Genomic DNA, 144179 nt, shown 5'->3' with positions numbered 1-144179 from the left:
GTTTAATAAAATAGGCACATTTTTCTCACTGGCTGTATAAATTTCATCTACTCTCTTTCTCTCTATAGAGGGACTAAAGTTTGCATTGCTTATTTTCTGACCTTAAAAATATTTAGGTTATAATGCATCTATTCAATTAAAGTATTTCTAATTTCCTTAGGCATCAAATCATTAAATTAAATTAAGAACAAGTGTTAGCATGCTAGAAGATTCAGCTCTAATTCCTTTGAACGTTTAGCATGTCCTTACATTCCAATATACTTCAGAATAATGTAGACAGCATGAATCACAGAACATCCAATCCAATCTACAGTATTTAGATATAGTAAGATGTAATGGACAGTCTATTTAAACATTATATTGGAAAGAAGGGAGATTTAAAAATAAAATGCTATAGAAAAATGAATTCAGCCTCCCTAATTTACTGGTGATGAAAACACTTTGAACAGAGTTTGGGTAATTCAGCTTACTATCTACTTTTTATGGGTAATTTAAGAAGTGACATCACTACGTATTTGTTTTAAATGCCTTGCATCAGTTTTAACACCATAGCTACATGGTCAATTGCAAGCAGGTTTTTTAGCATTTTTTTTTGAAATAGACTAATTTAAAATCACCTTGCTAGCTTCATTGCTAGAATCCAGGTTTGGCTATCTTTAGTCTAGCATTAGACTAAATTGTCCCTTATAGTTATTAGTTAATTAGAGAAATGTTTTCACATCCTAAAACCATGTAATTTGAGATGCAGCTAAGGTAATCCTTAATAGTTATTTAGAGCTGAGTTTCAGAAGAATAACTTTCAACTCCTTTGTTTTTGTTGACTAAGTTTTGTTCAGCCTTTCTAGAAGTGTTAAATTTAAGGCTGGATAGGCATACTTTAAAATGGTAGAAATTTTATTTCGTAAGTGTGGAAGAGTAAAATAAGAGTTCACAACACAAAAATAATTACACAAGTTTGGGTAATTAACTTTACTGAAGTATCCCCCCCTTCTCTCCTTTAGTAAAGGTAATTACTGAAACTTGTGATATATATACAACTGTAGAATTTTCTACAGTCCTGCCAGTGTTTTCTTTCAAATTGTTCAATGGAGTGTTACCTCAAATACCTGTGAAATATATGTATTTTGTAGCAATTCTTCAGTGGAGTACAACATTTTCAAGGTTGTGTAATGACTGCTTTCTTATCTCTTTTCCTTCCCCAGTTAAGTACATGGATAGTAATGGGGTAGGAGGGGGGGAGAAAGTACCTTCACAGAACCCTTCTTTCTCTGGCAGTAAGATGATTCAAAGATATTTTAATGGATTAATCAGACCAATAATGATTGATTAATTTATCATTAATGATATTTCTGACTCATGAAGCATATTTTCTGATTTCAGATTATGTCCCTCCAGATGTTGCAGCATTAGAACTTCGAACATCGCTCATCATTTGATCTCAGATGAGACTTCCAGCATTTGTCATTCAGTAACATTTGCAGAGCTAGAAATACACAGAGCCATGGTGGTGGCGTAGTGGTTAGAATTCATGATTGCAGGCTAATTCTGTCGACTGCCAGAAATTTGATTTTGACTGGCTCAAGGTTCATTCAGCTTTCCATCCTTCTGAGGTCGGTAAAATGAGGACCCAGATTGTTGGGGGCAATATGCTGACTTTGTGAACTGCTTAGAGAGGGCTGTAAAGCACTATAAACAAATGTACAATTTTCCTTCCTCTTGTGCTACTGAGAAGAGAGAATGATCCTTTCAAGGTGGTGTTTGACATAATACATTTTTCCCCCAGAAACTATGATCATATCATATCATATGATATCATATTATATTAAAATGTGGAATCTCCAATTAATCAGGCTCTACTCAATCAGTTCATTACACATTGCAGCCCTACTTAATTCTGGGGGCTAATTTTGAAGAAAAGGCTGCTACATTTACATATTTCACTCACCTGATTCTCATGCAAATATATGATGGAAAATGAGAGACTGCACAATCCACAGCTTCAGCCTTACTTTCATTGTCATCGGTGGAGAGTGTTGATACTTGGTTCATTGGAAGCATTTGCCAGCTCTAATTGACCGAGTCACCCAATCTTTTCAGTCTGCTGTGAGAAGTTGAAGTTGTTTGTTTAACATTCCATTCTGATGAAGCTTTTCATTATCTAGCCACTAATACTCTGTAGGAAATGGAATCATTAGAGTACAGCATTCCTTCATATGTAAACATTTGAATAATTTACACTTTCAACTGGTGTTAAATAAAAGGGTTTAATCTCAAGGATCTGACAATACATATTCATTTCTAATTTCCAATAAGTAAACTTTACTTCTTCCTAAAAGCCTCTCTTTTTGCGCAGGATAATAGCAATTTTGACAATTGGACACATTTGGGATTAAAATTTCCCTCCAGTCAACAGAATTGTGAAGAGTTATTACTAACACGAAAACCAGAAATAATTACAAACCTTACAATTAATAGCAACGCATGGATCTTGACATCCTATAACCAATGAACTTGTAGCGTTCCTGGGGGATATCTGGAAGAACAGTAGGCAGCAAGATTCTCTCTAAATAGGAGCATTGTTAAATGGACAATTTTGCTAACCTTGATAACTGAAGCTTCTTTCTCAGTCACTGGGTGGCATTGTGGCCAACCACAATGCTATAAAACAACAAAAACAAAAACAAAAGCCCAAACCTTGAGGTGAGTGACTACAGCTAAATTCTCCCTAAAGTATTACAAGATTATATAATTATGCAGAAAGCTTTTTCTTAAGACATTATGCAATCACAAATTCAACTAAAATTCTCCATCCATCATCTGAATGTCTGTCTATCTATCTGTCTATCCATTCATCTATCTATCTATCTATCTATCTATCTATCTATCTATCTATCTATCATCTATGAGCATAGTAACTCTCATGGTTAGGATACCGAATTAGAAGTTATCAGTTTAACAGTAACAGAGTTGGAAGGGACCTTGGAGGTCATCTAGTCCAACCCCCTGCTCATGCAGGAGACCTGTACTAGGGATTCGAACCGCCGAACTGCTGGCCTTTCTGATCAACAAGCTCAGTGTCTTAGCCACTGAGCCACCTAACTTTATCAAGCCCACATTCAAGCAGCAGTGGGGTGGGGTGAGATACCATCCTTCGCTGCCACGAATATAAAAAGAGCCTTCTACTTGGTGTCCCCTGAGCAATGGTGCTCCTCAGTGCTTCTGACACTAGTGCGATGCGATCTTTCTCTCTGTCTCAGTCAATAGGATACTATTGTCAATTTTGGAAGCCATATTAGGCTGGAAGCTTCCATGCTGCCACTTTGTCATGTGTGGGAAAGTAGGAAGGGGGATTTAGTAGAGGGGTTGTCTTTAGACATAATAGCATTCTTCCTGTCGGTCAAGGTCAGGTCGATCCTGCATCTGGAGAAGGAGTGGTCGGAGTGGGATGGATGGTGATTGGAGCATGTGATCGACTGAGGAATGAGAGGATGGTTTGGGGTTTTTTGATTTACTGAGGGAAAACTCAGACTTCTCAGATTCAGATTTTCCCAGATGTGCCAGTTTACCTATTCTAGTAAATAGAACTTTGAAAAATGCTTGCTTCAGAGTTTTTACTTGGACTTGGGGTTTTTTCTGGAACACTGACACTTATCTCATCAGACTAGAACTGTATATTTATGTCACCTTTATTATCTCTCTCTCTCTCTCTCTCTCTCTGTCTGTCTATTTTATCTATCACCTATCTAATTATCTATTATCTATCATCTTTTCCCAATTCAAGAGAAAATATATGAGATCAGGACTAGGCTTCAGTGTATCCATACTGATAATGAATAATATTTACAAATGAATGTTACACATACTAGCCCAGAAAAACAGACAGCTGATTGAGATACAAAAGAAGAAGAGATTTAACATTCTTTTTCACTTGTAGCACAATTAAAGCTAATTTAATATGCAGTTATAATTCCATTTATGCATATAGTTAGATCGCGATCCAATTTTATGTTCCCAATATGTCTTTAGTTTGTTTTCTCTCTATGCAGCTTGTATGAGAAGTACTGGGAAAAGATTTCAGAAAATTCAGTGGAGAACAAGACCTTTAGTTTGTTTTCTCTCTATGCGGCTTGTATGAGAAGTACTGGGAAAAGATTTCAGAAAATTCAGTGGAGAACAAGACTTAAATAATATGCAGTCTTTAAAATTCTTTGATCAATAGTAATACAAAAAATATAGTTATATTACATAAAATGTTTATTTCCATAAAATGAAAGTGGAGCAGTTAGTAATAATATTAGAGACAGCCATGGTGCCTATTGATCCATATTCTGTCTTATTGAAAGACATATGAAGAATTTTGTAAAACAAAAACAAGCTAAATCAGATTACTGCTTTTGGCAAAAGCAAAGATATCATGGCAGAGTCCTGAGAATTGAAAACTGCTTGTTGAGTATGGTGTGGGACCTTAACTCTTTTCTAAAATACATTTGTTTTATTGGGGATAGAGGCTGAAGAATACTTTTTACAGAAGATTTAAAATCTGAACAGTTTTAAGTTTTTCAAAATGTTACATAGAGAGAATACAAAAGTACAAAAGTCATCATGGCATTTAAATATGAAATAAATGTATTAATAGCTATATAAATTAGAATCTGAAAAGGTGATAATCTGATACTGCAATTTCATGTGAAGAAGAAATAGGAGGACGAGAAGAGGAAGGAGAAGAAGAATTGATAAAGAGGCTAAAAAGTTGCCTGTAAAATAAGATAACAATTGCTTCATCAACTCATAGTAAAATATTTTCATTCTAGTCCATTTTTTTTTAAAAAAACCATGCCTTATGAAATAACCATTTTAAACAATCAAAATGAATGCACCAGAATACCCTAGACACACTCCAATTGGTGGGAGTTCCTAATCACACACACAAAATACAATTCTGATTTTGTTGGGCTAATTTTCACTGACATAAATAAGAGCAGAATTATCCCTAAAGACTGAATGCTTTTAGATATGAATCTTTATTTTTAAACGGTTATAATTCAGTAGTAAAAACTCACTCAGATTTTACGCCTGGTTTATACAAGGTTTTTAATCTAGCAAAGTATAGTTTGACAACATTTTTACATGGATCATCATGTGTGCATGTATGTACATTGAAAAGGGAAAGGAAAGAGATGAAGTCTCTAAAATATTTATATTTATTTCTAAACTTCAGAATTTGGAAAAAAAAACAAGGGATCCTGCAATATGTTTTATCCAGTCATTGAAATTTAGGGGAAAAATATACTTAAATCTATACAAGTTGTCTTCACTTACATCTATAGTTGGAATTTCCATCCCTAAGCGAGGTGGTTGTTAAGTGAGACATGCCCAATTTTACAACTGTTCTTGGCATGGTTGTTAAGTGAATCACTGCAATGAAGTGAATCATGAGGTCATTAAGAGAATCTGGCTTTTCTCATTGACTTTGCTTGTCAGAAGCTGGCTGGGAAGGTTGGCAATCACATAAGCATTGGGACACCAGAAGTAACTTGTAGTTATAAAAATATATGCGAGTTCTGTAATTTATTTATTTATTTAGAACTACTCTATTTCAAGGAATCAGAGCAGCTTGAACCTAAATAAATAAATGTTATGTACATATGCATATGTACAGCCAGCTATAGATTAGCTATTTGCTTACATTTTAGGTAGAATTATAGATTTGGGACAACTCGTCGCAGCCAACTCGCTGCAACCAACTTGTCATGGTCAACTTGCCATGGCCAATTCGCCACAGCCAGTTCCCCATGTCCAACTCTCCATGAGACAACTCTCCATGGTCAACTCGCCACAGGACAACTCACTGGGGGACAATTCAACAATTCAGTTTAATTGTTTAAAATAGTTAAAAATTATTTTAATTTTTATCATTCACATTTCATTTTGTTCCTCCTTTGGTATGGTATCCTTTCTTTAATTATTTTATTGCACTATTTTTTCAATATAGTGTAACTGTTGGCAAAATTGTGCTGTGGTGAATTGTCCCGTGGTAAGTTGACCATGGTGAATAAGCCATGATAAATTGGCTGCAGTGAGTTGGCCATGGCAAATTGGGCTTGGCAAGTTGGCTGTAGCGAGTTGTTGTATACCCTCCAAAAATTGCAGTATTGACACAACTTTACCATGTATTGCTCCTTGTGTATAGATTTGACATAGCAACTACTAGATGGCAGCAACCAGTTGGAATATATTGTAGTTCTTTACTACACTCTAATGGTCAACCAGATTTTTGGCAGGGGAGATATGATAGCCTGAATTGTGTTTAAGCAATTGTTTAAGATTATGGATTACCCCAATATGTAATTTACTAGAAATAAGCATGTCTTGATTTTATTCTTGGGAATCTGTTCACCCTAAATCTTCAAAATATTTGCTTAGAAGAGGCTTTTTGTGATGAAACTCAGCACATGTTTTTTGAGTTTCTGATATACTATAGAGAAGTTATTGAAGGTTTCCAACAGAAAGAGAACATCATCTAGGATACATCTAGGTTTTATGTCATTGCTTCTCAGTTTTTATGTCATTGACAGAGTATGTAGGTATTGTGTTTAAAAAGTACAGTATGGGTTCCTTGTTTTACAAGCTTGTATAAAACAGCTTGCTACACGAACTCTATGTTTCAAGGATAGAGGCTAAAGATTTCTGGATGTGTGCCTAAACCTCTTATCTATAATTTCTGTGTGATCATAGGGGCATCTTTCACCATTGGTACAACACAAGCTATTGAAAATGTGTGAAGAGACTCTTCCCAATCAAGTGAAAATAATAGATATCTCAATAGACTTTATGGGCAGATGGTCATTTAACAACTATACTATTTAGTGACCATTCAGAATTTTGATGATGCTGAAAAAGTAACTTTACAACCAGTCTTCGCATTTATGACTGCTGCAGCATCCTGTGGTCACATAATTAAAATTTATGTGTTTCACAACCAGCTTCTGACAAGCAGAGTTGATACAAAAGCTATCAGTCAAATCACAAGTGCTGGTCACTGATGTCTTGCTTAACAACTCATAGTGACTCACATGGTTAACTAAGCAATGATGAAAAAATATTTATGAAGACTTTATCCAAATGGTTGAAAAATATTGTGTAAGATTTTGCAAGTGACTTGTGACCAGTTCTTGCACTTACAATCATTGCAGCATCCTCATGGTCATGTGATCAGAATTCAGGTGCTTGGTAACGTACATGTATTTATGATAGTTGCAGCTTCCTGGGGTCATGTGATCACCTTTTACAATCTTTCTAATGCAGTGTTTTTCAACCTTGATAGCTTGAAGATGGGTGGACTTCAACTCCCCCAGCTTCAACTGGGGGAGTTCAACGCCCCCAGCGCTGGCTGGGGGATTCTGGGAGTTGAAGTCCACCCATCTTCAAGCTACCAAGATTGAGAAACACTGTTCTAGTGAGTTTCTGACTAGTAAAGTCAATGATTTAACAACTGTCTAGCTTAGCCAATTTTGGGCCTACATTGAGGTTGTAAGTAAAGCACTACCTCTATCAGAAAATCAGAATTCCTCTCTCCCTTAGCATTATAAATGCTGTACTTTTTACCTGTCTTTGCATATGAAATGTACATTGCTACCAATGACATTTACATTATGTATTATTACCTCAAACATTGTGTGCTGAATATTATGAAAAGTACATTCTGGTCACAAGTTTCCTCTTCAGCCAGATGTAAAAATTTTACTTGTGAGTTTTTTGATTTATGAATTAATTGGTTAATCCTTAAACTAGTCAATTATTTATGTCTTTATTGCATTTATTTACCTTTTATCTATCACTACGTAACCCATCCCTCTCGGGAGCAGATATTTTATCTTATCTTATTTTGCTTTCCTAGGAAGATGTGTCAAATTTGAGTGGGATAATGACACATCTACCATTCTCCAGTGTGTGACTCACATTTGGTAAAAGTTATGTTTCAAAATCACCGGTGTATTTTAATACATTTCAGTGATTATTTCAGTGATTTCAGTGATTATTTCTAATATTAAACATCTAATATTAAACAAACTAACTCATTGATTATTTTATGTTCTAGAATTTGATGTTGGGAATTTATTTGTTAACTTTAATCATTGCCATTTTCCAATGGGTTCTGAATAAGAAAGTATGAGAAAAACTTGCCCAAACATACAAGCCAGTAACTAAACTACAACAGTATTCCCATTGTTACAAAACTAATACTGTGTAATGTTTGTTACATTACTCTGGGATTTATTTGAAAAGCTGTTTTTTTTTAAATCTTCTCAATATATCATAAAGTACATCTTAACAATAAAATAAAACTTTCATTAATTGATGGTTATTATTTCATCTACAATTCTTTGCAAATTAAGTGGAAAACCATATGCATCCTTAAAATAATTTGCTTTTACCTGCAGAATGCTTTCTTAGTTGACCAGGCCTCTCTTGTTCATTGATCTTTTGAAAGTACTACAAATACACTTTATCATGAATTGATTAATCCGCAAAGTACACCTATTTCTGAGATGGACAAGAATAGACAACTTCTCTAGTTCCTGTCTTCTTTAGATTTTGGCTTTCTCTTTGTTTCTACTGCATAACATTGCATCACATTGGTCTTTGTGAATGGGTAAAGCTAAGGTCTCATCTATTCATGACAAGGAAAGTCACAAAGGACAGAAGGATCAGACATTTCAATTTCAGACACAATAAGGTTATCTTAAACCATGTATGCACAATGTTACATTTTATATATTATAATGGTGCGATCTGATGGAGATTAGAATAAATTTTTGGAGGGAACAATTCAATTTTTCCTTTGATGGGTAGCTATTTTAGAATAGAGTAGAATAGAATAGAGTAGAGTAGAATAGAGTAGAGTAGAATAGAATAGAATAGAATAGAATAGAATAGAATAGAATAGAATAGAATAGAATAGAATAGAATAGAATAGAATAGAATAGAATTTTATTGGCCAAGTGTGATTGGACACAGAAGAAATTTATCTTAGTGTTAGATTCTTTTTTTCTTTCATGAATTCAAGGCACTGTGTAGAACATTGACTCTATCCAAATCTTCGCACATCACAATTTTGTCAGATAGTTTGGGAAAAGGCCTGTGCAAAATTACTGTCAACATTTAAGAACCTGAGTCTTCCTGGACCTAATCCAGCCCTTAACCATTTTACACTGGTTCTCTGGTGTATAAGAGTGGAAATCATATATTTAATTGTACTTGTTAATTGGTGCATTTGTCTTGAACAAAGTAATTTTTCCACTATATGGTAATACCATGAACCTTCTCCTTGTGTATAAATCTTTGGAGTCAACATTCTGAAAAGGAATGCCATATTTGTTCCATAAACAAGCAAACAAATTCTTTCAATTTAGCTTGTTGCATTAAAAGGCTTGTTATGTTTTCTCTATCATCATAATTTTAGACCTATGCCTCTAAAGAGTCATTCCCTTAAAGGATATACTTATAGACATGATGTTAATTAGGCAGCATGGATATTTATGCTGAAGTTTCTCCAACCTGATCCTGGTCAGTTACAATGCAGAGTGAAGGGACCTTCAGGTCCAACATTTCTATTTCCTGAAGTAGTTGTGAGACTAAAACTATTATTCCACATCACAAATGCACACTGGGTTTGTTGGGTGACCAATATGTTGCCATAGCTTCAGTATGACTGGAAGACTGGAGATTATTTGAAATCTCTTCCAACTGAATCTTTCTTATGATATCAAGGCAGATAACTCTATCCAACTGAATCATCCCAAGATGTTTACAAAAACTGCCAATTATCACCTTCCATTTAAGGAATGGATGAATTATTTAGTGTTTTTTGGAAGACCTACAGTAAAATAAAAAGGCCGCCTTGTCTATCAGTGATGAAATCCATCCTCTGTTATACCTGTTTGTGAATGAATTCAAGACTAGAGAGGAAATGATGTGTGTAGCAACAAGATTTCAATATGCAAAAGAATCCTGGGTAAAAATGAATAATATGTGCAAAGGAATTGTTGGGTGAGATATAGAGGAAATATAGAATGCCAAATATGCAAGCCATATATTTTGTGCTTCCCCACATATTAATGTTGGTTTCCTGGACATCATCCTCATGAACAGCTTTGCTATTTGAAAGGTCAATTGCAGTGAACTAAAATTTGACTCGTCTTTTCCATCCAAGAACATACAGCTGATTACCTGATCTTTTCTAGCCAAGAAGACATACCTGATTACCTGATCTTCTCTAGCCAAGAAGACATAGCTGATTACCTGATCCAAGTAACACACTTAGCTGCAGAATCTTGTCATTTACAATGGGTCTTAATCATGCACTGAAAAGTAAGCCCTATAGGGAAGGTCTAATGAATTAGAGCCTAACGCCTCCTATTCCCCAACCAGAATAGTAAAGTTTCTGAAATAGATCTCTAGAGAGGTATACAGATGCCTGTGGATTTTGGCTGCAATAAAACTGATGACTACCAATTGCTGTATCTACCCTTTCTCTCTCTCTCTCTCTCTCTCTCTCTCTCTCTCTCTCTCTCTCTCTCTCTCTCTCTCTCTCTCTCTCTCTCTCTCTCTCTCTCTCTCTCTCTCTCTCTCTCTCTCTGTCCTGGGGAGTAACATGCTTATTCTAGATTAATTTGGATACCAATAGATGGTTTATTGAGGGGTAGGGGAGGAATAAATGAATATTTCTCTGGAGATGTGCCTAATTTGTGGGCTTCCCCAGGTAAAATAGGAAGGCTACTATTTATAGATTGCATAATTATATCTCCAGCACCTTTATGCTGCCTCTGCCATGCTAAGTGGGTCACCTCTTTGTTTTTCAATTGAGGATGGAGCTTTTTTGACATACCAATAAACCTTGCAACAGTAAAAAGAAACAATATTCATTATGCTGCTACTTGGGGACTTCCTTTTAAGAGTTGGGCCACTAAATGCTTTTTAATCCCAAGATGCACTGATTGTGATAATGTAAGGCAAGCAAACTGAGCGTCGGTAATAAAATCATTGCAAATATGAACAGAATAAGAAATCGGCCAAAAGAATCGTGTAACAACTTGTGTTTATTCCATGAGGGACTAAAGGCAAGCAAAATAGGCAATGATTTTGTTTGGGATTTGTTTACGAAAGGTTTCTTGTGTGTAGGCAAGCATAGAGAGAAAAGGAACAGAATGGGATTTACAGGTTGTGGTTTTGAAGAATTTTGTCACTGTTTGACTTCTCCATTCTTAACCTGCAAAAATAGAAAAAGAAGCAGCTTTCACTCTGCTTAACATTCCCCCCCCCCTTTTTTTAAAAATATAAAAGCTGTAAAGTATAATATGGCACAATCGTAAAATATAATTTTGTTTTTTAGTCTGCAAAAGGGCAGTAGAACTGAAATTATAATAAATCTGCCGATGTCCAGCATTGATTGTTTCCAGCCTCTGGCTTTAATGTGTAATAGCGCAGTGTATTATGATGCTATGATTAAAGATTTGTTCAAAAGAGGGAATCTGGACATAGGTTGGCCCTTTGCACTGCTTGACTTTACCACAATTATTGGTTTTCTGAAATATGTCCCTATGCATTATTCTGATCAGATTACTTGCATTGTACAATTCTCTGGTGTATAAGGAGACAGTCACACAAAATAAATCTTGACCTGAAATTTAATCTCCATAACTGTAGGCCAGAAATAAGTCCCTTTATGTGCCTCTGATGACAAGTTTGTGTATTTTCCATAATAGGAGCATATTTTTCATTACATAATTGTCTCTAATGGAAATCTACACAACAGAAAAGTAAATGAAGTCAAAAGGTATAATAAAAGAGTGAGAGGAAACCTGAAATATTTTTCCTATGCTTAATTCATAAAATGCCATCTTTTTATGGCACTTCCCTTGAAGGTTGGAGGTAGGATCTAACTTTGAAGCAATGTGTCCAGTGGTGGGATTCAAGTAATTTAACAACCGGTTCTCTGCCCTAATGATTTCTTCCAACAACCAGTTTGCCAAACTGCTCAGAAAATTAACAACCAGTTCTCCCAAAGGGGTGCAAACTGGCTGAATCCCACCACTGAATGTGTCCCATAATGCATTTTGCCTCTTGTGCCTCTTTCAGACTAATCATAATAAATTCCAAAATCAGGAAACTCTCAAAAGGGAGAATAGTGACCTATGGGAAAAGACAGCACTGTACCTGAACGTCCTGAAGGTTTCTGAATCTGTTGATCAGGATTCTGATAATTCTGATGATTGGTCCAAAGAGTCTTATGTTGAAATGGCAGAAATAAAATTCAGGACTCAGCAGGCCTTCGGAGTTGTGGAAGCTGGATAAAGGAAATCACAAGCTTGCAGATGAACATGTGATCACAAGATGCGTGCACAAGTATTTTTGTAACTTCTGAACGTTATCAATTGTAAGCAGTGTTCCTGTTACATAATGAAGAAAGTTATATATAATTAGTTGAAATTGCATTTCTTCCAGCCTCATGGGAGGACCCATCCTTTATCCAATGCTGAATAAACGTGTAACTTAGAGAGAACCTGGACTCTGTTTCCTTATTTGTGCCAAGCCACATCAGGGTTCCTGCTTAACAAATCCTCTTATATTTTTGAGATGTTTCCAATTGGATATTTAGACAAGCTTTACTTGCAATGCTGCTTCTCATATTTCTGTGTAGGCATAGGATTTGTGGGAGCAGTCTGCACAATTGCACTTTTAGTGAAATTCAAAGGCTAGAGAATTCCATCTATAAGAAAACATCGACAGATTTGAGAGCATTTAGTAAAGGGCAAAAAGAAAAAAAAGAATCTGAATTACTTAAAAAAAAAAAACCAGTTTCACAATGTTCCAGTAAAGATGAATAGAGGGAGCTCCACAACAACAACCACAACAACATGGATTTTGTTCTTCAGGCTGCAGTAATGGCTACTGAGCTAGATGGATTTCAAATCGAATTAGATAAATTCATGGACAACAAGGCTATCAATAAGGTCCTGGGTATGATTGATAGATATATTACCTCCAGATCAGAGAGAGAGAGAATGCCTGTGAATACCAGTCTTTGGGGAAGAGCAGCAGGGAAGGACTTTGTCAGCATTCCAGAAAAACCCCAACTCCAAGTAAAGACGCGGAAGCAAACATTTTCCAAAGTTCTCTTTACTAGAATAGGCAAACTGGCACATCTGGGAAAACCAGAATCTGAAAAGCCAGGGTTTTCCTTCAGTAAATCAAAACTTCCAAAACCATCCCCTTTCCCCCCAGTCGGTCACATGCTCCAATCAACGTCCACTCCAGCCCCCTGACCACTCCTTCTCCAGATGCTGGATCGCCCTGACCTTGACTGACAGGAAGAATGCTATTATGTCTACTAACAACCCCTCTCCTTAATCCCCCCTCCTAGTTTCCCACATGCGAGAAGGTGGCAGCATTGGAGCTTCCGGCCTAATATGGCTTCCAAGGCTGATAGACTTATTACCGTAATGTTGTGCTTCTGGGTTTCCTGTAGGCATATATTTAGCCTCTGTGGAAAAGTGAATGCTGGATTTCATGGCAACAGTCTTCTTCTCCTCTTATTAGCCTCTTTTTGGCTACTCACTCTTAAAGCAACATGTTTGACAATCTTCTCAATCGATGAATAGCAGCACAGCTTAAATTTTAAATAGGTTCCAAGTGGGATTAGACTAATTGATGGAGGATAGATCTATCAACAGCTATTAGCTGTGCTAACTAAATCATACTCCCTGTTCAGAGACAGTATACTTTTGAATCAGGGATGGGTTCTAATTAATTCCAGTTTGCAACAGGAGTGTGTACACGCAGTTCTGTACATGTGCAGAAGCTTCAGCGCATGCATCAATTATGACATCCGGGCGGGTGGGCGGAGCCTCCCGCTGGTTTTACTACTGGTTCTATAGAACCGGACAGAACCGGGAGCAACCCACTACTGTTTTGAATGCAAAATGCTATGACTTTCCACAATCTTTATAACTTGCTTATGGACTATTTATTAATTTGATTTATATAGCTTTCCATGTCACCGAAGTAACTCGGGATTGCATTCAAGGATTAAAACACATAGATAATGCACAATAATCCATAATATACAACTCTGAGCACCCAAGGATAAATGGTGTTATTTCAGAACACCATTTCAGAAAAAAGGCACATCCACAACAAGACTTATCGGTAGATAACTGATGAAACTATGAATGGCCATTGCTGAGAATGTTGTAAACTCGATGGAGTTCTGATTTTACCTAGCATGAACCTTGCTATATTCTTAAGTTACTGATTGTTAAATTTTTCTTGATAATACAATAATCTATATTATTCAATATACAGAAGTTTATTACTCACAATATTCCATAATATTCATATATGCAACTCATTGAAAATATCAGCATAATATAGCCCTAACAGTTTATTTCCAATTCATTCTGAAGGGATACGTATACAAATAACAATTCTTTAAAAATTCTGATAAAACAGAATGAAATAATAAGACTTTTGTGAAATTAGATACACAGTTTTCGGGTTCATATGTGTTAGCAATTAAAATAATGCTGTGGCAAAGAAGTAATTTTGGAATCAAGCTATTACTGAGATAGAGAAAAAGAGGAAGATGCTCTACTAAATATTGGTGCTTCTATACTTTTGGAGGAAGAATTTCACAGACTGATGTAGTGACCAAAGGTGATACAGTAGACAGTCTTCAAGATGACGGGCAGATGATCAGAGCCTTAACTTGCAAGGCAGTCAAGCAAGGCATACTACACCTTCAACTTAACATTTACAAATTCAAACATTTGTGGCAGTGCAGAATACTATAATATAAATTAGTATCCATCTTTGCACCCAGAAATTAAATTCAAGGCACTATTTCAAGCTTTAAATATTGCCCACCTGAGATGTCATCACAGGCAAAATAGGATGCCTATATTTTGTTCACCATAAGTTGCAGGAGAAAGCTTGCAAGGGCCTCTGTGCCTACATTAATATGCTGGAAGCTGAAGCCAGTGAAATTTATGTAAGGTTGTGAATATGTCATCAGTGCTAGTTGTGCTTGCTTGAACATAAAGCATCATTTCCAGTCAAATTGGCTTCCTATCCCACCTTGGCTGTGAATCTCTCCCTTCACTTTGATTGCCAAAGGCTTATATGACAAACACAATATCATTATCAAAAGATGGCAGAGGTGAAGTAGCATATTATGTTACCTTGATGGTTTGTGTTACCTCCAGAGGCCAAAGTTCAAGTAATGGCTGTATTCTCAAGCGAAAATTCATTTGGTAATTCTATGCTGGGTAGCATTAATCTGAATCTTGAGTAATACTCTTTACCTTGGCCAGGGTACCAGTTTCTAATCACAGGCCAAGACTGGAGTAGCAGGAAGAATGCCAGCTGGAATTGAAAAGGATTGGCACAACTGTCCAAGGAAGTTTATGTAGCACCTGATTGTAGTCTATTGGCTCAAAATTATCTCTTAGCTTTAGAGTTTGCCATTCAGTTAAACTTGATGGGAAGAATGGCACTTTATATGTAATCTCTGTCTGAATACAGATGTCCAACTGGATAAATTTAGGAAAAGCTATTATTAATAGGCTCATGTTAAGGCTGACGGGCATCCTAATATAATGTACTCAGCTAAATCTGTGTGAAAAGGGTGTCTAGCTATTTTTTCCTCCTCTGATGCTCTTCTTTAAATTTCTAATTAACACAAATTCAGTTTCAATTGTAATGTGAATTCTTTCTTCCCATTTGTTTAAAATATTAATAAAATATATTTATATTTAAAGAACATTTGAATAGAAAAGTAGTCTATTTATCCAGAATTCAGTTGACAATCTCTGTTCAGAAAAGTTGCTGCTTAACTTTAATCCTTTCTACCTTGTATCTCTAATGACGAAAAATAGTATCTGTGATAAGGGTTTGATGTGACTACTATATTATGAGATTGCAGCCCTGACCAAAATATCAACACACTGCAGACTTGCAAATACAGATGTAGAGTTGTTAGCATATGTATCTTTTCAGATATAAATATCAGGTTTTCAGATGAAAATGCTAATTACTCAGGACTCTGAGATTTGCTGGCAGACAACATTAGATATTTTAAATAAAAACAAAAAACCAAGATTCTTAATTACATCTTTAAAATATCAGAATTTCAGGAACCTAACCAATCCACATAAACTATAAGAAACAGAAAAAAACTGAACCTGAAGATTACTTGAAATCTTCTTTTGCTTTCAAGTAATCTGAAATTACTTGAAAACATATGAAATATGACATCAATACAAGGCAAGGTTAATCTTTTCTTGTGTTACAAAGAAACATAGGCAAGAGTTTAGGTCTGGATTGTGACAATTGACTTTCAGTCTATACAACAGTAAAGGTACCCTGTTTCTTTTCAGGCTACATCTACCATAATTTGAAGGAATCTTGTGTCCAATCATCTAGCAAAATTTTCCTCTAAATTGCAGGCGAAACTTGAGAAGAACACCTGATTCATTTCTAAATATCAACAGTTGTTATTAAAAATTAGGACAGAAATTATTTTTCTCAATCCGTATTTTAAACTGAAACATCAACACTGGACTCTTAATCAGAAACAGTTGCTCAACTAAGCTTATTTTGTATTGCAGCAGAAATATACAGAACGAAAAAGGAAGGGAAAAAAAGAACAATACATAATAGATCTGAGTTCCAAGTCCACCCAGACAGTTTAACCCTTAGGTCATTGTGTTTGTATTTCACTTATTGGATTGTTAATAGATTTTCTTCATTTGTGTGAGACATTGTGAATGATGTGCTGAGGCCTTTCTATTACTACATCACCAGTGCCCATGGTCCACCTGTAAGAAGATAGTGTTAAAAGCTGCTGGAGTTTCTACCTCTTGACAACATCCCAGCTGTAGACTAGCAATAGCAATCCTCCCGTGGCAGTTTTAATTATCGGCACCGGCGATACCATCAGTAAGTGTGTAATTACGTGTCAGTTTCCTGGCTGTTGGGTATGAAAAGTGGAACCAGTGAGATGATGATTGTTGAAGCTGTAGACTCATATTTAAACAATTCAAAATGTGTAACTGGCAGTGTCATTAAACAGAGAGAATTTGACCCCAGCTGTCAGTTACTTTCCCTTATGCAGATTTTTTTTCCTGTGCTGTCTGTCAAAAAAGCTCCATGAGCTGAAATGGGACAGAAGAGGAAGTGAAATATCCCAAGTGCTGGACTGCTACTACCTTTCACTCCCGCTGAGGTGTTCTTTTACCCTAAGTAAATATGGCAGCCCAGCTGTAAATAAACCCTGGGCATTACAGGAAATTATATAGGCAGGACTGACAAAGAAACAATGGTAGAATATCAAATAACCATTCCAGCCCTTCAAATAAAGAGATTTATTTTTCTTCTTCTTTTCTTTTAAAGATACGTTCAGTACTAAATGCCTAAAGAACACTAAAGAACAAGGTTTATTGTGATCGGTTCATTATTATACGATTGAAATGGAATAATGTTTTGAGTTTGAGTTAGATTGAAAAAGTCTGTTTGAGTTAGATTGAAAAAGTATTTTCATAAAGATGAAAAATGCATTACCCCAAAAGCTTCTCTCTCTGCCTATTATACAACTTTGTGCATGAATTAAGAAATTAACTTCTGATGTGGATTACTGCCTAAAAATATTTTACCATCAGACTTAAACTTAGCTAGGGTGGAAAAACTACATTCTGAGGTATGTGTTTAATTAATAAAATAAATTAAATAGTTAAGTTGGATGAAGGCAGAAAAAAGAGTTCCTAAAGAAATGTCCACCCTTTAAATAAGTTGAATTTTAGTTTGTTAAGAGACTGAAGTCAAGTTCTTACCGCCAAGTCCCAAAGGAGCTGTTTCAAAAAGCAACTGGACCTTTGTTTTTCCTTGAAGACGTTTTGCTTCTCATCCAAGAAGCTTCTTGGATGAGACGCAAAACATCTTTAAGGAAAAACAAAGAAAGTCTAGTTGCCTTTTAAAAAAGCTCCTTTGGGACAACCATGACCTGAATGATGGAGAATCTCCAAAGACTTTTACCTCTAAGGTTTTCTCAAGCTTGGATTTGAGGGGGAAAATATGTTAAAACTACATGCAGATAAATAAGGCAAAATGTTAATGTTAGGTAGGAATCTATGATTGGAGAAACCCATTTATTTTCTGAGAAGATCATGGATCAAAAATGTATTTAAATTCTTAACATGTCTTATTGTAAAGTTTTAAAAGGACGGAGAAGAAGACAGTATTAAGCAAGTAGCAGTTGAATTTTTATTATTGTTACATTTGCCTAAACATAATTGCAGGAAGGTACACAATTAATCTGTGTGCTTCTAAAGATTAAATGGGATTGAAATGTTGCTTATCATGAAATGTTACAATTTAAAATGTCTTCTCTCTCTCTCTCTCCCTCTCTCTCTTTTTAATGATTAATAGATGTGAGTGTTTTCAGAATATTTTCTGAAATATTCTATACAGTAACAGAGCAAATTTGTAATGCAGGTTATAATTGTAGTAACACATCGGGCAAATTTTGTGACTAAGTCAGAGTAAAATAACTTTAAAAAGAGATTGGATTTTTTTTGCCTGTAACCTTACCTTTTTATAAATAAATCTAAATTCAATGACTTCATATGATTTTTGAATAAAGGAATGCAGTGTGCTAGCAATGGAATACAGAAACTTACCTGATATTAAATAAAACCATTGCTTTGTTTAGCCTAGTAATGGATCATTTAGCAATTCTCCATTTTTTCAGTCGAATTTTGATCCAAGGATCAAAATAACTTGCAAAGAAACTCTACCACAAATTTCAGACCTTTGTTTTGGAAATCTTAAAGAATTTTTTTCTGAGGGTACAAAAGAGGTAGTCCTTGATTTACAACATTTCCTTTATTGACTGTTCAAAGTTATAACAGCACTGAAAAAAGTGACTTACAGTATCACTGTTTTTCACAATTACAACCATTGCAACATCCCTATGGTCACAAAAATTCAGAAATTCAGAGGCTTGGAAACTGACTCATATTTATGACAGTGTCAGCCCTGGAGGCCATCTTTTTCTTTGGATCTTCAGAGCTGCCACATTCAGTGCTGTGGGAAACTGGGAGGGGGAATTGCATGGAGTGGTAGAGATATCTAGTCATAATAACATTCCTTTCTCTGAGAGTCAAGGACATTCGGCCTGCATCTGGAGTGGCATGATTGGGAGGCATCTCCAGTTGGGACGGTGCATTGATTGGACCATGTGACAGTGCATTGATTGGACCATGTGATGGACATGTGGGTGCAGGGGAAGGGACTTGGACTTTCTTTTCGGTGGGGAAAACCTGGAAGCTTTCAGATTCGGGTTGTTCCAGATGTGCCAATCTGACATCTCTAATAAAATGGAACTTTGAAAAACTTCTAGCCTCGAGTCTTCTTTCGTTGGGGGTATTACTTGGAACCCTGACAGACGGTTATTCACTTAAGAAGTGGCAAGAAAGGTCACAAAATTCAACAACATTCACTTAACAACTGCCTCACTTAGCAACAGAAATTTTGGGCTCACTTGGGGTCCTAGGTCCAAGGGCTACCTGTATGGAGTATGTCTATTAGAACTAAGGAAATATACATATATCAGGTCAGATTAGACACTGCTTTCTAGTTGTTGAAGAGCCCCTTTTTTCTTCTCATGTTTTCAAATACTTTTTTAATTATGATGAATTACTTTAGTTATATTGCTATTCATCTGGAACATCATTTTGTACCTAAAGGCAATTTAATAAATACAGTAAATCATCCTTATGATTTCTTCACCTGTGTAGTAGCTCTTGGGCTACTACAAGTTAGCAACTAATCCCCAAACTCTGCTGTTAGTCCAAGAGACTTCTCTGCTTTCATTCTTCTAGTACACTAGATAAGGACACTTTAATCTTTAATAATGTCATATTGCAATGGCACTGCAGTTTGTATTTAAAAAAATAACTAAGTCAGCACTGCAATTATAAGCAAGTTTCTTTATAATTTATGCCATACGTGAGCCTGGTTTGTCTTCAAATATGTTATTCGATAGACTTTTTTTTTTTGTAATGTTCATTGGCATCCTTCAGTCTCAAGAGATGATGGTATCATGCTCTGGAAAGAGGTCCTAAAACAGCATCTAGTGTGACTAAAAAGGCCAATTCGAGAGTGGCAATCCCTTCCACACTGAGGACAGATACATTCTGTCCCCTGCCCAGCTCCCAGATTTCGCTGGTTCTGGGACTGTCTCTTTGCCTCAGCCTGCCAAACAAGTGTCTCTTCGAATTGGAGAAGGCCATGCTGTGTCTTTAGCTGACCTCCAAGCTGAACGATCAGAGGTCAAGGTTTCCCAATTGTTAATGTCCATTCCCAGGGCCTTTCGGTCCATCTTGCAGATAGCCTTATATCGCAGCTGTGGTCTCCCTCTGAGGTGCTTTCCCTGCACTAATTCTCCATACAGGAGATCTTTCGGAATCCGACCATCAGCCATTCTCATGACATGCCCCAGCCAGCGTAGACGTCGCTGTTTCAATAATGCATACATGCTAGAAATTCCAGCACATTCCAAGACTACGCTATTTGGAACTTTGTCCTGCCAGGTGATGCCAAGAATTCGTCGGAGGCAGCACATATGAAAGGTGTTCAACTTTCTCTCCTGCTGTGCGTAGAGTGTCCAAGACTCATTGCAGTACAAGAGTGTGCTCAGGACTCAGGCTCTATAGACCTGGATCTTTGTATGTTCCGTCAGCTTTACCAATACATTTATTCAGCTCAGTATCTAAAGAGAGAGTGTCAGAGATAGTTGAGCCGAGGTACACAAAGTCATGGACGACTCCAGTTCTTGTGCAGAGATTGTAATACAGGGAGGTGAATCCACGTCCTGACCCATGACTTGTGTTTTTTTCAGGCTGATTGTTAGTCCAAAGTCTCCATTCCCACTTCAACCTTGGAGTTCTCAGGTTGCCTTGATGCTGACCCTGGCTCCCACGCCTCCTCCTCCTCTGATTTGGCTGCTGGAGGGGCTGGCAGCTGACAGGCCACAACAGACCTGCACATTTTGCTGCTGGATTATACCAAAACTTTCAGCATCTCTGGTTATTTTTCTTAGATTTGATTCATGTTACAATTTATTTAATTTGTAGTGTTTATACTTTTCGTTGGGATTTGGTTCATGAGATTCCTGCAGCCACAAAGCATGCATGTGTATATGCATACGCAGGAAATCCTTGACTTACTACAGTTCATGTAGTAATCATTCAAAGTTACAATGGCACTGAAAAATGTGACTTATGACCATTTTTCACAGTTACAACCTACGCAGCATCCCCATGGTCATGTGATCAAAATTCAGATGCTTGGCAACTGGTTCATATTTATGACTGTTTCTGTGTCCCAAGATCATATGATCACCTTTTGCGTCCTTCTCACAAGCAATGTCAATGGGGAAGCCAGGTTCACTTAACAACTGGGTTACTAACTTAGCAATTGTAGCGATTCACTTAACAACTGTGGCAAGAAAAGTCATAAAATGGGGCAAAACTCACTTAACAAATGTCTCGCTTAACAACAGAAATTTTGGGCTCAATTGTGGTTGTAAGTTGAGGACTACCTGTATTCATGCTACAATAAAAATTATTTTATAATAAAAATTAAAAAAAATAATCTTGGTGGTCTGGGATGAAAGGTTTGATCATTTTCTTGTGCTCCCCAGATATAACCAGCCAACACAAGTTTTGTGCAAAGAAGATAAATCTTTGTGAATATCAATGCATTTGGTGAACATATTATTGAGGTGAATCAGTTTCTCAAATAGCATCTCTAGACATGGAAAGCAAAAATGCAAGTACTATTTTTTTGTTTTTGTTTCCAAAGAGAGAATCCGAGTGCAACGTACACTGCAGAACAAGCTTTATTAATTGCAGCACTACTTCCCTACTTGAAAGTAATAAATAGGCATATATTAAATCCTCCAAGGATTAATTTGTATTTTATCAGCTGTGAAAAGGGCATTTTTTTACATAGCCAGACTTAAGAGCTTTATTAGATCTTTATTAGATCTTCATTGAAAAAGAAATTCTGCATACATTTTGTGTCAAGAGTCTTTTTTTTAAGTTTTATTTTTTATTTTTGTATAATTTTCCTTTAAATTACTTAGGCAATGCAGCTGGGAATTGGCACTGCAGTTTATGTTAAGTTATAAGTGGAGGTGCTATTTTATAAAAAACAGTCTCAATATGCAAAAATTAATGAATTTTCATGAAATGGAGAGAAGAGGAAGAGGAAGGCTGGAGATGGACATTTGGAGTAGGGTTTGAAATGTAAGTGATTTGATTTGCAGTTAACAATTCTCAGTTGTTGGGTTTTTTTGCAACTTCTATGCTAACAGAAATGTTGCAGTCTCACCATATTTTCAACCCTCAGAAACACATCCTGAGCAGTTTGCTCTGACAAAGCAGTTTTTTGCATCGTAAATATGTATTTATTTTCTATATTTTTCAGCTTCTGTGGGTGAATGTTTTCAAGTTGTGATTTTGTCTTGTTTGTATGTTAGCTGCAGGGTATCTCCACACCAGACTGCAGGCATGGACTCATTTTTCCCCCTTCTATTTAACTGAATAGCTTTGTAAGAAAAAAAAATGGCTAAAGTATTGCTGTGATCATTTATTTATAAGCCTTTCTTCTATAAAACCAGTTTTTAAAACTAGTTTTAAGGTGGTAAAATAATTGAGGCCCAGTCTGCTTATTACAAGGCCCAGTTTTGCCTTGTCTGAAGGCAAATTTGCTGATTTGCAATAACATTTTAATGCAGCTCAATTCTCTAGCTGAGAACTATCATTTTCAAGATCCCACAAGGTTGATGTTTACCAGTGGCTCCTGGCATAATCCAGTTTACTGCCTTTGCTCCCATTGTATTAAAGGACATTTGTATTTAATGCTCTCTTTACCATTCCTTGATATCTTCAAATTTTCTGAAGTTGTCTCTGATCCAATGCAGGACTGTCTTAATGCATGGGCCTGATGGATGTATTAAAGGATCCACGAACATAGGGGCCCCATACTAATCTGTGTATGTTAATCCTTCAATGCACCTTGTATCATATAAATAAAGCAACATATTTATTACATTTTACTGCATTTTTAAAATTAATACTAACATGCAAATATATGTTTAATTTTATTGACCATTTACATTTTTATTCCTGTGAGTAGTTGTCGTAGGGGCTCCAGTACACTGCTTTGCTTTTAAGACGGCCCTGATCCAATGGAAGTAAATTGGCACGATGTGATGGTTAAGATAGTCTTCTCCAAACTGGTGCCTTCCAAATATATGCGAATCTGATTACAATCGTGCCACAGTTCTCCAGCTGGCATCCTTCAGATTGGCTTTGTATATTTCAAGATGTTGTCAATTGAAGTAACAAAGCAATGGAAAAGACAACAGATAACAGCAAGTTTATTCACCACCAACCCTCAGTCAACCATTCTAAGAGGCATGGTGGCTCAGTGGCTTAATGACACTGAAGGTGATCTCAGCCCTGATGGTTCAAGCCCAAGCACTGCGTAGCAGGATGAGCTCCCTTTATTCTCCTCAGCTTCTGTCAACTTAACAGTTCAAAAACATGTTCTATACAAGTACAGGTAGACCTTGACTTACAATAGTTCATTTAGTGACTGTACAAAATTACAATGGCACTGAAAAAAAATGAATTATGACAATTTTTCACCCTTAAGACCGTTGCAGCATCCATCTAGTCATATTATGATGGGTGCAGTGTCTCTGGGTTATGTGATCACCTTTCAAGACCTTCTGACATGCAGAGTCAATGGGGAAGCCAGATTCACTTAACAATTGTATCACTAACTTAACAATTTCAGTGATTCACTTAACAACTGTGGCAAGAAAGGTTGTAAAATGAGGTAAAATTTACTTAATAAATGTCTCACTTAGCAACAGAAATTTTAGGCTCAATTTGGTCATAAATCGAAGACTACTTGTAGATCGATAGGTGCTATTTTAATGGGGAGACGAGCTGGTGTTCTATGCAGGTAGTCAGATTCCTGGCAGCTCTGAACCTTCCCGGTGCAGTGTTTGCTTGTGAGGCAGCTCTGGAAAGGGAAGGGGCCTTGGGTGATGCTCAAGAAGAACCGCTTGTCTTTCTCTCTGATTTGAAGCCACCTTGCCCTCCTATGGCGTACCTTGGGAAGCATGCAAGCATATCCTATATCAGAGATGGTATCTTGGCAAGCCAAATTACCACTCTGCAATAGCATTGTGGACTCCCGAGTACTGTAACCATGCCATACGCTAGTAATAATAATAGCAAATCATTGCTTATCTCTTTTGGCCGGTAACAGATCAAAGGAAAATCATAGAGGTGGTGCACTGGTTAGAGTGCAGTACTTCAGGCTAGTTCAGCTGACTGCTAGCTGCAGTTCGGCAGTTCAAATCTCACCGGCTCAAGGTTGACTCAGCCTTCCATCCTTCCGAAGTGGGTAAAATGAGGACCCAGACTGTTGGGGGAAATATGCTGACTCTGTAAGCTGCTTAGAGAGGGCTGTAAAAGCACTATGAAGCGGTATATAAGTCTAAGTGCGATTGCTATTGCTACTTCTGCTTTGCAAGTGGAAATTTCTATCAGCAAAAACTGCATTGCTAGCATAAGAGGAAGCTATGATATGAGGGAAGATTTCCAAGAATAATGACATTGATAGAGCAATGGTTGGGGAATTGATTCCAAAAGCAGTCAAGCTTAAGGAAATATTTAAGGGAAGTTTTAATGTGCACCAAATATTGTACCTATTTTTAGACAGATTTTGTGATAAGTGGTTTCTCCTGTTTCTAATAGTAAAGAATAAATAGCACATACTTGATTTCTTTTTTATAAAATCATTCTGAAATGTTGATCCAAGTGTTGTATTTAACAGATAATATGACTATTAGATTAAAATGCCCTTGGTGTCTGCTAAAAATGTGCTTTTAACAGTTTTAATCCTTTATCAATAATTAATATGAGAGGGCTTTACTGTATTTGCACGATTTGCAGTGTGATAGACACACTGAGATGCGTTCCTGCCTTTTTTTAAAATAGCTTCCTTGAAGTGTATAAAAATAAGATATTTAACACATCCAAATACATTTCATTTAGGGAATAAAGTGGTATTATTTCTGTGGGGTTTGTGTATCATACTTCTTTATTATGCTAGATTTTGCTCATCTTACCTTAGAGGACAGAGACAAATAACTATATTCCCAAGGACCAGGTGTGAGTAGAATGCATGTTAAATGTTGTGTATTTGTTATGATTGCAACCAGTATTTTCCATTTTGCACTCCAATTTGAAAGAAAAACTGATCTTTGAGAATAAGAGTTTCGGAAGCTACAGTGCAGAAAACAAAGAACAAAACCTGGAAGCTAAAGGATTGAACTGAATACTTATTTCAAAGCTGACTAATTTCATGTCCTACTGTATAAATTCAGCTGCAGTCTCTGAGAATTCTATAGGGATATAAAAAATCAAATTTGTAAGATGATCGCAGTTGATTGTATCACTGATATATTATTTAGGCTTTAAATATCAAATGAGATTTTTTTTCTCCTTTATATTATTTTATAAAATATTTTATTTAAGTAGATGAGAAAATCATATTCTAAGATTCAATGGTCCTTCTTTATCAATGTGTTTATTAAAATTATTATTAATTTTAATTAATAGTTACAGCATCTTCTCTCATTATCAAGCATACATATAGTTTGCGTAAGATTTTCCCCAGGGCCAAAGTCCTAATATATGCCATTGTCCTTTGCTGAACCCTATAGATGACTAGTTATAAAAGAAATGTCTAATTGGAAGAAGTGAATTATTTTGACCTGCTTCAGTAAGGTTTCAGGTCCAGATTTAGTAGAGAGACAGTTTTCATTATGTCTAGATGACCTGCGACAGAGCTAGGATTAAAGTGGTGCATCACCATTGCATTCCTGATTCTTTCAGAGGCTTTATGTACTGTTAACCATGATGTCCTTTGAGGAAGGCTCTGGGTTTAGGGTTAGGGAGCTCCTTTCTATTGTGGTTGAAAGAGATCATACCCCCCGAAGTATCCTTCCATTGTGGGATATCTCAGGGCTCAACTCCTCTTTTAATCAAAATCTATATGAAATTACAGGGTTAATCTGCCAGTTTGAAGTTCATTATCATTAGTATATTGATGATGCTCAATTGTATCTTTTGACCTCGAGAGGCCAAGTGAGGCTCTCAAGGCCTTATTCCAGTGCTTGGTGGCTGTACATGTTTGGATAAGGAGGAACTGTCTCTGACTGTGTCAACCAAGTGGTTTTGGCTGTTGGGGCCCCTTAGACATGGGGATATTCCATCTCTGATCTTGAATGGGATTGCTTTTCCCATTCAAGAGTGGTGTACTATCTGGGTGTACTTCTAGATTCATAGCTCTGGGAGTCCTAGGGTAAGCATCCTGGAAGTTTAGGGGTTGATGCTGGGAAGCAATTCCACCTGATTGCTTTGTTTCTGGGAAACAATTCTACATCTTTTGATTAGGGATGCTTTGTATATTATTACACTATCATGGCTGCTATTCTGTGGACAATCAAGCTATCTTCCCCTTTCCTTCCAACAAATGAAAGCATCCACAATGTATCCCAAAATTTCACACATGCTATTAGTCCAAAACAATTTCCTATCCTTGTATCTAATGGACTAATAACCTGATTCGGGTCAACCTCCTAATCTGCTAAGCAAACATTTGCTGGATTTTAAGTATTGACTCCCTCATGAAGCATCTTTAATCCATTGACTTTTTTTAAAAAAAATTAAATTGGTCCTTATTTTGGCACTAGTACTTTTCTGTTAGAAATGAAACTTCTCCCCTTTTCCTTTGTTATATTTAGGATGCTTCAAGTATAAATGTAATTCTGGTTTTCCCTTTCCCCACTCTCTCTTTCACATGAAAATGCCTTCTTAGGCTTAGCTGGGAATAATGCTGCTGACATAATTTTCTGATTTTTCCTAAGAGTGCTGCTAATGTGAACTAATTTCTTTCAGCTCATGCACTTACTGCCTCTATGAGAAATCAGGAGTGTTGAGTTACTGACTTTCGAGAGCCTGGTTCCTTAATAGAAGCACTCAGTCCTGCACATTAGGGCTCCGTCTTTCATATACTCATCTGTCTTTATAATTCTCATTCCTCATATTTTACATCATATGGTTTGCCCTCCATTGTAAGTTTTCAATTCCGGCAATGTTTGTCTTATAAAGTAGTGACCAGAACTGCACATGATATTTTAAATTCAGGTCTTATATAAAGTAGTAGCAGAATATCGTCAACTGATTTATAAGACTTTCCAGTCTATCTATCTGTATTTGTTTAGTTGTAGTTTCTTCTTAGAGCTGCCAAGCCTCGTACAGATACCTGGTGAACTGAAAGTCTATTAAAGACAATGAATGAATCACATTTCTTACACAGAACAAAGAAAACACTTTTTTTTTTATCATTGTGTAGTCAGAAGGTCAATACAAGATAAATCATGGCAACAAGAAGGAAGGAAGAATTTAGGAGAAAGTCAAATGTTCTATTACAAATTATACAAACTTTATAAGAACTCCACGACCAAAGTAAAGGTTGATTTTGGGAAGTTCAAGACTATGGTTAAAACTGTCAGTGTTACATTTATGAGCCAAGAAGAAAATCCTACACAGGGCATATCAAGAACCTGTCCACATGGCTTCAGATTCAAATAGAAAATGAGTTCAGTCCCTAACTAATAACCAGGTGGGTCACTGTGAACTTTATTTTTATCATTTTGATCCCCAGTTCTTTCATTCATATGATTTCTATTTGTACAATCATCAATGAGATGAGCTATTTTAATTGTTTGTGTTGAAAAGTGAGTATCTTCAGAATATCACTAATGCTGTTATTCAGCCAATTCTACATTTGACATTCAAAAGACTAAAAAGCTACTTAACTTGGGTGTTTAGTATTTTTCTAACACTAATGTATCAATGTCGTAATAACTAAAATTTCAAAATGCAAATATATACATTGAATATATATATATTAGTCTGAGTAGCAGGAGAATTTGAGCTGGTGAGCTGTGTTGCTGTTGTTTGGCTTCGTGTTCGTGGCCGTGCCATCTCTTCATGTTGGATGTCAGTCTGCTTCATGTATGGATTGGAGGGGGTTTAAAGTGGCTAATGATGCAGCTGTGGTCTGGCTTCTGGTCCGTGGTCGTGCCTGATCATCAGTGTGGGTTTGAGTCTGCTTTCTGCGTGGATGTGTGGTGGTTACATCCTGTGTGGCTCTCGTGAGTGTGGGTCTGGTGTCATTCTTTATGTTAGGGACTCGTTTTTCAATAAGGGCGGGTTTCCAAATGGCTGGCAGGCAGGAGGTATCATCTCGTTTATTCATGCTGTGTGGACGTTTTTCTGTCTCGATGGCTTCTCTGATTATTCTGTTGTTAAAGTGTTCAGTTTTGGTGATAGTTCTGGTCTTTTTAAAGTCAATATCATGTCCTGTGGCTTTGAGGTGTTGGACCAGGGAAGAACTTTTCTAACTGAGTTCTTGTGTTCTTCAATGCGTGTATTTATTCTTCTGTTGGTTTGTCCGATGTATGTGGTGGGGCAGGCGGTGCAAGGGATTTCATATATTCCTTGATTTTCTAACTCAATTTTGTCTTTGGGGTTTCTTAGGATGGTGGATATTTTTCGGTTTGTGCAGAATGCTGTCTTGATGTTGTGTTTGTGGAAGATCTTGCTGATTCTGTCTGTGGTGCCTTTTATGTATGGGAGGAGGGCTTTGCCGTTTTCTTGTTCTCTGTCTTGGATTTTAGTGGGGGTTTCTTTTTAGATTAGGTTCGTGATCTTATTTCTTTGGAATGTTAGTACGTTAGTGAGAGTGTGTAGTTTGGTTTTTAGGTGTTGTTCATCAGCTAAGCGTTTTGTTCTGGAGATGAGTGTCTTGGCTATGGAGTTGATTTGTGCTGGGTGGTGGTGTGAGAGTGCATGCAGATAGCAGTTTGTGTGTGTTTTCTTCTGGTAGATGGTATGTCCTAGGGAGTCATTGGATTTTTTGTAGACTAAGACATCCAGGAAGGGAAGTTGGTTGTTCGCTTCTGTTTCCATGGTGAACTGTATTTTGGGGTGTAGGCTGTTGAGGTGTGTGAGGAAGTTGTCCAGTTTTTCTTTCCCATGTGGCCAGATTATGAAGGTGTCGTCTACGTATCTGAGCCAGAGTTTTGGTTTGTGATCAGATTTTTCTAGAGCTTGGGTTTCAAAGTGTTCCATGTAGAGGTTAGCAATGACAGATGAGAGGGGTGATCCCATGGGTGCTCCTTCTATTTTTTTGTATTTTTGTACATTATAGATGAAGTATGTGTTGGATAGGCAGTGGTTGGTCAGATCTAGGATGTGCTTGGGGGGGGTTATATTTGTTTTGGATAGCTGACAATTATTTGTCAAAAAACAAATATAACCCCCCCAAGCACATATGTGAAAACCTCAGAAAACAAATATATATATATATTTGTTTTCTGAGGTTTTCGCGGGTGTTTGTATGTAGGTCTTTGGTTATTCGGGTTTTCTCCCGCATAAAATTGGAAGTGTCTTGGCGATGTTTTGACGAAATCTCATTCGTCATCTTCAGACTGGTGTTTTCAGCTTCGTGCTTCTAGGAGCAACCTAATTTGAAAAACATGGAACTAAAATTACAATCACTTTTGGTTTTTAAACACACTCATTTAATACATGCAATATGGCTGTAACTCTGGGCAATTGATATTTTTTTGTACGCTCATAACCTAGTCATTTCCAACAAATGTGATTCAAGGAAACTTGCATACTGGCGTATAACCAAGCTACCAAATAATTTAAAGATGAAAATTATTTTCCACTCAAAACTGACTTTCATTTCTTGGATTGACAAAGCTTAGTTTCCTAAAATGCTTCTGATCAAACTGCAGTTTTCTCTAGTATAGCAATTGATCAGAGAGAAGGCCTCATTGGCTATGTAGAAATGCACATAGTCACATACATCACAGAGATTTCCCTATCAACACTTAAAAGTTAGAATGTGAACAGGACAGATTCATAGCTGGTGTTTCCATCATGTCATTTTTCTAATTTCTGAAGAAGGCTTTAGCTGTGAATTTAAAAACGAAACACTGTTATGATCCATACTGTAGGTACTGAGACATTATTTAATTAATCATTTTTTAAAAGGACAGCTGAAGCGCTCTCAGCAGTTTTCAATCAAGGACACTAATTCAAATAAAACGTAAGTTAAAAAAATCAAATCAAGCAAACAATAACAACTCCATACAAATTAGGCAACAAAACATCTTAAGCCTGGGAAAATAGAAAGGTCTTCACTTGGTGCAAAATTATGATAAAAGGAGTCCAATATGTTGATAGGGAGGAAATTCCATAAATGAGATGCCACCACAGAAAAAGCTCTCTCCCTTGTATAGGCACACTGGCTCTTTTTTGGTGTAAGGATTCTAAGGTCTGGTTAAACATCTACCAGAGGCAGTTCTACTTCAGATAACCTGCCCCTAAGCTCTCAGGGCTTTAAAGGTCAAAAACATCCCTCTGAATTGTCCCAAAGGTGCTTTTTCCAGTTTCCAAGAAACTTCTTCAGTTCTGACTGGATGGTAGGGAATGGAAGGATTGGTTGTTTCCTAACCACTTTATAAACACATGGCACAACATAGGAGAACAAACCTATGAGGACTACACTTAGCAGTCCATCTTCATTTAAAAGGCAAAGACCACTCTTTTGAAGACAGCAAAGTCCACATTTTGGGCAGAGAATACCACTGGTTTGAAAGACAGTTCAAAGAGCCTTGATAGTACAGGGGTTTAGTGCACCCTGTTATTAACACAGCTGCCTGCAATTTCTGCTGGTTCGAATCTCTCCAAGGCTCAAGGTTGACTCAGCCTTCCATCCTTTCTAAGGTAGGTGAAATGAGGACCCAGTTTGTGGGGGCAATAAGCTGACTTTGTATAAAATATACAAAAGAATGAAGGCTATTGCTTAACGCATTGTAAGCCGCCCTGAGTCTCCGGAGAAGGGCGGCATATAAATCAAATTAAAAAAAAAAAAAAAGAGGCCTCTCTCAACAGTTCCAAGAAGGTTACATACCCATTTGCACTCAGGTGACCCTGATAATAGAGATAAATCTCCAGGTGGCCTCAAATCTCTATAAAAGAATGCAAATGACCAGTTGTCTGCAAGGAGTATAAATCCTTCCATTTTTCACCATCCAGTCAGAACTGAAGGAGCTTCTTAGATAAGAAGCAAAATGTCTTCAAAGAAAAACCCAAAAGTCCAGTTGCTTCTTGAAAAAGCAACTTTCAATCATGACCTGGATTGACTGAGAATCTCCATAGATATCCCTTTGAACTTGTCTGAAAAAAAATTAACAGTTATGCCCACCAATTTTTATTTCACCAGAAACTTCTGATTCCTTCTATGTGACTCCAGTATGCCTTCTAATCATCTGCTAGTTGAACATACTGTAGGTCTGGATAACTCTGTTTCTTTGGCTTCCCCCAGCCCCCCAAATTCTAACATTTCAAATTTCAAGCTCTATGCTCTCTGTTTATGCAGAAGTTTGCAAATTTGTTAAATTTGTATGAAAGAAGTTAAATGAACAAAATCCTCAACCATCTGTTCCAACCAAATTCATTAGATGCAGCTATTCCCAGTACAGAGGGGATCATGTTGCACTTGCCCGACACGTCACTGTTAAAGATGAGCAGCCTTTGACAAAAAAGATGTGACATCTCTAATTCAATACCACAAACATGGTTAAATAGACAGGAATTCAGACTTAAGCTTTGTCGAGCTCACCATTGCCTGGATCAATGAATCTGTCAGTTTCACTTTTTCCTACTTCATTTTTTTTCCAAGATGATGTGTTTGTGAATTTGGGTAACTTTTATAAAAATAGAAAAGAATAGAAGTTCTTATCCATGCATTCTCAGACATGTTTCTTTACTCAGAAATTGCTTCTTATTCTACTATCCAGGTCAAGAAATAGATCTGCATTTGGGAAAGATGGACATATCTGTCAGATTGCTTTTATTATGCCTTTATTTTTTTTTATGCAGAATTTTTTATTTCATTTAGAATTATATTTACAATTTTGGGTAGACCATAACCATAACCAAAATCAAACCAAACCAAAAATCTATAACTAAATTGTATGGTTATCTATGGAGTCAAGTAGAGAAGAAGTGGAATTGTATTTGCTTGCTACTAAAAATTACAAATTTTGTGGAGGGTTATTCTATCTGAGTATTATAAAAAAGATTACCAAAGAGTTGCATACAGTAAGATCTCAGTTTGGATAGATGAATTGATCTGTTTCTTAACCTCAAATTCTGTATGAACAATGTACAAAGTAGACACAGAGAAATCTTAATTTGCTTCTCAGGGTCTTTATGAATAAAATGGGGAATAGTCCCTTGTGCAGAATTCTGAGTTCACTGAAGAAAAGATATAATATAAGAGAAACTTGTAAATATGGTACACAAATCAAACCCATAAATAAAATACCATGTACATACCTAAGAACTGAATTTAGCATTTAAAAGTAACAAAATTAAGAGAAGTATACTCAAAATATATGGAGAAGGAAGGAAGGAAGGAAGGGATTATTTCAGCTAAACTGGAAGGAAGGGAGGTAGGTAGGTTATAGAATATGCATAGTATGTATTAAAATCAAAAGTCTTTCACACTTTCCTTCCAAACTGTTAACAGGAATACAATTCATACTAATGCTATTGTGAGAAGAATTTTACTGTGACACACAAATACTGTTTTGTAAGGGTACACACTAAGTCACTTTCTTATATGTTAGTAAAATTGATTATATTCTTTTCAATTTTCAGACAATTAGATTGCTCTCTTTGTCAACATGCTCTGTGTCAATGCAATTTACTCAGTACCTGGCCGAGTAAAACATTCTGCATCTGCATGTTAAGTATTTCTCATTTTAGCCTTTGATAAATGGCTTCACAGGAAATAATGAAATGTTCTTTTTGCATCTATACTATCTTCATTTCCTAAACTGTCTTTCCTAAGAAACATGGAATGTATAACAACAGTATTAACATCATATTTTGATATACTTATAAATTAGGCATTTGTTCTTATGTAAAACAATATCTTTTCAATGTTAATCTAATATAAATTTAATTTAACTAACTCTAAATTCATGTCACTTCTAAATTAAAAGATCTAAGAACAGGATATATAATAAAACTCCAGAGTTCTTAAAAAGTAATTGGAGAGCAAGATTTTTTATTTTTTTTTTTAAAATTGACTTCTTTTACATAACAACTATTTTAATACTTTTCAACCATCATCACCTAAATAACTGTCTTGATAGGGCCGTTTCACAGTTGACTATCAAGTACTTTTGTAAACATTATACTAATGCTTGAGAAAATATATCTCATAAACAATCTTTATTGTGTGTCAAAAAGGATAAAAATATAACTTTACATTTCTGTTTTAAAGTAATTTTAGTACCTATTAGCCATAAAGTAACAGTTATAGATAATTTAGAGTGTGTAGTCACTCGAAACATCTTGACATTTTCACACAAACATGGAACCTTAATAATAGCCTTGGGATTACACTGGATATACACACCGCTACAGGATATTAAAATAACTTATGGTGCACTGTAATTCTTGTTTTGTATTTGTCCAAGTAGTTTTGAAACATGCAATAAAGCAGAAAAATAAAAACTTAAGCTTCAAAGTCAGCTAAGCTAGATTCTTAAAGTTATAGCAGTCTTTTAATGTTAAGGATGATTAAACCGGTTGGCATTTGCAATTGTCATCATCGTCTTATTTCCCTTTCTTATTAATAGGCTGTGATTAAAATGTAAATTTGGGCCATGCTGCTGTTTGAAAACCACTGTAATTATTTAAAATAAAGAAGCTGATTGCATTTAGTCTGGGATTACATGAGAAATCATTAAAAATGGTCTGTTACTTGTTGATCTTCTAGCATACATGAAATAAGTTAAGTACAGTATAACTCTCTCCTGTTCTACATGAAATAAGTTAAGTATAATTGTCTCCTTTTGTGTTTCATCATTTTTCTATAATGGTCCTGAATGTTTATTCTTGCAAAACTATTTATAAAAGCAAAGATGATCATTTTGTATACAATAAGGAACTGACAATTGCGCTCATTATATCAGGCAGAGTATTTTCCACTTGAAATAAATAATAACTCAAATCTATTTTTTGTAGTGAAAAATCTCTTTATACTTTCTCTTCAATATGGCAATTAAAACCCACATACCCTTACACACACATGGGGGGGGGAGAGTGTGTGTGTGTGTGTGAGAGAGAGACAGAGCCCAAGTTTTGATATGTTCTTTTAGTTTTAATTGAATTGACATGTGGGTAGAGATTAGGTTAGCAGACAGATGTGCATAAAAATTAATATGAACTTGGAGAAATATCCTTTTTTCCATAAAACGATTGACCAAATGTTCACAGATGGAATTTGAGTAGACCCTTATTGAACAAACTAGTAAAGCCCATTAGGGTCATTTCTGCTGTGGATCTGGAGAATTCAGTTGGAAAAGACAGTGACCTATGATTTTTGTAACCATTATTTCCCTGCTTGATTCATTACCTGTTTCAATGAGATGTACGAGACTTAAAATCTCTGGCACAGTTCCAAATTTGGGCTAACATTCTTTAAGCTTGTTCATTGCCCTTTGTAAAAAAGTGAAATTAATTAATTATGAATATTAGGCATACATTTCCTGCAGTCCAATAGATCAATAGATGTGAGTAACTATATCAAGAGTTTCTTCTAAGAAAGATTACTTTACTTTCAAGGACTTGTCAAAGCCCATGAGCCATGAAGCATCTCAGACAGAAAAAAGAAAGCAAATGTCATAGAGGTAATGCTTCAAAGAGTGCTACTACATAGTCCACATGCCATATTTTTTTGTGCTATTTCTTTACTTGCAATAATTAAGTAACTTGACATAAAAGTTGCCATTTCAGTCCTGAAAAAATTGGGAGGTAGTACAGCCAAATCATAGAAAACTAACCAACTATGTTACTTTTAAAATGTGTTAAAAAATGCCACTTTCTTAAAACCAGGATATAAGTGAAGATTGTACGGCAAAGATATTTTGACTAGAGAGTCTGTAAAACTGTTACCTAACTTAGACTGAAAACAATGGTGTTATTAGGTGTCTCTAAGGGTAAGCAGCCAACTACATTTTCCATCGTACTCTTAATTTGAGCTGTCTCCGCAGTTGCTGGAAGATCCCATAATCAAAACTTTACTGATATAGAAGAGTCTTCAGAAGCCACTTATATTAAGGACTTCCTAAAATCATGAACCCGGCCTAAGGGTTTCTTGCTTTAGTTCAAGCCTGCTGAAATGATGCCTGTCAGTGTGTCAGCCTTCTGATGGCAGGCTTGAACTTCCGAAAAACTCAACATCATGTCCAGAACCGAAACTTTATTATAACTTCACAGCTGAAACCATTTCAAAGATTTGATAGCTACTGTCAGTGAGTGTGGATGCCCTCTTTTCATCCTCTTGAAATAAAATCTGCCACCTTCGTATGTCATAGAAAGTCACTATATGTCCCTACAGTACTTCTAAATGGTGGCTGCCTATTTAACTTCCCGGTCTGGGAAACTAGTTTGTGACATACTGAATTCCACCATGTTTTGTTTTAAATGAGAGCTATAGCTTCATTTTGTAACAGATCTGATGTGTCACTTCTTTTACAGGATTCAGCCGAGAGGCTGGGCTGAGAACTATCAAGCTCTTCCACAGAAAAGTTTTTTGAGAATATTTAAACATTTATTTATTTCTTTATTCAATTTCTATAGCCATCTATTCACTAAGTACTCAGCATTTACTCTAGGTGGTTAATAAGATACTTTACCTACATGGGGAATATATAAATACAAATAAATATAAATTGCACTTGACTGGCTTTTCACTGCCCCAGGGCACTTTTCCTGAACTTAGTATCTCTAGTTAGCATAACCATGGTGGGTATCATAATCCAATATATCTAGAAGCTGTCATGTTGGGAAAGACTGGCCTGAGGCATTATGGAAGTTTCTTAGGAGAATCTTAGCAGACTACCCTAACATACACTAAAGAGAGAGGCTGGTGACCCACCTTAAATTAATGATTACAGTGAACCATCCAGAACAGTAAACTAATTTTGATTTCAGTAGACAAAAGAAAATCTAATACTGAAATATAGCTCTGCAGCATCAGATTTTTACTGCACTGTAGTATCTTCCAATATAGCTCAAATAATTTGGCCACCAAATGAGAAGAGAGGACTCATTGGGAAAGACCCTGATGTTAGGAAAGAGAAAAGGCAAAAGGAAGAGAAGGCAGAAGATGACATGTTTAGATAGTGTCATTGCCACAGCGAGCATGAATTTTAGCAAGCTCAGGGAGACAGTGGAGGACTGGGGCAGGGGGCTGAGTTGCTAGAGTCCATGGGGTTGTGAAGAGTCGAACATGACTTAGCAACTGAACAACAACAACAAATCCCCCAATATATAATGTCTCTAATAAATTAGATTAACCTTTCCAGAATTATCAGCCAACATGGTCAAATTCCCATCTAATAGGAAATAGATGGATTTAAAATTCATCTCAAGTCATTTAGCAGTCACCAGATTCAGCAAGGCAAATTTGCATGATGTGACAAAGATAGTCTCTGGATCCTTTTTGAGATAAAAGATGACTCTTAATACCTGTTTAGTTTACCTCATGTTGGATCATCTGTGTACAAAGACTTGAAAAAGGCCAACGTTTTCTTGCTTCATGTTAGCCATAAGGCATACAAGGTAACATGAAACTACATTCCAAATGAATCCCTTTATTTTACCTGACTTTTCTCCTCATTCTTTAGTCATAATTCTAGTTTTGGCAAAGAATATAATTTATTACACATAACGGATCTTAAATGGAATAATTGGAAATATCCACCCTTTTGCTTTTCTGACTGTGGATTCTTACATCAGCAGGATCCAACATTAATTTGCAAAATTTCAGTTTATTTTTCAATGATTTAAAAATGATAGTGAGAATATTCCAAAATAGCTACCACATGTATTTATTTTTATTTTATTTTATTTATTAAATCTGTGTGCCACTTATCTCATCTAGAAGCAACTTATTGAATAACCATATTCATTGCTTATAACTATTAATCGCAATGATTAACCATTGTGAACAGAAACCACAATGAGAAGAGATATACATATGGTCTTGGATTCTAGAACTTGGACTCTAGGATTTCTTCACACTGAAATGCTTTGTTGTAGATGCTAGCTATGAATAGCTTATTGTGATCATGTACATCTTAAATCCACAATAATATTTAAGCAGAGACAAAAAGTTTAGTGCATATATGAGGGACCTAGAATGTGCCTGTAAGACCTGTCCCTCCTGTAAACATATTCTTTAAAGTGTTGTGCATTTAGCACAAGGTGTAGGAGAAGAATGGCAGAACCTGGAGGTGGAATGGAAAGAGGGATCAGCTTAGAATTCCTAGATAGCAACAAGAGAACTAAGTCCAACCCCCTCTGAGTGCCAATGATGTTTATCTAAGCAGGTGCTGTCCATTAGTTGAGAAGATTCCTGTGCATAGACTTTTAGCAATAAATCAGTTCAATTGGACTTCCACATGTGGCCCTTGTCTTTTACGCCTGAGCAAAGGTGCAATGTTTAAACACGCTATTTCATTTCATATATATATAAAATAAATCAGAACAGCTAACAGAATGACTACTGTAGATTCAGAGAGCTCTCAGCCTGATGACATTCAAGGAAGCCTTCAAGAGCTGATCTCATATGCCCTGGGGGTGGGTGGGCGATGGAACCTCCTTATTATAGTTGTTTTGAGTTAGTTGTTCTGTGTTTTGATGTGGGTTTTCCAGATTGCTATTTTATTAATTCCTGTTGGATATTTCCCTCAATGTATTTTATTTTTGTTGCGAACTGACTCAAATCATTTTGCAGTCAGGTGGTGGCATAAATAAATAAATAAATAAATAAATAAATAAATAAATAAATAAATAAATAAATAAATACTATCTAAAACAGAATAAAAAAATAAAAATTAAGAACAAAAATTTTCTTTCCCCTTCCCCCCCCCCCCCCGGTCCCAAATTTCATGCAGCAGCAGAAGGTCTTTAAGATATTTTGAAATATGCTAAATCTGAGATATAAAAAAATTGCAAGCATTGTAATAGAAATTGTCACTGTGTGTGCAACAAATTACCTTATTTTACTTCATATAGCTGGGAAGAAGCCCACTGGTAGAGAGGAACAAGACTTTCACAAACACACAAACAGTCAGAAATGAGTTTTACACTCAGACCAGATTCCTAAAATGTTGCTAAAGAACAAAATATGATGCAGTGCTGATGTTACCTCGCTGGTTAATGAAACATCTTCAAGCAAACAAGCGAGCTCAGAGAGCATCAAGAACTCCACACATCAACCCTGAGCTACATATATTTGCTTCTATGGGAACCAAGAGGCTCGAAAGCATTTCTCTCCTTTCTCTTGCTGGACACCTCTAGAAATCCAATACCAAATGAACGTGAGCGGTAGGATTTATTCATAATGTTTCTACAAACATCATGTAGTTAAATTATGACATTTGCTTGCTGGAGAAATGCTCTTGGCTATACATTTATACATGATATTTGACAAATGAGTGGAATATAAGACCATCAGTAGCATCAAGTCAATAATACCATATGCTGTCTTCTTCAAGCTACTGCTCCAAAAGTATTTTCTCCTCATGTTTTTCCTACCGAATATTAGTAGGGGAGTGGAGAATAGAGATAGAAAGCAAAAAAAATAAAAATAAAAAAAAACCTCTTTGTTCTCTCTCTGTTTCTGCTTTAGGCTCTCTACTTTCTCTACTGCTATTTTCTGTTGCAGTACTTTAATCCTTTTTCTTTTTCTTTCCATGAAAAGAAAATGTTTTAAAAATGCATATTTACTATTGTAGCCTGAAACTCCAACTATTTCTTCCTTCTCTCTCGCACAGTTTTTCCTCTGCTAAATATAGATGTCAGTAAATTAATGGGAACATTCAAACCAGGGTTACTTTAATTCCCTGCAACCTAAAAAAATCAATTGCTACAAAACAACACTTTAAAAAAACAACAACCCTATTTTGTGACACTTTGGGGCTTCTCAAAGGCATCTGGTTATCATCTAATGGAAGCAATATGTTAGATCAGGGCTGTCAAACTCACGGCCCACGGGCCAGATGCGTCATGTGCTGGCCATGCCCACACCTGGTTTAGCGAAAGGGGAAAAAGTCACGATACGTCATGTGACGCCACTGTGACGATGTGAGTTTGACACCCCTGTGTTAGATAGACTTTGATATGGACTATTGAGCATTGCTCAACTTAACCTTTTACTTTAGACAACATGGCAACTTCTTTCATGAATGAATTGTCCATCTTTCTTTGTTTAAATGTAGGAGTTTTTATGAGACAGACTTATTGTAATGAATATTAATGCATTTATTATAAGATCCTATAGCTGATTGATAAAATACACATTTTTCATGCAAAATATTTCAACCCATGGGTAGATTCCCAAGAAGCTGTTCCCAATCCATGTTGATTATACTAATTTATGTGGACCAAAAGTTTGATTTACATGTAGCCCTCAACTTACAACAGCTCATTTAGTGACCGTTCAAAGTTACAATGGTGTTGAAAAATGTGACTTATGACCATTTTTCACACTTATGACCTTTCCAGTATCCCCATGATCATGTGATCAAAATTCGGATGCTTGGCAACTGGTTCATATTTATGACCGTTGTTGTGTCCCAAGGTCATGTGATCACCTTTTGTGACGACCTGACAAGCAAAATCAATGGGGGAGCATTAATGACTGGATTATTAATTTATCAACTATAGTGATTCACTTAACAACTGTGGCAACAAAGGTAGTAAAATGGGGCCAAACTCAATTAATAAATGTCTCACTTATCAACACAAATTTGGGGCTCAATTGTGGTCATAAATTGAGAATAACCTGTACTGGTCAAGCTGCCTTAAGCTCTAGAAGAAAAGACAGGAATGCAAATTGATAAATCAATAAAATGAACAATTGCAGCTTTGTTTTGTGACTTTTTTAAGCGCACAAAAGTTCAGTAGTAACTTGGACGACTTAAGCCATTTTTTAAAATATGGAACAGGTGCACCAGGTTGTAAAGATGCTTAGAAAAGCAGAAGAAGATATAATAGCAAAGTTTTACTACACATAAATTGCTTAGTTCAATCTACATTGCTCAGTCCATGATAAAGCATTACAATATCGATCCTATATGTGGGTACAAGAAATAGAAAATTAAACTGCCTCATGGCAGCTAAAGTATGATAAGAAAACTCATATCACAAGAGATAAGATATTGTAGCTTCTAACAGTAGCAGGTAGATAAAGGAGAAGAGCATGGAAGTCAGAACCAATCCCAATGGAATTCCAGATGACATTGTAACAGATGAGTCCAGATGACAATATAAGAGGAGGAATGGAAAGAAATTATATTAACAAACTGTTGTCAATGGTTATAATAAGATTTGAACTGTTGAATGACAGAAGCTGAAAGACCATCATATTTTTCAAAATGATTTAGAAAGATCTTGTGATTGAATGTATCAAAAGCTACAATTATGTCAGGAAGTATTACGAAAGATGGATTCCTAACATCAGATATAATAAGTATGTTATTACAAATTCTGATGAGTGGACTTTCAAAAACTGATCTGAAAATATTTGAAATGAAATAGGACGTAACTCTCAACATTCTTCCTAGTTAGGTTTAAGCAAGTGATTAAAGATTCAAATCTACTTGTAGGTTTGTTTGTTTTTTTTGCAAATATTTGAGAGGTGAGTTTTGAATTTTTTTGAAAGTGTGCTCAGTAGAAATCTCATTGGTTGTACTATTACACTTCCAATAAATGATGTCATTGAATAAAAAGCATCTATGGTAAAAATGGAAAAGTCAATAAACTGCCTTTTTTCCTGTTTAGCTGCTTGTAGATCAGAAGTTGAAGCTGATTTAGATTTAGTTAAATCTAGCTTTCTTTCCTTTGTATTATTTTACAGATGAAGGAAAGGTTGAATGTCTGTAGACCATTATGAATGAAGGAAGCTATTATGATATTTAATTATTGTGTCATATGATGTGGTTGTAAATTTCAATAAGTCAAAATGCCTGTATTTCAGATTTGCAATCTTAATTATTTTATGTAAAAAAAAGCTGTTTTAGGCAACTTTTTTTTTACACATCATTATATATTTTGAAAGAAAATCTTTTCTTTTGACAAGATTTAGGCACAGAATGAAGAGAAAAAAAGGGAAGTTAGGAATGATGAGATTCAATATTTGGACAAATTTTCACTCAAGGCAAAGAAGGAGTGAAGCTTTGGAAGCTTCATTGAGTGAAGCTTTGGAAGAAGTAAAACCCAAGTCAGAAAGATGACAGGTCTAGGAAAGATGGATGTATCTGCTGAGCTGAAGTGTATATTCAGAAAGATGAAAACTTTGAATAAAATAAAATGTTGGACTAAATTGAATTCAATCTTGAAATAGTCCTCCTTTTTATCCTTTACAGAGGATACCTTTCTGTTACCATTGAGTGGAGAAGGCACTCATACCTTCCTTCAAATCTGTATTCTACATTCTCTAATTATCCCTTGTTTTGGCCTATCTTATGAAACGTCAATTTTTCCTAGAATTAATGACTCCAAGCTTTTAAAAATCATCTGTAACTGTCATCCTTACCAGCAACATTTAGCTAATTTTATTTTAGGGTTTCCTGATAGCTTTCCTCTGACCTACTTCCAGTATGTGAGATACTCTCTCATTTCCAAGGTGAATCTTTACACATCAAAGTCAGAGATGGAACATAGGTCCCATATTTCTATCAAAGGGATCTATCATTGGAAACCAAAGGGTCATCTCTTGACAACAGGGCTATAATCTGAAACCTCTTTCAGCTCTGTGTTCTAACCCATGTCTATATGGATCAGTTATAATCATATCAATAATAGAACTAGAAACAGCTTCAAGATGAAGTGTTCTGCACCAGGGCCCTGTGGTCTAGTTTAGCTCCTATTACAAATAAAGTTGAATATACATGTCCCAGGATAATGTTGTAGGATCCAATTTGGATCAGTCACCGGGACCAGAGGTTTTATCTTCTGAGCTTTTGGCCTCATGCTGGAGCCGATTTTCAGGGAACTTGTCTCTAGCAGAATGTGAGCGTTGGCCTGTTCTGTGTGTGGTATTTACACGGTGTCTGTTGTATGTGGCTTTTTAGATGTTGATCGAGGTGTTGACTGTTAAGTTATTGCTTGCTTGTGCTGCCAAATCCTTGCCTCCTAAGTTGGTGGTAAGTTGGTGGTAAATCACCACTCGTTGACTATCGAGGGGCTTGTTTCCCAGGCTTCAATCGCTTCCCTGGCTGTTTTTGTGCTTGCTCATCCAACAATCTTAGTAGCTGCAAAATTGAATGTATGTCCTTGTTCATTGCTGTGTGAATCCAAGTCTCCTCATCTGACTGCTTGCTTGTGTTGTTGCAATCTGGTGGTTAGCTTCCTCCCTCTCTGTCCTAAATAGTCACAGGGGCAATCCATGCAGGGGATGCTGTGGTTTACATTGGAAGTATCTCCCACTTCCAAGCAATCTTTACAATGCACAATTATGGTAGCCTCTGGGCGGTGTGCGGTGCCCACTCGCAGATCTTGGAAGCTGGTTCCTATTTTATAAGCCCTGCAAAAGCAAACAGATTTTACCAGGGCTAGTTTGAACTTAGTAATGCATTGCAGCATATTTTAGTGCAAAAGTGCACAGTTGCCCCTTTTGATCATTCATTTATACTTAAACGACCCCAGAGATCTTCACTGGAGTCACTACCACTTATATTTACAATGCCTGCTGGCCTGTCTGCTGAGGTGGTCACCTCTCACCGCCTTTGTGCAGGAGTGGGTTTTCAATGAGCCCTAACAAGTGCATGAGGATGCACAGCATGTGCAGTCTGTCACTTACCTGGTATGGAGGCAAAAGTGAAACAGTTAAAAAAAGGAGGATTTATTTCCTCTTGAAGCTTACCCTTGGGACTCCAGGAGAACTGTAGCCAACTCAGTCATGAGCAGCCAACCAAGAGGAACACAGTGCTGGGTCTACAGGGAGATACAATAAGGACTCTGGCTCACAGCTGCTTGGCTTCTCCATCCCCCATTTACAGGCATCCAGAGGGGGTGGAAAACAGCCTTTGCAAAACACTTCTGAGAAGATCCACATTATTTAAACAAGCCACTGCAGTAAACAAGAGCACCTGAAAGGGAAACATTGCTAAGTAGATGGATTTTATATTCAGGTTTTAAAAAAGGTTACTTAGAAAATCATCCAGACCTAATGGAAATTTGAAATCTGAAAATGAAACCACAACTGATTGTGGTACTATTACACACGGCTAAGTCTTGCATGGAACCTGGAGGGTGCAACTATGGGAGTCTTGTCAGGTAGTGGCTGCACGTAGCTAAATTTGTCTGGGCTTGGAAGCTCGGCAGCATCAGACCCAGTTAGAATTTGGATGGGAATCTACCAGTGAATGGCCAAAACTGTAGGTTAAATTAGAAAGTTCAAACCAATCCTAAAAGTAGATAGTGACAAACCCATTCTTAATAGGTGATCTTAAGAAAGCAAGGACATAATGTTATGGCACCATATTCTTTCAGACAGAATTTGGAAGAATAAAGCAACATTGCAGTGTATCTAACGTGGTATTGCAGAACAGGTAGAACGCTCTGTTATTTCATATTTGGAGATGAATTGAACATAAAATATTCCTTAAATAAGGAACTGGCCTGTTCTTGCAGCATAAAAGAACAGGAAAATAATATGTAGCATATTTTAAGTAGATATGCTTTACCTACCTTACTACCAGCCAACCAGTATTTTTTCTCGTCCAATTATCTACTAGCCCATGAATTTTTGTTTCATTCATTTTTTTCCAGCCATATTTTTGGGGAGATATTTGTTACTATTATAGCACTATACTGTATAACTCCACAGTAGAAATATCAATAGCTGCGGCCCCCAATCATTTATGGAGAAAGTAGCCAAGACACTAGAAAATCCCAGCTAGGATTCCTGGTATTCACACTGGGGCTTTAGAGAGACAATATAGTACCTGGACTGCCATTCTTTCTGTTGTCCTGTGACACTGGAGTAAAACATTGCTAGCACACAAATATTGTCTTGCTACTACTATGCACTCTTTTTAATTCTGAAATGTAGTTATAACAATGCAATCTTTTGGGCAGAAAATCCCTCTGGTAATATTGGAGCATTGTTTCTCAAAGAGGAAAAGGACAGGAACAGCAATTGTAATGGAATTCTGATGTTTGGATTGCCTATTTCCAATTTTATGCCCTAGTACCCTGGTTATTGCATTTGAAAGCTGTGCATTAGGAGACCATATACTACTTGTTCTGACAAGCTTTCCCCAATCCAGTTTCCTCCAAATATTTTAGGCTACCTTTCCCATAATTTCATTTTTTGATAACAGTTGTATTAAACATTACAAATAAAAAGATAAAACTAATACCAAGTAGGAAAAATTAAAGGATAAAAAGAAGAAAATAGAAAGCACAGGAAATAATAAAAAGGAATCAAAATAGAAAGAATATAATAAAGAAATGTATAAAGAAATGATTTGCCCCTTCATCACAAATATAAACAATTTTATAAATTAAAATACAACAAATTATTTCTATTTCTCTCTTTTCTAAACAAATCCTAAAACCATCATAATTCAATCCCAATTGCAAAAGTCCATTAAGGTTACCAGAGATAATAATATATCTATTTTAACATTGAACAAATAAACCAACTTTAAAATCCATTTTTTAATTTTAGTAACCTTGATCTCTAATCCCTTCAAATAATGTTCTAGAAGTTGATTTCATTTTCATTTTTCCTTCTCACAAAATTATTTGAAGCTTTAACGAGTCTCTTTTGTAAATCTAACATTGGAAGATTTACAAAATGGAAGGATTATCCACGTCATTCTTTAGGTTTGTTATTTGTATATCCCTTTTAATTATTAATGGTGAGTTAGTTTCATTTGTATATCCATTGTAACTTTTTTCCCATATCATTCTTGATGCCTGCTATTTTTAAATCCACTTTCAGTTTTGTCCAGTAAATTTTGTTCCCCTTCCCTAACATTTTTAAAGACAGTCAAATTATAATGGCAGACAAACTTAAAATTAACTTCTGTGTCCATTGTTCACAAATATTTTCAATACATCGAATGTTAGAGTATTTTGCTCCATTCTGCATTAGTAAGTCAAATGTAAATGTTATTCTCCTTTAATAGAAATTTTTAGTTCCCTCTGGTTCCTTGTGGTGTCTAGTCTTCAAAATCTTATCCCATCCCATTTTTGGGGAAAATAAAAATGAAAACAACAGCATTTTCCCATGGGAAGGATTCTTTAATTCCAAAATCTTATTTAAAATCTATCTGGACTTTTAGTCCATTTGTAACTTTCAAAAATCAATATTGTAAACCCCGTTTTGCCATTTATTAATGATTATTTTAAGTCCTTAAACTTCTATTTAAAACTTGTTTTGATAATGACTGAGGGACACCCACTTAGTGCCATGAAATCTGTTATTCCAAAGGTTCCTAATAACAAGAAAGCAATTAATAGCCAATTTTCAAAAATAATTAGTAAAGGAAATATGTAAACTCTCTGTCCATAAAGGTACAGATAATGATTTAAGTGTAGTTGGCATTCCCTCATCTCCCAGATCTCTAAACTCACCATAGACCACTGTGTTACAATCTCTTCCTGAGGAGGATCTGTCTGAATACTTGTGGGTGATCCCAAGCCCTTTTGCTTGTCTGGAGTAGAATCCCAAGTTGCTGGTCCACTCACTGATTATTCATTCATCCACACTTGTCAGCTCTACTCAGTGGAGCTATCTTCAGTTTGTCATTTCTTCCCTGGAAGTCCATTTCTCATAATTCCTGAACAACATGTGATCTAGAAAAAGTTTTTTTTAATTTTTAATGAAAATATTGTCACCTACATTTACATCTGCAGTCAAATTGATATTTACTATCACATTGGAAAAAGTTGGGCCTCTGCTTTCCCCATAGGTGGATGTTATATTATTCAGTTAGGACTTGAAACAGAAGGCTGTCTGGAAAAATTACTTTGAGGTGGAAAAAAATGTGATTATGATAGAAGGATATTTGCTAAGTATAAGTGATGTATAATAAGAGAGCAAAGGGGATATTGGAAAATCAAGGGGATGCTTACTCACTTCCTCTTGGAGTGATACCTGGCTTGGATCCAAAAATCCAATTGGATGAATGGTAGGTACTTCCACCACACCGGAGGATTGCTAAGTACTTCCACATGCCTTCTAAACTCCCATGGTGCCCTGAAAACTGGCACCAAAAAATTACAGATGTTCCAGATTAGCTTTGTCAACATGCTAATTGGGAATTTTGGGTGTTGTAGTCCCAACACATATGGAAGGAACCAGCTTGAGGAAGCCTGTTTAGGAAGAAAATTGCAAGCAAGGGAAAATCATACAAGCAGAAAGACTGGTCTTCCAGACCCAGATGTTTTGTCCTTCAGGCTCTCTCCTTGCTCTCCCCTTCCAGACAATTTCAACATTCCCAGCTGGATTTCTTTGTTGACCCACATGATGGAAAATTACACATACTTGAATTAATGAGCAAGAAACAAACTTTGTGTTCACTTTGCCTGCAGAGGTTTGTAAAAACATTAAAATTACGCTATAGATACCAATTTTCATGCTTTTTGCTATTTTGTTTTGTTTTGCTATTTTATTTTTGTTTTTACATTAGAAAGCTATCCTAAAATGTTATAAATGTAGACGGCAGAAAAGAATAATATTAAAATAATAATTAAAGTTACTGCTAATAAATAATTATTGCTTAATAATAAACTACATATTTAAAAATATGTATGCTTCACACATCTCCAATTAATCTTTACACTTGATCTAAATGACCTTGTTTTGCTCATCTATTGAATGATACTAAAAATAAGAAATTTGGAAATTTTTAACATAGTTCATGCAACTTGTATATGGTTACATTTGGATTTTATATTCTTTTTCTACACTTCACTATGATATAGATTTTGCATTTTTGAAAAAGGAGGTTCAGGTCTCATTTGTTTAATGTGACAATTTCTTAATTGTATGAGTTATACATTTTATTGTATTATGAAAGCTTGAAATCCATTCGATAAAGGATATAATACAAGTGTATTGTGATTGATTGATGGATCTTTGTCATTCTCAGGAATGATAGCAACAAGCAGGAGGGAGGATATGGAGTATCTCTGCTGAAACCCCAGATGATCAAACAGTCAGAAATTATGACACACATCATTCAAATCTATTTCTTCCCAATCACAGCTTTCTTTTATTCTACCACATTTTCATTAAAATTAGTAATGTGACTCTCTAAACTGGCTTTAAGCTTTTGAACAGGGATGTAGCTGTTTAAGCTTATTCGATCTTTGTTTATTAAAGAGCCAGAAATCTTAAACAGCTAAATCATTAGCTGTAGAAGCAACATAGATTTTCTTTTCATCTGTCCAATTTCTAATAATTATTTAGGGTTTTTTTTCTTCCTTAGCTACTAAGGCTTATGACACTTGATTGACACACACATTTATATCATTTAAATTCTCTGCTCCCCCACTAAAACATCGATGAATGTCAAGCGCTGCATGGTGGCCTAGTGATGAAGATGTTCGCCTCTAATTTGGAAGGTTGAGAGTTCAATCCTAGGCAGTGGCAAATGTTTCTCTCTCAGGGTGCAAAGAGAAAATATCTGCTTTGAACTCTGCTTAGGCATCAGGAAGGGCATCCGGCTAAGCGTCTTTCATTTTCTCTGATTCTACCCTGAATTAAGGGATTACAGGATTGTAAAAAGAAAAAAAATGAATGCCATATTAGTTGATTCAAAGAACATTCCAGTGAGATGAGTTGCACCAAATTCCAGTTCTGTTTGTCAACCAGAATCATAGGATAATGCAATTGTCAAAAGATACATCTACTTATGTGAGCCAAGTAATGTCAAATATATCTGATTATAGCTTTTGTGACATTGGTATGAAATATGAAAAGTCTATATATCTTTTGAATAACAATATGTAACAAATAACATTTATAATATTGAGAGTTGGAAATGATTGTACAACACAATAAAATTGAGGCTACGTGGGTGAATATTCAGTTCAATAAGATTGTCTATAAAATCAAACTGAAGGTCTACATCAGGGGTGTGAAACTCAAGGCCCCCGGGTCGATTCAGCCCACGGGGGCTTAAATCTGACCTGTGGGCTGGCCTGGAGATAGCAAAGGACTGGCCGGTGGTGCTTCTGGCAGCCAGAATGGGGTACACGCAGTCCCCCCACCCAGTGGTGGGATTCAAATAATTTAACAACCGGTTCTCTGCCTTAATGATTTCTTCCAATAATCAGTTCACCAAACTGCTCAGAAAGTTAACAACCGGTTCTCCCAAAGTGGTGCGAACTGGCTGAATCCCGCCACTGCCCCCGCCCTGTTTTCAGCCTGGACTGCCTCCTGCAGCACTCTGCCATCCAAAATGGGGCATGTGGCCTCCTGCATCCCGTTTTGGCCAACAGGGTGCTGCAGGAGGCATCCTTCCCATCCCTCCCCCCCCCCCCGGCCTGTGGAAGAGAACTACAATGCTGATCACACCCTCAAAGAAATCCAGTTTTACACCCCTGGTCTACATAGTACTATACTGCTACATAATACATACTTCTTGGAAACATGTAATCATTAATATCACATGGCAATAGTTATGCATTTTATATTCCTTGTAGTAGTCATATAGCAAATACAGATTGAACTGGAAAATACTCCTAGAGAAAATTAAATAAAACTTTATGATAAGTAGGCAAATATTGCATCTGAATCTTTCAAAATTCTTGAAATTTCCTATCTTTAACTGCATATCTAGAATTGACTTTACTTTCCTATATATTGAATAACAATATCTGATGTGTTTTTCTACTGATATTTAATAGACTACCGATTTCAGAGGACTACATCCGACTTCACAATGGCTAGCAAGTAAAACATGCCATATAAAATAGTATATTCCACTTTTCAACTTAAAAAGCATTCCAAAAAGTCTTTATTTTTGAAAAAAAAGCATTTAAAATAATACTCATGAGCCAACGAACCAGAATACGCAAACCAATACATTTTGAAAAACATCACTGCTTGTTTTTTAAACCAATTTTAATAACTTTTAATTATTTTTCTGCCTTCTAAATTTTTAATTCTAAATTTTTAATTTTTATATTTTGTTTTTATATTTTAATGTTTAATGTGTACCAACCAGAGCTCCACCCTCCAGGGAGCTGGACAGTTCAGAAATGTGAAAAATAAAAAAAGTGGAGAGATAAATATATTCAGTTGATTTATTCTGGACAATCAAGTTGGTGTCACCCCTTATCCCTCCAAGAAACTGAGATTGGCCTGGGTTAGAGAATATTCAATCCTATTTGTGCATTATAAACAAGGAATTTGATTGTTCTCAGTTTTGTAATTATCATAATTCCTTCAAGAAATACTTGATATTTGCAGGTATTAATTATGCACTAAATACATTACATGACTAACTTTCTCCTCCATTTATCACTTCAACTTCTAAGCATATATGTACTGTTAAGAGTATGGAGTGCTCTTAGCATTTTTAAAATATGGATTAGTCATAAGGATTTCCTCCGTCTTAGAACATATCAAGATAAAATATTTGATTCATCCAAAAGGAAATTGTGTACAATTCCTTTAAGTTCTTTATTTTGTATGCTAAAACATTACACTGGATTGCTTTTTAATTCATATTCCTATTAGCTTATCCTGTTTTAGTTTAAAAGAAAAGGAAATACTTTCATTAAAGTGCACTATGGAAAAAAAATTGTATTTTTGTTTTTCCATTCTGAGTTTGGTACATATTACTGTTGTTTTACTGTTCCAAAAAATTCAATTATTGGGAATTTTAAATTTTATCTTGATTTCATTCATTCATTCATTCATTCATTCATTCATTCATTCATTCATTCTATATAGCCGATCAGCTTGATAATGTCTCTTTCCTTTTTGCTTAATGGTATCAATAGACTAAAATAACTTACTGAAAAATCAGAATGCAAAAGGCTGTCAGTAAACTTGTGTATACTGAAATGAAAATCAGCATTTCATTACTTATTTAGTTATTCATTTATTTAAATATCTTTAACCAGGAAAATTCATTAAGATGCAATATCTCATGTACAATGATGGCCTAGGGACAGCAGATGGATTAAAAAATGTAAATACTATTGGGTCTAATATGTGTCCCATTAACACAAATACTAAATTAATATAAAACTTTGAAATAGAACAAACTTTAACTGTTTAAATATATGGATAAAATAGCTAACACAAAAATGGGTAGTAAATTCTTAGAAATGATAGATGCAGTAAACAAAATATGTCTCAAAAGAGACTAAATGTCAGCAAAATAATTGCCTAGCAGTACTTTATATCAATTAATTCATTTGTGTTTAATTAAAAGGAATCATAACAATTGGCTGCTTTATAAAAGCCCCTTAGCTGTACAGCAGGGTAGATTTCTTTGATTTCTCTTTCTTTTTTCTCCCAATTTTAGAACTTGTCTTCAGCTGGTAATTGTTCACCATTTTTGAATTATTCAATCAACTTCTATTTTCAAGATTAAAAAAAGCATAGTATTTATAATACTAATTTATTTAGTGCGAATATATAAAAATAACCAAACAGACATATTTAAAATAAAGCCAGATTTAATATGTTAACTCAGTAGAAATGTTCTGAATACAGATCTGCACTATTTTTGAGGTCAGTGAATGTCCATTCAAAATATTTTCATCATAAAGCTGTACCTATGCAAATGTATCTATATATTTGCATCTCCCTCTCTCTCCCTCCCTCCCCCCCTCTCTCCCTCCCCCCCTCTCTCCCTCCCCCCTCTCTCTCTCTCTGTCTCTCATACACACACACACACACACACACACACACTTCATTTATTTTTGTCTATTTAAAAATGTTTAACTTTGGTTTTTGGAGTGCATGGACACTATTTGGGTTATCATGGTGTCAGCCCTCAATTTATTATGTTACAATTCACATTTTAATTTCTAAGGTCAGATGGATCAAAAAATGCCAACTAAATGAAATCCATTAATCTCTACGGTGCCTTAGATTAATCTGACTCTTGATCTGTATAATCCAGATTTCCAGAATCTTACAATTGTTACTGAGATCTTTTAATCAAAAGAAGCAAAAAACTGAATTTTAGACTGCTTTGCCATTCAGTCTTCCCAAATTAAATTAACTGAGGTGAACTCAGTCTTTTATAATAAATGTTTAACTAACCACCATTCATATTTAAATAAAGAAGACAGGAAAAATTATAAACAAATGTTGCTGAGGGCCACTTCAGTTAGTGGGCCAGTTGAAAACTTACATTTCTGGCCAATCATGTAGAATTTTGTAAAATATACTATCTTTCTTTCTGTTCCTAGCAATCATGGACTTGACGAAATGGAGTAGAAGTTGTGGCACTTTCTAACTCATTTAGATACCAACAAAATGGCAGGCAAAATGGGGGACTTGTACTGGAAGGGAGGCCATATGTCCATATCAGTTTGAAATTGCCAAGAATTGCCAATTCTAATTCTACTCACTACCAGTCACTTCCAATGGCAAAATATAATATATTGTAGGTAACTTATGGCTGATGTTGGAGTTAAGGAAGGAAGTGCAGTACTTTAACCAATGCAGCCAGTAAACCTTGATGAGATACAAACAAAATCATTGCAGCAGGTCAGAAAAAATGTTGCTGTGATATGTTTGATTAGATGCTAATAGCATAGCCCTCAAACTAATTACTCGAGGATGAAATTTTAATGCCATTCATTCTTAATAATAGTCAGTATTAGAAATGTTAGTTATTTAAACCCAAATTATTTTTAATAGAAAATGAAATGAACACATATGATTCCCATCACTCCCTTTCATTCCGGATAGCTTTAGATATTGTATTTCATATTTGTTGCTCAATATTTCTGTAGATATCTGTGTATATAGATATTTATATGATAACAGAATAGTTGGAAGGGACTTTGGAGCTCTTCCAGCTCAACCCCCTACTTAGGCAGGAAACCCCATACCATTTCAGATAAATGATTGTACAATCTCATCTTAAAATCTTCCAGTGTTGAAGCATCCACAACTTCTGGAGGCAAGTTGTTCCACTGATTAGTTGTTTTCACTGTAAGGAAATTTCTCCTTATTTCTAAGGAGGTTGCTTCTCTCCTTGATTAGTTCCCATCCATGGCTTCTTGTCCTGCCTTCAGGTGGTTTGGAGAATAGGTTGACTCCCTCTTCTTTGTGGCAGCCCCTTAGATATTGGAACACTGATAAAATGGATTGTCCTGATTTAAGCAATAAAATTAGATTTACAATTAAAACTTCTGATAAATTTTGCCAGCAATTAATACAATGCTAATACCAGAATTTTTATCTTTATATAGCGAAAACAATGTTAGCCTTCAGATTAGAGGAGATATGAGCAGATTTGGGAAACTCTGACTTCTGCAGACTTTCTACAAAAGAACTGGCATGTGTGTTTGTGTGTAGGAGGGAAAGAAATAAATAAAAATGCCAAATAACCTCAAAGGGGATTAAATATCTTAGAAGTTTAGAAGATTGCATGAAAGTTAGAGAGGAAGAATGGAAAATCATTAATGGAAGGAGACTATAAAGGCTACCGGGCTGAAATCAGAAAGCCAGAGTATTTGCATATTGCAACATTTAATAGCAGGATACAATTATACTAATACAAATATAAGCACTATATACATACACATTTAATTATTCTTTTTGGGGGTAAGTAATATTACGTTACAACTTTAGATAAAATAAGAAATACGAAGCAAATGAAATTAAATGCAGAAAATAAGAGATTTTTTTTTAACTGAGTGTGAGTTAGACTAACATTATTCTCTCTCTCTCCTTGCAAAACATCCTTATTTCTACCACAAACATCCTATGTGAAATAAAATATACTGTATATATTGTAAGAAGAATTGATGACACAAATTCTAAAGATATATAGTATCTGCGATGTTTACTTCCCTTAGGTCATAATAGATCCACACAGTTACATAAAGAGTTGGGCTTTGTGATTTCTACTGATTATATTAAATATTGGGATTTACATACCCTTTGGAAAATTATTTCTAGATATAAGAAAATAAATATATTGAAACTTTTATAAAAGGTTGAATTGGATGTAAACAGATGGGTTAAAATTCCTTTAAGTTTGTGGGGTAAAAAATTAATGTTATTTAAATGAATATTGTCTCTCGCTTGATTTATGTTCATAGTGGTATTCCTATGTTAATATCAAATAAATATTCCCTTAAGATTGATTAGGAAATGCATTTGTGATAGTGTACAACTAAAGTTTTATTTAGCAAATAGCATTACCATTTGAGGAAGGTGGTTTTAATCTGTCTGATTTGCAAAAATATAATTTGGTTTGTATATTATCAGCCATCAATATGTGGAGTGAAATTATGGTGGACTTTATAGGCTATGTCTGAAAGCTATTATACATTTGCCTTGTAAGTTCTTAGAACAACATTTAAAAAAAAAACAACTACTTTCAGAAGTGCAGGCAAACTTTAGGCCATGTCGAGGTATAGATTGGGTTTCAATAATGAAATTTATGAACATTTAACTTTTTGGAAAAAATCTACTCTGTAAAGAAGTGGTAAAATGTTTTACCAGGGAATATTTGAATAGCAGTTATGATGTAATTACTATTTAAAGATTTCACTCAATTTTAACTTGAATTTGGTCTTCTCAAGTCACAACAATAGCAGCATCTTCAATCTAAGCATGTTTTGATCAATCAATATGGTCAAACACTTTGCCCCTTCAAAGACTCCTGAGATGTTCTGATGGATCATTCTGAGAGGTTCTGATGGAATTCATGATAAGAGTAAATCCTATAACATATTTCTATTGAAAACTCAGTAATATTTTAAAAGTAGACTTTTCTGAAATATTCAAAACATGGAATGTTCAATAATGCCCAATCAAAGGCTTAATGTCCTTAAAAATTTAAAACTATATGAATAGATTTGAAATTAAATTTGATTCTTTAAAATGTGAATTAATTGTGTGTTTGACTCCCAACAGAATGTACTTGAATGCATGAACAACAGATTTTCCTTTTTTAAGGTGTAAAATATTTGAGGGTTCATTGACCCATATAATACATTATGGTTATGTGATCATCTGGTATCTTTTTGGAATGGTATTTTAATATAAGTAGATTTATGGGAAAATCTTTAAATGTTAAAGATGTTAATGTGATGTTGAATTATATACCAAAGCTTTGGAATCTGACTCTTTACCAGGATTTATGGTTGCATCAAGCATGGGGGGTGGTTAGGTTTAAAAGAATTATATTTAGAAATTGCAAAAGTGATATTATTCCAGATGTTTGTAATTATCCCATTCATTTTGTTTGGCAGGGCCATTGAAAGAGGGCCCTCAGACGATGATCTCAGCTTCTAGATAGTTAATTATGTGAGAAATGAACCTTTATGTAAGAAAGCCTGAAGCTCTTTCTTTCTTTTCAGCTGTTCTTGCAGACCCAATGAGGGCAGTGAATATTACACTTTATTAGCGTAATGTTATTTTACTGGCCGAAGAAAATAAAGTTAATTCTGTGATTTTGATTTACTGGAATCTCTAGATTGCTTTTAAATGAAGGGTTATATAATGCATTATAATAGTGCAAACCGAAGACTATCAAATAACAAACCAATGCTGCAAGTCAAATAGAATCACAGTTGCTATAGTAAACTAAGTTGGCAAAGATATATATGCTAAGAAGAGCTATGTTTCTAGTGATGAATATAATTTGAATACAGTAAACCAACTTGTTTGGGAGTAATGTATACCTTCTATTTTCAGATTTTGAACAAATAGTCCACAAATAAGATTTCCATCTTCTTTACAAATAATTTGAGACAAATGGTCTTTCTCCAGTCTATTATGTGGTCCAAACACTGATTCAGAACATTGTGAACAATATCTTCATTTAATAATAATAATAATAATAATAATAATAATAATAATAATAATAATAATAATAAGTGAAACTGAAAGCTTTATTTTGGCAGCTCAAGAACAAGCCCTAGCCACAAACTGTATGAAGGCAAAAATTCAACATGTTACCACCAACAGCAAATGCCGCCTCTGCAATGAGAAAGATGAGACAGTCGACCACCTGATCAGTGGGTCCAGCAAAATTTCACAAACTGACTACCTACAATGCCATGACCGTGTTGCTAAAATCATTCACTGGAAATTGTGCCAAAAGTTTGGATTTGACTACAGCAAAAACCACTGGGAACATCAGGTTGAGAAAGTTTTAGAGAATGAGAAACTCAAGATCTTGTGGGACTTTAGGATTCAGACTGACAGGCACTTGGTCCACAACACACCTGACATAACAATAGTTGAAAAGAAAAAAGTATGGTTCATTGACATTGCAATACCCGGTAATGCACGAATTGAAGATAAGCAGCAAGAAAAAATCACAAAGTACCGGGACTTACAAATTGAAGTTGAGCGACTGTGGAAAAAGAAATCGTGTGTTGTCCCGATTGTAATTGGAGCCCTCGGAGCAATACCCAAAGGGCTACCCCGCTATTTAGAAATTCTAAATTTGCCGGACTTGAACATTTTGACTCTATAAAAAACCACCTTACTCGGAACAGCTTACATCCTCCGACGATACCTTAACAGTTCCTAGGTCCTTGGTTAGGACTCGAGCTGCTGAGCTATTAACCAGCCTCAAAGGCTGTGAATCTCACTAAAGATTAACCAATAAATAATAATAATAATTTTATTTCTATACCGCCCTTCTCCCGAAGGACTCAGGGCGGTGTACAGCCAATTTAAAAACACAAGACACAACAATGATTAAAAATTAAAATAATTAAATAGATTTGGCCGATTTAAAACCCCAAAAATTTAAAATACCCCAATTTAAAATGATTATGTTGATAGCCCTGCCTGGCGGAACAACAGGGTCTTCAGTGCGCAGCAAAACACCTGGAGGTCGGAGATCTTACGTATTTCCGGGGGCAGTTCATTCCACAGGGCTGGGGCTCCCACAGAGAAGGCCCTCCCCTGGGTGTCGCCAGCCGACGGAAAGGAGAGACAGAGATAAGGATTTTTGTTGTCTTGTAAATATCAAGATGTCCCATTTGCAGCGGTTGGATTACCAAATAATCTCACTTTAATATTGTTTCAAAACAAATGTATGACTGTTGTGACATATATCTTAGGAGCAATTTCCAGATTGTTATTATAGAAGAAAATAATTACAAGAGACCCTAGAACTATGGCACAATCAGCGTTAAACATATTGTTATTCTATTCTCTGCTTCAATTAGGTGATTATTGATTTAATCTATAACTACAAAATGATTATTTTCTCATTAATAGAACTATATGGAAAATGAGCCTGATCATTCCGTATTATATTTATACGGATCTCCTGATAAACTCCTCTGTATCAAGTACAGAATATCAAGATAATGTAAGGTTGGATAATAGGCTCATATTCAACGAAATGCTTTCAATAGCATGTGAAATGAATTGCCACGATGCAATGCATTGTATATATAATGTTCCGGGACAAATTCTACCTGCATATATATGTAAGTGAATTCACAAATGAATTACAATGTGAACACGTTCAGTTTGAAAATAATAATAGAAAATAAATGAAGGGGGTGAGATTCCCGCCTCCAACTGTTTTAACAAATCCATATAGATTGACATTAAAATATTAGCACACCCCCTTATACAGTTTATCATCTGTACAAGTGACCCCGACAATATCTTGATTAGATCATATGCAGAATGAAACTCGATGCAGATATATACAGAGGTTGTATTGGGTCATTCTTGTTTTCTATTTCCTTCTAGATTTATTTAACACAGAGCTCTGGAGCTCATTGCTTTGTGCTGTTACCACAAACATTTCCATAAAGACATTTCAAAGCAAATAGCTTTGGCCTTAACTGTACTTTCTTTTTTTTTTTCCTATTTACATTTTGATAGTTGGGACATATTTTGTAAACAATGATATTCTAGTTTTAACTGCTGCAGCTTCATCACAACCAAACAGAGGAGTTCCATGAGCAAAAAACCTGCTTCTCTCTCTTACACACACACACACACACACACACACACACACACACACACACACACTTTGTCTTCAATACCTTTGGTTCTGTCACACTAGTTTACATGAAATGCTGTTTCCTGAGCACTGACCTTTTCGACACTTATGTACACTCAGAATCTTAATTGCTGTTGGTGTGAATCATCTAAAGCTGGTGCATAATTTTTTCGGACATTTATAGGATGCCTACTCTTAGATATTTTTCTATAAGTCACAAAAATGTAAAAATCTATAAGCCACATGAAAATTACCGCTGTTTCATATTAGGCATATTTTTATATTTAAAACCACTTTGGATTTTTGGGGGGGAAGGGAGGAGGGCTTTTGTTTTGATTTGTAATTCTTGCACGATGAATGATCATGAGAAAAATGATACTACAGATTTTTGGATTGGAACCAGAATTGAATCCATATCTTTGCTGCTCATTCCCTGATTCACCAACATTACACTGAAACATACTTTGCGGAGGCAATGAACTCAATTCAAATCATATTTCCTGCACACAGATGTCCTGAGATCTGATTGTATGTGGGGCCTTCATCTTAAACCCTGTTCATATGTATCATTCGGTGCTGTTCCATAATCTTTGTAATATATTTCTAGCATGATCATCTGATGATTGCTCTACAGTGTTCTAAATTTCTTGCTTATGATGCAATGGCAAAAAGTCATTAAACATTAGCAGTAATAGTATTTTCCCTGTAATAAAGTGTTAATTACTTCCACATGTTAATAGAGTAGGGGGGGAGGGGACGGAGAGCAATTTTTGCTATTGCTACTGTGCCTAAAATAATTTCCATGTGATAATTTTCCAGGATATCAAAAACTGAATAATTATGCACTAATTAAGAAAGTAGAGCCTGCTCTGGAGTTAAGACAGCATTAATTTTAATGTTTTTACAGTCCTTTAATTGGGGAAAGGGCTGTAAATTGAGAACTGACGCACTCTCCTACCCTAAGCAGGCCTGCCGTTGCAAGCTGGCTCCTATATCCTGCAACCCAAGGTCAACACAAGTTTGCAAAATCCCTCTGCTCTTCATAGGAAATGTATTGGTGCTGAAGCGTACATCTATCACTCTGACAAGCATTTAACTCTCCAAGAGCACATGCTCTCACTTCTTAAATTATTAATTGCATTAAATACATTTTCATATCGCAGCCTGTTTGCTACAAACTGTTCCCTGGTAGGGAGATGCAGTCCCACCACAGTACGATACAGCTCACCTTCTGTTCTTTTCAGCGTTGGAGTGCTAGATACAGGGGGCTGGGGTCTTTCAAGGCTCTTCTCATACTGTATCTGTATAAAATAACAGTGCTAGAAAAGAAGTCACCTTAGAAATAAATATGAAACAAATTTGACATGGCGTTCTGGGGTGTGCCTGGGAGAGATTTTCTTATTCGTTTATTTATTTGTGCAGTTGTATAATAGACATCGACCTTGTGCTATTGGTTGGGGTTGCTTCCAATCTCCAGAAAAAAATGTCGCTGTTTCTTCCCTAATTTATGCCAGATAAACTCTGCACTTTGCACCAGTGAAAATGTATTGTGGTAATCTAGCAAGGCCAAGTACGAGCCCGGTGGATTATATAATATATTGTCTCCATTCCTTGATCCTGTACTTGAGGTTATTTCATGGAATTCTCTCTTTGAATGGAAAGACATGAATATCAACATCCCAATGAAAGCCCTGAAATGGAAATCATTCCCCCCCCCCCAAATATTCAACTGGATTCTGCCTTCCTATTATTTAAGATTGTTGTTCTTTGTCCTGGACTGACAAAATGCAGGCTTTGTCCTATGATGCACCTCCAAGTAATAAAATAGAGTTTTCATAGTCCCCTTTTCTGAAGGCTAGATATAACCAGCTTTTCTTAATCTCTTCTCTCAAAGTCACAAGCCTGCAACTCTTATTCTTTCTGGATTTTATAGGTTCTCAGCATGAATTTAGTCAGCCAGCCACTCTTCGCTTTTACTTTTCTATTATCAGTATCTGCCTACAACCTTCCACTCCCAACAGAGTTGCTTTATTATCCCATTGGTGACTAGGGCAGACTTCAGTTCCAAATAACTAAGGCTTTTTAAAATCCCCTTGAAATTTCAGTTTTCATGCATCACTGGATACCTGTATTCTAATGGCATTACAGTAATTCAGATTAACTTCTTCAATGAAGTCAAAGATTCACTCACAAGTATCTTTATAGTATAGGTCACCAACAGTTTCTTCAATAACCTCTCCACCGGAAAGGCGGTTATTAGATCATACGTTTAAAATAATTCCAGAAGCTTTCAGGGCCTGTTATACGCTGCTATTTGTAGTAGTGTAATATTTTGTATGCATAATGGCAATGGAAATATGGAAAATATTCAAACAACTTTTGAATCATATTTATTAAGCTACATAAAATTCTTTTTAAATCCATTTATGAGCTCTTCTGTAGCACACAACTTATAAATATTGAAATTTGTAGATTGTATCTAGATGGGCCTTTCAATCATATCTCCTAACGCTGTTTCGTCTTCCAAAAGCTTTGGCTTCTATTAATATATTTGGATTACCTTCTGATCACCCAGCATAACCCAATATAAAACTTAGAAGGATTAGAGTTCAAGAATTCCTTGAATTGAGGCGTTGTCAAGAAAGCAACTCCTAACTCTTTCTTTTATCCATTTTTTAAAAATTCCTGGCACGTCAGGAGGAATCCAAGGTACTATTACCACTGATTGCAGGCTTTTCCACATGCTCAGTAAACTAAACAGATTATTGTCACCACTTTTGTGAAAAAAAAAACCTAATACTCAAGAGGTATAAAGCAACAGTGATTTTATTATTTATTATGGTCACAGAGCAGCAATACAAATAAGAGATAAATATTCTGCTATTATTTCAAAAACATATTTTCTTGTATTTGCTTTTACTCTTTGTTTTGGAATATATAGCTTGATCGTCAATGAAGACATCATTAGATGATGTCCTCTAAGAATCTATTGAAGTATTATTGACTCTGGATTATTTCCGACCAGCTTCCAAAGAATCAAGTACAGTTGCTCTCCTGATGATACATTCCTAACATTTAAATTAATATGTTTTCTTTCTTTGTAACTTTTACAAATGAGCAGTGGTGGCGCAGTGGTTAGAATGTAGTATTGCAGGCTAATTCTAACTCTGCCAAATGCCAGCAGTGCAATTCTCAAGGTTGATTCAGTCATTTATCCTTCCAAAATCAGTAAAATGACCGAGATTGTTGGTGGCAATATGCTGACACATAGGGCTGTAAAGTACTATGAAGCAGTATATAAGTCTATATGCTAGTGCTATTACTATTTTAAACCACAATCAAATATTTCTGACTCTTCTCCTTAACTGTAAAATAGTTGCTTTCAACTGGAAATGGGGACTGAATTAATTCTGTTACTCATCAGATCAGTTGGTGTGCTCTACCATAATTTAAAGAAGATGTAAGGAAGCTCCAGAAAAGGCTATCTTTTCCAGCAGGTAGCTGAAAATTGGTGTGATTCGTCAGGTTTCTTCTTGTCCTATTTCAACATTCATTTATGAGAGAAACAATGATGTAGCTTATTGCTTTTGAAATAATTTTAATTGGGAAAAGACAGCCTTCTCTAGTGCTGTCTACTAAGTCAGATCTCGAATCCATATCTCAACCTAACCCACATATTGCATAGCAATGAACCAGGGGTGAAATCCAGCAGGTTCTGACAGGTTCTGGAGAACCAATAGCGGAAATTTTGAGCAGTTTGGAGAATCAGCAAATACCACCTCTGGCTGGCCCCAGAATGGGGTAGGAATGGGGATTTTGCAATATCCTTCCCCTGGAGTGGGATGGGAGTGAGATTTTGCAGTATCCTTCCCCTGCCACACACCCACCAAGCCATGCACACCAAGCCATGCCTACAGAACCGGTAGTAAAAAAAATTGGATTTCACCACTGCAATGAACGTTGATGGATTATAATATTTTCCTTTTGTTTAAACCAAAGAAAATCTTGCCTCATCTATGGAATAAACTTTGTAGTTGGTGTTAAAGCATGGGGGGAAAAGAGACAACATAAAGTCAAGACAAACTGCGTACAGGCTAGCATAGACATTTGTCATCTGACCTTTTAGTTCCTCTTCTCATGTTCCAGTTTCTCTATTGGCATTGCATTAATTAGAAATTTAGGTAAATGACACAAGTGCCCCAATTTTTTATTTCTGCCAAGAGAACAATTAGGCCATTAGAAATAACAAATGGCCTGAATTCGTGCTGCCTGTTGAAAATTTCAAGCTGCATAATTTCTGACAAGGAAAAAAAAAAAAACCACATACACACAAAACAAATAATAGTTGTTTTGGCCAATTTCTACCATAAGTGATGTCAGCTTTAGCAGATGCAGCATACTGCTGTTTTTTTTCCCTGTTGTCATGCCTCATTAAAGTATGCTGACTCTTGTGGATTCACATTTCCTTTAGGTAAATAGTTATTTACATGAACGGCAACATTTTTCTTTGGTGACAATTTCTAATTGTTCAGGCAACCAAGGGTGATGTATTAACCACTCTGAATAAAGCCTCACCTGCAAAACAAATTACTTTAAATTAACTATCCTTTTCACAAGCAAGGCAAAATTTCCAAATGGACAAATTAGGCCTTTCTTAACCACATATGGTAAGTGTTTTAAGCATTTCCCCACTGGTGCATACTCCAGAGAACAGCTCTTCATGATGGAGTGGAAGACTTCTGGCTCATTTGGGGGTCTTTTCAATGCCAGTCCTTGCCCGGATTGGATGGGAACGGGCTGAAAATCTGACGAGTTGCAGGGTTCATTATTCAGTAGTTCTGCTTTTCACAACAGCCTGTCCCTACAAGCGATCCCAAGTGATCAGCCCTCTCACCACATTGATCGTGGCATCCCAAGTTAGCTGCTTCTTACCCAGATTATAAAATACTAACTGTTGTTAAAATACAGTTCTGTGAATTATGAGAATGGCGTGACCATGTATGGGTGTTCTTTGGCAGAACTGCAGGAAATAGCAAGAAAGATGCAGAAAAGAAGATACAAGGAAGAAGCAAAAAGAAAGGAAGCTTCAAAACAGTCTGCATGCACATACACATACCTATACGCATGTACGCACCACAAACATATCTGTATTTGCATTTTGAATATTTATATACAAAATGGTATCTGGGCAAATTTTTTTTAAAAAGTAGAAGTAATTAATGGTTCCTATCATACTTGTAATCCTGTCTGATCACAGATGCATATGACGAATAGAAACCACTGATTCTCGAAGAATTTGATTATTGCAAACAATGGAAACTCTTTGCACATGCAAAGGAGAAGGATGCCTTCTACTGTCATTACTTTATGCCCCACAGATTTTGACAGCAACCCCAAAATTTGAGATAGTAAAATTTAAATTAGGATGAACCCAGAAGGCGATTGGAAGATGAGATTCAGTATTGATTCAGGAACATCTGTACACATTTGGGGAAATCCTATTTATATTGGAAGACCATTTCCTATTCAAGAGATATTGGAACCCGTGTTCTTGCTACCAAAAGCTTATAAAATGCTTTAGATCTTGGGAAGTAGCACTATTATTTTGTGGATGAGCCTGGGGGGGGAAATATAGCTTTCTGCATCACTCTTTTCTGTTGCTGATTCCCCTTGCCTTTTTTGGTCAATGGCTATCTTAACCATCAAATATTATCACCAATGTGTGAGTGCATTCAAACCAATTAGACAATGCAGCACAAATGGAATATTTCTTTGGAATGACTTCCACAGACTCAGATGTGGTGTAGCTACTCTAAAAGCATCAAATTAGATTAGACTTTTTTTTCTTCTTCTTTCTGTTTGTAAGGGAACAATTTAATTAGCACTTCTTTGGTGCTAATATTTACAGTACAAGTCTAATGCAAATAGGGTGATCAGTAAAATGGGTGTAGCTTTTAACACATGCTCTTACTTTATGTTTAATTATGTTGATTACTTTTAAACTCCCGGTTTGGCATCACCTTGCCTGCCTTAATGTGTTATGCTTGAAGCCATGTGGAGAACTGACCTCAATATAATAGTGGCAAATCTCATTTGGTTACCTTTAGCTAATTAAAACATACACAGTACCATTGTGCTATTATTCATCTCTTCCTTTCCCCTCCCCCAACATTATGCTCTAAACCAAACTTTATTGTTAAGGTTGAAGCCTGTCACTGCCTGGTGAGCCTCATGCAATTCCTGTAATTAGGACGGGTGTTTATTTCACTGCTCAGTTATAATAATGACTGCTCTGATCATCAGTGTAAAATATTGTGACTACTTAAGTCCTTATTTGGTGCTAAGCCTTTATTATAGCAGGCCAAAATAAGTACATGGTGTAAATGATGAAGGGGAGGGAGAGGAAAGCCAAGAAAAAAAAGAAAGGAAGGAAGGAAGGAAGGAAGGAAGGAAGGAAGGAAGGAAGGAAGGAAGGAAGGAAGGAAGGAGGGAGGGAGGGAGGGAGGGAGGGAGGGAGGGAGGGAGGGAGGAAGGAAGGAAGGAAGGAAGGAAGGAAGGAGGTAGGGAGGTAGGAAGGGAGGTAGGAAGGGAGGGAAGGAAAGACTGACAGGCACACATTTTCATTTATACAAGTTGCTTGGCACTATCAAAAATGAGAATGATGGGGACAAGAGGAATTTGGTTTACATAAGCTTATGAGGCTACTAGACTACAAAGCAAAGAAGACATAAAAATTAAGGTCTTTAAAATGTTCTTGTAGTATAAAAATATGGAAAGCATGTTGTTACCTTGCTTTTGATCATTCTGTGTCAACGGGGAAGATCTCATGTGAAATTATAGGAGGAAAAAATGTCATGGATGAAATTATTTATTGGGTACGGGGATGCCCAATGTATTTCAAAGGATTTCCTATTTCTTCATGGCTAACGGTTGCTGCTTCTCTGAGATAGAGCAAACTTGCATTGATTTTCTCCTTCTTCTTCTTCTTCTTCTTCTTCCTTTTAGAAAAGCTACAAAAATTGTCCCCGAAGAAGCAGGAAATCCTCTGAAATGCCTTGGGCATTTTGCAATAAATCAGGTTCCTATGGGAGTCTCTCTCTCTCTCTCTGTGTCTCTCCCCCACCCCCTCTCGTCACTTTTGGGCCTCTCTTTGCCATTTTCCCCTGGTTGGTTCCTGCAAAATTAATCAGGTTCAGTTGTATGCTGCAGCAGCATTCCAGGTGATCAGGATTCCTGACCTGGGAGAATGAGTTTGGTCAGGCATGGCAAGTGCAGGAAAGTCAAGGCTAACTTGAGTTGAAGGAGTAAATTTAATTGGCAATGACAGAGTACCTCCCAAAAACCTGAACTAGGTGATTTTGACTTGACGATTTAGATATCAGGACTATTTTGTAGCAGAAAGAAATAATACTCCTTAAAAACTATACAGTTAACACTTGTAAATGGAATGCATTTTTCAACAATAGTAATAACAATAATGTGATGACTTGATATGTGGGAAAGACCTTGGGAGTTGGAGCAAGGATATGCTGCCTAGAGAATAACTAGATAAGAAAAAGAATAGCTCGCAGCTGGATAGTGACTAGGTCAAGATGCTCAGAAGGGACACTCCCTTGTTTCTCGGGCTATAAAGGAAACAGCTGGGCAGTGTTACTTACAGCTTGCAGGATTCTGTTAATGAAGCTTTATAATAAAGTAGAATTAGTTTATCTGGTTATGTTTCCTTTCTCATCTACCTGGGAAGGCTGACTTCAATCTTGGAAGTCTCATACTCTCTTCCAAGGAGAGGAATTTAAGGAAATTCCTTAATGAAGGAACCCCACTAGCCACTGAACATCTGCTAACAGCATTGTTGCAACCCTAGCAGCAAGTGGATACACAGATGATCAATTTGCAAAATGCCATAATATACCCTGACCCAGGGGTGGGTTCTAAATTTTTTTACTACTGGTTCTGTGGGCGTGGCTTTTTTGTGGGTGTGGCTTGATGGTCATGTGACAATTCTTTAGGATTTAGCAGAGGTACTGGTCTACTAGGCTTTTAACTGCTTGCAGAGCGGTACAGGCACTGGTCTACTCATTTGTTTTTGGAGGCACTGGTCTACCCATTTATTTTTGCAGGCACTGGTCTACTCATTTGTTTTTGGAGGCACCGGTCTACCACCACACTGCCTTTTAACACTGATCAGCTGTAGGGCGGCCCTTTGAAGCCCCGTGGCAAGAGTTTAAACAGCTTTTTCCTTCTAGCTGATCAGCTGGGACTCAGGAGGCAGCAATAGATTGGGGGTGGGGCCAAATAAAAGGTAAGAATAACGCTGGGGGCGGGGACTGGGGGCAGGGGGGGCAGAACCGGTTCGGTGATGTCATATCGTCACTGCTACTGGCTTGGCGGAACCGGGCGGAACCCACCACTGCCCTGACCCTAACACAATATCTGGGACAGAATTTGCCTCAACCCACGGCAGCACAAACAATGGTGGCTCTTTCCCAGATACCATTACACTATGTCAGACCAAGAATTTCCAACAGGCCTTTTTAAAGTTCTCCTCATTGCCTATCCTCATGGGGTGGAGGTAGAGGGTGTGTGGATTCACTTAGTTGACTTTGCTGAAGTCTGAACTTGGGCGCCCCTATTTCAAACTCTAAGCTTCTATCCTGGTTTCACCATTGCAAGAATTCTTCATTGCATTTTTCATGACTTTTTTTTAAGGAGAGATATTTCATGTTTTTCTCTGTGGCTTGCTTTATTGTTTTCTATTTTGTACCGGCTGAACACAACCAGCTGGACTACCTGAAATGATTTTCCTTTTCTTTTTGCTTTCAGCAAACCATCATCTTAGGATCTGATCCTATTAATTAATATAAATTATGAGTAGTAGAAATGCAGCCCTTAATAGAATAAATGGAAGACGATCTGCTAGATGCTATTGTCTCTTGGACAGAACTGCATTAGGGACCTGCCAAGGGATAAAATATTCTTATGTTGACACTTGCTCTGTTGCAAGTGGCAGCAAAGAATACCTCCTCTCCATCTTCTCAGTGGCAGCCTTTTAAATATTTGAAGATTGTTATCAAGTCTTCCCTTAATCTTCTTTTCTCTAGGCTAAACAGACTCATGACTGCAATCTTTTTGGTACAACATTCTTTTGCTAAGCCTTTTATCATGTTTGCCCTTCTCTGACTCCTCTCTAATTTATCTACATGTTGAAGTATGATGGTTACAGGACCTAGTGTTCTCCTGGTGGCAACCTGACCAGCACAGAGCACAGATGTGCTCCGATTTCCTACCTCTTGGAAACTATTTATTGTGAATGCAATAAATTTACCTGTTTGGAAGCTGTCATTTTGCCTGAAGTTAGACCGTTTTCAGCAACAATATGTTTACAATTTACCAGAGATATCAGTTATTGTTTTTCCTTCTTATTCAACTTCTCATGGAAATTTGCTAAATTCAATTAATTCTTTTCAGTAAATTTCAGAGATCAGCTAAAGTCCTATAAAAAATACCTTCAAAATTAGGAGTATTGAAGGCTGGAGACTACTTTACAAAAATCCTGATGAAAATTCTTAGAATCAGTGCTAAGTTGCTGAATTTGCAATTCATCAGTCCCCATCTGGGTAATTGTCTGGAGTACAGAAACACTGACTTGCCTTCCGTATTTTTTTTTTGAAATTGCTACTTGGATTACAACTCCTTACTACTTTTGATTTGTGCTCTAAGGTCTGTCCATTCCTCTAATGGCCATTTATAGTTTAACTTTTTGCCTCGCTCCCATGCCACATATCTGGAGCTGAAGGGCTATATGAACTCTGTGCGATGTGTTTATTGAACACCATACACACAGCAAAAGTACAAATCCAGGGTAAGATTTCATGAAGCTAAAGAATAATACATGGGGTTTAACCTTCTGCTAGGCTTAAATTACCAATCTGCCACTTAAAATCTCCCCAATTGACCACACAGCAAGTCCCATCTCAGACTGGAATTTTAGGTACAATTGTAGTTCCAGTGGTTCTCATTTGTTGTTGCACTTCTGCTCTTGTCTGTTGTCTGTTGATCCTGATCTAATTCTCAACACTAACCCATTTTGGTGTACATCTGCAGAAATGTCATTCAAAATATTCATGCATGCCACTCCTTCCTCCAAAGATCTGAAAGAGGTTAAGTTCATTAATTAAACATGATCACAATCAGTGGTGGGTTGTCCCCGGTTCAGACCGGTTTGCAAGAACTGGTAGTAAAAGCGGTGGGAGGCTCCGCCCACTGACCTGGACATCATCATAGGTGATCTGTGCACGCGGGCGCGATGCGAACCAGTAGTAAAGGTAAGTAGAACTCACCCCTGATCACAATAGTTTTATTGAAGGCAGGGCCTCAATGCATGCCTTCCTCGCTTAGCTTTATCCATATACAGGGCTGCCTCATCATGTTAGTGGAATTAATGTGGTATCGGGCTTCTTAAAGTCTTTGATCTACTGTTCCTGCTGATTCATTGACTTTTAGTTAGCCTAGAACTCTTTATCCATAAGAACTCCTTTATACTTTTGGTGTTTTATGTCCTGAGGCATGGCTGAATGCTATATTATGAATCATGTACAACAACATTAAGAACAAGAGAAACATTCCTTTTGCTTTTTCTGAGTGGATGGAATCCATAGATTCAGAAAAGCAGAGATGTGTCAAGACATGTGCTAAACAAGGCATGAAAAAACATTTTCATAAACGAAAAAGGTTGACCACAGCCATTATCCAGTTTAGACATCTGTTTTTAACTTATTGTCACTTCTGTCAGTTGTTTTCCAAGGATCTATAGGATGCCTCCATCTTTAGATCTCTGACTTTGTATAAAAATCCACCAGATGGCAGTTCGTTTTTATATGGGCATCTGTCCACTAAGAATTGGAACCAGACCAAAAATAATTTAATTCAAGATTCCAAATACTACTGGTTATTGTAATTACAACTTTTGGTGACTACCATTTTGGGCAGTGTTCCAAGATAAGGTGAGAGGCTTCGTTCTGCGTTATTACTTCCTCTTGAAATCCCTATAATTAAAACACTTTAATTTTGATGGCAATCTGAGAATTTAATATAACTGAAAGAGATCTATAGATACCTTTTAAAAATAAATGTATTTTATGAGCTATAGATTTTTTAAAAACCGTTTAAAATTATCATGAAACAAATCACATCATTATTACTCCTGTTTATTTGGCCAATCTTTATCCACTCAATGATTTCTTTTTTATTCTTCTTCTTCTGGTGTTAGAGCTAGCGTATAGTGGCTTTATCTCCTCTTTGTACTCGCAATAACATATTATTTCACCATGAATCACTCTAATGGATTGAAACATAAGCATGTGAATTGAAAAATAGATACATTAGTCAAATCAATAAATAAATATGAAAATATATTTCCACTATGAAAAACCATCTTGGCTACTATGTCCTCTAACTTGGACAGAGAAAGCTGAAATATATAGCTGTAAAATATGGCTTGCCATGTCAACTAGCCACTGCCTGAAGCCTAAAAGGAATTTTGAGCACCGGGTAAGTAGTATTTCATCAACAAAATCATAAAATAAAGACATTAAAATGAAGGAATGATTGAGTGCTGCAGGACGTTTGTAAAATCACCCTTCAGTTGGGGGCTAGAGTAGTTTAGTATTAGGGATTGCATACTTTTCATATAAATTTGCTTACAAATAGCTTGCCTTAACAAGCAATATCGCCAGACTGCCTTCTTTGCAAATATTTTTTTTCCCACTGTGGTTGCTACACAAACCCTATTTGTATATTCTGTGTTGCTATTACCGCAGATAAAAGCAATATATCTCAAATATTGGATATGAATGCAGTATATATACCTTTGTATGCACTTATACTCTGTTAATTGTTAAGAATTCCATATTCTTTTCTTTGTTATTATTTTTTAAAAACTATTTAAGAGACTATGACCCTTTTCAATAAAACGCAAAGGGACAGATTTTCAAGATTATTATGTAAAAATATCTGTATGGAATAGGTAAAGGTAAAATCATTTACCTTTACCTGTCCAATCATTTCTGACTCTAGAGTTCAGCAGTTGTCATCTCTGTTACTTAATCAAGAGAGCCAGAATAGTCCAAAGAAATTTCCATGGTCATGTGGCCAGCATGAAAATATGTCAAGGTGCACTGAAGTGGAACCTAATTTTTTAAATTCACATTTGCATGCTTTTGAACTGCTAGTTGCGCAGGAGCTAGGGCAGAAATGGGAGCTTACCCTGTTGTGTGGCCCTTAATTTTTGAACCCTGGAACCACAGAAATGGTTCTAACAGGATTACAAAAATGGTTCTTGATCTAGATTAAAATTCCAGTTTATGGAAAACCATTGTTATAAATTGAAACTGAATTCTCTTAATGAAATTGTTTCTGTGTAAATGAAAATCAAAGGTCCTTCAGATGAAGTAGATACCCCAATTTTCCAGCTCAATTCTCTATTTAAAGAGTAATTAATGCTTTCTACTATTTATTCATTTTTTTTTTTGGTTTTATACTCCTCCTTTCTATTTGCGCTGAAAACTCTTGTCATGTCTAAGTAGAATTAAAGTATGAGATACAATATAAAATGAAAGATTATAGCCAATATTCTATAGTCATGGTATATGGATAAGTATAATGAAACATGGGATTCATTTATATAAAACATACAGTAGGTTAAAAAACAACAACCATAATAATTATGTAAGTACAACACACACACACACACACTTGTATTGTATTTGCACTGGATAATTATACATATCACTCCAACTGTTTATGTTGTACCAATATATTATACTTTTTAAAAAAATGTGCATATTTTTTCATGTATTTTTAAGCACTTATTATCTATTTTTTTATGACACCACATACATTTTTGTGTTTTGTTCCTTTTCATTTTATTTTCCTATTATTTTTAAAACTGTCATGACTTAATAAATAAATAAATAAAAAAGATTACAATCAATATTAATTAATATTAATATATTAGTATTAGATTGGTGGAATACATTTTGTCTGTTCTTTCAGAGCCATTGAGAGAGGAGACCAAGAATTCCATAGCTTTTATGATGCAGAAAAAGACTCCTTTCCATATGCTCATTTCTGAAGAAATTATATAATATACTTCTGAAATTGGAAGGTCCTGCAGAACTGAACATTGGACCAAGTTTGAAATGGGGGAGAGTGGTGATCCTTTACTGCGAAACATTATGGAAGGGAAGACAAGACTTTGAGCATGGGGCTAATTGTTATACTCATCTTCACATTATCAGGAACCCTGACAAGGAGCCTTATCCCCAAATTTAGATAAGCTTTGTTGCTGAACATTTTCAGTTCACGTTTAGTCCAATGATTATAGCAACATTTTCAGCACCTTGGACCAATGTAATGAGTCATCTGTGAAAGGTGCACCAGTTAAGGTTTTATTTACATAGATACATATATTTCCATAAGCTGTTGAGGTAGGAGATGTCAGGGAAAATGCAGAAAAAAGTCAGATGTTAATTTGCAGAATGTATGTCCTGTCTTTCCCTGAAGAAATCGAGGGGATGTAGACTCTTGTTCTCCCTTTTGATCCACAAGAAATCTATGGGGTACGGAAGGCTGGATTTAGAGAGCATGGCTAGCTTAAAGTCACCCAATGAGCTTCCATCCTGATAGACTTCAACCTCAACTTTTCCATTCATAGTCCAGCACTTTAACCATTATACCAAATTAGCTCTCAGCAAAATTAATTTATAACTCAAATAGGGAAGTGCCTATTACCAAATATAAAAAGGACTCAGTTCAGACTACTGATCCTCTAAGAAGTAAGCCAACTAAAGTAAAAGCAGGAGCTAAGAGAATAGAAAATGAAATTTAGCCTACACTTTGTTTCCACTTGCTTCAGCCATGTCCTTATGCTAATGAATATACAGGTAGGCCTTGATTTACAACATTTCATTTAGTGACCATTAAAACAGCACTGAAAAAGGTTATCATTTTTCACACTTATGACCATTGCAGCATCCCCATGGTCACATGATCAAAATTCAGATGCTTAGAAACTGAGTCATAGTTCTGATGCTTGCAGTGTCCTGGGGTCATGTGATCCCCTTTTGTGATCTTCTGAGAAGCAAAATCAAAGGGGAAGTCAGATTCACTTAACATCTGTATTACTAACTTAACCACTGCAGTGATTGATTTAACAACTGTGGCAAAAACAGTTGTAAAATGGGGCAAAACTCACAACCACTTAGCAATATATATTTGGGGATCAATTGTGGTCTTAAGTTGAGGACTCCCTATATTGCCCTTTGCCTTTCTGACTCTTTCTCTTTTTGACAATCTCTTCAATTCCATCCAACTATAACTTCCTTGGTTTTCCACTTCCTCTCAGGCCATTCATTCTTCTTTCATGCATTTGTCTAAATTTCATACTCTCTCCTTGACCTAACTATTCAGTTGACTTCTTTCATTCATTTGTAATGTAATTCTTTCAGTTTTGTAGTGAACCCAGGCTCGTTCATCACTTATTCACTTTTGACTCTACCTCTTCTCTTTGACAGCACATACTTTTTAAGTAATCCATTTCTTCTTCATGCAAAATACTTTAGTTTCATCTGACATATAACTCTTGGTCTCACGTAAGACAGTTAGCTAAAACATGAATTTACAGTGGAATGAATGAATGAAAACCAGTGACTATATTTAGATTGGTTAGGTCTGCTCCCTTGTTCTGAATATGAAAATATAAACACAACAATTTAAATTGCTTTCTACAAACATTTATTATTTTTTTTATTTATTTAATATTTATTATTATTATTTTTGTTATACATTGCATACAACCAAGTTCCTTCCAGCATTTTCATTTCCTTATATTTCTCCATCCGGTTTTCAATTTTGTTGTCAAAGTAGACAATTTTATCCACTTCACTTAATTTTTTATCATTTAAGTATAAACTTCATTTTTCATGTGATCTTTAAAATATCAGTGTGGAAACATATTCTTTGTAACACACATTCTATTTAACATTTCCTGCATGCTCCCAGCCAACACACAAATTTCACATCAAAGATTCCTTTTACAAATATCCATAAATTAATTACACAACAAAGAGGACAACTCACAGTATTATTGTTCGATTTCACTACAGGTAAAACGTTACAACTCTATATTCTTACTCCAAAAGAAAGATGTCCAACTACTTCTCTACTATGGCCAAGAAAAATATATGAATGTGTTGTAATCAACAGAAGTTCATCTCAGTTTGAAACAGTCTCTGTCATATATCTGTAATTTCCAGACAAATCAACGATTGTCAATTTTCACAATTTTAAAAAATGTCTATAAATGTAAAGCTGTGGGAATTATTTCAGCGATTAAAAAGTGTAGGTAACAGTGATTATATCAGGCTTCTTTACGGCATTAAATTGTTTATGTTACTGATGTCGGGGTCATGCTTTCCCTGAGACATAGTGATAATTTATTATACAATGTGTCCTGGCATTTAAAAAAAAAAAAAAAAGAAAGAGAGAGAGAGAGAAAGAGAGCCAGAGGCTTTGCTGGGCTGCTTGTGTCTGCTTCCTCATTCTGAGTGTGAAAACTTTATTGCTCATTATCTACTGGGCTGTGATGAAGTGACAGATGATTTATTGGGAGCCAAACCCTGTGTTTCAATGGTGAACATTTTTATCCTTTTGTGTTGTAGCTTGCCCAATCCCTTGTAACTGCTGAGGCAACAAATGAAGGCAACTGCCTGCTGAAGAACCCACGGACTATCATTCATATATGTCCACATTTCGGATCCCAGGCTATTCCTGTTTGATTCAATTCCTTTTTGTTGCTTAAAAAAATCAATTTGTTTAATTGAGCTGTTGGGCAGTAAAGTCTGAATTCTATGCATTTTAACCATTCATATTAAATTTCCCTCTGCATAGTCCTTGTTATTAATAGGCTTTAAAGAGAGGTCAGTTTAATTTAAATGTGATGACCTTACAAGCTTATAAAATGAACTATATGTTTCCCTCCGCAACTTGAAATTAAATTGAATAAATAGGAGATGATGTAACAGTGGAGATTTCCTCCCAAGGCTTTAAAATCTTTCCAGCATGTATGTTTCTAGTATAAAATAGATGTGAGATAGAGCTTGCTTGCTTTCTCCTCCTTTTACCTTTTAATGGTAAAAAATTGTGATAGTGCATCTAATGTTCTTCTATGATGCTATATAAACAATAAACATAGTGTCTTTTGGGCATTTAGCAACATATCTAGCATTACAACGTGCGGTTTTCAATAACGAGATGCATATAATGGCATTTTCGGAGGGAGGGATATTTTAATAGGGGTTATGTGTTATTGACATTTAAATAGCAGAACATCTTTTCCTTCAGGATTAATAAATACCGTACAAACCAGGGTAGGGTTTTTAAGGTTTACTAAACTTTAATCTGTAAAATTTAATAGCAATCTCCACATCATTATGTGTATGTAGAATCCTGGTTGGCTTTACAAACACTTTAAGCCATGAATTATGTTACAAGAATGGGTTTGCTGTGTATCATTATGTCCAGGTAAATGCCAGGATGATGACATAATTGGTAGTTGGGAGTAAAATACTACTCCAGTAAAATGTTACTAAGGTAAATGTAGCCGGATTGTAATTCATTATACATAAACATGATGACTTGTGTTATTTATCATTTTGTGAAATGGAGAATAAACTGTGCTTTCTGAGCTTTCTTCATTGCTTCAAGCCAAACGGTAACAATGCTTTAGTTATAAGCTTCTTTAATTTATATATTTTTAAAAAAGACCTATCATATCTATACTGTTCTTCTTTCGTATATAATTCTAGAACTCTAAACTAGTATGAACTAAATTGCCTAAATTACACAATTGGCACATGTGTGAAAGTGTAGTGGGGGGGAAAGGGGGAGGAATACCCCTATTAAGAATGATGTCCTGTCATTTACCGACACTGACAAATTTATGACTTTGGATTAAAGGTCAAAGGCCATTAAAATAACTCCATTTCATAATATCTGCAACCTTAAAACAATTTCCTTTCCTTTCCCCTTTCCTCTTTCCTCTTTTCCTTCCCTTCCTTTTTTTTTCAACACAAGATTCCTGTTAATGTTAGCTTCTGCAAGAGTCATACAGTAATAGTTTGGAAGTAACAAAAGCCTATTTTGTACCTGTTCAGCTTGCAAGTGTGCTTCCCTCAGGCTACTGTTTAACTTTTAACCCTCTTGTTCATGTAGCATATATGCATAAAAACTGCAGTGTGCTATAAGAATGCAAGCCTGAGTGTTTTGGGCTCTTTGTTATGGCAGAAGTTGGAGCATGCTTTAAAATTAACAGAGGAAACATTTGGGATGTTGGTGGGGGGAAAATCACGTGAAATGAACGTATCTGCATTTCTTTTGTAGAACCATGATACTGAAAAATGTGAAATGCATCTTTCTGAAATAATGTGGAAAAAGAAATCCTTATTTTAAAGTATTTTTTCAGTCTTTCACTGAATGTATCAGCTGCTCCTCTGTCAGATTTAGGATGAACTATGTGAGATATTTCTCTCCCTATTCCAACCGTAAGACTCTTAAGAAATGCAGCTGATGATGAATTATTTGTATGGCCATAAGAAAATTCCCCTGTCCTGCACTTATATCCAGCAAATTACACCCCAAATGTGGCAAAGGAAACAGCTGATGTGACAGCTGCACAGCACATGGAGATCCATTGGTCCATTGGTTAATCAGCAGTTTTTATTGGTCCTAGAGAATACATAGCAGAACTGCCCTGAATTAGAAATGGGCTTCTGTTTTCTCTTAATAGGACATATCCTTTAGCTGTAGATGAGAGATTCCTACTGTTTAATGAGTGAAAAGTCTTTTTTGTCTTCTCAAAGGATTATGGAAAAAAAACCCCTCAACATACGGATGTTTCAGCCTTGAGGCCTAGTGTAGTTGATAGGCAAAAATAGGGAGCAGGAAAAATAAATAGTTTTAACCCTACTGCCTTTATAACTTAATATCGGAAATTAAATCTTTAAAATGGTGGGCTCAATTCATCAAGAAACTAGTATGGAGTGTGCCAAGACAAATGATTGGGATGAGTTATAGAATAAAATTTTTAGCAATATACATAACCCCTTTGTTGCTCCTTTTAGTTGTTGGTTGTTTGTGCAACGCTAGTTGTCACTTACGCATTCCTAGTTCCAAAGTTGAGTGCATGTAGAAGTAACACACATGGAGCCAAATCAAACTGCACAAGTGTACCTTCACCCACATATACATACACTCAACTTTGGAACTAGGAATGCGCAAATGACAACTAGTGTTGCACAAACAACAAGCAACTAAAAGGAACAACAAAGGCAGTTATGTTTATTGCTAAAAAAATTATTATAGAACTCGTTCCAATCATTTGTCTCGGCACACATGGTTTACAGAACTCAGCCTTCTCAGACCAAAATCAGTTTGTTCTAGTTCAGCTTTTTTCTATTCCTTTACACCTTCTTGTTTTTCTTCTGTTTCTGTGTCAGTTACACAGATTATATTTTGTCTCATATGTTTTAATGTATATGTGAAACCTCTTAACAAAAATGGTGTTTTGGAGTGAAGTGTCAGCAACAGATAATTGAGCTGCGTTGGTCTACTTTTGTATGCAACTGTCAGCCTTCCCTGGTAGGCAAGACAGGAAACATAACCAGATAAGTCAATTCTACTTTATTGTTTGGCTACATTAACAGAATCTTGCAAGTCTGAAAGTACAAATCTCACACCATCTCCTTTACAATCTGAGAAACTAGGAAGAATCTCTTTTTCCACCCATTATGCAGCTGCAGATTATGTCTTCTCTTTTCTGACCCATTTCTTCACTCCATCTTTCATAGTCATTCTCATATATCATTGCAGGAAGCAAGGTGCTATGCTAACCTATTTAGATCAGTTGTTTCACTTTAATAGAAGTGACTTCCTTACATGTGCTCCATGTAAGTTATTTTTTAAGAAGTGATGTGCCCCGCAGCTTTGCTTCACCAATTAGAAGCAGGTTACTGGGATGCTTCACTCAAACCTCTCTCAAGGTGAAGTGTTATTAAGACGAAGATAACTTTTCAGCTTTATTTTCCTATACAGAAATGAAAACTTGAATAAGAAGCAACAATCTGAGCTCAGTTTTAACAAAAAAAGCAAAAACATTTTGCTTGATTGAAGAGATAATGTATTTTTCTGGAAAGATCAGCTATGCAGTTTCAAGGTCCTTATAGATCCTTCTCAATCAGCTAAAGGAGAAGTGATAGTTGAGGCAGGAAGAAGTTGTAATGTATTAGCCATGATCTTTTTTTGTATAAGGACTATCTGATCATAATAATTTGGTAATCTTCAGAATACATTTTTGGAGCATAATATACATATAGGGCTATTCTAGATTGCAGTTAGTAACAAGAACTTACATTGGAAATCTATTTGCACTGGTTTTGAAACCACTACACTCATTAGCTTATCTGGTTTAAAGTACTGACTCTCACTTTAAAGCCCTAATGTTTGGATTCTAGATGATAAAATACTTTGGGCCAACTCTAAAAAATGAGAAAAGACATTACAATATGCTTTCTCTCTTTGAAAACATTATAACAATACTTATCCTTTTGTTTAGGGGGGATGACTAGGTAGATGTGGAAGGACATACACTGAGAATGAGAAAAATGCCTCAGCATTTTTATATTTGGTTTTAAAAGATCTTGGGAAGCTTCATAATAAGCTTCACTGCTTTTGATATGTAAGAATGTTAATGTTAAGAGAGCATTACAACTCCTTATGATTGTGCTTAGAAATATATGATTTCTTTTTTTCCTGACCGCATCATGTCAAATGTATGAACAGATTCTCCCCTCTGCCTTATTTCTTTTGGATCATTAGTGAAATTTCGTTCAAGCTGCCTGGCCCCTGGCAGCTTGAACATAAGAGCCTAAATACCACAGCATGGCTAGTCAATATATTTTACAATTGTTTTTGACTTGAATTCTTAACATTTTGAAATGATAGGTACCACACTATATTCATTTTCCATATTAGTGCAGCATTTCAAAAACATGTATATTTCCTATACATACATTGAATGAAATATAGTACAGTCCAATGTAAATTTAGTATTTGTCATTTAAGGGACGGGCATAGCCCTAGCTGGGAAAAGATGCATGCCCTGTTTGAAGGTAAGTGAAGTATTGTGATCCTACGAGGCACAGTTTTTGCAGCCTTGAGCTTTTCATTCATCTTCTGCTGTCGGCAGGATCTGGAAATAAAAAGCAGAGGGGAAGAATTCAGATCTCAGCTTTAGATGGTAAGGAATGATAGCTACCATTCTTCTTCCTTGAATTAGGCACTGTTCTTTTCTCGCCTAGGTCTGGAATACTGATGGAGCTCTAAGCTTCTGTCTGAAACCCTTCCAAGTTTACTGTCTCTTACTTGATGGTAGCTATCAGGCTATGGTGATTTTCCTAAGCCAAGTTGGACAAGGGAAGAGAAAACGCTGCTTGCTTAAAAAGGAAAGCTCTACCTTTCATTTTAGTGTTTCTGGCTTTTCCACTTGTCTCCACCAATATCTGAGATCTCAGCAGTCAAATTCAGATGCAAGATTTTTTTCTTTCTGCATCAGACTGGATAGTAAGTACACAGAGGGCTGCACATAAGGCTTTCGTGGATCAGATTGAAAAGCTGATGCTCCATTTTTGGTAATGCTAATTACAGGTGTGCAGGGGAATATTTATTTTAAAAACAAAACTCCGTATGGGGAGAGGAGTGCCATGAAAGTCTAAATAGCCCCATCATTTTTTTCCCCCCTCAGTGACTTAGCCATACCAGAAAGGTAATTTAGAGTGATCATGCTGAGGAATAAAAACATATGCTTCCCTTGCCTATACACAATATTGGTTGTAAACAGTGTCCCACATCTTCAGGGCTGCAATTAATTTTATCAAATCAGATGCTGTGCATTTTTGGAGCTTCTGTTTAGGTGCTCAGTGTGACATCACAAGTGTGTGGGTGCGCATGCTCTGGACCACAGGGCAGGTTTGGGACCACATTGTAACCCACTTAAGCTCTTGTGTACGTGAAATAAAATGGCATACTCATTTCAGCCTGATGAGTGTGGCTCAAGGCAGATTTTGCCTTGGATAAAATCAAAACACCAACCTGGATATTCACAGCATTGAAAACTGTAACATAATTTAAACAGATTTTATGTAAATCTGAATGGCTTTTAGCTCTCTTTGTACTCGTAAAAGCCCTACAGGGTCAGAATTTTAGCTGAAATTGGCTTTCAGATATATTATAAAACTGTCAATTGAAGCAGTGTGGAAAAGGGTAATTTTTAATGTCTGTATAACTGAAAAAAATAGTTGAACTAATTTTGGTTTCACTCTTTTACAAAGAATTACCTTTGGGATGAGATCACGTACTGACAATTTTAGCACAGAGGATTTTTTAATTATGAGCAAATGAAAAAAGGGAAAGAACAATGGAAGCTGAAATTCAACTTTAATTATAGCACTTGACAACTTTTCTAAAACAAAGATCAGCATTAAAAGTGGACTTAGAAAAAAGGGAGTCATAATATTTCAAATATATGGAGGTTGTTTGAATGCACATTTCTGCAATTCTTAATCCTTCCTTTCAAAGCAGGAGTTGCATGTTGAGAGTACCTACGACATGCCAAAATGTTGTTCTTTCTCCTTCAATATCTATGGTATAGAATATGTATAATTTCTGTCCTATTATAAAACAAAATTTCCATCATTGTTTTGAATGATTGTTTGAGATTTGACATTATAAACAAACAGATAACAATCTACAATGGTCTAAACTGGTGAACCGTCAAGCTTAAAAGCATTTTCTAGCATTTGACTACTCATACAATGTGACTTTTCCCTGAATTCATGGCAGTAACTTACCTTTTCAACTTCAGACAGTATAATACAAAGAAACACTGTTGGCAGACATGTTCCAGGTCGCAGAGCAAGATTACATGATCAATAATCTTGAAAGGAAACTTCAAGACTTGAAATACAATTCCAGACATTGACATGACAGAAGGATGCCACTCAATATTCAATTGCGGCAAGAGCTGTATGCTGAGATGACATTAAAAAGCAGGCTGGAAGTCACTGAACAACTTCTGTGCCTCTGTATGGCTAATTTAATATTATTCTTGCTTCAGGGTCATTAGCTTGTGGTTCCAAAGTGTTATGCGAGCCCTTGATTTGATGCCTATTGTTTAAGCTGCTCTGTTTTAGTAATGCCTGCTGCACTATTGTCGCTGATACACATTGGATGAAATATTACACTTTGGAGTGACATCCCTGAAATAATTTCAATAATTTTCATCTCCTGCACTTGAATAGCCTTTCACAACTATCAGTTGTGTCGGATATCGCATGACATGCTGTGAAAAACTCGTTAGCCACATTTCAACATTCCTATATGTGTTTTAGCTAACTTGTGAGAAGAATATAATAAGAAGAAACTACTGAAGAGAAGCAGGGTTTTTTTTCCCATCGAAAGCCTTGCATTCAAACTGTCGTTTTAATGGGGTAGGAGAAATAGGTGATTTGAGAAGAATCCTATTAATTATATTTAATTTAAATTACATATAAATTGGATGCGAGTTACTCTTCATGTCTGTGCTCAATCCATTTTGGAGGGAAAAAAAGCGGACAGTAAGTTATGGTTAATTTAACACTAATTTTTGTTTTGCTTGTTTTCCTCCCATTAAAAAAAAAAATCTAGAGTAGGAAACAGAGTATTAGGCTTTTAAAGAGGGAAACTCTTTCCATTCTCACCCCTTTCACATGTTCTTTCCATCCTCAACTCATACTATGATAGTGGGCAGTTCTCCAGCTGAATTTTGCAGGTGCAGTAGCTGGGGTTTCATTCTATGTGATCCTTAGTTTGCGAACAGTCTAGTAGAAGAATGAAAACCTGCAATGCTTTCAGTTCTGTTGGCTACAACATAGGATTATTCTTATTTTAACAATTATATTTCCAAGATTTTGATATCTTAATGTGCTATTATTCTGTTTCTTTTTTTTTTTTTAAATGAGTTATAGGTTAGCTTAGGGAATATAAAGATCCTCTCCAGAACTTTTTATTTTTTGACATACATCCATGGACTCCAAAAGTCCTAATCTGAATAGAGGGAAGAACAAGTAGACTATGTTTTCAGTGCAGGTATATTTTTACAATTGTCACAGACTAAACAGAATGATAAACCAAACAGAAGAAATGGACCGTAAAAATGATGCCACTATTCCTGTACATTAAACCTCTCACCTCACCAGCTCTATAACTTAATAAATGAAATAAAAAATAACATTTATTTATTTGTTTGTTTATATTGCTATTAAAATCATAACAGAAAAAAGAACAAAGCCTAAAAGCATATACATTAGTAAAAAAAATACATAACAAGTGCTTAAAATAAGTGAAAAAATACAACAAAAAATAAAAAATAGAGCACACTCTTGTTGCAGCATATCTATCTATCTATCTATCTATCTATCTATCTATCTATCTATCTATCTATCTATCATCTATCCTTGAACAAAGTTTGCATTAGATAATTCTATCTAGAATTGTAATTGTTTACTTTCCTAACAAAATGAGAGTTTTACTTGAATGAAAGTTCAAATCACTAACTTTCCCAGGTTTTTTCTTTCACTAGCACCTTTCATTGACATTGTTAAGTGAGTGGAAATGGGAAGAAACAGGTGATATTCTGGAGTAGAAATTTGAGAATGAAGCTTCACCCATCAGTTTCTTTAATATAGTTCAGATATTTGGGGGTATATTTCAAGAGGAAGTGTTGGATGCCCAGTTCTAAATGCATTCTATTTGATAGTCCTATTTCCTTTTTTTAAAAAAATTGCCTTGATAGTTTTTACTATTTGGTGTAGTCTAGGTTACATTTGACATATAAATCCCATAAAACCAGCTTCTCTTTTCACATGAAATAGAACAAATAGGCTTTTGGAATGAAGTAGTGTGTGAAAGATGGGATATTTTACTTAGCCCTGAATTACCAGGCTTTTATAAATTTAACTCAGATTCTCAGAGGTATTTTAACATAGTATTTTCGGTCTGTTTGGTAACAACAGCCATCTGAAATTGTAGTGGCACATAGCCAGAGGGAAGAGAGGTGTTAATGAGACTCTCTAGAAATGGAACGAGCTTGGGAATGACAGCTTTTCGTAGTACATTTGGCATCGGATCGAAGAGCCAGGTGGTGGCACAGAGCTGACCGATCACCTTAGATAATGATAAAAAAGCAGTGACAGGGTGAAAGATTCAAGGTCCATTGAAGAATCACACAGGGAGAGGGAGGAAGGAAGCGATGATCATTGATACTTGAGATGCACTCTTGATTCCTCATCACTTCAGTTTTGCTGGTGAAATATGAGAAGTACTGATCAGGGGAAAGTGGCGCATTTTCAATATCAGATGTTGAAATGAGTGGACTTATTAACCTATCTACCATTTGGAGCGCGTATTTATGGGTTCTCTGACTAGAATCAATCAGATTGGAATTTCATTTGTGATCTTCAGTGGAGATGTACACTTAACCTTTACATTTCAGGGCCAGGAGATGGAAATTGACCTAGAAAAGTATCCCAAAGGTGCCAAGTCCAATGAGAAAGCTGTTTTAGTCATTGTTAACTCATTGTTATCCTGCACAAGATAAGCACTGAGGATCCCAATTTGGCTGTACCACAGCCAAGAAAGACTACAGGGACAGATCATTGCAATCCAGGGACAAATTCGTCCCCTTTAGAAATAAATTGACTATACCTGATCTGATTTGCTACATAGCAAATTTTTAGAGCGGACACATGATGGATACCCAGATGAAAAACTAAAAGGTGATAGGGACAGATCCTGCAGCTTTCCTTTCAGTATAGATTCCACTGTGTTTATTGCAGTTGGAGATATTACAAAGATGCTTTGGGCATCTTGATTTCATGTAAATATTCAAAGATACTGCACAAAAGGTCACTTTGACTCTTATTTATCTATGGTTAACCCACCTTGTTCCCTTTTACTTTATATTATGCCTCACAGCTGTCAAAGAAGCCCTTTTCTACTTAGCTCTGTGTCCCACAGGGACAGTTCACAGCATGCATCCTTGTGGCCTTTCTTCCTCAACCTCAAATCTGCTATTTCCTGCTGATGTCTCATCACTTTTTCTGCTTTGCGTCTTTTGGCTGGTAAGTTCCTGTTAGTATTTCCACTCCTCCCCTATTCAATTATTCATGTCCCAATTTGGTTCCATAATGGATGGGGAAGGAAACACTCCAGTCATGTGACGTAGTTAGGTCTAGCTATTGGAAAAATGAGTATCTCATGGTTTTGGACTATGCAAGAAAAAGAAGGCTGTGAGAGTTAGGAAAAGCATAAAGTTCCAATTAGAATGATCAGAACCTACTAAATAAGTTAGTACTGTGTGTAAGGTTTGCAGTAATAACTGTAGATGAAATCACTGAATTTTTTTCTGATTTAATTTTCAGTGAGGTATTAGGTAATATTTAATAGTAGTTGCTAGCAGTTTAATTTTTAAAAAATGTGATACCATTTAGACACTTGTTATTTCTAGATATAATTTGGGAGGTAGCATTTCTTCTGCTCACAAATGTGATCACCCCATCACAAACAGGATTGCAAACTGGACCTAGCAAGGACAGGTTTAGTACTCTGTACATTGGAGATTTCTCAAATAAATCTACATAAAAATGGTTTTAGGAGAAAGAAATAGAAAGATATTCTCCAGTGACTACCTGAACAAAACCCGCCTTATACATAAAACCCTTTGTAAGCACAAGACGTTCCACTTACCAAAGGAAGAGAACAACCAAAGGGCAAAACAGGGAACTGTGTTAGTCAGTTATTTCTATATCATAGCTCAATTAAACAGATAGCATCTGGTCTGCTACTCACTTGGGCACTACCTGTGTAAGGAAAAATAGAAAAGATGGACATTTCATTTGATTCTATAAAATGGCCTTGTGGTTCTATCTAGAGATTTGATTAGAACTGACTTTTCTGTTAGGAACAGTGTACAGTCAGCTAAGATGGCAGCATGGATATAGCTAAGTTACAATGCTATACTTTTTTCAGAAGAAAACATTATGTAGCTTTGACAAACTATGTTAGTCTTGATGTGCTGCTCTGAAGACTTTTCATAGTAAGGCCCCAAGTTGTAGGAAAGCAATAATGCTTTTCAAACACTACTAGGCCCAAAGGCAATGCTTTGAGAAAAAGTCCTATAAGCATGTTAGCTGGAAAAAAAAGGCAGAAGGAGTGTGACAACAGTGTGGCTAATAGCTGAATTTGGAGCTGGAGAGTCATTTCAAGTGACCGATCCATTTGGGTTGCCCAGTATTTGTCTCTTGAGTAATTACTAGTAGTCTTATCCGAGACACTTTGCAACATCACTGAACTGCCTTAGAAAAAGTGGCTTAACTTTGCCTTCCTTATTTGATTATTCAGCCAGTTTTCTGATTGTAGAACTGGAGATGAGATATTTTAAAAGGGCCAATCCTAATAATAATTAATTCCTACTGGATTAAATGAAAACATTATCTTCCCTCATGCATCATTCTACAGATAGTTCAAGTTCCCTCATGCATCAATCTACAGATAGATCAAGTATTTATATCTAAATAATCATTTCTCTAAATAATTATCCAACCAACCAATATGGATGGTTCCATGTTGTAGATATTATCATGGTGCTCATTTATGATTTTAAGATACAAATTTCATGTTTAACTGAAATGATATTCTACTGGGATCCCCCCTTTTAGGGGAGCAAATAGGCCATCTTTTTCTCAACTCACAGATTCTTTTGCCATTGTTTACTTGCTACCTTTGTTATTTCCACTTCTCACCTATTTTCATGTTTCTGAATATAATGCCAAATTTCATTCTTTCACCGAGTGTGATCTTTTTGCCTTACTTCCCTTCCCTTTAATCAAGATAGTTCCTACTCTGCTCAAAGATTATTTCTTTTTTTAGATTATCTTCAAAGTGTGTCTCCTGTTCCTACTCATGTTTGCTTTTCACTTCCCTTAATAAAGCAATTGATCTTGAACATTTTATTGCCATGATATACTTCATCAATTAGAATACATATAAATATTCAATGATATCATAATAATTTGGCCAATGGTTGGAACAAGGAAATCACAGATGGAAAGGCAGGTGAGCAACAAGTTTTAGCCAGCATTGTGTGTGTGTCTGTGTGTGTGTGTGTAGCTTGCAGAGTGGCTCAGTGGTTATGATGCTGGGCTTGACAGCTGGAAAGCTGGCAGCCCAGGTTCAAGACCTGAACTCCATTCAATTGGGTGAGCTCCTTTTACTTTGCCCTAATTGCCAAACTAGCAGTCTGAAAGCATGCAAATGCAAGTAGATAAATAGGTACCACCTTGGTGGGAAGGTATAGTGCTCTGTGACTTCATGCTGGCCATCTGACCATGGAAATGTCTTCAGACAGTGCTGGTTCAATGTCCCTGAAAGATGAGCACCACCTCCTAGAGTCAACAACAACTAGTGAAGTAAAATCTGCGGGGACATATACACATGCACATATATAAAATGTTGAATGAAAGGGAAGAATACTTTTTTTCTTATGCCTTTCCTTTCTCATTTTTCCTCCAATTTTCCTTCCTCAGGGTTTCCAGACTTTTGAACCAGCAGGGGACATCTGTAACACAATATATTTGTAGCCCAATGCATTCTTATCTCTAGAAACACGTTGAGGTGTTCCACATATAATCTTGCTACTAAATATACCCTATCGAGTAAACTACAGGAAAGAGCAGCTCCAGGAAAATCAGGTGTATTTCTCCTGCTGAGCTTCAAGTCTAGCTATGCATTCCTATGCATTCCTTTAGTGGTTGTAGAGATTTAAAAATAAAAAAAGCCAAAAAAATAAAATCAGTGAGCTTGCCAGCTTGGCCTGGATAAGTGTGCCAACATCTCAAGCTAGGCTGCCATTCTGCAATAGCAGCCTCAACATTTCTTGGCGGAAGAAAAACACTTGCTAATCTGATAGCAAGATTGAAGGAAAGTTTTAGAAGCTTGCCGGCCTTTCTCCTACATAATTATAGGAGTTATATAGTTTAACATGCCTAACTAGGGTTTAACTGCCTCTTGCCACAATGCCACTCATTTGATTCACAGCTGGTGAAACCAGGATCCTGGAAGAGGAAAGAGCATAACACAGTGTTTTTCAAACTTGGCAACTTTTAAGATGTGTGGACTTCAACTTCCAGAATTCCCTAGCCAGAAAACTGGTCCTTAAAGTCCAGACATCTTCAAGTTGCCAAGTTTGAAAAGCATGGCATATAAAGTGGCTTATGCCTTACAGATTAAATAGGTTGCAGGGTGGGAAGATTTGTTTCTGGAAACTTGGGGGATAAGTTACTTTATTTTTGTTGAAAGCCAACTCCACCTCAGTGACTCTTTAGCAGTCTCTTATCTACAATTCCCACACACGGGAAAATCAAAAGGAGTCTAGTAGAGATTCTCAGTCATCCAGGTCATAATTGTCTCAAAGATGCTTTTTCAAAAGGCAACTGCACTACATTTTTTCTCTTGAGGAGGAAGAAGATGTTTTGCTTCTCATCCAAGAAGTTTCATCAGCTCTGGCTGCAGTGGTGGGTTTCAAATTTTTTTACTACCAGTTCTGTGGGCGTGGCTTGCTGGGCGTGGCATGGCATGGCGTGGTGGGTGTGGCAGGGGAAGGATACTGTAAAATCTCCATTCCCTCCCCAATCTAGGGGAAGGATACTGCAAAATCCCCATTTCCTCCCTTAGCATTTGGGACTTGAGAGGCAGAGAATAGATGGGGGTGGGGCCAGTCATAATTTTTACAGTTCTCCAAACTACTCAAAATTTCCGCTACCAGTTCTCCAGAACTGGTCAGAACCTGCTGCAAACCACCTCTGTCTGGCTGGCTGGTGGTGGTGATGGGGGAGATGGAAGGATCCCCCTTAACCAACATCCAATCTTCATTAGAACTGGTGAAGCTTCTTGGATGAAAAGTATTCCTTCTTTCTCAAAGGAAAAAAAAAACATGGTCCACCTTTGAGAGTCTAGTAGTACTTTTTCTAACTAACCAAATATATTGAAAGGCATAAGCTTTTCTTTTTCTGTAGCTTTCTTCATGGCGAAAAGGTGCTACTAGATTCTTGATTTCTGTTGCTCCCATAGAATAATTTGGTTCTTCTCCTAACAATGGCTACTTATCGCAAAAGAGCTCTAGGGTAAATACAGAGTTACTTACTCACACAGGCTCTGTATCTCTTCTTTGTTTATCACTGTGCCTGCTCTTTAAGTAAGAGATTGCTACTCTGAGTTTACTTCTGCCCTTTTTCTCTAGCCACATACACAGTGGATACATGTTCTTGGATTTCTGATAGGATATAACTAGCTAGGTGTTAGATTTGCTTATTTTAACAATGTATGTCGTATAAAACAAGAATAAAAACAAAAACACCTCCTTTCTATTCTAATTATAACCTGAATCTTAATTCTTCTTTGGGAATCCTCTCTCTCTCTCTCTCTCTCTCTCTCTCTCTCTGTCTCTCTCTCTCTCTCTCTCTCTCTCTCTCTCTCTCCTCCCTCCCTTCCTCCCTCCCTCCCTCTCTCCCTCTGTCCTACTTATCTCACTATCCTACTACTTATCTCTCTTATCCTACTCATCTCACTATCTAGTGACTCTTAGGAATACTTCCCTACGTAACCAAAATACTTTAACCTCCCCAGTAATAGAGAACCTTAGCTAAAATAAATGAGTTCTAGTTTTAGTTTCATACATTCATAGAAACATGACATTGGCAAAACTGAAATTAATAACAATATTGAGTCAACCTCACCCCCCCATGTCAAAAGGACATTGCAAATTTTAGAATTTGTGTCACTAAAAAGCATACCCCATTTTCCGTATTCGTATCTATTTTATTCTATGTTAACTTATAGGGAAATTCTGAATAAAGGATCTGTCCTTGCTTTGTCCCATGGAAATATTCTGTGGGTTCAAAGTGAACTTGTCAGAGAAGGTACTTTACTTAATGTTAATGCTCTATTATATGGAAGTTGCTGAGATTTTTAATAGCCTCTAGACTATTTTAAATGAAATGTATGAGACAGTTTGAGATTAAAAAGAAGAAAAGGCTGAAAGAATTAGAGTTACAGGACCATGCATGGATTCTATAGAAGATATTGAATGTGAAGTGATCTGTTATGAAATACTTGTTCACTGACTTACTGAATTTTAGGTCATGAATGTAACACAAAAATGCAAATATGAAAATGTAAGACATGAAAATATAGGCCTATCACTACCTAGTTTGAGCATTTGAACTATATACAAATGAAATTTATAATCTTATTAAAATGCTATTAAAATATACCATAATGCTTAACTTTGGCTAGATTAGATCTTTTTAAAAAATTGCTGTTTAGAAAATAGCAAACCCCCTTATACAATGATATGTACTCTTTGATCCAGGGTAAAAATCTCCGTAAGCAAGGAAAATTGTTGAAAATGAATACTTATAAATGATTTTAGACAAATAGGAACTCTGCAAGAAGCACACAGATGTTTGTAACTGTATTTTAGCAAGAAATAATTAAGAAATAATGTTTTACATATTGAGGATAAATCTAGTAAAACAAACAAATGACCCTCCTCGGTGTTTTCCCATAGTTGTTACTATTGTCTCTCCAGCTGTACCATTTCATTACTGTAACAATTATTTTTTTACCAACTATTTGGCAGGCATCAGGAATGGGAAAAAGCAGAAGGAAGTACTGAAGGTTTTGACGATCAGCATCTTTGAAAAGAATTGTTGAACCTAGTGGGAGAAATGAGGACTTGGGGGTAATCCATGTGTTGAAATATTTTTGCTTCTTTTTCTAGAAAATGTGCAATTTGGTCAGGCAGAAAAAATTGAACAGAGCCTTCCAAGCAATAAATCACTGGATTGCTGGTGACATTCATACAATGCGGATATAGTGTTAACTGTATGAGTCAGACAGCCCTTACTGCACTCAGCCTGTTCCTAGGAGGTGACCTTGCCATGGTGTAGTAATCAATCATTCTGGCACAGGACACACTGTTTTTGTTTAATATTACACTATTGGTATATATAGTAAACAAAGTGCAAAGGAAATTTGGAAAGTGAGCACTCTATAAGGCACATTGGAATATTTAGCTACCCTCCGACTTGCAACATATACTGTATATTGTGCTGTGTGGGAGCTGGCCTTCCATTTAGACAAAGCATATGCTGCTGTGTTAATCCTAGTTAACTGGCTGTGCAATGCAATGAGAAATACGGTGGGAATGGGATGCTAGAAGAGATTTACTACAAGAGCTGCTGCAGCGAACATTTCTTATTTTGGCAGCACTGGGCAGTGGTTTTCTCTAGGAAATGGTAATCATATCTACCCTTCGAACAAATTAAGTAAAGAAATCATAATGACCGATAAACATGGTTTGCCTTTATGAGGAGTTATAAAAAAGCTTTGCAACATATCAGTTATTGTTAGAAAAATGGTTGTTTTGGATTTTAGCCTTACGTTTATGTGCCACCGGCACATTAATTCACAGCAGTTGATATGAATGAATAAGTCAGAATATAAAGAAAGCAAATTTTAAAATGAATATACCCACAGGAAATACTTGGAGTCTTTGTTTCTTCAGAATTAAAACAGTACTTGAAAACAAAGTTCTGCTTAATTTGTAAAATAATCTTTCTTGTATGTAAGGAGAGACCATATAGTATATAATGCAACACTAAATGTAATTCCTTCCTTCCTTCCTTCCTTCCTTCCTTCCTTCCTTCCTTCCTTCCTTCCTTCCTTCCTTCCTTCCTTCCTTCCATTTGTACCAAATCAACAATGATTCAAGATTGAATAACATAAAATGTAAAAATTTTATGAAAGCATATAGAATCAATAGCATAATAGTAGTGGCATAATAAGAAAAGGCCATGTATATGAGATTCTATTGAAGAAACAGTTATATTAAAATGAAATATAATTTTATATGTCTTTACCACATCCTATTTTTTCCTAAATACAATTTAAAAGATAGGATGAAGATTTTATTTTTTACTAGTAAGTGAAAAACAAAAACCTATTTAACCTGGAAGAAAAAAAAATCAGAGACATCCTTCTAAAATTTATTTAAAAAATTCACCTGCTCTGCAAATTAATATACAGAGGATAGGGAATTATTCTATATCTATAATTGGTGGTCCCTTATGATCATTAACAGGGTGGCGATCAGATGACCAATGGAATAAAGAACTAATAATAGGTGAAGCTAACAAAATCTGCTTTGTGTCTTAAACTTCTTTATCATACTTTATTGCATTATCATATCTTTCTATTCTTCTCGATCTTCCAAAATGGTTTCTATTCCAGGGTTTACTGGTTGATTTTATTTATTTATTTATTTATTTATTTATTTATTTATTTATTTATTTATTTATTGGTTCGATTTATATGCCGCCCTTCTCCGGAGACTCAGGGCGGCTTACAATGCGTTAAGCAATATTCTTCATACTTTTGTATATACCTGCTTATACAAAGCTTAGTAGGGCTTTCGCCCGCCCCCCCAAGCTGTGTTCTATTTTATACAAAGTCAGCTTATTGCCCCCACAATCCGGGTCCTCATTTTTCCTACCTCGAAAGGATGGAAGGCTGAGTTAACCTTGAGCCTGGTGAAATTTGAACTTGCAGTAATTGCAGGCAAGTGTTACTTAACAGCATTTTAGTCTGCTGCGCCACCAACACTATTCTTCTGAAATGTAGATTAGTGGTGTAACTACTTGATGCTGTGTTGAGCTCAAGAATAGGAATGAAACCTGTGCTTATTGTAGTCATATGTTTAGAATGGGGTAGAGTGATCTAGAATAGTAAAGAGCAAGTGAACATTTTTCTTCATCAGGTAGACAGAACAAAATGGGTACCTCCTTGAGAAGTTGAGGGAACCAGGAGCTGGAATGGATGCAAGTCCTTTAGCCCAGGGAAAATTAAAATTAAGTTTGTGAAACATATGCTTCTAGAACAGGGGTGTCAAATTGGCAGCCCATGGGACGGACATGTCAAACACAGGCCACACCCACTCCAGCTTTGTGAAAGGAAAAAAACATCATATGGCAGCAAGTTGACGCAGCAAGTTTGACATCCGTGTTCTAGAGGGTTATCCAGATTTACCTGTGCCACTTACTGGAATCAGACAAACATAGTTTGCCAACCCATAGATTAACAACAGTTTAACACAGTTGCTATTGACTCATTCTTTCCTTCAGTTTTTAGCTATGGTATTTTTGACTTGCAAGCCAACTAGTATTTTATTCCTAGGAATAATTTCAGGATATTTTTCAAAGTTGCTTCCTTAGTCTTGAAGATATAAAAACAGAGTAATTTCCACTACTAATCATGAGAAATACAGAAAAGTATCTCTGTGTACAAGAATAACATCATTTCTCAAGAAGAACAGTTTTGCTCCTATTATCATCTGATAAATCTAATTTGCCATAGAAAAGCTTTTAGAACAAGTGAAATGGCTTTCACCCTATCCTTTACAGCACTTCTCAAAAGTAAAATATTAGCAAATATTTGCAATACCTTTGCACATATAACTGTACTCAGCAAAGTGAAAATCATATTCCTTCCACAGAAAAGCTATAAGGGGGATAAATATTTGTCCTATAAGTACAGAAAGCAACAAGAGAAACACTTCATTCATAGGTCCTTCTTCCCTACCTGATGCACCATATCGGTTTTGGGATTACAGCTTCTCATGCTGGCTAAGGAATATTGGGAATTACAGTCTCAACTCATTTGGTGAATGTCTCATCAGGGAAAACTAGCTTAGAGCAGACCATCGGTAGCCAAATCAAGCATCAGCAAGCCAGATCAAGGGTCAATGGAAAGGCCCTTGTTGTTCATATAAATCTCTTATTATCAATGATTTAGATATTCCCAGACATTTTATTCATTTCATGTACAGGAAAGGACTTACAATAAGAGGATTTTCACCTTCATGAAGTAGAGGTGCTTTTTTCAAGAGGCAACTAGACTTTTTTGTTTTTCTTTGAAGAGGTTTCGCTTCTCATCCAAAAAGCTTCTTCAGCTCTGACTGAATGGTGGGGAATGGAACGATTTATACTCCTTACAGAGAGCTGGTCATTTGCATTCTTTTAGAGCAGGGGTGTCAAACTCACGGCATCACGGCGGCATCATGTGACATATCAGGACTTTTTTCCTCTTCACTAAAATGGGCGTGGGTGTGGCCAGAGTGTGACACATCTGCCCGTGGGCCGGGAGTTTGACAGCCCTGTTTTAGAGAGTTGTTGAGGCCGCTTTGAAGTTTAACTGTGCGCTTAATCTACAAGGACCACCTGAGTATGTAAATGGGCATGAAGCCTTCTTGGAACTGCTGAAAGGACTATGTTGTAGACTTTCAGGAAGATCCTTCCCCTTCTCCCTCTTGATAAAATTATTGATTTTGATTATCAGTTGAGTAACACAATAATGTCTGGAGAAAAAACAAAAGCCAGTTGTTGATATATGTTGCATATTTTTCTTACCAAATATAATAATAGGAATAATAAACAGCAGTAAAATAGCTACGCTAAGCATTTTACTAGATATAGGAATAATAAATATTGTGATTTTAGGATCACATGGCTGTAACTGAGAGCAGAATTTGGCTATATGGTAGGAAGAAATACCAAATAAAATTTATTTCATAATAAATGCATTTAATTTGGAATAAAATATGGAGCTATAACATTTTTGCTCATCAGATTTCAGTGTAAAACAATAGTGTGAAATTCTTTCCTGAAAAAAAGAAAACTAAAGTGTAAGAGAAAGAGATCAATGCGACATATCTAACTTTGAATTTGTTATTTGTTGTTTATTTTTTATCTCTACTTTTATATATTGTAGTTTTTAAACTTAAAAATTAGATAGTGAGATTTTTAATATTCCCAAACTGATTTCTCCAAAAAGCATTGAAGAAAATACAGATATCTATCAAATTAAATGGGTAGATTATAGAAAAGATCTTGCAAAGTCATTCCTATAATTATTGGTACGTTAAATGGAATAGCATGTGTATTGAACTTTTTTTTTTTTTTTTGTATAACCTAAGTATTTTGACTACCAGTTATGATTTACAACTGCATTTTCTACTCCCTTTTTGCTGTTATATATATTGATATTATTTGAGCAATTTCTAGCTGGAACCAGGATTTTCCAAAGAACAAAACAAAACAAAAATTAAAAGAGCTGTTGTTCTTTGTTCTATTTACTGAATAATACTGTTGCCTAAATCTTATTGCTTAAGAGAAAATTCTTACATTACTTCAAATGAATGCTGTATGCTAAGTGTCCTTGCTATGAAGTTGGTGTTTTACATCACATGTGTAGGAGAAACAAATGGAATCTTAGTGATTATAATAAAAAACCTTCTGATTATTATAATATTGCTTTCCGCTTCTTCTTGGCTAGCACATGTAATTGCAACATTATATGTCATATATCTTTCAAGGCATAAAGACAACATTTTGTAACAAATATGCTACTTTTGAAAATGTTGCCTACCAAAGCATCATATATGTTAAAATCTAGAGAGATTGTGTAAAGTTAGACTACTCAGAAGTCAAAACCCAGCAAACATGTCAGAGAGTATATTGGCAGGTTAACCTAGATTCAGTGCACAAATAAGTGTAAATCGCCTTATAGGTTCCTTTGAGGAATCACATTACATACCTATTCCATTGCTTCAAATCACTGGGGAATGATAGTTTTCGCTCCAGTACCATTACAGTGCACCACTTCCTATAACAATAATGGGTGTCAGGTACTGTTTGGACTAGACAAGATTAAGTTATCACCCCACCTGCTGTGTGTTAATTTATTGCTTCAGACATTTTCATATCTGATCCATTTTCACCCACTCAGTTGCTGTTCCACAAAGTTCTCAGCTTCTGCCAGCCTCACTATCATTTGAGCTGAGAATACCTGGCACCGTGAAATGGCTTTCTTTTCAGTCTGTGGTTCAGGTATGATCCTTGGAGAGAGCAACTGTGTGTTCCCCACAGAACAGGGGAATAGAATGCAGCACACACATAGCAAAGCAATATGCCTAGGTGTGACACAAAAACCAAAATATTAGCTTTTTAGTAAACAAGAAAGGAAATTGCAATTCTGCCTGAGATCCCAGTGCTAGACATCTTTAGGTAATAGTGTTATTTCTTGAAGGAAATACGGGGTCATAGTCACACTGCAGCGACATCAAAAAAACATTTTTGTTGTTGTTGCCTGGTTTTGTTTAGTGATTATGTAGAACCTGCTGAAAAGGTGTTTATTTCTGTTTGTAAATTGAATGCACTGGGTGTTTCTTTCAGCGTTGCCCCAGGCTCTGTTGGATATGTTGATGAAGAAGCAGATTCAGGCACTGGAGGAAGCTGGCTAGAAAAGAACTCAGATAGAAAACAAAGCTGTATTTTTGTCATTTCCTACCTCTCCAAAGTCCCACTACGTGAGGTGAAAAAGTGAATTGAATACACAACGTTAAATGGGACAGGTGAGGTAAAAAGAAATGTGGGAAAATAAAGGAATAGTGTACATTAGTCATTTTCCACAGCTGCTGCTCAGGATATCATTATTTTGTGAATCTCCTGGGTGGCTGCACAGCATGGAATAAATTTTGAATTTCTAAGCGTATTGTTACAGCTTTCTTGTCTGCGTGTAGGCCTTTGCTAACAATCTAAATAATGTTGTTCTTCCTGCATCATTTTGAAGGATGAAATTAACCCCTGTGTTTTGACCCAAATTAAACTCTATTCAGGCAATAGATCTGGGGTGAATATATGTAAGGAGGGGAAAAAAAGCGGGGAAGGGACCTAAACTAAATCTGCATTTGAATGCTTACAGAGAACCTACAAGGATTCATTCAGTGAATGATATATTAAATTTATATCTAACTATCATTTATTTTTTTATCAGATCTTTTTAGAAAACCCTTCCTTCCTTCCTTCCTCCCTCCCTCCCTCCCTCCCTCCCTCCTATTTGGACAGCATGGATAGACCAAATCTGCTTCTACTATAGTTGAAATCCAGACTGTGATTTTTGCAAATACTGGACAATAGATATACAGTACATGTCTAGTGCCTTTGGGCAAGTACACAATGCAAAGTACCCAAAACTGATTGTGTCTCTACGGAAGTGAAGTGACAGAAAGAATAGATAAATGCTGTGATAAAGAATTGTTCTGGAAGAAATCTGTGATGACTGTGTCAGGAACCTATTAAAGTTAGTCCAAATATCTTAATATACAGTACATCTGTTAGTCCTCAAATATTGGTATTATTATGAATATTACAATTGTATTTGTTTATGCTTATGAAAAGACTGATATGGGAGGAGGGCAATATAAAATATTCCAGACTTATCATACTTTCAAGCAATTAAACTGCACAGAGGGTGGGTTCAAGAGAGTAAAGACTCCAATACTCTTTCAAAAGTACTGCTTTAGGGAAAAGGAAAATTCAGATTTAGCCATTTGACCAAACTTTGTTTCCATTTTGAACAGGTTGTTCTGGCCAAGCTGGAACAAGTTGCAATAGATGATTAAATCTGCATTTCCCTCTGAGAGTATATACAATTTTATGGGACTTTTTTTGGTAAATTGTCTGGGACACCTGGCCTGGAGCAGAAAACAAGGGCAATCCTTGTCAGCTGGATTGTGATCTTTTGTTCATTCTGTCTCATATGGAATGATGTAATCACGTATGTAATTATGGAATCTTCCTTTCCCCATGTCTGGAGCTTATTCTCTAAAGGAATCAGTAAATGGGGCTCCCTGAAGCTTTTGGAGATGAATACTCCATCTACTGAGGTTCTGGTGATCATGCTACGGATGTTGGTTAAATATTGGTTAAATACTTCTCTTTCCCTGTGTGAGTTACAACTGCATCCACTGAACCCCTGCCAGTCTCATTCTCCTAGATGTTTAACTCTCTTAGGAGCTACAGGGGTGAAGGATTGGAAAAGATAAACAACATCACTGGAGACCTAGGATTTTGAGACAAAAATGGCAAAATGAAGTAGGAGACTATTCTCAGACTGAAGTAGCCCTACTATAGTTGTTCAGGAGCCAAGGTTAATGGCATGAGTTAACTGTTCAAGTACAACAGCTGTCCTTTACTCTCGCAATTTTCCACTTGTTTCAAGTGGTTCAGGAGAAAAAATCCTAGAAGTATCAGCTCTTAGAAGGATCCTTTGTTAACTGCAGTTGCATCTTTATATTTAGACCAGGTCTTCTCCATTGATTTCCCCCAGATAATCTAATTTATTTCTGCAGTCTTTAATCTGTCTGTGTCTTCCAAGCTATGCCTACAAGTTGCTTATATAACTGTTTTTCATTTTCTTTATATCTTTTTTTGCAAAATACAAAGAGAATTGCATGCATGTAAATATTTATATTTATTTATTATTAAATTTATTTGCCACCCACCTCGCAGTTTGACGTGACTCTGAGCAGCTATATTGCACAGATATTACCCATAATATTTTTTTTCAGTTTCTAAATAAAGTAATATTCAACACTTATCCATTGGATTTATGATTTTAGTGTCATCCACCCTGCTTCTGACATTAGGAAATGTTCGACATGAGGGAAACATGCAATGATTTTTAAAGTACACTATAAAATATTTTTGTCTCTTCTTTATAAAATCCATAAATGGCTAATTTAATGATAACCCCAGAGTAGTGTTCCTTGAATTTTTGTTCCGCTAATTATTTGGCAGAATTTTGATGTTTTAAATCATGATGACATTTGGGTGACTTGTAAATCATAAATTGTAGGATTCATGGTAATCAAAGGCCAATTTGAAAATCTTGGCTATATGACAGAAGACTCTTGTGTTCCTCGATGTTCTTTCAGACACAGGAGGAGAACAGTTGTTGGCATTCCTTTCTTCTGTTAAATTCAAATTAAATTCTGTTATTAGGACTTCACTGTTAGACGAGTTATTTTTATGTAAGAATCACAAGGATATGCAATGATTTTAATAGTCTCACAAATCTTTTTCTTTCTTCCTAAAGGTAAATATGGTTTAAATTTGAGTAACTGGATCTGTTTCTAAACATTGTAATTAATCCAGATAAAACTGTAACATGGTTAAAAGTATGCTGTATTTAAAATAGATTGTGCTAATAAAAACATCCTTTCTTTAGCTTATTTCCTGATTAAAAATACATTGATTTGTTAGGTAATTTCTAAGATTCATCTTAGAATATGATCTCTGTAGAAAATTATGTCTAACATCCTGGAATATTTTGTTTTAGATTTGCTGTGAAATGTTTTAGGTCCTTAGGGAACTTAATAATTTTAACACCATTTAACAAGTTGTAATCATTTGTGCTGAGATCTGAAGTTCAGCAAGCAAATGGCTGGAGATCTCCTTCCCCTAGGTGAAAACATCTTGATTTAATACAAGATCATGGCTGATCTCAGTCAGGTATTAGATCAGCTGCAAAGGCTTGCTAGAACTTTCTCAGTTGTGATAACCAATTTATATAAGCTCCGCCATTAATGCAAAACAGCTTTCATGCATATGTCTTTTTTATGGTAGTCTGCTTTTTGCTATAATGTAAGAATAGTCTACATTAGAGAAGGCAGGATGTGCTGGACTGTTGAGTGCAAGTTTACCATGACTGAATACAGTGAATTAAAACGCCGAAATGACTTCCTCATTTGAAAAAATTTGACCTGACCTTATCATGTACTACAACAGCCTAGTTCATGGGAAAACAAATTAAAGGCATAAGTAAGGTAAAATAATCAAAGTAAATGCATAATTTATATTTCCTAAATATGGATACATATGTAGTTGAAAGAGCACAATTCATAACCAGTTAGATTTTGGAGTTTGCAGAAGTTAAAAAAAATTACAAAAGCAATTAGATGAAGAAAGGGAAAAATATTGAAACAGCTCAGTGAGATCAAAATGTGTTTATTTGATATGAAATACTATTACGAGGAGCAGGGACTGAAAAACGTAGATGAAAAATCCAAGAAAATAGTATAAAATTAGAACAGGAATATCTCATACTACAATCTTTTATTTTAGACCTCATTTCTATTTTTGTTACTCACAAAGCGAATATATTGAGTTTTGGGGGACAAATTTCAAAAAACACACTGGAAGAGTTGTGTTAAAGTATTAGAATAAAATCTATAAAAAGACTGCAAAAAATGAATTTATACCCTGCAGTTTCTAACAAAGAATCCTTTCGATACATCAAGATGGGCAACAAATAAATTTAATAAATAAATAAAATAAATAGCCAAGACAATCTCATCAAAAAATTATTTGCTATTGTTCCTCTCAGAAAAGTTTTCAAGTTCTGCTTTTCTACATTTGAAAAATTCATCATTCTGTAAAAATAAGGAAAAACAGCAAGCAAGATCTTTGGAGTGTAAGTAAATTTAGTGTCTGAAATAATGCAAAATGAAAGCAAAGCATTAATGGTTATAAGCCAATATTAAGAGATCTCTGCTGATGGTTTATATCAGTTCTTCTTCATCAGCCAATAATAAATAGTGTTTTGCATCACAATAATAGAAACACATCTACCTAGCTCAAACTTTCCAAAAATGTTGACTTGAATTTAGATTATAACCACTTCTTTTTGTAAATTCTTACCATACAAAGATTATTTTCCATCTCAATACAGTATAATATCTATAAACTCTGAGCCAAAATTCCTTATTTGGGAATGTAGTGAAAATATCCATTGGAAGAAAATAAACATGAAAAATCAACTTTCTGGGGAAGAGGAATATCAAAGTTTGAAATGGGATTATCCCAAACATCAGTGGGTAAATCCTCTCTAAATTACCCACACTTCAGTCCCATGAAATAATATGGGAATAAAAGTAAATAGGGATATTTTGCGAAGATCTACATGATCCCATTCATAAAGTCAAGCTTTTTATCTCCAGTGGCTACAACAGGATCCTTAGAGACTTTCTGCCAAAGAGACAGTGTTTTGCCACTCATACCATGGAGTATGTCACTTATTTTCCCAAATGGTCAGGAGTTATTTCAGGAAGATTTTGAATCTATAGGGAAGGATGATATTTTCTCTGAAATATAGAAAAAAGATTTGAGACTTACATGAACCTTGACAAAGACATTTGGTGAGTTTGCAGTTTAAGTGCATTTAGAATTATGGATTTATAGAAGCTAATTTTTAATTGGAATATCACATCAGTTTTATTTCATGAAAGTAAAACGACTTCTATACAAAATATAAGTGTAACATTGATCCAAATGAGAACAGAGCTAAAACCATTACGGGACCAAACAAAGTGTATCTATAGCAGGAGTGTCAAACTCGTGGACCACAGGCCGGATGAGTCAGGTGCTGGCCATGCCCACCCCCAATTTAGTGAAGGGAAAAAAGTCATGATACGTCATGTGATGATGTGACGATGAGAGTTTGATACTCCTGATCTATAGGTTACACATCTGAATGAAACTTTTAGAATAGAAAAACCAACTGACATTTTTGTGTTTCTATTCAGAGCAAACTTTGTTTGCAAAACAGGAAAAGCATGAATTTTCATTGAGTGCTACTTTTGCAAAAAAATCTGCAAAAAAAGAAAAAACAAAAATAAGAAAAGCTTGCTTTTCAAATTTATGGTAACAGCAAACTGGCTTCTAGGTACTATAGAAACAATCCTAGAAATCCCAGTTTTGGTGACATGCACTGAAATCAGGAAAGTGAAATCTGAAAAAATGCACTTGACATTGCAGAAAAACTGGGACAGTTGTAAATATAAGGAACTTATCCCTTGGCTTTGCCTATTTTAGTATCATTTTCAATGTTTCTCTCACACATGCTGTACATTGGCAGGGCAGGTGATGTAGAAAGAAAACTATTGGATATTTATTGGGTGGGTTCTTTTCATCGATCAAAAGGTCACCAAACTCTGTGCTGTTTTCCATGGAACATGTGCTTTCCCTCTAAATGACATTTCAGTATCTGTATTCCCTAGAGTGACACTTTCCTTACATCCTTGATACTTATATGGTAGATTGGACAAGTGAATCAATTGCTTGATCAATAGGAGAATTTGCCACACCAATTACTTCTTTTCTGCTGCAGATTTTGGCACCAATAGTCTATTATGGGCAAAGATACTGTGGAAGGGAAGGAGGGAGGGAAGGAGGAAGGGAGGGAGGGAGGATCTATCTATCTATCTATCTATCTATCTATCTATCTATCTATCTATCTATCTAGGTCTTTGGTTATTCGGGTCTTTTCCCACGTAAAATTGGAAGTGTCTTGGCGATGTTTTGACGAAGTCTCATTCGTCATCTTCAGGCTGGTGTTCTCGGCTTCGTGCTTCCAGGAGCAATATCTATCTATCTATCTATCTATCTATCTATCTATCTATCTATCTATCTATCATTTATCTATCTAGTCTGTCTATCTGTCTATTTATCTACTATCTATCATCTGTCTGTCTTTCTCTCTCTCTCTCTCTCTCTCTCTCTCTCTCTCTTGTCTATCTATCTATCTATCTATCTATCTATCTTCTATCATCTATCATTTGTCAGACTAATTTAGAGTTGTAAAACCACCCCACTCAAGCATACTTAAAATCTATGCAACAAAAACAGAGGCAATAACATTCCACAAACATAACAGGGAGAACAACCCAGACAAATCTTATAGCAGGAAACCACAACCCAGACAAATCACACCTGAAATGGTCACAATATCAGTTTACTTTGGAGCTTGGGGAATAAAACCAGACTTTTTTAAGATTTAGAAAGCTAAGTGGTCTGAAACTCCAGAGAGATGTCATTTCAAGGGTGCTGTGACAGAGAAGGCATGTTACCTTTGTCCCATCATTGCTGAAAAAGATGGGACATGAAGTGCCCCTGCTCTATTGGATCTTAAGGGAAAGGCTGAACTGATGGGAAAGAGCCAATCCTTCAGATAACCAGGTTCTATATCAGAAATAGCTTTATAAGTGAATTACAAAAGGAACTTACTGTCAACCAGTGTCCCTTGGGTAATAAAAGTATTACATTGATGTATTGATGTTAGTCTCCGACTTACAATGACAACTAAACTCAAAATTTCTGTTGCTAAGGAAGACAGTTGTTAAGTGAGTTTTGTCCCATTTTACGACCTTTCTTTCCACAGTTGTTAACTCAATCACTGCAATTGTTAAATTATCAAGGTGATTGTTAAGCGAATCCAACTTCCCCATTAACTTTGCTTGTTGGGTGCAAAAAATGGTCACAAAAAGTGATCGCATGACCCTGGGACATTGAAATGATCATAAATATGAATCAGTTGCCAAACTTCTTAATTTTGATCACAATGACAATGAGGATGATGCAATGGTTCTAAGTGTGAAAAATGGTCCTAAGTCATTTTTTCAGTGTTGTCGTAACTTCGAACAGTCACTAAATGAATGGTTGTAATGCGAGGACTACCTATACATACATAGCTGCTCATACACCTGCCTTTGGACTAGCTGTAGCCTCTGAGAATTAATTAATTAATTAATTAATTAATTAATTAATTAAATAAATTTGTAAGGGCACCCATCTCCCAAAAGTGACTTTGAGTTGTGTACAAGGGTTAAAACCATAACAGCAATATTTAAGAAGACAAATGTCCAGGGCCATAAACAAACACACTGTTCCAAAGGGAGATTTAGGTCCTCATTGAACTGGATACCAAATCCAGAGGGAAAACCCCAAACTCTTTCTCAAGTTTACTGAGTTTATTAGTTGCCTGGTATGGACCAAAAATATAGGTTCTCCTGGTATGGACCAAATATAGGTTCTCCCTCTTTGTGGTTGGGGAGGACAGGGGGCAGCATCAGTAACCAGAAAATGATCTGACCACGGCCAAAGATTGATAGCAATAGCACTTAGACTTATATCCTGCTTTAGAGTGCTTTGCAGTCCTCTCTAAGCAGTTTACAGACTCAGCATATTTTCCCCAACAATCTGGGTCCTCATTTTACCAAACTAGGAAGGATAGAAGGCTGAGTCATGGCAATATTCTCCACTTCCAGACCACATAACCAATGCCCTGAAGCAAATGTGTGATGTGACCACCTATATGGATTATACTGGATGAAGGTGGATTAAAGTTTCCTAAACTATCAGGCTTAGAGATTCCTCTGTTAATTTAGCAATCGAATTAAGCAGCCCAGGCAATGAGGTTGCTGCACACCAAACAGGCCACTATAGCAGCAACAAACACAACTGCTTCCTAGAACCAAACTTCAATCAGAATTGCTCATCTGCAGGCCCTCTCAAAGCCATTTGTGAGACATGAATACCCCAAACAAAGCTTAAGGGCATGCTACATTGGCTGAAGATTACTTTCTTCCCGAACAGTGTGACACCATTAATTCTGACAAATGACTCAAACCTCAGCATTAGTGGTAAAATCCAATTTTTTTTATTACTGGTTCTGTGGGTGTGGTTTGATGGGCGTGGCACAGTTAGACCGATTTGCCATGGCCCATTTGCTGCTGCCGTGGCCTGTTCATCATCACCCATTCACCACCGCCCATTCGCCACCACCCATTTGCCGTCACAGCGGCTCATTTGCCGCAGCCCATTCTCTACCGCCCGTTTGCTGTGGCCCGTTTGCCGCTGAAATGGCCCGTTTGCTGTGGCCCATTTGCTGTGGCCCATTTGCTGCAGCCCATTTGCCGCATCCCATTTGCTGTGACCTTTTTGGCACTGCCAGGGCCGATTTGACACAATCTGTTCGCTGCTGCCATGGCTCTTTTGAAATCACTGCCATGGCCCATTCTAGAACAGCTGATCGGCACCGCACCAACCCCCTTCTCCGCCCCCACCGCAACATTTGCTGTATAAGATGCACTGAAATTTTCACCCACTTTTAGGGGGGGAAGTGCATTTTATACTCAAAAAAATACGGTACCTAGTTTGGATAATGAAACATCTGCAAGAAAACAAGCAAGCTCAGAAATAATCAAGGACCCCTCATTTCAACCCTGAGCTACAAATATTCTCAAGCAGCCTGGGAGAACTGTCTGAATTCTTACAAAATTTTTATCCTTATTCTACTTGAACCTAATGTTCACCAGCCTTAGTATATTTTCCATTAAAGTTTGTTTTGCTTTTATCTAGCTGATTAACATTTTGTTTCAGAGCGTTTCTACTTTAGGAGTTAATTTGGATTCTTGTTCACTATAAATGTATTAGGGCAACAGAAAGGGCAACGATCTATATTTGATAATGGACTTCTCCTCCTCCTCCTAATAGGAGTTCAAGCATTTTTCTTGACTTTAAAGCTGTGGAAATTGAGGCTATTAAGAAATTACCAAGAACGAAACCTATTTGCCAATTTCCATTATATTCTTCTTTGTTTTTTGGGTGCTAAAACCATATTTAGTCAATATTTTTCATAGATTCATAGATCATTAAGTGACTTTAAAGATAAAAATGCAGCTTTTTGGATAGTACAGATAATGGTTAAGTTTTCGTGGTCCACATCAATCAGTTTGATACTATCCCTAACTTGATAAATTGCATATATGTTATTCCTTATTTACAAGATTTTTATTATTATTTGGCATATCACGATAAAAAAGAAAAAGCAATGACCTGGGTCATTCTTTTTTCTAAAAAATGCAAAAATAAGCATTCAGAAAGACAATGAAATATTTGTTAAATTTGGGAGGCTGAAAACTCAACAATGCAAGAAAATAAGTCAACACAATTCAAACCATTGAAAAAACATTCTCAGCTTCTTTCAATTGCAAAATTGTAAACATGTGGGAATTTAATAACCCACACATCCCTGGGGTTATTCCATCTATTCACTTACCATTTCACTCTCTCTCATACACATACATACCAAACCAAACCAAAAAGAACAAAGGAAGAACCATATTCTCAAGAGAAACAATTGGGTAAACTTAAGAATTGTGGATAATTGAACCTGAAAAGCAAATGTCTGTGTAAATTATATGGCTTGCTACCCACTGTTTTCATTTAAAAATATAAAGAACATTCTCTACCTCTTGTTCCTTTAGTGATTGTGTAATTACATGCTGTCTTCATATCCCAGGGTCTTTTTGAATCTCTGCTGTGTTCCCATGTCACAGAAAGGGAGCTTGTCAACATAATGGCTTGTGCTTAACCAGTTTACTATAAAGGTAGAACAGAGGGCATCCCATTTCTAGACATCCCATTCAAATTCTGTAGTTTTGTCTCAGAAAAATAATTAGCTAATGCCACACCACCAGCTAATAGTGTTTGTGGAACCCCAATAATAATTTAGATGGAAGCTACTAGTTGGTAGGATAGAATGAAGGTAGTTTGGTGTATTCTTATTCTTCTGTTGTTCCTCCATCTCTGTCTCTTCCTCCTCTTCATTAACTCTTCATGTGCCTTGGAAGCCCAAACTGATCACTTACATCTAAGTTTCTAACTTAGACTAATGGCCTAAGTGAAATTAGGCCCAAATCCACTTTTCCCATTCCTATTGTACTTACTTGGGAACAAGTTCCTTAAATATAATTCAGAATTTCTAAAAACAGAAGTAAAAGTTTACATGAAACTCAAGGACTGAACTATGAGATTTGAACTGTGAGAAACCAGGTACCAGTAGATGGCAACAAAATGATACATAAAATTTTGCCTCTTTGCTTCCATTTGGTGGTAATCCATTTGTTTGCAGTCCGGATCTGGTACTTCTCTCTATTAGCAATTGTGCCAGCTGGTCTTGTAGCCATGCTGTAAGCATGCAATGTTTTGAAGAGAAAAAAACTATAATACAAAAACAGCTTATAACAAATAGATACATATTTAAGCCATATAAATGCCAAAACCAATAATATGTTCATTCAGAAATGACAGAAAATGCAACGATAATAAACGTAAATACTGCAAACTTTTGAAAGAAACAAAAAATCTATATTATTTTTTTTTAAAATGCTATTTTATCTCTCTAACTAAGCTCTAAGGTAGGTGAAATAATTTTTGAGGCATTACTTATTTTTTTATTCCTGAATATCTATTGCCAATTCAGATTTCACCTTTGTAGAGTCTTATAAAAAAAGCATAGCTTTAAGCAATTGGCACATAACCTTAATAAATATATGAACCTGTAGTATTATACTTACTATTGTCATATTACTATAATAAATCCTGAAAATTAATATACTGTACTAACAGAATGAACCAAAAGAATGTTACATGCTTTAATGATAACTGTTAATGGAATGACAATGGAATGACTCCAACGACAAATTTCAAAGTGAAATATATCCAAATTACTTTCAATACAGATGTGAGTCATTCATTCCTCATGGTTTCTCCATGTTTTTTTTTTTTCTTTGCAACACAGGGCATCTATCATCCATCTATCCATCATCTCATCTCATCTATCTTTCTTTATCATTCCTTTATCATAACACAACTGGATGGAACATAGGAAAAAAGCAGAACACCATAATCATTTCATTAACATTTAAACAATGAATCAAATTAACTTTCATTAAAAAAACTTAACATAAACAGCATCCCTTAATATTGCAGGATATCTACACACTGCCAATCTTTGCTTTCCCTGGCATTAATAAGCCTGTCACTCTGCTATATCTCTCTGTTTTCAATCCTTCTCTGCTTCTAAAATACTAGGAGGAGGTACTTTATGTTGCCATACTTTGAGTGACAGCTCTAATACCCAATTATCACATAATCCTGGTGGCGGGGGAGGGGGGGGAAGGGAACGGGGACGGGACACATTTCAATGAGACTAGCAAGGTTTTAATCCTTTGTTCCTATTATGGTCCTGATCCCCATCACTCCCAAACCTGGCTTTTATTTTCTTCCAATTATCTTTTGAATGAAACTAATGAGACTTTACCTGTCTATGCAAATAGGATTCAGAATTTTTCTGTGATGAAATTGATGCATAATAGAAGACTGAAAACTCAACCTTCTCTCCCCTCTTTTCTTCCTTCTCTCTCCCTCCCTCTCTCTCTCCCCCCTCTCTCTTTTTCTCTCTCTCTCATGCACACCACTCAATGAACCTGATCGGCTCTGCTGTCATCTCTCTGTGATGCCTAATTATATGCAAAGGATAATTATATTATTAACATAATCTATAGGTTGCCCTTAATAAGCAGTTTTCTCCTGATTAATGTTGTAAATAAATCAACAAATAAACCAATAACACAGGCACAGTATTTTCAAATTTGACTTTCAATTATTTCTAATAGATTAGTACGATAAAATATTTTAAGAAAATAATTAAAAATACAGAATGGGACTAAGTAAACAGATATTGCTCCTATATTTCCCATTCAATGATTCTAGCTATTGCCAGGCATGCAAAGATACTAGGAGGAGGTATTTTATGTTGCCATACTTTGTGTGAATCCTTATTTTCTGTCTGTCATCTCTTAGTGTGACAGTAAACACATTCAACTAAGCATAGTCCACTTACTGTAGCTGTGCCATGTGCCATAAGCCATGGTGGTGCAGTAGTTAGAATGCAGCATTGCAGGCTAATTCAGCTCACTGCCAAGAGTTCGATCCTGACCGGCTCAAGGTTGACTCAACCTTCCAACTTTCCAAGGTTGGTAAAATGAGAACCCAGATTGTTGGGGGCAATATGCTGACTCTGTAAACCACTTACAGAGGGCTGTAGAGCACTATAAAGCAGTATATAAGTCTAAGTGCTATTGCTAGTGCCATTCTTCTAGCCCCGCTACTTTAATCTCAATAAATATTGCAAGAAGAAATAGATGGGGAGTAATTCTTCTTAGTAGTTTGCTTTAAACACTGTTTGCTTCCTGGGTTTTCTGCTTCTGAAACTGGGCAGCAACATAGATGTGAAGTCAAAAAATGTGCCCACCTCCATAATTTTTCTGGATCTGACTTAGTTATCTGTAAAATTGTATCTAAAACAAAATAATTGAAATGAAAATGTGTTTGTGCAAATTTGAGCAGAATGACTGCCAATGAACTCTGTGCTTTGCAGTCTTATAGCTAAGCCAGTCACCACTCCCAATTGGGAATATAAAAATCAAAGCATAAAAATTGAGCATGTAATGGTCTACCATCACTGTAGAAATCACTATGACAGGCCATGATCTTCCAAGTACAGTTTTGATCCTCTAATGTGGTAACAGAAATTACCACATTTCACCCCCTGACTACATTATAAGCAATAAAATATCTGTCTAAATATTAGAGATATAAAAAATTCCTCAAAATAAAGATATTTGCGAATCTCCTATGCGTAGCACCTTTCTACCTGCTTGCTTAGTGTAATGCAGTCATTATAGCAATAAATGTTTCTAATAAAGTACAAAAATGGAGTGTTTGCTTTGCTGCTTGTATGAACTCTCATTTCTCTTTTTATTATATTGAATCTGACATTTGCTTACCCTTTATCAGTGGAATATTTAATCAACCACAATCTGTAAGAAGCAGGAATTTCTATTTTATTTAAAACCTGTCCCAAATGGAAGAAGAAGAATAAAAAAGACTAGGGAATAGCTTGAACAGAGTATGGTAAATGCAAAGAGTGTTAAAGTTACCATCTTGAATATTTATCTAGGCTAAGGAATATTTTATAAACATGTACTATAATGTCTGTGTCTCTTCCCATTATTTAATTTAATACTGAAAAAGGTGTACTGTTTGAATGCATTCTCACTCTTTCTATTTTTATGCCTAGATAATGATGAGTAGATTAGAACATTGTTGCGAATAAACTTTTTTCTTTAAAAATAACAGTTGTTTTGTATATGGTACTTTCATTTTGTTGCTGGTGAAAAAAAACCCCGCTCCACTGAACATGTCTGTATTCCTTCCTGTTCTAAATTTTGGTTGATCCCTCCTTTTAGACAATCTAGTGACAAGTGTTAGTTATCTGGGAAAACATGGTTTTCAGGGCCGTATGATTTATGGTTCTTGTTTGCAGAGAAAGTATCACAAGCTCACAGAAGTGAAGGCTTCTAAATAGGCATCTAACTTTTGGAATAGATGGTGCTAACAACATGCCTGAAAATATATAAGGAATGAAGTGAGCGATGTCTTATTATACAGTGGATAGCTTGATTTGGTCTGTTTTTGATTAGGCATTTGACTTGCATCCATTTGAAATTTCAAGCTCCTGAAATGCAGTAAGCAAGAGTTTACCGCACTGCATTGTTTGCTAATAATCAAGCAGGGTTTTGTTTTGTTTTAATGTTATTTATGAGTCTCAAGATCCACAGTGTCTTGGCAACAGGATCAAGCCTGATGTGAGAATGCAAAGGGGGCAGTCAAGACAGGGCCACTGACAAAATGTATATGTAAAGAAATGTGGATTAGCACAATACATAATGTGTCTGTGGAATTTATTGCCATGGGGTCATTGATGCAAAAACTAGAATTCAGGTAAAAGTGAATCGCTGTTAGAGCCACAATGAATATTCTCCAGTTTCGATCTTCCTTAGAAACTGAAAATTCAGCAAGTTAAACATTTGTCCTGAAATACACCATAGCAAATATTTTCATTGTTTCCTAGGGCTACTAAGTTAGAATAATTTCTATCCCTCTTTCCTTCACTATTTTCTCTCTTTCCTTCAATATTTATACAGTTAAATTCTACACTATCATGGGTTACAAAGGAAATAGGATAATATTATGATAGTATTATGAAGATGACATCACAAATACTGAATACAATATTATAAATAAATGAGCAAATATACTTTGCAAATGAATAAAATATAATATTTGAAAAGGTTTTTTTTTTACTTGGTTTGACACAATAAAGCAATAACTACGTATTTTTGAACCTGAATTAATGTACGAGCAACACATTTATAAGCATTTGACAGAAAACATAATATTGAAATATCTGCCTGATACTTGAGAAATAATCCTGACATAAAAAGCTTTTTTAAAAGTCCTAGATTATGAAAATAGTTTTGAATATTTAATAACTGAAAATTTATAAATTTTTATTAAGAAATTTATTATTATTTGAAATTTATTTATTTATTTATTTATTTATTTATTTATTTATTTAATTTATTTATTTATTTATCAAATTTATATATAAAACAAGATGATTAAGTCAACATTCAGGATATAAATATGACTGTTTCTGTGAAACAATGGATCTGACTTCCCTGTTAATAGTAATAGTAATGTGGCAGGGGTGAAATGTAAAATTTGTTACTACCGTTCTGCCGTTCTGTGGGCATGGCTTGGTGGGGAGGTAATGTGACTGGGTGGGCGTGGCCAACTTTTTTTTTAACTTTTCAAAGCATTTTTTTTTACCACCTCTTCAGCCAAGAGGTTGCAGAAAAAAATGCTTTGAAAAGCCTCTGACAATCCCAGCTGAGCCGTGCGATCATCAGAGGCTTTTATTTTTTTACTTTTAAAAGCATTTTTTCGTCACAAGAGGTTGTAGAAAAAATGCTTTTAAAAGTAAAAAAATAAAAGCCTCTGATGATCGCGCTGTTCAGCTGGGCTTGGGGGGGGGCGCAGGGATTTTTGCTACCGGTTCTCCGAATCACCTGCCACCATCGCTACCGGATCGGGCGATCCGATCCGAACCGGGAACATTTCACCCCTGTAATGTGGTATAAAAATATACACACAAAGACACATGCATGTGTACGTGCATGCGCGCACACGTGCCACCCATACACCCACCCACTACCCTAACATATATGCAAACAAAAAGAGGAACAAGAAAGTCTTCAAAGGATATTAGGGAGACTGGGAAATTGTTCTTTTTCTAATCTGTTCTTCCATAGATACCAACTGATTCTTAACTCTTTTCTTTTGTTTCATGCAGGTCAATGGAGTGATGAATTTAGCAAGTTTACAGATTTTTCCAGATACATTGTAAACTGCTTACAGCCAACTAAAAGTCAACTGCCTACAGCCAATAAACAATGTGTAAATTACTACTTTTAAACCTTTCTTTCGCAATCTTATTCCAAACAGAACATTTGCATTTAGTATTTTAAGACTCAATGATTTGTGTAAAAACATTTGTGTTTTGTCTTCCATTCAATCATGTCTAATTCTTGGAGACTGTAACAGTAACAGAGTTGGAAGGGAACTTGGAGGTCATTTAGTCCAACCCCCTGCTCACGCAGGAGACCTATACTAGGGATTCGAACCGTCAACCTTTCTGATCAATGAGTTCAGCCTCTTAGCCACTGAGCTACCTAGGAAGCCACCTGTATAGACAAGTCTCTATTGTATTTTTGGGAAGTTCAAAGTGGTTTGCCATTGTGTCCTTCCTAGGGCTAAGAAAAAATGACTGGCTCAAGATCACTCAGCCAGTGTTGTTTCTAAAGTGGGATTAGAACTCACAGTCTCCTGGTTTCTTGCCTATACCTTAACCATTGCACCAAATTAACTTTCTAAATTAAAAAGAATTAAAATTAGATGCATTTTTAATTAAAAGAGATAAAGGAGTCTATGATCAGGCATGGTATCATTGTACAAAAGAGAACAGCCGCTACCTCTGTACAATCAAGGATTCTTTAACAGCTCTCTTCTTTAATAAAACAATTTAACATCAGTCCTTTGTATTTAGCAGGTAACAGTTTACTTAAATGAGCTGCTGGTATTTAAGACACATCATTCTTGCAACAACTTGATGAAGGCATAAATGTTAATCTTTGCATAACTAAATGGATGCAATAATAGTTTGGTAGAATAACACAATTGAGGAGGAACCAGACAGGATAGATTAAAAACCAGATCTAGTTGGTAAAGATTCCTCTAAGAGAAGCCAAGGACCATCAATGGATAGAAAAACTAAAATAATATCTAGTCCAGTGGTGGGTTTCAAAATTTTTTGCTACCGGTTCTGTGGGTGTGGCTTGGTGGGTGTGGCTTGTGGGCGTGGCAGGAAGGATACTGTAAAATCTCCATTCCCACCCCACTCTAGGGAAAGGTGACTGCAAAATCCCCATTTCCACCCAGTCAGCTGGGACTTGGGAGGCAGAGAATAGATGGGGGCGGGGCCAGTCAGAATTTTTACTACCGGTTCTCCGACCTACTCAAAATTTCCACTACCGGTTCTCCAGAACTGGTCAGAACCTGCTGAAACCCATCTCTGATCTAGCCTCATCAAAGAACCACGGACATATATCATTGCTATTATTTATGTTGGGCAAAATCAATGATGGATATATGTATATATCACAAGTATACATAGCTCTGCTTTTTAGTATGTCAACTTTGCATCTTTCCAAAACATTAAATGGGTCCAATAAAGGAGAGAAAAAAAGAGAGAGAGAGAAAGGGAGAATTAAAAAGAAGAAGCAGACTGTGATGTCCACTATTATTAGCAGCATAAATTCATTGACACACTTGCTACTTATGGACAAGTGAAAAAAAAAAAGGGACAAACCATTGTCACTTGACGGCTCCCGAATGGCAACATATCTATGCAGCTTTAAATATATGTCACTCTCTGTCTTCCTGGCTGCAATTTACACTCTGTTGGTTGGTCCCTGGGATTTTTTTCAGGCATCTTGAGAGAAATTATGGACTCAGGGGAGCACAATGGCCATAGGCTTCTCTTTCCTCTAATTCACCTATCCCAGGCTCACCCTTCCTCCTTTGCACAGCTTTTCTGTGATATGTGGCAAGTAACATTTCTTTCCTAGGGACAATGAGGTCTGATTAATTCTCACATTCTGGCTGCCAAGTAGAAGCCACTGGATATCTTTCTCCATGGTGACTTCAGTAAGTGGAGAGTTATGTTCCCTTGGTATTGCTGTGTTAGATATAGCATTTCCGCAAATATGGTAGAGATGCACAGAATGTGTAGGCAGGATATTTGCTCTGGCATAAGGCTAGCCTATTTGAGCAGCCTCCCTATGTATTAAATGTGGTTGTGGCAAGCAAAGGCCGCCATGCAGAAACAACGTTCTAGGAGCATCAGCTTAAAAGCAGAAGTGTCAGAGATAGTTCCAGAGATAGTGGTTTTGGATAGAATGAAAATAGTGAAAGTTATATATTGAAAATCTGAATTACAGATATCTTGTTTGCTTTCTTCCAACTTAACAGCTTTTGGGTCGAAAATAAGTTTTGATGAAATTATCCATCTAGCTAATTATGCTCATATGCTCATATAATTATGCTCATATGACCATACACTCATATGCTCATATATTTTTCCTTTCTTCATATTTGTCCTCAAGATGAGTTTCTCTCTTAGGAAAGAAATAATCACATACTCTCTCTCTCACACACACACATGTGTGTATGTGTGTGCTAGAGAGAGAGAGAGAGGGAGAGGGAGAGGCAGAGGGAGGGATCTACTAAAGGTGCGATAAAACTCTAATAAATAAATAATAGAATCTCCTGTCAAGCACCCAGGAAATCAGGAGAATCAGGCAGTTCAAATGAGTATAAAAGATTTATTACAAGCTTAAGCTCCCTAAAAGAATCTGAACTACTAATGGTCAAGGGAAATTAGTGGGAATTAAGACTAGAAAGGAATTCAAGATGGACTAGACCTGTGATGGTGAACCTATGGCACGCGTGCCCAAAGTGGCAGGCGGACCCATGTCACCTGGCACGTACAGCTTCGTCCATTCCTCTCCCAGGTTTCTGGCGTGCATGCGCGCATGATGATCAACTGGCCTTCTGTTTTCCTGTGTGAGCATACACACTGGCCAGCTGATCGCCATGTCTGCATACGCACCAGAAACCGGAAGAGTAGCTTTCCTGCATGTTTGCGAGCGCCAGAAACCAGAAGTTCATTTTCAGGCATGGGCATGCGCATGTGCCCTGAGCAGCTTCTCTTCCAGATTGCAGCCCTGATGAGCATGCGGGGTGCTGAAAAGCTTTGCCATCACTGGGCTAGACTATCTCAGGGACTCATGACTGATGATGCATTTGACTCCTCCCTCAGGCTAGGCCTAGTCATCTCCTTTATTAGTTTATAGGAAGATGCAAAGCAAAACAATGCAAATATTTCTGGCAATGTTTTTATTGCATTTCACAATGGGTTAGAAAAAAATCATAAGCTATTTGCTTATGTCAAACTAGAAGACTCAATTAGTTGGTTCCTCTGTTCTTGTTCAGGTCCTACTACAAATTAGTTACTGACTAAAATACTATCAAAGAGTGAGACTTATTTCCAAATTTAGGAGATGGATATCATTTGCAGGTAACTTATTCTCTATAGCACACTAACAGTGCACAGGCATTGCATACAGAAGATCCCAGGTTTAATCCCTATCATCTCTAGGCAAAATAATTTTTAAAAACAGGGTAGATCTGCTGTCAATCAATATAAGCAGTTTTGAATTAAACGAATCAATGGTCTGATTCAGTTTTCTGTATTATAATAAGCAGTGATAATTCTGGGTTGAGGTTACACTGTGATATGCTGACTGCAGTATTTACTGAATGAAATTTCCTGTCAGCCCAGTGCTCCAACACATCTGGACAGCTTACAGATACAGGACTACAACTTCTTAACATGTAATTGAACCACTTGTAGTTGAACATGGTTGTTGAATACACTTACGATTTCCTAGTTCAGGAAGTGAGGACAACTCATCATTTTAAAAAAAATGAATACCATATTTTTCAGACTATAAGACGCACCAGTGTATAAAATGCACCAAGATTTCAAAGAGTTAAGCAAGGAAAAAAAGTTTTTGCCCTCCCCGGCCCCCAGGAGCACTCTGCAGGTCTCCCAAAGCCTCTGTGCGCCCTGGTTTTGCAAAAAACGGGCCTGGTTTTTTTTGCAAAAATGGGACGGGCGGGGCTTTGGGAGGCCAAAAATGGCTGTATTTGCAAAAATGGGGGCATTTTTGTCCTCCCCAGCCCACAGGAGCACTCTGCAGGCCACCCAAAGCCTCTGCGCGCCCCGTTTTTGTGAAAAACAGGACCTTTTTTTTTTTTTTTGAAAAAATGAGATGGGCGGGGCTTTGGGAGGCCAAAAATGGCTGTATTCAGTGTATAAGACACACCAACATTTCCACCCTCTTTTAGGAGGAGAAAAGTGTGCCTTATATTCCAAAAAGTACGGTACTTTCAATGTAGAATACGTAAGTTATTTGATTAAACTCTACTTAGCTATTTAATCATATTTAGAGATTAGAAATTGGCTGAACTATCACAACACAAACACACACGGAGAGAAAAAAAACCCTGGCTCTCACACTTCTTTATAGACCACCTGGAAACCTAATTTGATTTTTTTTAAATGAAGCTTTTATCTTTGTTTAATAAAATAGGCTGCTGTGAAAATGTTTTATTATATTTTTAATCTTTTTCCCCCTGATTTCCTTTCATACTGGTAAACATTGGATTAAAATACGTAAATTGAATGTATCGGTACTAGTTTTAAGATAATGATAGAAGTAATTTATTTGCATCATAAACTGTGGATAAGCTCAACACAACTCAGGATGAATGCTTTTTTAACACATCCCTTTTCAAGAGAGGTTTTTCAATGAGAAATAGATTTTTCTCATATCCATGATATTTACAGGTAGTTCTTGACTTACGAACACAATGGAGACCAACATTTCTGTGACTAAATGAAATATTGGTTAAGTGAATTTTGCCCCATTTTAAACTTAACTGCCCCACAGTTGTTAAGTGAATCACTGCAGTTATTAAGTTAGTAACACGGTTGTTAAGTGAATCTGGTTTCCCATTGACTTTGCTTGTAAGAAGGCCACAAAAAGGGATCACATGATCCCGAGACATAGCAACGGACCCAGTTGCTAAGCATCAACTGGCTTTCTGAGAATCTTCTTGGATGAGAAGCGAAACGTCTTCAAAGAAAAACCAGAAAGTCCAGTTGCCTCTTGAAAAAGCATCTTTGGGACCCCATTATAGATAGTAGGCACCCGTTGACAAGTTGACTTTTTTTTTTTTTCAAATAACAAGATACACGTAGATACATGTTAGTGGAAAATTAGTGAATCCACCATTTTTTAAGCTCTCAGGAAAAGGGATATACAGATATTACGTCATGCCTTCATGCATACATGAGTTTTACATTCATGAGGGCATGATATTACATCATGCACCTCTTGCAGGACAGGGTAAAAATTCTGTTTTTTGAAAGTGTGTAGTACTTTCAGTTATAATGACCACCTGGAGGCAATATATGACCAGTTTCATCCTACTTGACACTCTTCAGATGAACATATTTTGTACGAATTTTTCTTTTTAAGGTGCAAAGCGGAGGTGATGGGATTTTTTGTGTGTTTCACAGCTGATTGGGCTGCTGAATTCTAGCGGGCTCTTATTGGTTGGCTGGATGGAGTACAGTGATTGTGTCAACCATCTCACTCAGTCATCTAGCAAAAAAAAACTCTTGGCTATTGGTTGTGTCAAGAGTATACTTTAGTGAAACTTAAATGGTTACAGAAGTAGCATAAGCTGAATCTGAACTTTTCCCATGCAAACAACACAAAGGGAAGTCCCCCCCCCGCCCCCCAATAATCCACAAGTTATCTGCAACTGTCCAATGAGGTGCTTCTATATTGTTCAAGAAATAGGTGCTCAGTTCCCAGGTCTGCATATCATTAATGAATTTGGCTGACTGGAGCTTCTCACACAGCTCAGCTAGACTTCAATCCTCCCCTTTCTTCACATTTCCAATCTTTCCCTCTCCCCTATGCTAATGTCTGGCTACCAGCTCATGAAGCTTGTATAGGTGAGATCAGTGATGAAATCTAAATTTTTTTACTACCAGTTCTGTGGGTGTGGCTTGGTGAGTGTGGTGTGGCTTGGTGGGCATGGCTTGGTGGGCGTGAAAGGGAAGGATACTGCAAAATCTCCATTCCCACCCCACTCTGGGGCCAGCCAGAGGTGGTATTTGCTGGTCCTCCGAACTGCTCAAAATTTCCGACACTGGTTCTCCAGAACCTGTCAGAACCTGCTGGATTTCACCCCTGTGTGAGATGCAGCCACGACAGATTGGGTCATTATGTTATAAGCATCTTCTATGTCCTAAGATCAACAGGTGTCAAGATGATTAATAATCCTATTCAAGCTACTTTGGGAGGAGAAGGGAGGGATAAGTGTAGCAAACTCCCCAGTCACAAATAAATATTTTTTGCAGCCATTCTTCAAATCTTTCCCTGAGAGCTATTCCATTTGTAAGATTACTTTTTGAAAATTTAGCTTCATATTTTTTTCAAGTTTTGGAACATGCGAATCACCAATAGTCCCAAGAATGGAAACACATGCTACTCAATCATTGACTGTTGACTGAGTCAAATCATGTGACAAATAGGGATTCTGCAGCTGTGCTTTTAGAAAAGTTGTTGTTGAAATCAATGGGAACTGTGAGACAGAAAGCATATGTAGGCTGTAGGCTTGGATTTTTTTGTAGTACAAAAGCATACCTGACACAGGATGCAATTTACTTTCAGAGAAACAAAGGAGAGAGGGCAAAATATTGAATGCTGAAGACACTCTGGGGCTGCAATGACTTCTTCAACCCCCAAGTTTTTAAATATATTTATTTGCAGGCATAAGATTAGGATAATGCATCCATATCTACCAGCTATTGTCTGAATACAAATTTAACCATAAATTTAGAGACTGTAACCATTTTTAGGTCAAGCAAAATCCAAACAAAATCCAAACACGTAAGCGAATTTCTAGAAGCATTCTGACAGATCAGCTGTTAGCTGACATCAGGATAAACCCCGTCTACAAACTGTTCCAAAAAGCAAACAAGATCCAAGAAGGAAGCAAATAACCTGGGACACATCCTTCCTTATCACATACAATTATAATGATCAGCCATTATACATGTCAATCTATAGAGTCAATTTATAGAAGAGTCAGTTTCCTCCATGGCCTCCCTCTTAGAGGCTGAATCAAAAGAGTTCTTCTTGGACTGCAAGAATATTTTTTTCTCTGCCAAATGAGGCAATATTATTCACTGATCTCATATTGAATGTCCAGCTCTGAAGCCAGCTTGTTCTTCAGCCAACACATTCTCTTGCATTAGTCAATATGTTTTAGGTAGAAGTGTGTACATAGTAGTATTAATGTTTAATAAATTCATTGGCTGACAGTTTGTTGGAATATACTTACAGTATTTCCTTTCTTAAAAATTGGAAGTTTTACAGAATGGCCCATTCATTAGATAACCAAATGTGTAGAGGTCAATAAGGAGGATCTGCCAGTCTTAATTTGATTTCAAGAGTTCCACTGGGATCGAGTCTCCTCCAGTTGTTTTATTTTCATTTGTGTAATGAACAGACAAATTCATACTCTGAAATAATGACCTCAGAATCCAATGAGGACCTGAGACAATGAATGCGAGACACAAATTGCTAGAGAATATCTGAATCAGCCATTAAGGAGAAACACCTTAGCAGTGAGAAGAATTAACCATGGAGAACAATTGCCTTCAGAAGCTTCATTATTGGAGTTTTTTAAGAAGAACCTGGACAGCCACTTGTCTGAAATGGAATAGGGTCTTCTGCTTGAGCAGAGGGTCAGACTAGAAGACCTCTAAGGTTCGTTCCAATTCTATTCTATAACATGTAACAATTCTGGGCAAGATTGAGTACCCACAGAAGCTTTGGGCGTGTATTGGAAATACAATGCCAGGAAACAATAAATATTTCCCTTTGGCAGCTTATGCCAACTACTTGAAATTGGCCTTTTTTTTCTAGCATCTTCCTTTTAATAGGACTTTATATTGTTTTGGGAAAGTAGACATCACATCCTGTAAAGATTGTTGATTGATTTGAGTAATGAACTTCTCTAAACATTGCTTTCACTATGACTTAGTGTTTTCAAAGTGAGTTTTGGAGGCCTTAGGTTTAGATTTCTGGAGAAATTAGCTATTAGAGCTTAAAAATGCCTGGGTATCATATTTTTGGTGTATTAAGAAACATGGAAGCAGCATTTGTACATTTATGAGACAACTGAACTGGACAGTTCCTAGACCAAATAACCTCATTTTAGGAATCAAGCAGTCATTGAGGATTAACCACATCTGCTGATGTGTGGACAGATTTATAGTCATTAAGTTTTTCACCAGCAATTGGATCAAGCTTTTTTTCCTGTTGTTTCCAATTATGTGATGACTGGAAGATTTAACGTTAGATCACCAGCCTTTCTATTTCCCAGATATTTACACTGCAAGTCAGAATACTATTGACCAAGCTAAAAGATTTCTTAGTTACACTTACTTTTCCCCCAGTTCTATGCTAACATTCATAGTTTATAAGACAACTCTCATCAAAGAACCTTGTTTTTTTCAAAGCTGGCCTAAACCTGAATCTCTCCCTTCCTAAGCTTCCACAACCTTTCCTCCCAACCCCCATACAAAAAGAAAACGAAATATCTTTTCCAGATAGCATGCTAACAAACTTACATTTGAAAACTGTGTCAGTGTAAATGACTGTCACGCTGGTTGTATGATGGCATATTGCTAAATTGGAAGAATGAGGAAAGATCAGCTGTAAACAACATGCAAAACACTAAAATACTAGCATATAATTTTATATATGCCTTGATTTCACAGTAATTTTACACAGTCATGGTGAAGCAACATATGAGGAAAGGGTATTGATAAGTTCCCTGCTATAGAAAACGGATTATTGCACAAATGTATAGAAGCCTATATAGAAGGAATTCTTGCTGAGTTCATTAGGTAAGGATATAGATCTGAAACTTACAAGATAAAAATAGGAACTAGGAAATAGATTCAATGATAATTTAATGAATTATAATAGCAAATGACAACCAGTTTGGTATATTGGCTAAGGCAGAACCCCTGGGCCATGGTCCATTACTGGGCCTTGAACTGTTCAATACTGGGCCGTGGAAGTGGCGGGTAAGCACATACGAGCGTGTGCACGTCTCCACTTGCATGAGCAATGGGCAAGTGCATGCATTCACACGCTCCATTTGTGCGAGCGGTGGGAAAGCGTGCCCACTGCTCACACACATGCAGCTGTATGTGCATGCACAAGTTTGCCTGCTGCTCACACAGAACCATCTCCTCCCTCCCCTCCCCCCCCGCCACTTCATTGCAAAGCTGGAAAGGTTGGAAAGCTCTGAGCTAAGGCATTACGCTAGAAACTGGGAGACTGTGAGTTCTAGTCCTAGCTTAGGCCCAAAGCCATCTAATTGGTTTTGGACCAGTCATTGTCTCAGATCTAAGATCTGCAGGGATTTGCCCAGGTAGGTTTCAGGAATGAATGCATATATATAGATATAAAAAGAGAGTGAACAGCTATATAGAATTCCTTCTATCTAGGCTTCTATACATTTGTGCAATAATCTGTTTTCTATAGCAGGGAATATTTTTTTTTGAGGTGGGGGGTGGCTTTGAGTCAGTATTGACTCCTGATGACTGCCTAGCCTAGTCCCTGAGTTTCTTGACAGCATTTTTCAGAAGTGGTTTCCCATTGCCTTCTTCTTAGACCTGTAAGTGAGTGACTGGCCCAAGATCAAACAGGTTCAGAATACCTCTGTTTAAAAAGAAAAGGACACAAATATTTTAAGTACAAAGCTGCAGAGCCTCCCTCCCTCCCTTCCTCCTTCCCTTCCTTCCTTCCTCTAAAATATTATTAATTAATAAAGGTAATCTCATACGTCTGCTTTATACAGTTGAAATTTAGGTACTGTAAGAAAACTAATCAGCAAACCTAAAGCACTTTTCCCCCCATTTTTCTACTTTTGTAAAACTTGCTTTGATTTTTAGAAATCACTTTGATATTGCCTCTTGTTATAATATCACCCATGTCTATATTATATATTTAAGGGTGAAATATGTCATCAGTGTAGTTCTGAATGTGCATTACTGCTAAGAAAGACTTAAGAATTCTTAAGAATTAACAATTAATTTAATGTGATTTTTCCATGCATGTTTTTAAAAATTATTTTAACTCTTGTTAACTATATTTTGCAAATTTTGTTTGCTTCAATTATTAAAAAGTAATATTTTTGATCCTTTTTGTTTGTCTATTTTAATTTTCTTGTTTGAAATGAATTAAATGATTCAGTGAATTTGTATCTACAATTCTGGCAAGTTTTCCAACCCTTCCTTTAACTGATTTTCAGTGACTGGTTTTGATCCATGTTAAATTCTGTAGGCGTCATAACTCCCCCCTCCCCCATTTAAAACAATTATCTCTACTCTAGCATGAAGATGATCCAAAACTGAGAATGAAAAAGAAATAAAAGGATTTAATTATTTTTGCCACATTTTCCTAGTTATAAAAACTAATTTAGAAATGAGTTGGATATTACTTTAATTTGTGGAATTCTTTGATTAAGAAGGGCATAATTATATAATAACATTTAAATATTGTGTTCATACTTGTTTGAAATTCTTGATCAACTGGCAAAAATATAATAACTTCAGCTGATGTACCGCAATTTATTTTTGTGGATCTGGGAATTCCAATTCACCAAAATGGACCTATAAGTTAGTGGTGTTTTCCTTCCTTTAAAAATGCTTTACCAAATTATTGTTTTGATATGTTTGGTTATTTATTTATGTTTTGCATCGATAGCAAAATAATCGGATGGTACCCAGAATACAAAAAATAATTTTAGAAGCCATATTTTTTTCTGTTCTGATCTTTTTTATGAATTAGTTACAAAATTATGTACTTAAATCTGTCCTGGTATACTAACATTCCACTATAACAATTTTGAGTAGCTATATTTTATGTCATGGTCAATGTTTCTTGTTAGGCAAATTGGAAAGTTGGCAAAGAACAATTAGTAGGTTTATAGAGAGTAGAAAAAAGAAGAGTAACCTTCAAAATTGGAAGATATCAGACAAAGAGGGCGATAAGGTTTCCCTAACCTCACATTATATTATATAGCAATCTGCCTATCATGGATAAAAGTTCCCAATAATAGAATATCAACGATGGAGAAAGCAGACTTAGTTAATGGACTTCACAGATATTTGTGGTATAAGGAAACAAAAGGAGACAAGAATCTCAAGGGACATATTATAAGAGAAAAATCTGTTAATAATTTGGAATCGTTAAAAGCAAGAATAAATCCAGTGATTTTACCACTAGCATCCCTGTCAAAGACTTTTTATTGCAAAGATATTTAAAGTAAGAAAGATCTGATTACATATGCCAACATGATATATTTGGACTCAAGAAATAGACTAAAGACACAATAAGAATTAGTTAATGAAGTAAGAAATCTGCCTTGGTTAATGTATCTTCAAAAAAACTAGAAAAATAAAAAGCAATCTCAAAAAAGAAGAATGCACCTTTATATATATTCAAGATAATTAATTAGAATACATTTAGAAACTGCTACTTAAATATGATACAGATGCAGAACTATGTAAAAAAAACCCCAAACCCTTGCATTTTAACATGGCTGCAAAATTTCAAAGAAGTAACAACAATGGATCAATGGAAAGATTTATAGAAAAATCAATAAAACTTACACCAAGCCACAATCTGAGGGAAAATTGGTATAAAATGTTTTACAGATGGTATATAACTCAATCAACAATTGCCAAGATAGATAAATCATGCAACAATAGATGTTGGAAATGCCACAACAAGGAAGGAATGTTTTATCAAATGTGGTGATTATATAAAAACCTAGCTCAGTGTATTTTGTTATGCATCTGCTTAGCATATTCAACTTAAACATTCTAATGTTTTTGTTAGGCTTTGAGAAAATGATAGTTTTGAACATTGTTCCTGTTTCAGGAATTACTTTCTGTCAGAATTGCTTAGACTGATAAAGATTCAGGAGATGGTTGTGTAAATGGACATTTAGAAGAAAGGCTGCTTAGATGATGTAGCTATTGCACCTTGTGACATACACACATTCTACTGCAACCCCAGTAAGACAATTATTGCCCTCATTTGTGTAGCAGGCACACAATACTTACTGGATGCTTAAGTTACATTAATATGTACCTTCCTCTTACTAGTGCCACAACTAAGCAACTTCAGAGGTGGATTGGGAGAGAGAGAGAATGAGGGACTATAAAACTTGCCCAATGAAAGCAACTCCTTTGTGAGTTGAATTCCAGCACCATCATCTCTGCTCCAGGGTCACCCTGTTGTATGGAAAATAGGAGGGCGAAGGAGTATTAGGTATATTTGCCATCTTAACTAATCTATAAAAATAATATAGGCAGGATAAAAATCTAATAAAGAAATCACTTGAATGGACTAATTATTAAGATTGTTGGAAGTAGAAGGAAAGAATATAAAGTTGGTTTATTAGAGCAAGGCTAAAGTAAAGGTATTGTTATTTCTTTTGTTGACATTAGGCCTGAAATGGCAATATTTTATGGATTTGTTTATAGATAAGAGATGGGATATGGGAAGACAAGATCATAATGTTCTAAGTTGCAGTGCTTTCACTATTACAAATAATTTCTTCCTCACTTCCTATAAGCAGACAAGAAATGGTCAGAGAAAGCCCAGGAAAGATGGAAGACATTGTATAGATGGTCTTTTACTATAAACCAGGGCATTTGTTTCTTTTTCTGGTGTACTGCTGAAGTGTGTTAGTAGCAATAGCACATAGACACATACAGCTTCACATCCCTCTCTGAGCCATTTACAGAGTCATCTTATTGCCCACAACAATCTGGGTCCTCAATTTACTGACCTCAGGAGGATGGAAGGCTGAGTCAACCTTGACCCACTCAGAATCGAACTCCTGGAGTGAGCAGTGAGTTAGCCTGCATTAGTGCGTTCTAATCACTGCTCCATCACAGCTCTTTTTTAGTACTCATCTGAATAACGTTCTTACACAGTTCCCCTTGTTGGAGGTCTTTGGCTTTCTGGAGATGATCTATTCCTCTCCCCCCATTTTTTTCTTTTTTTGGAAATAGGCGAGATTCAGAATGGAATGTAAATTTGGCATCACTGGATAACTGTCCCAATATTATCTAAGATTTTGGAACTAGAGTTTGAATTGTTCTATTGAATGTTTAGTATTTTGTTCTTAATCTGATCTAGTCCTTTTATTTTGTAGACAAAAGGTACATTCACTGTTAACTAATAAGTTTAATCTTCTGATAGAATATTATTAAATATTGTGCATATGCAATATAATAAATAGAAGACAGGCTTTTTAAAAAATATCACTTAAGGGCCTAGTGTTTTTTCCGTTTAAAAGTTTAAAATTGTAATATAAACCAGCCTATGATATATACCTTCATCAATGATACTGAAAATTGAAAAGACCTTTGTTTCAAATCAAACTCGACAATCTAAAGTGAATTTCCCATGTCAAAAGATTGCTTGACAGAAGTCAGACATGTTCTCGATGAGGAAGAATATCTCCATCTCACAGAATCTTCTAATTAGAAGAGAAAAATTATTTTCCATTTTCCTTGCCATTGGTTGTATATTTTCTAGTACTTTGTATGTTGAGTGAAATATTGATGCAAACTTCTCTGAATATGAAATATTAGATACTGAACTATAATTAAACAAGGAAGAGAATTTGAAGAATGTTATTGGAATGGTTAACATATTAAATCTGGCTTTGCTAGATTGGTTTCCATATAAACAGAAAATATTTCTAACCAATCAAAATAAGCATTTGTTTTCCAGAGCAATTCTCATGTTATATATGAAACAACAGTATTATGTGATTTACCCCACCACCAAGAGAGAGAGGGAGGGAGGGAGAGAGAGAGGGAGAGAGAGGGGTGGGAGGGAGGGAGAGAGAGAGAGGGAGGGAGAGAGGGGGAGAGGGAGAGAGAGATGCAAATATATAGATACATTTGCACAGATACAGCTTTATGATGTAAATATTTTGAATGGACATTCACTGACTTCAAAAATAGTGCATATCTGTATTCAGATCATTTCTACTGAGTTAACATATTAAATTTGGCTTCACTTTAAATATGTCTGTTTGGTTATTTTTATATATTCTCCACTAAATAAATTAGTATTATAAATACTATGCTTTTTTTAAATCTTGAGAATAGAAGTTGATTGAATAATTCAAAAATGGTGAACCATTACCAGCTGAAGACAAGTTCTAAAAATGGGAGAAAAAAGAAAGAGAAATTAAATAAATCTACCCTGCTGTACAGCAAAGGGGCTTTTATATGGAGGGAGGGGAAACTTATCCCAATTTTGTACATGAATATTAACCTTTCATACCTGCCTTAATATAATATAGAATTAGAATTATAAAGAATGTGCTGATATTTTGAGGCATTTTAAAAGAAAAAAAATTGTTTTGTAATCATAGCATATCTATTTTCAACATCCATCTATTTCCCTTTCCTCCTTTTCTTTTCCATTCCTTTCCACCTTGCAGCATGGTAGACAATTTCTTTGCAGGGTTAGTCTACAGCACTGTTGTTCATCCAAGGCTATTTCAGATAAGAGTTTATGACCACATGAAACTGGCATACCCCCTAGCCATCAGGCACTAAGCCATCCTGACAGATGGGCATAAGGGCGAGCAAGCAAGAAACCATGTTGGAGCATTCAATTTGTTAGTAAAGGGCAAAATTCCTGGACAGGATGTTAAAAATAGGTCTATAAATTAAAGGAAATGTCACTTATACTCTCTTATGTTCCAGAATACATTGTGAAAATAATAACATGGTTTCTGCAATTTTCAGAAGATGTACAGTTTTGCTGAGATAAATTGGCAAAAGGAGTTTCAAGTCAATTTGTGATAGCTTGCTAAATATTCCCCCAGAACTAATTTGGCACTGATTAAGTGAAATGAAGGCAAGGGGGGGGATGTCCTGCTTTATTGTATGTGTTAAACACACACACACACACACACACACACACACACTCACACACACACACTCACACACCATACATTTACTTCTATATTTCTTTAATCTTTATTTCACAAGTGCCACAATCAAACAACCATAGCCCTAAAAATGTTAGTAGGAAAGTGTCAAAGCTTCAATTTGAATGTGAAACTGCTAGAAAGGGAGATTGGGATTGTATCTACTCCATTCAGTTCGTTTGACCTTCAGTAGGCAGATAGTGGAGTTTCATATACCTGGCATTATGTTGAGAGAGTGAATTATTCAATTTGCTGTTTTTTTTCCACAAAATGCCATCAGAGGATAACATGAGACTGACCATTCAACACAAAAGCACCAACATGTGTAACTCACCTAAAATGTAGGTTTCCATACATACATGGTGACAAAAGGGTGAATTTCTTCCTTCTCTAAAGAAGTGTGATCAGGATAGAAAGAAAACCATAGGATCAAAAAATATACTTTCCTGTGTTTCTGAAGCAATCTTCTCAATGAAGAGCTTACATTTGTATTTCTGCAAGTATTTTATTCCTGATGTCCAATTATAATCTTATTTTGTCTAGAAGCCTTTCAAGTAGGACCAGACTAGGTAATTAAAGTTATGCAGATTAATAGTACTTTTTCTTTAAGATTACTGTAATAGAATCTCGAATCTGAATACAATTCCTCCTCCTTCTCTTTATCTCTGTGAGAACTAGGGAGGCTATTGTAGGAGATGCTTTCTCAGTTTACAGTTCTTTCCTAGACAGAACTGTACCTCAAGACCATTCCCTGAGGGGTCCTTGGTGCTCTCTGAGCTTGGCTGCTTTTTGTAGAAGTTTCATTACCCAAACTAGGTAACATCATCAGTGCTAGGAAGAGTACAATATTTGGACAGAACACAATATATACAAAAACCAAAAGAAATATTAGAAGACAAAGAAATTTATATCCCAGAAAGCACCAATATAATACAAAAACTAGAAAGCCGGGTCAAAAGAACTCTCAGTGGCAGTCAACTTATCAAAGAGGAACAGTGGCAGATGAGAAGCGGTGGACCTATCTTCTCACACTCCTACATATATCCCAAAATACACAAGCCTGACATACCCTTCCGTATAATTGTATCATTACCAGGGACCCTTACAGAGCAATAGCACTTAGACTTATATACTGCTTCATAGTGCTTTATACCACTCTCTAAGCAGTTTACAGGGTCAAGATATTTCCCCCAACAATTTTACCAACCTCAGAAGGATAGAAGGCTGGATCAACCTTGAACCAGTCAGGATCAAACTCCTGGAAGTGGGCGGAGTCAGCCTGCAATAGTGCACTCTAACTACTGTGCCACCACGGCTCCATCATATAACATTGCAAAAGAATTAACAAAAAGCTTGGGCACCTCACAACAAGAAGAGGAAGCAAACACTCTATCAACTGTCAATCCAGTGCCTTCAAATAATCAGAGACATGACTATAAATCAAGGATGTCAAACTCGCGCCGCCACAGCGTAGTCATGTGGCATATCACAACTTTTCTCCCCTTCACTAAACCAGGTATGAGAGTGGCCAGCATGTGACACATCTGGGCTGCGTGCCGTGAGTTTGACAGCCCTCTATAGATGATAGCACTGATGATGTTACCTAGTTTGGGTAGTTAAATATCTGCAAGAAAACAACCGAGCTTAGAGAGCACCAAGGACCCTGCATTTCAATCATAAACTATAAATATTCTCCTTTATTGATATCTGTTTCCACTACTCTAAATTTATCCTTCATTTTCTCTGGAACAGTTATTTTATTTATTTATTATTCTTTCTACTCCAAATCACTACAGCTTCACTATTTCTTAACACCACACCCTTCAGGACAGTAAGACTACAAGATTGAAGAAGGTTGGGTAAAATATCTTGTGATGACCCCTGGTGGAGCACTCTATGTATTCTTTTTCTCAGGAATGACAGGGAAAAATTTGGAATGAATTGCTTTTTTTAAAAAAAAGAGTGCAAGGCAGTGAATTTGGGAGCTGCCTTAATAATCCAGGTCTATCATCCTCATTCCCTCCAGTATTGTCTACTCTGGCATGGAATCACAGGAGTTTTATTCCTAGAGAGCTGAAGGGAGCAGATTGGAAAAAGCTGCACTAGATCATATGGTCATTATACAGTGTTATCTGGATATTAATACAAGCTATGCAGCTTTCTAATTGCTAAAGAACAATTGCTCTATTTATTGGAATATGAGTCAGGGCATATGTATACACATGCATATTTTACAGCTTATTAAAACTGATATTTAAGAATTAAGCTTGTTTGCCAGCTAAACTGAAAGACACACATTTATTCTTCCTTTTCTAAAATTAACACCACAGCTGGGTAGGAATCTTAGCCCTTGTAAATGTGTGTAATACTACAGTTAGGTCTCTTCCACATAGTAGAAGGACTAAATAAGTATGCAAAGGCTTGGTTTCATAGAGCACAGGCTACCCATAAATAAACCCACTGATTCAATGGGACTTATTTGTGTCTACATGAATAAAGGACTTCATTCCCGGGTAAGTATCCTACAAAAAGAGAATAAAGCTGGAAACAGCCCTTGAGTCCATGTATATTGACTTTGGCAATGATGCGGCATGAAACATTAAACTTCTGATAAAAATAAATGATTATCTCACAAGAAGAATGTTCTCTGTTAACTTAGTAAATGTATGCTAATTCAGTTACTAACATATAAGTATGAAACATAACCAGATATGTTATTTCTTTGGAACTTGTTTTGGAAAAGATTGCACAACCCATGAAGCAATTATTCACAGAGTACATAAAAATGCCACCTTATGTATAATTTATACGACTAATGTTAGTTATGGTCTGTTTAATGCTATTTAATGCTGCCGAATGACGTCACGCTTCCTTCTACGCAGTTTGGAGGTGGGGATTAAAATAACAGTCAAAAACATTTTATAGGGTGAGACTATGTTCATTGATTTTTTTTTTAAATTAATGTAGTAATTTAAAAATTAATGTAGCAATTAATGTAGTAATAAACAACAAACATGCAACCACTGGGGAAGATATCTAAAGTGTTTGTGAACAGAGTTGTGCTGTGTAGCACATACAGTGCTTACTATATAGTTATTTTAATCATCATTTACTTACTGTATTTGTGTTATCTAATATGCCTTGAGCAATTCATTTTGCCAACAGCACAGTAAATTGCTGCACACGCTCTCCCCTTTATTAGTGGCAATTATGAAATCCAATTTTAGTTGTACTTACTACATTTCCTCCACTGCCTACGGGGCATCCCTATGGGAGGGATATGAGTTAGTGCTTCTGGTCTTAATCTTTACGTCTTTTACCCCCATGTTTGTACATTCTCAGGAACACATATATTACTCTATTTCCACCAAATGTTTTTCTTTTTCTCATTCTCCTTTGGTTAAAACTGTGTAGATGAGACAAGATACAGGATGGATGGAAACTAATGGTTGGAAACTAATCAAGAGAAAAGCAACCTGGAATTAAGAAGAAACTAACAGTGAGTCCAATTAACCAGTGGGACAGCTTGCCTTCAGAAGTTGTGGGTGCTTCATCACTGGAGGTTTTTAAGAAGAGACTGGACAGCCACTTGTTTGAAATGGTATAGGGCCGTGATGGCAAACCTATGGCACGCGTGCCACAGGTGGCACATGGAGCCATATTGATGGGCACACAAGTGTTGTCCTAGCTCAGCTCCAGCACGCATGCGCACGCTGGCCAGCTGATTTTTGGGCCTTCTGGGCCCAAAACAGAAGTCAACAAATAGGCTGTTTCCAGCCTCCAGAGGGTCTCTGGGGAGGTGGGGAAGGCTGTTTTTGCCCTTCCCAGGTTCCTAGAAAGCCTCTGGAGCCTGGGGAGCGCAAAAAACGGGCCTACCAGGCCCACCGTGCCATCACATGCCAAAAGCAGGGGGAACATGGGGGGTCACAAATGCATGCATGGGGGGGCAGGGCGCATAGAATTATGGATGTGGGCACGCACGCGCGTAACCACCCCGCACTCCCCCAGCTTTTGGCACGCGATAGCAAAAAGGTTAGCCATCACTGGTATAGGGTTTCCTGCTTGAGCAGGAAGTCCCTTTCAGCTCTGTTCTGATTGCTTGATTGATGGCAGAGGGTGATAGCAAAAGGATATCTGACATGTAAACAGTGATGTCTTGTGTCCTTTCTTCAAATGTGCACAAATTGCACAATAAAAATGCTTCGTCTTCCAGGATTATTTTGAAGCTGTTGCCTATGGCTCATATTTGTCAGCCTGAGCAGCCACAAAAAGACATAAAGCTTCAGTGAAAGATAATCAAATCTGCTGCAACCCATTCCATTAAATAATTTGATATTTAAATTAATTATAAGGTCCAATCCATGAAGTTTTCCTCCCAGTCTTATTAATAACTAGTTTACTAAAATGATTGCTGGGTCATTTTTGCCATTTGACTACTGAGTGATCTAGCATAGGATTCCTCTTAGTTGCCCAGTATAGAAATCAATTTGACTGTTGGAGAATAAGTGCTTTCTCATTCTTAGTTCACAAAAGAATCCCTTTCCCTTTTCTGCCTGACCTGTCAGACTTTTGAGGCAACCTTTTGAGTCTTGTCCTGATGGATTTGTCTCAAAGCAGTGAGACATGTGCAGATTTGTACATTGGAGAAACAAAACAGCCACATCACAAACGCATGACACAACATAGGAAAACAAATCTATCATGACAAGATTCAGCAGTCCATCTGCATTTCAAAGACAAAAGTCAGTCTTTTGAAGACAGCAAAAAGTCCACATTCTGGACAAAGTGGACCACTGGTTTGAAAGAGGGCAAGAGTCCATCTATGTTAAAATTGAACAGCCTTCTCTCAACAGAGGGGGACTGATATAACACCACATATTTCCAATCAAGTTCACACCCATTTGTGCTGTGATTCAGATGATCCTGAGGGTACAGATAAACCCCCAAGGGGCCTCAACAACTCTCAGATAGCTAATGACCCACCTTCAAAGTGTAAACAACTAGATGACTGCATGGAATATAAATCCTTCCATTCTCCAGCATTCAGTCAGAAGTGAGGATGCTTCTGGGATGAAAAGTGAAACGTCTTCAAGAAAAAAAGCAAGAAAGTCCAATTGGATTAAAAAAAAAAACACCTTTGGGACAACCATGACCCTGGATGACTGAGAATCTCCATAGACTTTTGAAGACTTGTAGGTTTCCCTGCAATCTTCATGATCAATCACTAATGACTTATCAGGAATCTCAAGCTGCTGTTAATGTTTGTTTTTCTTATTGGTATCCAGCCATTTTTTCTTCAGATTTTCCCAATATAACTCATAACCCAAATTCTGTGTGATTTCCAGGAATAGTTTTAGATGAATGAGATAATCGGATTCTTATTTAGCTAATGTTCCATTGAAACAACATCTACTGTAGCCCTGTGTCCATATTATAGAGGAGATCTAAGATAATTTTTTTTGGCTGAGATTGTACAGCTCCATTTGTTGATTCCAGCTGTATATTATTGTATGTCACCAGATCATCTTGGTATCTGGAACAGGCTACTCCAAAACAGTCTTCCTTTTCCAGGCAGTAAAACTGTAATAATAAATTAATTTTTAAAATTGTAATAATTTTCTACATTTTAATTATCTCTGAAAGTAAACCAACTGCTGGTATCATTCTCCTTATTATATGTGTATAGATGTGGTCTATTTCATTACTTCTAAAAGAGCAAAATATGACATGCAAATCCAGAAACAGGAAACTCAACTGGAAATATTGAAAATGCTTTTCATCAAGTTCAAGATTTTATACAAATTCTTCTTTTTCTGTTAAATAATATCCTTAGCAGCATACCAAAGGGGGAATTTCTCAATGAAATAGTGATGGCCTTTTAAAAAGCTCTCCAACTTCAGAATAAATTGTTTACATATGCTAAACAGACTAAATAGTAGTGTTGGGGATGCAAAAGCTATGAAAATATATAATTCCTTCTGGAATCCTATGAAACAGCAGGAAATTCCATGAAAGAAGTTTCATGGAAACTTTAACTAACTGTCAAATGTTTCTGTTTATTCTTGGGTTCAAATAAAATGTTCAATTTTGTAAACCAGTAATCTATGTTAGCAAATAGTACAATGTATGAATAGGTTAAACTTTATTAAATCTAATGTCTCCTGGAATATAGTAGCTTTCTGTGTATTTTCTGAACTTAAAGGTAAAGATAAAGGTTCCCCTCGCTTATATATTCCCGATTATAGGGGGCAGTGCTCATCTCCATTTCAAAGCTGAAGAGCCAGCGCTGTCCAAAGACATCTCCGTGGTCATGTGGCTGGCATCATGATTAAATGCCAAAGGTGCAAGGAATACTGTTACCTTCCCACCAAAGGTGGTCCCTATTTTTCTACTTGCATTTTTTACATGCTTTCGAACTGCTAGGTTGGCAGAAGCTAAGACAAGTAACTGGAGCTCACCCCATTACAGGGCATTAAGGATTCGAACCGCTGAACTGCTGACCTTTCGATCAACAAGCTCAGCATCTTAGCCACTGAGCCACCACGTCCCTTTTTCTGAATTTACGAACTTACTATTAAGGAAGTGGACATATTTCCTTCTTGCTATCTGTGGAACAGCAACTGAGAATTGGATTTATGTCCCCTTTGAATCTTTGTTGTTACTGTTCCTATCGTCATTTTACAATGCATTCTAATTAAAGGTTGCATTCTAATTGTATGTGTGTTGAAAATGCCTTGTATGGAAATAAACTGGCAATCTATGCATATGATGGGACAAGGGAACAAACCGTTGGACATATTACAGTGTTCCATCTGTTTTAGAATTTTGTGCAATTAAGGTTTCCATAATCATAGTTATCCTATTTAGTTGAAAGTTGATTATGTTCTTTTGCAGACCCTCTTGTCATAAAACCTAGAAGTCAGGATTAGAGCATTAGTATCTGGCATTCATTTAGAAAAATAAATTGAACAGTCTCTAAACCTGCTACCACATTAGGAAGGCACCAGTTTAAGGAAGGCTGATGTTGGCCACAAGAGAAAGTTAGTGGCTATTCAAGCCTCTCTGAAAAATTGGGAAGTGGTGCAGTAGCAAACTCTGGAAGGTTGCAAAGAGTGAGATATGAGTCTCATGAAGTCCAAAAGGATCATTGTCCATCACAGACAATGATATGATGGGTGCAATGCCACACAATGTGTCCAGAGCTGTAATTGGAGCTACAAGTTTCTTTATTAACACATTCAATGTAATAGCGATGAAAAACAATTGAAATCCAAATATGATTACTGAAAAAAAGAACTCCTGTCAGCAGGGTTCAAGGAACCCTGTGGGTTGCATAAATACAAAAATAAAAAACAAACAAACAAACAAATCCCAGACCCTTTAATTAAAAATTAAGGGAGATCCTGTCTGGTTTTTTTTTTTAAAAAAAAGCACCCCAGTGGGGACTGAAATGTAAAACATTGAGTGTTAGCTAGAAAAGGACGGTCTAGGGAAGAAGCATGGAACACACTGCTACTTGGAAACGTCTACCTAGAGTTCTCCATCCTCTCAGGAGAATAATGTGCAATATTCTATTGCTGGTCCCAGGGATATGTATGTGTATTAAATATGAAATGATAGAGCCTCCTAGGAATTTCCCATTAAGGAGAGTGTTAGTCTCAATTAGAAGGGTTTTCTTTCTGTTTAGAGAAATGTGAAGTCTTAGGAATATGGCAATTCACTGGGATGTTTCCAGATTAAAAATCTACTGGTGAACTTTATCTATTTATGCATGCAGATCTCGATGAAGTAAACAGACCGGTCCACAACCTGGTTAAGCCTGAAAATACTTGGACTAATGACAATTTAATCCCATTGAATTCAGAACTAAATCAGCTTAAATTCAAGTGCCTCCTCTTAATTGGTTTTTCAATCACAGTCTTAGTGACACAGACCCTCTGCATTGTCTTTGATAATGATCCGTAAATAGTTTTATTCTGTGTTTTTTTTTTCTCCAAAGGGGAAGGAAAAAGCTCTGTTCTCAGACACTGAATGGCAAAGAGCTAATGACATATTTTTTAATTATGTGCATGCCTTAACTAAGCAAGTAGACAATTTATAGTTACCTTCAATATGTAAACTACAAATTATTAGTGCATGAAAATGGCATCCAAGTTCTGTTGCTGGGGTCTAGTAATTTTGGATATTTTCCATGCTATTACTGCCTGCTCCATATACCTTTACTGGTTCTTTTTGAAATTAACTTAATGGCACTCTACAGAAATGGACTGCCTACTGAGAAAGAAAGCTTGCTTGCGAAGATGGACTAACTTCCTACTGAGAAGCACTGATTTGGCACAAACAGAGAAATGCTTTCGCATTAATTCACTTGGGTATCAGATTCTTCAAAATAAATAATTAAATGCCCTTAAGAAGGGAGCAGTCAATGATTATTTCAATCATTTGGACCTGTGCTCTTTGATTTTATTTTACACAGTTTCAAATCCAAATAAACCAGCACATTCTCTATTAGACATCTCTAATAATAAAATCTTCAAACTACTTCTCTGAGGCAATATTTACTGAAGACTGGGACAGATTAAGAACATTTGAAAATCACGCTCCCTTTTTAGCTAGTGAATATTGTTCACCCACATCACATATGATGTGATCACAACACACATTTTGTGGTTAATGATGCTAGGTGTCGATCCATGCGCAATGCAAAGAAAATGCACCTGCATACTCTATTTGCAAGGCATTGGGTGGTTATATTGTATTGTCTATAAATTCAGAAATACTGAATACATTTGTGTTTCTCAAATGTCTTGTCCATCTACTACTACAACCTACAACTGCAAATTCTGTAAATATACAACTGTAAATTTATGGAACAGAATTGATTTTTTTAAAATAATTGCTGGGGCAAAGGATTATGTGGAAAAAAATAAAATTTGATTTTGTGACTGTCCTGAATAAACAAAATTATTTGCCAATTAAGACATACCACTACCGAAACTAACTTGTTTTTCCGATAGTTGAAATCGTCTTTGGAATATAACATGGGCATATAAAAATGCTGAGAATGGTAGGAACCTTTCTCCAAACAGCTTGTTTGCTTGCTTATTTATTTATTACACTTATATGGCTGTTGTAAGAGTGATTTAAAAGATATCTGGAATGAATGAATGAATATATATATATATATATATATATATATATATATATATATATATATATCTTTTTTCTTTTTTCATAGGCTTTTATGTGCATATTCTCTCTAGCCAGGTTTTACCTATGTAAACTTAGTTGTTCTTCAGCCCTAGGTTCTGTGAAATCTCATTCACAAGTTCTTGGGCCCTTTTTCTGCTGACAAACTGCAACTCTGTGTTGCTTCCTGGGAGACCCAGATAGCTATTTCTGCCTCTTAAGGTGTCCTCAGTGGGCCACACCCACTTCCCAATTATCCTCCCTGTAAAGGCATAATGTATCTTTTTTCTTTTTTCATAGGCTTTTATGTGCATATTCTCTCTAGCCAGGTTTTACCTATGTAAACTTAGTTGTTCTTCAGCCCTAGGTTCTGTGAAATCTCATTCACAAGTTCTTGGGCCCTTTTTCTGCTGACAAACTGCAACTCTGTGTTGCTTCCTGGGAGACCCAGATAGCCTTAAGAGGCAGAAATAGCTATATATATATGAATACACACACACATACTCCAACAGAAGAATCTGTATTAATGATATCAAGCTCTTTTTCCCCATATACTTATCATGTTTTCAATAATAGCCACCAAAATGTTTTTCTGCCACAAGACATATGGAACTCACTGAGTAGTTCAATTTCTTAGGAAGGATAAAATATATTATTGGTATCCTTCACAAAGCCCATTTTAGGAAAGCCTTTAGGGCTTTCCCATTGTTCTTAATATAAGATGAATTTAGTGGTATTTATTCAATGGTTTTGCCATCAAAAAATTTCTCTCGGTGCTTACAACAGGGATCCTTTCTGTTATACACCTGTTTCTCCACTGTTGCCTGAAGGAGGAGAGGTGGACTTATTAAAAAGTATAAGGCTATAATGGTATGTGGGAATGACCTTGAGAGACAGGAGAAAGAGCCACAGAATACATAACCATCAGTGTAAAAGATATCTCAGCCCATGGAAGAAAAGAGAAGGAGAGAGGGAAGTGATTCAGAAGGGACCCTCCCTAGTTTACCAGAAAGTAAAAGGAGGGGAAAATACTCTGAGTTTCAAGATTCTGTTGATGTAACCTTACAATAAAGCTAGACTTAGTACTCTAGTACTAGTTGTATTTCTTGCCTGGACTACATTAAAGAGCTAAGAAGGCATCCCATCTTGCCATAACGTTTGCTGTAGTACAGGACACAGTGAGCCCCATCTATCTAAAGGCGAATGATTCAAAACATTTCTTTTGCCATTGGGAGATATTCTAGCAGTGATGAATAAATTTTTAGCGACCCATACTATGCAATGAACTAGTTCGATTTACCTTGCTAATGGGGCTGAATATTTCAGTCTCAGGTAAATTGTACCTATTCCATTATGTATTAAACTATTTTTTCCACAGGGACTTCCCATAAAATGTATTGCGTTTTAGTAAATCCTTTTAACTTCCATGTTATTGTTTATCATATTAATACAGAACCCTCTTTGGTAAAAAAAAAAATGACACACACATTATAGTACCATTTAGAACTCCGTATGTAATATTAACTATTAAATGAGTGCTTTAAAGAGTTCTGTGTTTATTTGTGACCTAAAGATGCAAGAAGAAAGAGAAACATAGGAAACTAACCAAGCCAGAGTTCAAATGTAATGATTAACTATATTCAACAGAAAACCATAACAATATTAATGAACAGTAATTTTAAAGAAAAGAATAGAAACGGGGAAAGAGACTGATAATTTAATAAGCATGGCAGATGGCTAGGAAGAAATCATTAGACTTACATTTATCCTCCAAATGTTTTGTAAATGAACTTCTTTATACCGCTGTTTCACATCTTCTTATTATTTGACAGAGCAAATGCAGATGAAGATCCACCAAAATGCACATTTCTTTGTGGTTATAGAAAATTTTGTGATAGAGCAGTATTCTAATTTATTCTGTCCACAATGTACCCAGATTATGATTTAGTAGCTCCATAAAAGTTTCAACACTGTAGTGTGAGAAGATATCATTACGACTTTACTTTCTCTCTTCCTCCATAGTTAGGCTTTATTATACTTAACAACATAAGTGAGAAGAAATATTTATTGTATGCAAACATCGTCATAAGTGCTTCTATATATCTATATAAATATTCCATATTTGTAGCTCATTACATCCCTATATATAATTCCATGTATTTCAATTCAGGGAAAAAATTAAGGGAGTATGACTTAATTCTCTTTGAGCTCTTAGTGGTTTTCATTGTTACTGAACATGAAGCACTTGACTTGGATCACTTTATGGTGGCTTTGTAGAATTTATTATCTCTATTTCAGGATTTTTTTTACAAGGTTTCATGGTCTTCAATCTTTTTCTTTATGTTGCTGAAATATACAAGAATCGATAAGACACAAGCATACCAAAGAACAACATAAGTGGGATACCATCTTCTAGGATTTATCCAGCATTGGTGGAATTTGCAATCCTAAACCCCAAATAAAAACAACAGTATTAAATAAAGCATTACATTGGCAGAGCCTATTGAGTATAGTGGTTAAAGGAGATAGTTTAAGAACTGATTGTCCTGCATAAGATATGAAAGATGGCTGGGGAACTTTATGCCTGTCTCTATCTCAGCCTTAAGAAGAAAGTACTAACTAATCCTTCAAACATTTTGGCAGTGGTTTGTTCTCTGAGTTTGCCTTTTTGCTCCTGGACATTTTGTTATCAAAGTAGGTAATATCTTCAGCGGAACTTTGGCTGAAGTGTCTTCTTTGGTTCTTTTTCCATTTATATAGATCCTGTGTGATGTTGTGGCCAGTTGGTTGCATGATTCATGGCGCAAAAATCAACCAGTGAGGAGGTTCTCGGTTCTGTCGCTGATTGGTTATTTGGATGGTCCAGTTTCTTATAGATTCATATGCTGGCTGTAAGTCAATGTGTTTGTTGATGGATCCATTTGTAGAGTGCCAGGCTTCAATGAATTCACATGGATGATGGGTTTTGGCATGACTGATGACTTCAGCTTCGTCCCAGTTGAAATGGTGTTGTTCATTGTCAACGTGATTTGAGATCAGGGATTTCTGGTCATGCCTTTTGACTGCTAGTTGGTATTCATTAATTCAAAAAAGCAAGCTCAGAGAAGAAACCACTGATAATATCTGCAACATGAGCTACAAATATTCTCTACTATTTCAAAACTTCAAAAATTATTGCCAGAAATACAGTGCAGATTTGTTTCTGTAGTCACCATGAGTCAGGGCTGGCTTGATGGACCATAACAGTTAAGTGTTGATGGACCATAACAATAAAGTGTTGCAGTGCAAATCCCAACATGCTTACTTAAAAGTAAGACTCATTAAGTCCAGAGAGCTGATTCCTAGATAAGCAGCATTTCAGTGTAAAATGCAATTCTATACACTCTTCCCAGTTTTGCTACTTGCTTCTGAATAGACCTGTACAGAATGTCTTTATTAGACTTCCTTCAGGAAAAAAAAAAAGAATGTATTCTTAAGAAAACCCCATTCTAATTTTCTTTCCTGAGTAATGACAACAGTACACTAGACCAGAAGCTACTCTACTAGCATCAGTATAGCAAACTTGTCATGCTGACTTATGGGAAAAGAAACAGAGAGGTCTGCTATGTAAGATAAATTATATTCAGAATTTCAAATTGTCCAAGCAGATTGACTTACGGAGAAATTTGGAAATACAAAGACACCTGCCTGCATCTTATTTCTTGCCCCATCAAAATGATTACATGTATTCATTCTGCAAATGATGGTGCACCATGTATTTTAATCGAGACCTTGGTCTCCTGCTCCCAGCCCTTATAATCAGATCCCACTCTTCCAGCAAAGGCTTTTATTGATGCCCTATTTTTTTCCTGCAACATATGAGCATGTCACTAAATTGGAGAATAGTTCCCTTTGTTAGATTTCCCAAGCAGGCAGGGGAAATCCTTAGACAATTTCATGTATGAAACCAGTTAATTGCTTTAGATGGTGGAACAATCACAAGTATTTGGACCTATCATATGACAGACATTCATAAACTATGGGAAAGACATATTTGTCAATAAAATAAACCACAGAAGAGCAAATTATTTTAGTATGGAAAAAAAAAACCTTCCACTTAAGTCAAGGTATCACAATTACATTGATGATTGACATAGCTTTAACTAGCTCTCAATAGCAACAAAACAACAACAAAAAACCTAAAGTTGCAGCTTTCCCTCCTCTCCAGTATCCAGGACCTGCCTATAACCAGAAAGTAAATCTCAAGATACCATCAAATTAAATAAAAAAATGAAAATTTAAATTATATATATATTTTATTTTAAGACAGATAGGCTCATAATAGAAAAAGATCATCAAAAACAATGGAAAGAAATAATTGTTAATTTCTACAGTACCTTGAAACAGATGCCCATGAGAATAAATGGAATAAGGATACTATTAAAATTTCCCCTTTTATTATATCTTCCCTGCCAGAGTAATTGTTGCTGTGTCCAATGTATGCAGGAGACAATTTACTAGCTGTTTTCTATTAGTTTTTAGGATTAATATATACACGACTAAAATGAATCGGAAGCTTGTCCCTGGTTAATTAAGTTACCGAAATGTCATAGATACATTGCAGTAAGTGATTTTTAAAACTGGTTATAAAAAAAGACTCTGATGCTTACTGATATGATTTTAAGATGCACGTATGCATTTATTTATTACAAACATGGTGAGGGAAAACCTGTCCAGATGAGAACACTGATTGCCTTATAACAGTATGACAAATCATAATCACATATTGTGCTACTTGGGTTTTAAACCAGAAGTGGTTTTACTCAACTTATTGGAGATATCTTAGGAAAGGACCTGACACCACAGAGCCACTAGGTATTAGTGAGACCATGAAATTTCCTCTGCTATTAGCATGGCTTCCTGCCCTCTCTATCTTTATGAATTATATTTTAATTTTTATAAAAATTCAAAACTAGCTTGCTGAAAACATGGGGGCCATCTTCTAACATCACCTTCATTTACAAGAATGTCTCTGGTCTCAGTATGTGCTCTAAATGACTTTCAGTTTTTTTCGTTTTTTAAAAAATGTAGCTTTGTTTTAAATTGTATCCAGATACAAAGAGAAAAGGTAAAGAATGTCTTGCTATAAGGTAAAGAATGTTTAGGATTCTTAGACAAAAGGCCAAAAATCATTCTCACCTCTACTAATCTTCTCATAAATGGAAGTTTTGCAATTGGACATATCATTTGTGCTCTAACCATGGTGGCACAGTGGTTAGAGTGCAGTACTGCAGGCTACTTCTGCTGCCTGCCGGCCGCCTGCAATTTCACAGTTCAAATCTCACCAGGCTCATGGTTGACTCTGTCTTCCATCTTTCTGAGGTGGGTAAAATGAGGACCCAAATTGTTGGGGGCGATATGCTGACTCTGTAAATCGCTTAGAGAGTGCTGTAAAGCACTGTAAAGCAGTATATAAGTCTAAGTGCCATTGCTATTTGATAATCATGTAATTACTTAATGAAAAATGTTGCACTGCTCATCAAATGCAATACTTTTGGGGATGTTTGATAGAATCACAGTGTTAATGTGGATAACATGGAACCCAACCCCTGTGGGGGTTTGGGAAATTTTAAATTGTGGCTTTTATTGTTTTACATGCCCAGAGTTATTGTCTGTGAGTTGGGTGGTCATACAAATTTGTTTAACAAAATAATAAATCTCTGGCACAGGGCTTTACATTCTTTGTATAGGCAAAGCAGTGTCTTTTGTTCACATAAACAGGCATTATTTCCAGTGACTTTGCATATTCCAGAGTTCCTGACACAATTCGGGTACTAAATCATAGTGAGTGATAACCCTCAGCTGACGTCAGGATAGTTCAAAAGAATATCTGGTGCAAATAGTACTTCAAGGCTTTAAAAACAATAACAAAGAAAGTAATTCATTGTACCATCATATCTGTTTGGATGAATGAATGACTGCTTTCCCTCAGCAAAGAATGTAGGATCAGTAGAATACATCAAGCATCATGGCACAATCAGTTGGTAACTTGAATTCTCTAGACCAGCAGTGAAGAACCTACTGAATTTATAAGACTGAACAGGTACTGTGATGATATCCAAATGATTTGAACATGAGTATGTCATACAAATGCAATCACGATGTGTTTGTGTCACAATGTCTAACTCAATTTCATAAGTTGTGGCATTACATGATGTCATCACACTTGTCATCCTCGTCCACCATTGTTTCCTCTGTGGATTACCCATGTCCACTATATTATCTTCAAAATAGACTGGTCCTCAGAAAATCACAGAAGATTGAAATCTACCTCCAACCACTATCAGTTTCAAAGAAGCTTATTGTATTCTGATCTCAAGTGCTTATCCAGATGCACATTTAATGAAAAACATCCATCCATCCATCCAACATTTATCCAAAACGTTATGATTGGCTTGAATTATAGTCCTTGGGCATCTTCTGGGCAAGCCAGATTTTTTTCTTGCATCAATTTTAAATCCAATTTAAGATCTGGTAGATCCTGTTGAACAAACTTCAAGACTTGAGACAGAATCTTTTTTAAAGTAGTAAAAGAATCTTCCTCTGCCATCTTGCTTGGTCACCAGATACTGTCACAAGGAGAATTAAGCCAGATGTCAAATGTTTGGAGCTAGCTGCCTCCCAACAGCTCAATTAAAAACAAAATATTGTGTGATGAAAAGTTTTATTTACCTAATTAACAAAGTCTTTAACCACACTGTCAGATACTGCAGAAATTTGAAAACACTTTTATCAGGAGGAGAGGTAAGAGACCTGCACTCACAGTGCCATCATAAACCGGAGGTCCCACTAATGAATTATAGCATCTTCAGAGCATCAGCTATTGGTCATTGCAGTGATTAGAAGCCTGGATCATTGCTGCTATTTTGGCATTACAGTTTGGATGACTCTAGATGACACTTTAAGTCACTAGTGGGGAAATGACACAGACTGTCTGGGATGATATTTTATGCATTATGTTTTGGATCCAGAAAACATGTCAAGAAAACTTCAGAGATATGTCTCTAAGTGGTCACCAGGAGTCAACACTGACCTGAAGGGACACACACAATATAAATGGATCAAATCAGTTTTTGTTGTGTGTGTAATTACCTGAGATTGTTGAGTGATATTTTTTAAAAAGAAATGAGAGCTGGAGCAGAACAAACAACAGCTCTGACCATAGGTTGACCCCTTCTCCCAAAAAAGAAAAAAGAAAAGAAAGAAAGAAAAAGCCCCAAGGTTTTCTTTTGCTCTCTAAGGACTTTTCCCATTTGCACTTTACTAAGGGTCAAACATGCCCTGGCAACATAGTCTTCCTCCTGTGTCACCATCAGGTTTCCTTCTCCCATACCCAGTCCATGATTGAGATAGGCTCAACTTGTCTTTAGCTGTATTGATGTTAAAGTAGCATTTGCCCCTTTGTTCCAACTCTAGCCAAGGGCAGCCTCAAGGTACATAACATTTGTTAGGCTTTATCATCCATTAACTTGGAAGGATTTTGAGTGATTGCAGTGACTTGAAACAAAGGCAGTGGAAGCGGGCTACAGATCAGCGAAGGGGGCACCAAATTGCATATTGTTTTATGTGGGATGAGCATCAACTCAGCAACAGGGAGCATAAGCATAAGAAAGTTCACATGCTTATGAAGAACTGAACTTTCTGAAATGTTGTTAAGCACTTGATAAATAACAGAATCGCTTTGGTGAGCTAATGTACATTATTTCTGATGGAAGCCAGACTTCTATATCTGCTGAGGAATCTACTCTGTTTGCCTAGCTCAAATAAGAATACCTGGTTTCAATAGAAAGGTGAGAACAAAATGTTATTATTTTATTGTAATATATTAACGCATCAGATCCAGCGAAATTGGATCTCTGAACCTGAAAAAGATTCTGTTGATGAATTCCACTGAAATATTAATGCAACATCCTGCAAGCAAAGGAAATACCTCCAGTTCCTTCAATTGACTTGGATTAATTATGAGCATGATGAATTGTGCTCAAACCTATGTAAATATATGTGTGCCTGAAATTCAAGTCCAGTGAAAATATGGCTATGTTTTAGTGGACCAGGGTAACATATTTCATATAGTAAAAGTTGTGAGGGAAGAGGAGTGATATTTATGGAGTGCAAAGCACTGTGGGATTTTGTGGGAAACCATATATATATTCAGCTTGTCAGAAAACATCTTAATATTTACTCTTGCAATCCCTGTGCTAGGGTTTTCTAAACCTAAAGCTTTCATTAGCCCACTCACCAGATATAAAGCATTTGCAAGACTGTTGAAAGAGATGCTTTCAGAAATGGCCCTTTGCAGAGAGCAAAAGATTTTTTGCTTTAGCCTATCTTAGGTTTTTAAAAATATAGGGTTTTCTTTAAATACAGTCCTTTTTGATATCAGGATAATTTCAAAGATTGCAATTATAGGCGATCTTGATATTTTAGTCATATTTTTCTGCAGCAGTGATGAATATGAACATCAGATGCACGTATAATATGTATATCCATCTTTAACACATCACATATATATTAGTTGTCAGGGATGCTAGAAGTATTGCTTTACTTGTTTAAAGATTTTTATGCATATATTATGTATCTACTATATATCAGTCATCTGGAAAAATCAGAGGAAGACAGTCACTCTTTGTATGAAATAAACATGACAGGTTAGTTTTGACTAACTTAAATTCTATCATTTTATTTGGTTTAATCCTAGGTACATTCTGCAATTATTTCTTGCATCGTCTCTCCTAATAACTTCCAGACATTCCAAGGATATTATTTTTACATTGCATTTTGTAAATACCTGAGTGTTTTCTTCCTCATTTCCTAAAACGTGATATGCAACCACAATCACAGTGATGAACAGAAGTTTCTTAGGAAGAGGAAAAGGTTAAGGCAGACCTCTGAAGTTCCCCTTCAAGAACATTGCTTGGAAGTGCACATTCTTGATGTACAATATTTCCATTACATATCTTTATAATGGAATGACAACTTCTAAAAATATATTTGTTAATAAAACTGCTCAGTTATACAATTAGGTTTTATAATTCTTTTACCTTACAATCTTTTTTTTTCCCCCAGAATCCAAAATATTGTTCTTTGCAGTTCCCGGCTTTGTCTGAGCCACATTAGGTCTTGACAAGCAACATCGTGGTTTATGATTGCTTGCATTTTCTGTATCCTACTGGTTCGCAAATGTATAGTAACAAACAAAGCAGTACATTTTATGATCTCCTTCTTTTTGTCCCCAAAGATCCAGCCTCTTTTCCCCACCCCTTGTAACGTGTAGTTTTAGAAATGGAAAATAAATAAACCTTGCTTAAAATATAAATGTAGGATTTGGGCTTTTTTGGGGGGCTAAATAAATGTTTTTGATCCATACTGCATGCACAATATGCTACATTACAGCAGGTTAATTCTATATTAAATATAATCAGAAACACAACATGGGGGCCGTCACACTGACATGGTGTGATAGGTACTTTAATACGGCTCAGCAGGAGCCCTTGTTATATTTTTTATATGTTAGTAGATGTCTACTTAGAATTGATCAAACCTTTCCTTCTGAAACATATATGCCAACACCTCCACAACACACTATAAACTAGACTCTCAGAAAACAATAATGATGCTTATCAGTCACTCGCCTAGAGTTTCCTTGTGAAAAACCTCTAGCTAGTATGCTATTGGAGCTCTTAAAACATAGATCTTTTGCTGCACTGATAATTCACTCACAGCTTGAGATTGATGACTATGTGAAGTCCATAAAAGATGTTACCACTATATTTTCTTCTTATGATTTATTTTATCATGTTGTCAAGGTTTGCAGAAAACAAGAAACAAATCAATGAATGTCATGCTTAAATATTAAAGAAGGCTGTAATACACAATTTTATTCAGATGCCTTATTCAATCTTCTGGTTCTGGAAAGGGTAGTGGCAGCAAAGCTTTTATTTGAATTACTTTTGGAAAAATTAATTTAGTGTGAATGTTGAATTGTGAGTGGCAAAAGGGTAGCTAACCTTATTTGTTTGGTTTTTTTTAGAAAGAATGTGCCGTTTCTCTGCCTCTTGGAAGAGCAGCTTCAGAAAGGGAAGGAAAATGCCAGCGCTGAATTTTCTAACAAAATTGTTTAATTTAAAGTGCCTTCTTTTTAAATTATAAGAGAGGCTTGACGCTGCCTGAAGAGCATGTAAACTGGCACACAGTACCAGTTACTCTTTCCTAATTACCACCTTGACATTACATCTTATACCTTGGTGAGAGGGAAAAGGCAGAGGAGACTCATATTATAACAGATTTTGAGGCAATGCCTACAGCTGCACAATATTTCAAAATTGGTCGTTTCATGTCTAATATTCCCTTTACATGTGTTCTTGGAGTTCAAACACACAGGTTTGATTTTTTAAAAACCAGTTCCTCTTGAAAAAAAAACAAACCCAAATCATATTTTTTAATTAAGGGTGGTAGAAATTATATTTGAGAATCTATTA

This window comes from Pituophis catenifer, unplaced genomic scaffold (assembly GCF_029215685.1).
Source record: "Pituophis catenifer annectens isolate HBS135680 unplaced genomic scaffold, rPitCat1.0.hap2 SCAF_6, whole genome shotgun sequence".
NCBI classification, from domain to species: domain Eukaryota; kingdom Metazoa; phylum Chordata; class Lepidosauria; order Squamata; family Colubridae; genus Pituophis; species Pituophis catenifer.
The sequence above is the reverse complement of the archived record's forward strand: the minus strand, read 5'-3'. Positions refer to the sequence as shown.